Source organism: Xyrauchen texanus, chromosome 23 (genome assembly GCF_025860055.1).
Source record: "Xyrauchen texanus isolate HMW12.3.18 chromosome 23, RBS_HiC_50CHRs, whole genome shotgun sequence".
NCBI lineage: Eukaryota > Metazoa > Chordata > Actinopteri > Cypriniformes > Catostomidae > Xyrauchen > Xyrauchen texanus.
This window is the reverse complement of record NC_068298.1, coordinates 42484692-42628870: the sequence shown is the minus strand read 5'-3', so window position 1 is coordinate 42628870 and position 144179 is coordinate 42484692. Positions and strand designations below refer to the sequence as shown.

The window sequence follows — 144179 nt, the reverse complement described above, 5'->3', positions numbered from 1 at the left end:
CTGGCACACAGCAGAACCTAATTGCACAGACGCTGTGTAAGGTCAGGGAGGATGAGGAGCAGGTCGTCCCAGTAGCACCCTACTGGCCCACCCAGACCTGGTTCTAGGACCTCATGGTCCTCGCAACAGCCCCCCTGGCGAATTCCCCTGAGGCTGGACCTTCTTTCTTAGGGACGGGGCACCATCTGGCACCCATGAATCTGGAATCTCCACGTCTGGCCCTTGGATGGGACATTGAAGATCTAAGACCTAAGACCCAGGAGGAGGCAGACCCAGTCTTGTCATTGCTGTGTCCGGTGCATGCTTTATGCATCTATTTGAATCACACGCAGAGCTTTAGATGCTCTGAGCAGCTCTTTGTCTGCTTTGGAGGACACCGGAAAGGGAGCTCTTTCTCCAAACGGAGGATAACCCACTGGGTCATTGACGCCATCGTGTTGACATATCACGCCCAGGATGTGCCCCCCCCCCCCTTGGGGCTATGGGCACATTCTACCAGGAGTGTGTCGGCCTCCTGGGCCCTGACCAATGGCGCCTCTTTAGCAGATATCTGCAGAGCAGTGGGCTGGGCAACACCCAACACCTTTGCAAGGTTTTACAACCAGGTTGAGTCGGTCTTATCCCATGTGTTGTTAGGTACAAGCAGGTAAGTTTGCGGGACAGCTGGCTGGTTGTACCACTTGCGTATAGTGCCTTTCCCCTCCCGGAGGTGAAGACGTGCACTTTTTATCCCAGTGGTGTTCGCAATGTTGTGAACCCTGGATGTCCTTCCTCCTTAGCCCTGTGGCAGGCGAGTTTGCAGAGAAACTCGATGCTGGCCCAGTACATGTGCTGATTAGGCCCTGTACTGGGGTAGGTGCACCACATGCACTGGTTGCCTGTATGTAACCCTGTGTAATGTATCTTCTGCAAGACAGTTTCCCCATTGGTAAACCCGCATCTTCCTTGGGCAGAGTTCCCTCTGCCACCAGTCACGTGTTTGTAGAGCTCCTCTCTCTGGGTAGGACCTACCACGGTACATCTCCACGTGCGACACTCCTGACAAAGCTAGGTAAGACCATGTGATGTATTTCCACACAATTTCCCCCAGGGTGTGGTCTCCGCAGTGTCTTTCCCTTTAGAGCTACATCGACACAACGTCGAGTGAGTGACAGATAGGGAATGTCCTGGTTACTTTTGTAACCTCCGTTCCCAGATACAAGGAACGAGATGTTGTGTACCTCCTGCCACAACAGTGTACTACCTATGGAAATGGCCGGGACCTTCTCTCGGCTCCCCAGCACAAAACGTGAATGAGTGATTGCAAGCCAGCTCCTTTTATAACCGTATGTCCGGGGGATTGGCATGCAAATTCCACTCCCCAATTCCTATTGGCCTTTTCTCAAAGATCAGAGGTGTTTGGCACTACCAAGGGTAGTACCAACTACTATCTAGTGTCACTACATCGATACAATATCTCGTTCCTTCCATCAGGAAACCTGGTTCTAGGACCACACGCTCCTCACGACAGCCCCCCTGGCAAATTCCCCTGAGGAATGGCACCATCTGGCCACCACCTACGAACCTCCATCATGGAAAGGAGGTTACAAAAGTAACCAGGATGCATACTGTACAGTATATTTCACAACAGGCACATTTATAGGCTTTCATCATCACTGAGGAATCTGGGGCTCATCAACTACACAATCTATTGTACTTTGATGTTGTAGGTGCGGTTAAAATTATTTCTTTTATCTATTCATTTCGCAAAAACTGCACCAAAGCTTAATTTCATCATCATTTGAACATTTTCTTTAGCAGCCTATATATATATATTGTATAGCATTAATGAATACACTAAAAACACATTACATACCGCAAGATGAAGTTTATCAAAGAACACACAGGGCAAATTTTGTTTTACACAGATTGAACTCATATTAATTGTCTCTGTAGATCGGCGCTCCTGAAGGGATGCCACCCCAGGCATCGGTTGATCAGCGCAGCATAGAGTATTTAATTATTTTTGTTTATTTTTTTTTTGTAAATAGGTCAGCAGTTTAGCAAGTAGATGTAGCAATTCCACTAGTTTGCTTTATCTACCAAAATGTATGTAATTTTAGGATATTTTAGAGTCTTAAAATGGTGTGATGTAGCATTATGTTACAAGTACAAAAAACGTTACGAGATTTTTTTTCCGGACACGTTATTAATAGCTTCTTTTTAAAGTTTGACATAGGCTAATATTTTGAAACTGTAGCGCATAATATATTACAAAGATTTGTTCTTTTAGTATCCTGTATAGTCTTGAAATTGTGTGATGTCTCACCATGTTACAAGTGACTGAATTGTTATATGAGATTTTTTTCTAACATTATTAATAGCTTCTTTTTAAAGTTCTAAATAAGCTAATAATTTGAAACTATAGCACATAATATATTACTAAAATGTATGTCATTTTAGGATCCTGTATAGTCTTAAAATGGTGTTATGTAGCATCATGGTACAAGTGACTGAAAGTATCAAGATTTTTCACCCAAAAATTAAAATTCTCTCATGATTTAATCACTCTCATGCCATTCCAGCTGTGTATGGCTTTATTTCCTCTACAGAACACAAATTAAGATATTTAGAAGAATATTTCAGCTATGCAAGTGAATGGGTACCAACATGACAAAACTCTAAAATCCACATAAAGGGAGCATTAAAGTAATCCATAAGACTCCAGTGGCTAATCCATGTGTTTAGACACAATATATGAGTGAGAAACAGTTCAATATTTAAGTAATTTTTTGGTCATAAATTCTCCTCCCTGCCCATTAGGGGTGATATGCAAGAAGGATGTGAATCATCAAAAACAGAAGGAAAGTCTGACTAAGCTTATATTTTGAAACTGTAGCACATAATATGCTATTTATTATCAAAACAAATTCTGTCATAAAGGTGGTATTTACATTTTGTGTCACAATGTCCACATGTTTATTGTAAATTTGTGTCCTTTTTATTATTTTCTTAAATGAAAGACAATAATCCTTCTTGTGCTGCAGAGACACTGTATTGCAATTGTCCTTTTTACTGTCTGACAACTTTATTGAACTTCAACAGACTTCGGACTGCAAGTGTTCCTCTTTTGTGTGTGTAGCCCAGGCTTAATAATGGAAAACACTACTGTCTGAAAAAGTCACTAAGTGTTAATTAAATTCTCATCATCTTTGATGGATTTGTAAGTGAGCAAATGGGTGAACTCTATGAGGCAGTGAGCTCACCAATCAGCTGTCAGCTAAGCTCCGTTACAGTTACGCAGCTAGGTTTGCGTCTCTGCACGTTCTTATACAAATGAATAACGAGCATAGGAGGCTGCGTTAGTCATTTGGTAAGACGGAAAAACGACAGAGTGAAATAAACATATTCTAAAAATTTGTATTGCATATAGCTTACTGACTATAACTTGTTGTACTATAGAGATTAAAAGAGAGCTGTGCCTGAATCCACTGTTGTCACGGAACTAAAAGCAGTGAATTCCGCTAAAATGGTGAGTTGGTTACCTGGTTACCCAACTGTGAGTTCGCTAGCAATTATGCTAATCGGCGCTAATGGGTGAAGCAATGCAAAGGTGCTAACTGTGTAAAGCTAATGTGAGCCTGCTGTAGTCATATGCTAATAGGGTAATTGGGCACAATAGGCTAGCGGAATACTGGTTACTGCCTGTGAAGGGAACTAATGTTTTTGGTTGTGGGTTATAAAAAGAAATGGTACCTTAGTTGTTAAGTAATTATGTTAAAAACTGTGGATTTAATTGTGGTTCCTGGAGTTAAAGAGGTACATTTTTAGTGCATTGTTACCGGTGCAGAGGGGGATAAATAAGCACGCTAATGCCTTAATGCCTCTAATTTGCAATATTGTAGTTTAAGTTGTAAGTGTATTAATACCAGTTGATGAATGTTTACATGCAATTGCAGTTTTATTCCTTATACTGCTAAAGTTACTAAGGTTCCATAAAACTTTTATTAGAAATGTGTGTTTTTAGGAAGGATGTAATTTTTGATGTATGTACTTTTGATACCTGAGAAGAAACAAAAGAGCTGTTGTACAATGAGTGAGAGATTTTGATATTGCATTATAGGTGCACTGAAATATTATTTCATTTTATAGTAGCCTGTAGCAGTCCATTTAATCACTGAATGGAGAAATTATCAGGGGTGTATTCCAGAAAGCTGGGTTAATTTACCATCAGATTAACCCTGAACTATGGGTTGATTAACCCAAAACCTGCTTACTTGGGGTATGTCGGTTCCAAAACACCTGTGTCGAGTTAGTTTAATCAACCTACTGCTAATAACCTCGAGTTAATGCGTGTGCACAGTGAACATATAAAGGCATTTTCAATGGAACGCCGAATTCAGGAGTCACCATGGAAACTAAGGGTGAAGAGTTACTGTACGTTCACACCAGAAGCGGCGAGAGCGTCAAAATTCGCTCTGGCTGCCCTGCCTTCGACGCTCAAGGACGCTCGTGGACGCTCTGACGTAGTTGAAATAGGCAGCAATGTATGTTCAGAATGCTTTGTTTTGTGAACTGTATTTAAAGGGGCCGCAATTTAAACATCCAGACATGTCGACCATTTACTTTTTGTCGACCTATCACAAGTAGCGTATATCCTCATGAACTCTTTAAAATGTGAAAATAAGAAATCGATCGATGTCAGAAAGTAATTAAAATTATAGTTGTTTGTTATCAAAATAAAATACATTTGTAATAATAACTGTGGTCTTGGTTGTTTTATATCATATATTACTGGGAAACCCGCCATGGCAATAATTAGTTTCATTTTATCTTCGGAACGAATGTTTGATGGGAACCAAAGTTTACACGGTTGTGTTCTCTAGACTTCGCTAGAGCGGAGCACTTCTATATTCCAATAGGTTGCCGCCGAACCGCGTCACAGCTCATTACCATAATGTTGACTGCACTTCAACTTCCATCTGACGCCCACGCCGCCCACAACTCGCGTCTCGCCGCCAAGAGACGCTGGCTGTCATTGAAAATGAATGACTTCCGGTCGATTTGACGCTCTCGCCGCCCCTGGTGTGAATGTACGGTTAGACGTTTTAATGTTGGCTTATGAGGAGTTCAAGCCCATTATAATGAAAAAAAGCAATACAGCTGCATATGCGAGGGTAAGACAATTGGCTTGGCAAAAAATAACTGACAGCGTAAATGCTTACTTTTTTTATTTTATTACATTTTAAATATGCTTGCCTTTCTTTTGTTAATTTGCAAAGTTGAACAATTGTCTTTTTGAGCATGTGGCATGATTCGACATGTATTTACTACAGTGCAATGTATATTGACAAGAAATATTTAGGCCTCTTGTTTTATAAGGTGTAATCCTTCTGGAGCCAAAAGAACTCTTTCCCAAGTCAAAATGAAACACAAAAACATTCTCCAAAAAGGTAACATTTTATTTTAACTGTTGTAAGATCAATGTCTTAAGTTACTTTTACAGTATTCTTCCTATATAGCTAATAGAAAGAAGGCTGAGGCCCATCTAACTGGCGGGGGTCCACCTCCTCTCACCCCATCTGAGGAGTTGGCTCTTTCACTTAATAAAGGTCGCCCTGTGGTCGATGGTATTCCAGAGGGCACTTCTTCAGACTTTGCTACCTCCCACAACAACTCAAGTGACTTGGTACAATGTAGGTATACCATATTAGTACTTATGATTATTTAGTCATACGTTTGGACAAAACGATCATTAACTCTTGTCATTAGGAAGAAGGCTAAATGCTTCCCAAATGCAGTCATTGTTTCACTTATGCATGTAGGCGTACATATTCTGTATATAGTAATCTGTTTTTTTTATTCTTGCATGTTCCTAATGCCTTTATTCAGTGTCTGTCATACTTTAGTAATTTACACCTTGAGTATCTTTTTTTTCTTGCAGTTGCTGATGGACGCATTGTATTATTGGATCCTCCTGAAACCACACAGTCTGTCACAACTGTTAGTGGTGCATTTTAAGAACCAGTTGCTTTTAGATCTTTCACTTTGTCTGCCAGACAAAGTAACCTTGCATATTTCCACTCTAGACTGATGATGAAGAGACCACATCTGCTGTGACTGAATTAGAAAGTGCTGGGAGACCCACAGAGGTATGACACATATACTGGACAATGCATAGCTTTTTAGATGGAGTGAAAAATGTGTCATTTGTCCTGTGACCGAATCTAGCTGGGGATGTACATGCAGATGAGGGTCCATCTACCTCTACACATAATCTTAGCCGTGTAAGAACTTGTCCCTGGTTGTCCTTATTTACATAATGTTACTATGTGGCAGATTTTCTTCTTTAACCATCTTATTTACTTTGCCTTCCTAGTTGTCTGCAAAGGAGCTGTATAAGGTCCATCTATTAAGGCAAATTAAACAAACTGACATGGACATGGAACTTATACAGCTTCAGCTAGAGGAGAAAAGGCTGGCCATTAAAAAAGCCAAACTTGAAATAGCACTACTGGAGCATCACCTTAAGGTGAGAAGAATCATATGTGAACATGAATCTGTTATTTTTTTGTATTTTTGTGTGTGTGTGTATAAAGCAATAAATACAAATCTGTCATGTCTCTTATTTCAGGATATGAAGAAATAGAACCGATTAAATAAAGTGATTTTGACAAATCATGTCTCTAAGCATTCTGCCATCTCTCTGGTCTGCTAGATTCAATGGGTGTTGTTCTAGGTCATCTTCATCAGGACAGGGGGGATGCCTCTCTCCTCTTATTGTGGCAATGTTGTGAAGTACCACACAAGCAACTGTGATGTCACATGCCCTATTTGGAGTGACCCTGAGTTCACGCAGACACTGAAACCTTGCCTTCAGAATGCCTATTATCATCTCCACCTTGGCCCGTGTTCTGCTGTGAGACAGGTTGAAGCGTGTCTGTGGTCCGGGCTCAGGATCAGGGTAGGGTGTCATCATATAGGGGAGGCAAGGGTATCCTCTGTCCCCCAGCAAGTAACCATAGAAGTGTCCTGTAATGTTTGAGGTGTTTTGTAAATGTAATAAAGACTACAAACATTTGTCTAACAAAACGTACCCTGTTGAAATTTGTTGCACAGAGATGACTCTCTAAATATTCTGGCATCATGTACAGACCCAGGCCATTTTGCCTCAACATTAGTGATGAGGTGGGTTGCATCGCATATTACCTGTGGAGAACAATAAGTTTATTATTTGTAACACCAATATTAAGGAGCCAAAATATAGCTATTACCTGCACATTGATGCTATGCACAGACTTCCTATTAACATAGTCTCCCTCATTGATAGATGGAGCTTTAATAGGAATGTGGGTGCCATCAATGCACCCAATCACGTTTGGGAACCCTGAAATTAAGATTAATTACAAGTTTAAGAAGTCTGTGTAGCCTTTACGTGTGTGTGCAGTCAAAATAAACCTATTAAGAAATGTAATTTAATTGAAGTTGATGACAGAATTTCTGAGAGCAAACCTGCCACCCTGTGGAATTCTTCTTTAATAAAGTGCACAGGTTTATGGCCAGGGAACTGTACAAAAGTGTGTAGAAACCGTTTCAGTGCAATGCATACTGTACGAACGGCTCTACACACTGTTGCCTTTCCCACATGCTCCGCATCCCCCACATTGTAGAGATAACTCCCCGTAGCAAAAAAGCGCAGAGCAATACAAAGAATTTGTTCGACGCTAAGCGCTGACCCGTGGTTTGTTACCTTTTGAGATGTGTGGTTTTAGTAGGTTTGTTAAATAAATTAACGACTCCTCTAGAAAAACGATAGCGCTCCTGAAAATATTCGTTAGGATAAGAAAAGACATCGATACATGGTCTTATCACCCTCTCACGGCGAATAAAACCCCGTGTAATCTGTGCCTCTACGTCCACAGGATCCTCATCAAAAGGGCACGCCATGCTCGGAAACCTCTCTGAAACAAACTAACCCTGCAACATAACCTGCTCCGGAGCAGGTTATCATCAGAGAGTCAGTTGCTATGGTTACTTACATAACCCGAAAGTTACCTCCGATTTTGGAACCGAAAGCAGAGGTTATCCGCTTACTCCTAAACTTACCCGGCTAAGTCACATAACCTGCTTTCTGGAATACACCCCTGGCCTTATTTTTGGTCAGGTTTTGGTAAAGAGTTGGAAACATCCTGTAGCTGAGATCCATTCCAAGGAGTGATCCAGATCCAGACGTTCTCCCAGAGATTCATAGATTCCCAGTACAGGTGGCTGGGTGGCGAGCCAACCGTGTTTGATTCTGGCTTAAGACGGAATCAAACACGGTTTGGTAACTGAACTCTTGTCAACAAAGGCAAGTGGAACTGAGCTCAAAGAAATAAAAAAAAAGAAAAGGGATTTATTTATGTGCGCACTTTATTATTTTAGTTTGTTATTTTTCATAACTGTTTTCATGTGTATGTACCAGCCATTTGTAATTAATACATTTATTACAAACTGTCATTCTGGTGTGGTATTCTTTTTATTGACATTCAATTCTCAGGCTCTTAACAATTTAGCGTCTTCTGATTCTGGTCCAAGTTTACATTAATGATAACCTCTAAGACTACTTTAGACTACTACACCTATGTACATTATTACTACTGTAGAGTATCCAGGTCAGGTTTGGGGAATGTATGACTAATATTAATGATCGTAATCAATGATTAATCATACGGTTTGACCCAGATAACAATATAAGCCCTTTTTGGGGCGTTTTTGTATGTATAGTCCAAGAGTCTGCTTCAAATATATATAGATAATTAAACACAATGAATTATAATTAATTAGGAATATACATTATATGCAGACAGGCTATATTAATTTAATTAAACCCTCAATGGAATTGACCCGTAGGCTACCGCAATCAGTCAGTTCGTCCAGCGAACCGCTTTGCTAAATACTCCTGATCAAGTCCCTTAAAGGTTTATTCTTAGTTATAAGCTAATTCATCAAAAGCACGTTACTTTGATAATATCAGCTCGTAGCTTAAAATCGCACATTAAAGAGGCTTTGTTTTATGACCAACAAACACAGACAATCAAGCGTATAAGTGGGTTTAATAAAAGGAACTAGGATATATCACAAACATTTAACATACAACATAAAATAAACAAAGTAAACACAGTAAGGGAAAATAAGGAGCTAATTATAGGGATAGCCAACTTATTACAACAATTAACCTTTAAGAGCCAGCACGGGAGTTATACACTGTAACGCGTTTGAACCATAATGAAATAAATACTTGCACCATGGACCTTTTGTGTCGCTGAGCAAGACTTCCGATGTATGTCGTGTCCTCGGGGCGTCCGTGAGATAGGCTTTCTGTCGGTGCTTCCAGAGCGTGGGTTACTCGCTGGAAGTTCAAAGCGTCTTAGAGGGTAACTGTTGAAGAGTCGACGGGTGTTCCGGAGAATTGCAGGGTGTTCGGGGAAGGGAGTCCAAGGGAGGTCCAGAAGTGATGCGGGGAAGGAAGAGTTGAAGAGAGGGATTCCAATGCCGGGCCTGACTTTTAAAGGTAGGGAGGTCACACCTCCCTTGGGAGGGCTGATCCAATGAGATCCCTCCATTTTGGGCGCGAAATGATTCCTTTGTCCGTCAAGGCTCATTTGCATGTTTTATTGACCGGGTCCGGCTTTGGCTTGAATAACTCAAAAGATGGTAAAAAAACATAGCAGAATACAATTCTAAGGTGATCTTATATTTATATTCAGCTAGGACACATCGTAAGGTTTAATTTGATATCAAGAAACGTGTATTTGGTACCCTTAAAAGTGGATATACACTCTTAGGCTATTAAATATAAGGCCTCAGAGTTTAAACTCAACTAGTTGAAACTTGTTTTGTTGTATTGATCTAACATCAGAAATACACAACATATTAAACGTATTTTCTTAAGAATAAACATTTCTAGGTTTTAACTGAAAGACACACACATTCTCTGTTGCCAACTTTTCACGTGCCCTTTTCTCACGTGGTGAAGCACAGGGTGTCACATGTGCGGGGGTTTTTAGAAAGCACCACGAGGATCCTCTGTCAATAGCTGGAGTGTCTCTCTGTCAATAGTTCATTGTACTATCACAGGCTAGCTGGTGCTATTTCGGTGGTCTTACAGGGAGTTCTTTATATTCATGAATCTGCTGAGTTAATGATTATCCTTCATTGATTCCTCCAGACGCTACAGTCCCCCTTTTCGTCAGGTGACGTCCCTGTTGGAGACATCATCGGACGACAGTCATCACAATGGCGGATGGCAGGTGAATCATGAGGGGTTTGTAGCAGGTGGTTATTCGGACGGAGGGCTCAATTCAATGAGGTTCAAAGTGGTCTCTGTCGTGGTCCCCTCTTTCCGGGGGTTCCGTCGGAAACCTACAGACATGGCTTTCGTTAGCTTGGCTGTGGATGTTTGCATCTCGTTGAGCCTCCTGTACAGGATGAAAGCCAGGCCTAGTGTCAGGAGGTGGCTGATTCCCATAGAGATACACAGCACAGTGTCAGCTGCGGTCCAGGCTTGGACAACAGGTGAGATGGTCAAGATGGGCATTCGAGACCAGGCTTGGAGGGCTGTGTCGATAGGAGCAATGTCAATTAAATGGGAGCCCCCCCTTTCGATCCACAGTTCCAGTTCTGGATCTAGGGTGAGGTTTTGATTCTGGAAAAAAGATGGAATTTCCAGTTCTGTTTCGTACTTGTCGCCTGGGAGATGGTATAGGGCCAGGTCATCGAAGTGGAGGATGGCACCTTTCGGGACTTGAATCCACATGCTCTGGTTGGGCAAGGTGAGACGGGTGGCGGTGTCATGCTGGTCGTAGGTGAGTGTAGCTGTACGCACAGGAGTGTTAACGAGCCACCTGTCACCTACAATCTCTGCTTGTGTCTCGGTGACTTGAGTGCGAGGCTTGGCATTGGCGGGGCAGCGGGTATCGCTGCCCAAGTGTTGCAGCCCGCAGATTCCATCAGTGTTGTCTCTGAGGAAGGGTTTACTGGGGCAGAGGTAGTGAATGTCTTTGGTCAACGTGCACATGTGCAGATTTGGGGCCAGGTACAGCCGTGGGTCGCTGTCATGGTAGGCCACCACTTCTGGGGTGTGGATTTTAATGTGTGTGTTACTTTTCCAAAACCCGATGTTGACAATGTCCTTGAGCCGGTAGATTTGGCTTGACTCTATGATGGGTAGGTTCAGGAGAAAACCCACTTCCCTCTGCTCGGGGTCGACATAGAGTGGGATGGCGCTACCCAGAGAGTAGGCAAGGTGTAGCTGTAACGGGTCAGTAGTGGTGGTGATGGCGGAAGCCAGCACGGTTTGTACAAGGCTTAAGGGTATCAGGTACGGAGGAATTCTACCCATGGCTAGGCTGTCAATGGAGGAGCTCACCTCCCGCAGCATGTCTGTCATCAGGGCGGTGACCAGCTGCGTTTGAGCAAAGTCGTTCTGGAAGACAGTAAACAGCTGTTTCATGGAGCTCACTGTCTGGTTCAGCAGGACGCTGTGAGTGTTGAGAATTACCACTGTTCCTCTCAAGGTCTTGCCGATGGTCTGCAGGGATGCACTTTGTGTGGTGAGTTGCTCTTTTAGCTGTGGTATCTCAGTCTGAATTTCGGCCACATGCCACCTCATGGTGGCTAGGTTCACTGCGTTGACACTAGACATACCAATGTTAAACAGAGTTCCGACGGCGGCGGCAGCTCCGAGCAAAGCTCCCAGGAACCGTTTGGAGCGGTGGTTGTGTCCACCTAACTCCGCTTGTGTGACAGTCATTTTCTCAAGTTGGTTGAGCATGTGCGTGACATCGGCCTCAGCGTGAGAGAGAGAGTCCTCTGTCCATCGGGCACCAGCCCAGCTGTATTGGGCTACCGCGTGGGGGTAGTGGGCCCGGTAGACGTTGCGGGGGTCGAGTCGAACGTACACTTTCTGGGTGTGGGTCCGGCAGTTGGTGATCAGGAGTCCCGGTTGTTCCCTCAGGACGATGCCGGATGCCGGACCGGGTGAAATGATGTCCGACTGCAGCTGGCCTCTGGTTGACTGGAGGCACAGGATGGCGAACCACAGCAGCATCCTGGTAAGGGCAAAAAGGGAGAGAGACAGTGGGTCAGCGGGGGTCGTCCTTGGTAGTGCAGGACGGTCTTTCGACTCCTAGGATGGAAATCAGGTTAGTTTGCATTGGCCCCTCCCCGTTTTTCCCTGTCAGCCATATGTCATTTTATTTGATTACGGTGGACCCATTTGAAAACCGGCTCTTTCTGTCTCCGGTTTAGTTGGATCCGGTACGCCACCGGGGAGAGTTTGTCAACGATCTCATGGGGTCCTGTCCAGTGGGGCAGTAATTTCTTTGACAGCCGATGGGAGGCTGTGCGGGATGGCTGAATGAAGCTATAATACCAGACCCTGTCGCCCACGTCCAGTTCTTGGTGCGACACTTTCTGATCATAGTATGCTTTTTGTCCTTCGGCACTCTTTTGAAGCTGTTGTTGGGCAAAAGCAAATGTTGCTTTCAGGTGCCGGTGTAGCTCGTCGAGGTACTGGTGAGTGGTGCAGGCTGTGATGAGGCTGGAGTCTCCTGGCTGATACAGCAGATGCAGTGGCAGTGTCATCTGCCGCCCAGTCATTAGTTCGAAGGGAGACACGCGAGTCGAGTCCTGCGGGGTGGCTCTGAGAGCCATTAGCACCAGCGGGAGTTTTAAATCCCAATCCTTCTGATTGGCAGACACATACTTCTTCAACATACTGACCACGGTTCGATTTGATCATTCCACTTGGCCAGATGAGACTGGATGATGACTGACGTGTAGTTGAACTTGGACTCCCAGGCGCTAGAGGGTGGTTGGTGGGGTCAGAGAGGTGGTTCAGGAAAGTCTTTATGGATGTGTTAGAGGCTTGCATGTCCGCTATGTCGTTGTTGGACATCTGCGGAGCCAGCGTTATAGGCTGTGAGGGTGGCGCTGTTGCAGGAAAAGTTCTTTTGCTACGGGTTATCACTGCAACGTTCAAGGTTGGCGGTGACCATAGAGTACCGTGCAGTGTGCCAGTCTTGGCAAGTGCGTCGGTTTGGTCATTGAAGTCTTTGTCAAGGCCTGGTTGCCTTGAGTGTCCTTTCACCTTCTTCCAGTAGACAATCATGTTGTGATTTCTTGTGATGTCATCACTTTCTTGGAACAGGTGTTGGTGTTTGATAGGCTTGCCGTTTGAAATTTTAAAGCCATTTTGTTTCCAGTTTGGAAGGTGGCATGTGAAACTGAGTCTGGCGTAGTTGGAGTCTGTGCAGATCAGGAGTTCTTTGATGTTATGGGTCGATGCGATTTGCAGAGTTATGAGAATGGCTGCAACCTCCGCATACTGTGATGACTGCGGGCCCAGCTTGAAGTGTTGTGGTGGGCACGGCAGGTCATTTACCCATAATACACCTGCTCCTGCTTGACGAATGCCCTCTTGGTTGTAGGAACATCCATCGACGTAGGCTGTGGGCATACCTTGGCACGCATTTTCTTCAAAGTACCTGTGACAGGTTAGTTGTTGTTGTTGGGGTTCTTCCACATCCACCGTAGCAGCTGGTGTGTTATCAGAGCAGTTCTGGCAGGCAGCCAGGCCGTTGCCTAGCGTCGACTTGTGATTCTGAGCATATCGTGCCTCAACATTGCGCCCCTGGAGGGCCATTAACCACGTGGCTATGCGTGAATTGGTGACCACGCCATCTCGGATACGCTGGCTGTTGAGAAACATGACAGGCTGGTGGCAAGTCTCTATGATGACATTTTGGGCTCCAATGTAGTTGGAGAATCTCTGGATGGCCCATACAGTGCAGAGCAGAGCTTTTTCACAGTCTGAGAATTTACTCTCGGGTGGAAGTGTCTTGCTGGCATATGCGATTACTCTTTTGTCTTGGTCATGCCGTTGGTACAGGCCAGCACTGAGACAGTGGCTGGAGAATCCAGCTTTTAAGTAGAACTCTTTTTGTGGGTCCGGGTAAGCCAGGCACGGAGCGGTGCATAGGTGTCGTTTCAGCTCGTCCATGGCATGTTCTTGGACCTCTGTCCATACAAATGGGCAGTCTTTTTTCAGAAGGGCAGTTAGAGGTTTTGCAATGTCTGAGTAGCTCTCGATGAACTGCCGCGAGTAATTGCACACCCCTAGAAAACTTCGCAGCTCTGAGATGTTGGTGGGTGGCTTGATGTTTTGAACGGCTTGAATACGGCTGGACTGTGGTTCGATGCCCTGTGATCCTATGAGTAGGCCCACATAGTTGACCTTGGTTTGGCACCACTGTCCTTTGTGGAGGGCGATCTTGGCGCCGGCAGTGGATAATTGGTTCAAAACATAGTCTCTCTCTCTCATGTGGTCAGCCACTGTTGTGCTTTTCATGAGAATATCATCTACGTAGATAAGATTGCCTCTTGTTCTGGCATCTGGGCATGCTTTGTTCAGGAAGATGTTGAATTCAGCAGGTGAGTTGGCATAGCCGAACGGACACCTTGTGAAAGTGAATTGTCTGTTGCCGAATGTGAAAGCTAGCTTGTGCTGATCTTCTGGATGCACTGGTATGGTCCAGAATCCAGAGGCCACATTGAGTGTAGAGAAGATGGTGGCTCCTCTGATTCTGGGTATTTCCTGCTCCAGCTGAGTCATGGGCCATCGTGACAGTGGCACCTGTTGATTCAGTTTCCTGTAGTCAATGGTGGGTCGCCACTTGCTGTTTGGTTTGAGGACGGGCCAGATGGGGGCAGAATAGGTGCTGTTGCATGGACAGCACCTATTCTTTTTCAAGCATGGAGTCGATGATCTCTTGCACCGGTTCGTGTGACGCGATGGGGATCTTGTACTGCCTGACAAAAGTGGGAGGAGCATTAGGGTGCGTTGGGATTCGCACGGTGTGGAGCTTGGTGAGACCACAATCTAAAGAGTCTTTGGCAAATGATGCTTTGAACTTGTAAAGGACTTGTCTGAGTTCTTGTCGATCTGCATCGTTATTAATTGCGTCAGCGTCTTTTAGAATTTGCTGAACTTGACTCAAATCCTGGATACGGCTCCTCTGTCGGTGTGTCATCTGTCGTGTTGGCAGGCAGAGGTGCGGCAGTGTCATCAATCTCGCAGGTAGGCTGTTTGGAGACTGTGTATACCGCAAGGTGTTGGTCCTTTGTCAGTTCTGTTCTGCATACCTGGTCTTTGTCCACTGGCATGACTGGTTGTCTGTGTACCCTTCGGGTATCATTGAAGCTGGGATGGGCCCAATGATTGGTAATGTGAGTTCAAAGTCATGGAAGTCGTGGCTCACTAGCCATCCTGCCCGGTAGGCTTTTGGAATTGTGATGTCCATTGCCATGCAGTTGTTGAAGAGGATGTAAACAGCACGGGATGACACTTCAATGAGGGGCGTGGCTTCCAGCGTGAGTCAAGTTCAACGCATTCGGGTGAAGGTTGAAAGAAACCCAGCATGTGGTTTAGAGTTTGACCACAGCGCATGTTGAGCCGAACAGCGACCCCTTTGGTGTAGGCTGGTACTACAGTTTCCTGTTCGTTTACCAAGGTCTGGCCTGACCGGAGGTTCGCAGTGTGGGTTGGAGTCACAGGAGGCTGTAAAGCCACAAGACCTCATTAATAATGTCTACATGAGCGTTGAGGTGAATCAGAATGTCTGCTCCAATGTAGACATCATGGGGCAGTTCTGGAAGACCAGGAAGTAGTGGGTTAGACATCGGTAGTTCCACTTCAAGTTCAAGGCGCAGATCCTTTTGGCAGTCACCATTGTTGATGGGCATGAGTTCAAAGGAAAACAGGTGCGCTTGCTGGCAGATGGAAGATCCGGTGTGTCTTCAATGAGAGCATTGTATAGTGGCCTAAAGACAAGGCCGTAGTGAGAGGCTGATGGCTGAGTTGTCTGCCCATAGTGCGAGTATGATGTCAGTGGCAGTTACCCCATTCAATTGCAGGTCAGCTGTGACCTTGGGGCAGAAGGAGTCAAAGTCTTGGGTGAGCTGAAATGTGCAGAGTAGTGAACTTGAGTCTCGCTCTGGTGCTGATGCTGTGTCACTGTGAATGGCTGTGAGAGTTCCCGTGACCTTTGTGGCCTGACAGTCTGGTTCAGGTGTACTGGGAGGCTGAAAGGGGAGAGGTTCTCGCACTTGAGCCCACATCTTCAGCTGTCTGAAGTCCAGCAGGGGCTCGAAGCGGTCTAGCAGATCCTTGCCAATGAGGAGGGGATATGTGTCCATCGGGGAGATGTACACAGGGTGTACCAGGCTCATGGGGCCAATCGTTAGGTGAATGGGAGCTACCTGTTCAAGCCGGATGTCATTTTGGCTGTATGACTGTACATTTAGCACGCAATTCTGAGATTTTAGAGTTCGATTTTGTCTCTTAGCTTCCAATTTGAGTCTAACAAAAAGTTCAGCTGACATCAAGGTGAGGTCTGCTCCGGTGTCTACCAGGGCTTCGAGTCTCACCTCATGTTCCATAGATAGAGTTTTCGTGCTACCCCCTTTTCAATCAGGTTCCCCAGGAGTTTTGGTGTTGGGGCTTGTGTGGTGATCGATAAGCAGTTAGGGTCGGTCTCTGGTGACTCGGTGCAGAGACACACAACCAAAACAGCACTTTCTGGTATCTTAGGGGTTTGGTCACTGGTGTGACGGACTGGGTTGTCCGCTGCAGGATGTGTGGTTGTCAACTGCAGTGAGTGGGTGTCGCCGTCACTTGGTGATGTGATATCTGGTTCGGTAGTCTGTGTCTGAAGAGCGGTGCTCTGGGTGCTTGGTTCAGTAGGAGGGCAGTCAGGAAGGGTGTTGGTTTCATGCCTTACGCTTAGTCATGAGGAGTCTGACCTGTCCTCTTTGTCTTTGTTGTGAGGTTTCTTATGGAGAAGCTCTTTCAGGATTTTCACGAGCTCTGCGGTCTCTGACGTGGCCTCACTGTTTTTCTGTGGGGTAGGCTCAGACTTGGAGTTGCCTGAGGCATGCCGCACTGTTGCTGACGGGGGTTCTTGGAGGCTGGCTGGTGACATGTTGCACGGTGGGCTTTCACCCCCCTTTTCAGCTCTGGGCTCTTGGCTGAAAAGCTTGGGCCCACTGGTCAGGGGAAACTCTGTGGTGTGCGTTTCCCCTTTCTGTTCACTTTGCAGTCTATAAGAATGTTTCAGTTCTCTGTGAACAGCGTCAAGTTCATATTGGAGATGGTCTCTGTGCTGAATAAGTTCATGGATTTCAGCTCGGGCAATGTTCAGGTGCTTTTCACAGGCTCTGGCTTTAGCATCTCTGTCTTTTAGTGCAGTCTCTGCTCTTGCAAGGAGAGACTCGCCTTGTTGCAGATTTTCGTCGAGTTCCTCTCGGGCTTTTCTCTCCGACCGTTCTCTTTGGTCTGTATCTAGGAGAAGATTTTCCAGGGCATTTCAAAGTCTCTCTACTTCCTTTTGTTGTTCTGGGTCCGTTTCATCCTCTTCCTTTCGCTGTTCCTCGGTCTCGAGGTGTAGCTGATCTAGATGACTGAGTTTTGGCTTGGTTCCTACGGGCCTCCTCCGCTTGGAGTTTTAGCACTGCGGCCTCCTGCTCCAGGTCGAGGTTGCTTTTCTCATTTATCCGTGCCTGGGCGACGAGATTGTGGGCAAGACTTCCAATGATCTTGGTCCATTCTTTGTGGTTGTAGCTCTGTGTTGGATCGTGGGCCATTAGGCTGTCCAATTCGGCGTCCAGTTGCTCTCGACCTAGGGGCTGTAGGTCCCTGGCGTCCTTGGGTAGGACGGTGTCCGTCATTGCGCTCAACCAGGCCTCGAGGTGATCCCAGTGGGCTGCGGGACTGGACGAATGGGACACACTGGCTTACTGTAGGCGAGCGAAAAGAACAGCACACACAAAGAGGCCAATGCAAGTATGCGTAGGGTTAGCGAGCTACAATGAGGTGGCTATTATAAGCCGTAATTTTGACTAACTGGGGTAGACAGTTAGACAGTTAGGTGGGCCGAATTTCGCGGGTCAGTGCAGGTCTAAATAAAGGATTTGACAAGGCGGCAGCCCACAAGGGTCATCTGATGATGTTGGTTGCCTGTTTGTCTCTTTATTCAGTTTTCCTTGATGGCTCTTGTAGGCTCTGTCTTAATGTGAACTGGAAGTACACACTACGACAGAACGGAACAGCAGAATAAAGTAGAACACAATTAATGTTAGGAATAGATAGGCAGAAGAAAAAGGGCCTAAGTCTACCACCACTGCTAGGGTTTATGATAGGACCAACAGGGTGGGGCGCTATCGAGGTATAAACCCTAGGGAGATGGTGTGGCTTAGGGGAGAGAAAGACAAGAAATGGGCCAAACGCTTAAATGACCGGGGGAATGTCTACTATTATGTGGCCTATACTGGTGGATGGATTTTACCTTCTTTTGGTTTGCCTGGGGTGAATCGATGTCACTCTGCCGGGGACCAGCGCGTGGTCAATTTTTCCAACGGTCCCAAACACTTGACCGCAGTGTCCCCAGGCCCTCTGCCACTATCACGGTGCGCCCTTTCAAACAACTTGACTTTAAACACAACCGGCAACACCAAGGTGTCAACTGTCAGACGGCACAACAAGATTTGGATTTTCCCTAAATTTGATAATGATGTTAATTATCAAACCAATCCAACCACAAGAAAAGACAGAAGTAAACAAGACAGGATGGACAGACAAGCTTAATTTAAATTAAATTCAAACTTGTTAAACTCAATTTAAATAAGTGTGTAAAAGGACGTTAAGTAACAGAATAATATCTGATAGTAGTAAGAACAAAGGAGTAATAACAAGTATTAATCGCCAGAAAGGAAGATAATTAAAAAGGAAAAACAAATAGAAATAGATGGTAAACAATTCCAAAATGAAATAAGAGGAAAAGAGATATAAGCTGACTTGTATTGAGACACTTAATTTAAATTTAGTTTCAGAAATGTTTTTTTTTCTTCAACCAAAATTCAACCGAGTGTATTCAGTCAGAAAGGCAGGAAACTTTGGCTAAAACCAAATACTTGTAGTAACAAATGAAAATGTTTATAACAGTAAACACAACAAAAACCATAGCCAACAGAGGGAATGACAGTAGCTGTTCAGATAATTTAGCCAAGGAGAATAAATGGAAGGGAGTAGACCTATTTCGAGAATGTCCACACGATGGCGGTGTTGCGCTTCTGCAGGATGCAGTAAAGGGTTCTGCGCAGTTTCTGAGGGTTCCACTCGAGGTTGCCCTCTAGTGTTGGTTAGCGGTATTACACCCTATATTTCAGTGTGACTCAAATCTGGGCGTGTTACGCCTTGATTTTCTGCACCATCACAAATTAAGTTTTGAATCTCAGTGGATTCGTTTGTGCCAGTTTCCTGTACACAAATGTGTGTGGCAGGATTCCTTCGCTTCCAACACACAATAAATATATACACAGCCGGGTTTCTTGCTGTTGCTTTATCACTTGATCAAGGTTTCAAAAAGACTCTGCATACAATTTTTAATCAGGTACTGGCTTGCCGCGTTTTCTGATTAGGTCTGCAAAAAGCTTGCATCAGTTAGCTAGGCTGACTTTAACTTTTAGGGAGTGGTCGTTGTAGTCAATTATTAGGCTACCGAAATAACCACAATCTTAACGACAAATAAGGCCTTTAACCGTATGGGGAAACACGCCCATAGCAGTTTTATAAACACTCTGAAAGGAGAACGTCGTCCAGACAGGTGATTTCGATAATACTAAAATATCTCCCACGGCAAATATATTTCTTCGTCTTTACCGGAGCAATTTAGTATTATGGACTAAAATAATCTTCCACAGCAAAGAGATTTCTTCGTCTTTACCAGAGCAATTTAGTATTATGGACTAAAATTTATTGTGGCAATCAACAGTGGCAAAAATAAATATTTAGACATATATTTAGCCGCTGTTACTGCTGAACTGAGAATCGGCTTTGTGCCTTTACAGTTCCGGCGCGCTCGCGTGCAAAATTAACAACCAAAATACACAAAATTGACAATGCATTTGTTCACAAAACAAAGCTTAAAATGTGCCCGCAGCATTCTCCACCATTATGTAGCGAATCAGCTCTATGAAATATTAATAATCAATCATAACTTGTTATAATCGATTATGAATATTTGGATCAGTTAATCGGGTTAACTTGATGTAGCTACATTAACATTACAACCAAATACTCGGTTCATCCCGTGAACACTCAATATTGGTTATTAATTAGTTAATTAATAGAAATGTACATTTCCGGGGCATGGGAAATGTCTTTCTTACTAAGTATTAAGAGCAAGTAGTCAAAATCTATGATTAGTGACTTTAGATATGAGCTTGAGACACAGACAACTTTACATGTGACATGAACAAGACTTTATTAACTAGACTAAACATTTAAACTACTCTAACATACATATACATACATGCATACAGTTTACCAAGGGAAAGAGGGCTGAAGCAGAATACAGGAAGGCAAGAAGTTATAGCATTGTTTGAAGTTCAGCAGATCAACAGCCTGAGCAAACCATCATATTAGTTCTGACACGCCCTTTTTAGAAAGGGGTAAGGATACTTAATGTATCAAATAATGAGACTAAGTTCAATACTTGCATGTCCCATTTGAATTAAACTGTCCTGATGCAATTTGTTGAGGCTCCAGTTGATCTTTGATGATGTTGTCTTGATGAGAGAGAACCAGTGGGAGTCAGAGGATCTTTGGTGAATGGAAAGACAAGGCCGTAGCCTGGCGCCCGCTTGGGAGTCCTTGGGGGCCTTCTAGTTCAGCATCATTCAGCAAGAGGACAAGAAGCAAGAGAGTAAGAGAGCACGAGGCTCAGAGAGCTAAGAGGACCAGAAAGCAAGAGGACAGGAAGCAAGAGAGGATGCAATTTATAACCTTAGAAAACATGTCCCACCTCTCATTGGCTCGACCAATAAGAAGGGTTTGAGTTCCAGGTGGGAATTTGGTTTATTGCTCTTTGTTCTAAGATTGCTCATTGCATGTGCAACCTGGAGGGGTGGTAGCCGATGAAGAAACTAGAAAATATTCTTGTAATACTAATATGTTGTTGTTATCGACATGTCATGTACACAGTCATTTCAATCTTCAAAATACCAAGTTATAGAGACCAAATATGCCACACATATGATTTCGGTTAACCATAGTATGCAAAGTCTGAAACATTAACCCATTAGAGTTTGCAAGAAAACATAGACCACAAACATAAACAACATTTAGGAAAATCATGAGATGGAACATTAGATACATGTCAATACATTTATCACATGGATATATATATATATAGAATATATAGGATTAAAAGGGTTCATTTCTCCTTCTCAGTAAGAATTAAGTGAGGGTCTGCACTCTGAACATTCCTTCGGAGGTCGTAAAAGTCCCCTTTATTTTAAATCATGAGATGGTTCCTTTGTCCCGTCAAGGCTCATTTGCATCCTTTATCAGGGGTCAGGACTTTGGTTTGAATAACTCAAAAGATGGTAAAACATAGCAGAACACAATTCTAAGGTAATCTTATATTTATATTCAGCTAGGACAAGTCGTAATGTTTAATTTGATACCAAGAAATGTGTATTTAGTACACTTAAAAAGGGGATATACACTCTGAGGCTATTAAATATATGGCCTCCGAGTTTTACTACACAACTAAACAGTCTTACTAGTTTGATCTAACATCAGAACACAAACATACGGGGATTAAAACATATTTCATTAGGAATAAGCATTTCTAGGTTTAAATGGAAGACACACACATACTCTCTGTTGCCAGCTTTTCACGTGCCCTTTTCTCACATGGTGAAGCACGCGGTGTGAGGCGAGTCATATGGGAAAGGGGGGGGCTTAGCAGGCACAAGGATTTCCTGTCAATAGTTCATTGTCTCTTTGTCAATACATTTATTGTGCTCGTGGAGACTATTTGGCGCTATTTCAGTGATTAGAGGGGTTTTAACAGTGGGTTCTTTCTTATTCATGAATCTGCTGAGGCCACTGATCCTCCGCCATACCTTACACTACGTCGTAATAAGGGTTACATGTGCCTCACAGATAAACTAATTATGAAACAAACTGTACAAAAACCTGTCCTAGCAATGGGCTATATGCATGGAACGTTAATTACAACTTCCGGAATAATATAAGCCAGCTCAAAAACTTCCGGTGAAACGTCACTTGCTGTAGCGGCATATTCAATTTTCTGATAGACAGTGTAAATAGCCTGTAAGGCGATATTAATCTTTTTTTTTTTTTTTTGTAACAGTTATTCACTTGTTTAAATAATTATAAAAATAAGTGAACGAAATGAAAAAAAAAACGTTTAAATTTCAGCATTTTGAGTGGACGACAGCTGGGCACTGTTGCGTCCCTCAGTGCTCATCCTCATCTAAATTAAATTCGGCTATTAGTTTTCAAACTTACCCCTCCGACGACCAACAAGGGTGTATGTAGTTGCATGACTTCTGTTACATTACCAGAGTTTATTGCTTTGTCTAAATAGATGCATCAAGACCAGTGCGCAGTTCTGTTTAGTATTTTAACTATTTTACTGTTGTTAGCTACTGATTTTGTTCAATGATACAGAATGGATTTAAATCTCTACAACTTCATACAGGGATCTGTATTTTGCCCTCATTTTCAGTTTCATGCATCCAGTGAATAAACCTACATTTGTTTGTAACTGCCTTTTTTAAAGGGCTCCCCAAAGCATTGTGTATTTTATTGTGGCCATTACAAACAGCATTTAAACAATACTATTTTTAGGTACTAATGAGATATAACCTCAAACACTCACATAAATAACATTTATAGGAAAATATGTAATTTAATAAATTAATGATGACATGTTCAACTACATAACATAATTTGTATACATTGTATACTAGAATTCTATTAGAATATATTTGTTTCAGATGACAATAGTGAACACATGAAAACTGCTCCGAAATGTAATGTAAACCAAAGTATTTGAACTTTGTAAAAAAAACTGATTGAAAGTTAACCATGGAAATTGACAAGCCAAAAGCATAGGTAGGTAAAAGTAATCATCCTTTTGTTTGATTGTTTTTATGACTCTCCTGTTGTAACACTCTCAATATTAGTGAGGATACATCAATAAAGATACAGAGAATTCAGTCATTTCCTGATGCACAAAAATGTGTATTATACAAACACCCAGAATAAATATATGTCTTCCATCACATGAGCAAAGTCCATCTTATCATAACTTAAAGAATTTCCCATAGTCTTTGCACAAACAGATGAACCGCATATCTCTTACCGCTCACTTAGTTAGTCCCAGCCCCATGTACCCGAGTCCTTTGTGTGGCATTGCATCAAAAAGTCCAATCAGTCACGAAACACTCCAAAAAGACACAAGTAAATCCTGCCAGCAAGGCATTTGCTGCAAACAAGGATATCCACCTGGTACCTAAGAGATCCGTCAATTGGAAAAGTTCCCGGGAAACAACCACACCATACATTGGTTCCTACCCCTTATATACACATCTGAAATCATCATTCATTAAAGAAAACACCAGACAGGAAGAAGCAAAAACAGGCTATAATACAAGAGTCCAGCACAGCATTATAGAAAATGGAGTAAAAGAACTTAATAGTATTAGAAATCAAGATATACCACTTGATAACCTTAATACAAATTCCACTCTTACATAACACAGTGACATAAATTAATTATACATATGTAGAGGTGCTACACCGTCTCTGAATAAACAATTAAATAAATGCTATTCCCATTGTTGTTGTGGGTGGAGCAGTTCCCTTCCGAGGGAACTCGCACTGCGTCGTTGAAAACGACTCTTTGGGGAACGCTCCTTAGCGTGCGCCTCTGAATTATGAATGAAACTATTCCAATCTTGATTGGTGTTGCGTCATGACGTAACATGTGACGGCATAACCGGATGCATAAAAGTGACGCCGGTACACATACACATCAGCTTTCGCTCTTCAGCAAAGCTCTATGTTGAAATTGTTTGTCTTATTTGGTGTTGTTTGTCTGATTTAAAAATATTATGGCCACCGAACAGTTCAAGAAGTGCGTGCACTCCTGCCCTCGTTTCATTACGGGTAGGGACACGCACGCTTTATGTGTGAACTGTTTGGGAGCACAGCACGCACAGAGCAGCTCTCGAGGGATCTGCCTGTGAAAGTTGTGAAGCACTACCCATGAGAGTGCTGCGCTCCGGTTGGCGTGCTTTGATGAGCACGGTCAGGCTCGCGTTCCCCACGGTTTTGGTCCAGCGTCTGTTGAGGCAGCGCGGCGAGTGAAATCGCGGGGTTCGCAGCGGGATTTTGCAGATGAGAATGAGACTGCTGCGACGCGTTCTCATTCTTCGTTTGAGGATCCGAGCCTACTGTGAGTGGTGCAGAAGCCCGTGTCGCGGCTTCTTCTGCCCATGATCATGTCCCCTTGCTTGAGCTCACTGCTTCGAGGAAGTGGATATGCTCAGCATCGATCGCGGACGACCGTGAGCCAAGCACGCCAGTTTTTGGCCAAGCTTATGAGGAGCTGATTGAGGTTGTGGCGTGCCGTGGCCAGACTGAATATCAGCTGGCCACAAAATGAGCAGGGAGCGCAAGTTGAAAGCAATTAGGCGTGCGTTTCCTGCGGCACAGATCACAAACTCAGTGCCGGGGTTTGCCGTTTTCCCGATCTCCACAAAGATATCTAAAAGCGAGATCGTGGGGTAAACCGCATTCGTCCCGTGTCTCCAGCCCCAGTGTTTGATTACAGATGATGTTTTGGGGGCGCGGTATATGGGCTAAAACCCGGCGCTGCCTAGTAAGCCCTGCAGAGATACATCTGCTTTAATAAGTAGGGCTTACATGGCGCACACTGTCGGTGTTGGTTTCCGCCGTCTCTGGCGCTTGGGCCACATCAATTTCCAGCGAGCGCTAGCGAGCGTTACGTGTCAAAAAAAAAATAAATAAATAAATAAAAAACAACAAGCATCAATTGTGGTCACAAGAACCGTATCGACTAAATCCTGCCGGTTTCCCGCTTCAGGAAGTCGGGAACAGTGCTCGAAAAACACCCGAGGCTGGTTCCCTTAGTTGAAGCTTCAGGAAAGAGGTCCTACCGAGGTGGTAGAACCTCGGAGGGCTGCCCCCCCCCCCTCCGCTGCAGAGCAACCGAGGTTGCTCTCGCAGCGGAGTCCTCAGGAAATCGGTGTCGGTTCCCGCCGTCTCTGACGCTTCGGGCCACATCAATTTCCAGCGAGCGCACACCGTGCCGTTAGCGTCAAAAAATAAAAACACACATCAATTGTGGTCACAAGGACTGTATCGACTAAATCCTGCCGGTATCTCGCTTCAGGAAGTCGAGAACAGTGCTCGAAAAACACCGAGACCAGCCTCGAGAGGCTGGTCCCGTAGTAGATTTTGTAGAGGCATGGAATCATCTTCCCAACATATCTGCATGGGTCCTGCATATAATAAAATCAGGGTACAAACTGCAGTTCGGGCACGCCCCCCAAATTCTCTGGGGTGGTGCAGACTACAGTGGTTCGGAGCAGGCTCAGGTGATGGAACAAGAAGTGCAATCTCTGCTGCTGAAGGAGGCCATAGAATGTGTTCCTCATTCAGACAGGGAGTCCGGTCTTTACAGCCGGTACTTTATAGTTCCAAAAAAAAAAAAAAAAAGGATGGGGGTTGAGGCCGATTTTAGATCTCAGAGTTTTGAACCGGCCTTTGAAGAGGTTCAGGTTCAAAATGCTTACCATTCCTGTCATCGTGAGTCAGATCAGATCCGAGGACTGGTTTGTCACGATAGATCTAAAAGACGCCTATTTTCATGTACCCATCCTTCCATGTCACAGGAGGTTCCTGAGGTTACGCTTTCGGTGAAGCTTACCAATATCGGGTTCTTCCGTTCGGCCTAGCACTCTCTCCCGCACATTCACCAAATGTATGGATGCAGCTCCTGCTCCTCTGAGACTTCAGGGCATCCGCATACTGAATTTTATCGATGACTGGCTCATTCTGGCCCAGTCTCGAGAAATGGCGATTCGACATCGAGATGTAGATCCTTGGCCATATTCGAAGTTTGGGGTTGAGACTCAACACAAAAGAGTGTGTTACAACCATCCCAGTGCACAACGTTTCTGGGTGTTGTGTGGGACTTCGATTACGATGCAGGCACGCATGTCTCCTGCACGTGTCGAGTCCATTCTGCCGATGGTGTCGGGTTAAAACTAGGCCAGGCCATCACTGTAAAGCAGTTTCAAAGACTGCTGGGCCTCATGGCAGCGGCATCCAACTTGATACCTTTGGGCCTTCTACACATGAGGCCCCTCCAGTGGTGGCTGAAAGCCAAGGTGTTTTCCCCAAGGGGAATCCATTTCAGTATAATCAGAGTAGCAGCGCAGATGCCTTCGTTCTCTGCTAATATGGAAGAAACCTTGGTTCCTGTCCCTAGGGCCAGTGTTGGGAGCGTCATGTCGCCGGAAAACCGTTTCGACAGGCGCCTCCCTCACTGGCTGGAGGCGTGGTCATGGGCGGCAGCTTTGCCAGGGGTCTGTGGCAGGACCATCATCATTCTTGGCACATAAACTGTCTAGAGATGTTGGCTGTGTTCAGGGCTCTGAGGAGCTTCCTTCCAGACATCAAAGGTTACCATGTCCTAGATGCGTTCGGACAATACATCAGTGGTAGCTTATCTGAACCGACAAGGAGGACTCAGATCGCGCCCTCTGTGCAGACTGGCGCATCAGATAATTCTTTGGTCCCAAGGGAAAATACTGTCTATCAGAGCATGTATATTCCGGGGTTCAGAATCAGGGAGCAGACATCCTGTCGAGGCAGGGGCTGAGGCCGGGGAATGGAGACTTCATCCAGAGGTGGTGAAGTTGATATGGGACAAATTTGGACCATCAGAAGTGGATCTATTCGGCGTCTCGAGAGCGTCCCACTGTCCACTTTGGTTCTCCCTCTCACATCCAGCCCCACTGGGGTTGGGCGCCATGGTACAGGCTTGGCGAGGCTTAGCCTGTACGCATTTCCCCGATCGCTCTGCTCCGGGAGTCCTAGAAAGGGTCCGCCAAGAGGGCATCAGTCTACTTCTGGTTGCCCCCATGTGGCCGGCCAGTATGGTTCTCAGACATAATTTCACTCCTGATAGCTCCGCCATGGCAGATTCCTCTGAGGAGGGATCTGTTGTCTCAGGCGGGGGCACAGTCTTCCACCCTCGTCCAGAGCTGTGGAAACTGTGGGTCTGGCCCCTGAGGGGTTCAGTACCTAAATGCTGGTCTATCAGCAGGGGTGGTTGAAACCATACTTAGCTCTAGGGCTCCGTCTACTAGGAGATTATATGGCCTCAAGTGGAATGTGTTCTCCACTTGGTGTAGAGAACATGAATTAGATCCAGTTAACTGCCCGGTGGCTTCAGTTCTGGAGTTTCTTCAAGATCGTTTCTCTGCGGGTCTCTCCCCTCCACACTTAAGGTGTGCGTGGCTGCCATTTCGCGTTCCATGCACCACTGAGTGATGGGCCTCTGGGGAGGCACCAGCTGGTCATTCGTTTTCTCCGTGGTACATGGAGGATGAGACCGACAACCAGGTCCAGGGTTCCTGCCTGGGACCTGGCGGTGGTTCTCGAAGGGTTATCCCTGGCCCCCTTGAACCCCTTCAGTCGGCTTAGCCCAAGGACCTGGCGTTCAAGATGGCTTTTCTCTTAGCTATTACCTCTCTAAAGAGGGTGGGTGATCTTCAAGCCCTGGCAGTGACACCAGCTTGCTTGGAGTTTGCCCCTGGCGGAGTTAAAGCCATTTTACACCGAGACCTGGCTATGTGCCTAAGGTGCCGTCTAACACGGCACGGACTACTGGTCCTGCAGGCTTTTATCCTCCACCTCATGTGTCGGCAGAAGAAGAGAGGCTCCATTTGCTCTGCCCTGTCAGAGCTTTGAGTGTTTACCTCGAGAGGTCCTCTTCTTGGAGGAGGTCGGACCAACTGTTAGTGTGTTTTGGGTCACCTAAGAAGGGGCTCCTGCCTCGAAACAAACCATTAGTAATTGGATTGTTCAGGCTATTATCTCGGCCTACAAGGTGCGCAATTTGCCTTCACCTTTGGCCGTGAGGGCTCATTCAACTAGAGGCATGGCGTCCTCTAGGGCTCTCTTATCGGGAGTACCCCTCCAGGAGATCTGTGAGGCAGCCGGTTGGGCTACCCGCACACTTTCATCAGGTTTTACAGTCTGCACCTCCCTAGTACGCCTGGCGCGCGTGTGCTCTCGTCCTAGCTGAGTGCCTGAGTTCAGTTTCACCCTAGGGCAGGCCTTTTTTTCGGTGCGTGGCCTAGTGGGCATTCGTTCCCCAAAGAGTCGTTTTCAACGACGCAGTGCGAGTTCCCTCGGAAGGGAATGTCTCGGGTTATGACTATAACCCTTGTTCCCTGAGAAGGGAACGAGACATGCGTCGTCCTGCCACGCCCCTCAAGGCCTGAGAGCGGCTTGCTTCATCGCTAGGCTAATGTGTATGTGTACCGGCGTCACTTTTATGCATCCGGTTATGCCGTCACACGTTACATCATGACGCAACACCAATCAAGATTGGAATAGTTTCATTCATAATTCAGAGGCGCACGCTAAGGAGCGTTCCCCAAAGAGTCGTTTTCAACGACGCAGTGTCTCGTTCCCTTCTCAGGGAACAAGGGTTATAGTCATAACCCGAGACGTTTTCCTTGGCATTCCTCGGTAAATCTCATTCACACGAAGAACTGACATGTCTGGAAGGTCACAGGTCCGTCACAGGCCCCGTTGTACAAGTTACTCCTGAAAATATACACAACTGAACAGTTAGACAAGCATGTATGGACTGTTTGTTATTATCATAAATTAATGCTTTTCATGTCAAATTCTACTTCAGGGTTGTGTAGCTCTATGCTACAGGGATGTTGTGTGTGTCTGTGTTTGGACATTCAGTTCAATTAGAGGTTCATCTTTAGTCTAAAAATACAAAGTACAATTTTACATTTCCAGTATATATTTTAATTCATGTAGCACTGCCCATTTCTACAGATTACCTGATCACTTCAGCCAATCTTCTGTCTTTGGCCTAGCTGACAACACCACAATCTCATTTGTTGGACCAGGCTTAAAGCCCTGTCAAGAAATTTGTACAAGAACTTATTTACTTTGTGTAAAAAATTTTAGCTCATATGGTCATATTTTCAGAAGGAAGGATGCTGCATGGAGCCTTGAAAGTTGATGTGATTTATGTGACATAACCAGGAAGAAGTGAGACACATAATGTTGAAAACATAACCTGGGTTCTAGGTTTGTGCCACTGCAGCTCAGACCCGGTGCAGCTGTGAGTAGAGGGACAGCCGTTACTCCCTGCTGGCTGTAATGTGAGGTCTGGTAGAGCAAAGCTGCAACATAATCATAAGCAATCGCATAGTGCAAGCCCTGCCACACATGAGCAATGACAGGCCAACATCTCAACGGGTTTAGAGTCTTTGAGAACAACCTGTAAAAAAATAATAATCAATTGACACTGTATCTCATGTGTTTTGAGATTCAGGTAAATAATTTTATTGAGAGTGGATGAGATTACTGAAATACATATTTAATAACAGAACTACATGGAGTCAGTGTAGATAGTGTTTTAAACATGCTCACTGTGTACAATGTCAAATGCTGGCAACCTACCTGCCTCTACTCTCTGGGAATTTTTACCTGTGTCCACGATGTCTACTACACAATAAACATAGTGTACTATGTACTGTTGAATAAAATACTTTTTTAAACACACAGTGTAGGCCCTAGTTGGTGCACGGTTCTGTTGGTGCAACAGTAGGCTGTAGGTCCAAACAGTATTACAGTCACCATCTATTCTTCAGCCTATTTTATACTGGCACATGGAATTCCCAGAAAGCAGAACGTATTAACATTATTGAACCTGCTCTCATTCCCCTACACTCAAGTTGTGTGGTCTCTCTTTTTTCCTCATCGACCTGAAGCAGCTTGCCCTCACAGACATCTCTCCTGCCTCATTCTTGTCAGAAACTAAGGCAATGAATTAAGCAAGGACCATATAGCAAGACAAAATGTTATGCTAGTGCCAAGCCAGGTTATGTCAAGGAGAGTAGCGGGAGACAGATCTATCTAAATGCTGCCAACTTAGCGGTTATATTCTGTTTACCAATGCTAACGTTAAGCTATCTTTGGTCTTTCAACTTAACAGTAGCTAACTTACATTCAATAACGTTAGCGAAGTTAGCTGTCTATAGCTAGCTTATATAACGAAATAATTATAGTGTACTTTTGCCAACTTACCTTCATAGTCATGGATATAGTTGGATATAATACATCCCTTTTCACGTTTGCTTGAAGTCTTTGAATTTGAACGAATCAGGCGGTGTACATCATTTGTGTCGACTCAAGGTAGATCCTGCAGGCAGCGCGTATAGAATATCTTTGACATCTTCAGGGATGACAGTTGACCGGAAATGCCCGAGCTGGCTTATCTAAACCAGGAAGTAACTGTGCATATAGCCCATTGAGAAGTTTTATTGAATAGGGTTATATTGCACATATAACATAAGAACTGCTTATACATTTTCCTTGTGTATTTAAACCCTGTTGTTTCACCATTCGTAGTCGGTTGTTAAATGTAGATGTAATGTCTGTTCCTGAATGTGTTCCTGCCCATACACTTCATGGATATTCCTCTTGTTTTGTATTTTGATTTTCCCATCGTGGATGTTTTATTTGTTCCCTGTGTTGTTTTGACTCACCGAGTGACCTTGTTCATCTTTTGTCTTTTCCAATAAAACTGCGTGTAGATCCTCACTCCTCGTCTGACCTTCAATACAGAACAACCAACCCAATAATGGATCTAGCAGTTCACCTAGCAAACTACAGACATCTCTTCCTAAAACAAGAGGAACATCCATGAAGGGTACGGGCAGGAACAGACATTACATCTACATTTAACAACCGACTACAAATTGTGAAACAACAGAGTTTAAATACACAAGGATAATGAATAAACGACACACAGGTGAGAACAATGAATGACTGCTGGCAGTGATGAGGGCAGGGGATCATGGGAAGAGTAGTCCAGGACAGGTGACAGGGGAGAAACACAGAGCAGACAACAGGGGATCGTGACACATGCAAACATCTCAAAATTATAAAAAAAACAAACTGCAACAACAACAAAATCATAATACTCATTTGACAACGTGTAGTGGAGCACCCTCTTGAATTCTCTTTGCTGTTGATTGAATTGAAATTGTATTGAACCTGGAATATTCCTTTGGGTTTTATACTATATTATTTTGATATGATACTATATTCATTATAAAGTTGAAACTCTAAGCTTATGAACAACATGTATTTTTTAACAAAATTTCAGGAGGAGCATTTATTTCAACCAATCAAATCTGGAGTAGGCATATATAAGCCAGACGCTGCTTACCTCTGCCCTGCGACAGTTCTTCCGGCATTTGGTCCCGCCCACTTACCTGCTTCAAATCTGTGTGACAGATGACCTACTATGTGCAAAGCATTTGCCCTCATCAGATAAGATCACGCTTTCAACAAAGCCACCGCAGAAGCTCTCTGTTTCCTTATTTTTGTGGCAACAGCGGCTGCCACTTTAACTTTGTTTCTGCCATGTGTTTCTTTCTAAACTTTCCTCAGTGAAGCAGACCCTGATGTTGAAGCTGCCGCCCCAATTGGCCACTGCTTCGCTGTATACCTGTAGAACAGCTCAATATGGCCGTATACAGGTCCTCTCATCTTTACTTCCACCCGGAGTGGTGCCTCCTAGTTTGGATGCTGCTCAGGCTTTGTCACTTGAGCTCCATCACAGCTTTAATTTGAGGCAAGGGAATCAAAGATTTATTTAAAACTTTCTCCAACACACTCCAGTTTCAGACCGGTTCTCCTGCTTAGGTGTTTAATTCCTCTCAGCCCTGATTACCTTGCTGAGCAGCCTGTTCTAGTTTGGAACTCGCCTTTTATTGGAATTTATGTTCAAAGTTATTTCACTTGACTATTATGATTGTTCTCCCATCATGCAGAGGATGATTTATTCCATTTGGAACGCAGGTCCAATCACGCAACAAGCAAACTTCCTCTCAAACGACTGCTACTCTAAATTATAAACATCACTCCAAACCAGAGCAATCTTGTAGTGTGAGCTCACTGCCGCAGCAGCATCTGCTCTGATCAGGTGTTGAAATCAGCACTTGATGATTTTGCCTCGAATTTGTCTTTATCCTCAGAACATTTCAGTTATTCCGTAGAATGTATTACTGGCTATAATATAAAGAAGCCGTATTGATACAGAACTTCTGCAAATTGTGTCCATATATTTGTTATATCCAATTCTCAGGCACAAACCTCAAATAATTTTGTTCATACCCATCATAATGAGATGAGTCATCTCGCCCCAATATAATACAGAATTAATTACATTACATTCTGAGAATAATCTACTAAACTCCCAACCATAAGTATAAACTAAATAATATCAGACCATGGACAGTCATCCAAGTACTTTAGTTTCAAGTGCCTCCTAATTCAATGACAAATCACCTAAACTTATTAAAGATCAGAGTTGTAAGCTTTCTAAATCACTAACATCTCCGGGACATCTGCTGAATATCTTATTGACTTCCGAGACATACTTATTGAAATATGTGTAAATAGATATAAACACGCATCAAATAAACGTCCGGGTGATGGTCCTGTGCACTGATTCCACAAAGCTTACATTTTCTTCTCTACTGTCTCAAATTGCTATCCCCAAGTTCTCCATTCAGCATCTCGGTCGACCCGTTATTCCAGTCATTCATTACGCAATAAAGCAGCAACCACCACCGCACAAAGGCCTACCCGAGCAGAAAATTCAATTTATCAGCTGTTGGTTTTCAGATGCTTTCCACAGTTACCAGAATTTCCACAGAACAAACTTGATTTGGAAGAGCTCACCAAATTCTTTTTAGCTAATTTGCACTTCAAGTAATAACACATTTTCTCATCTTCTCCAAACTTCTTGTACTCTCATCTAATGAAAGGCCATATGCGTATGGGCATCCATGCGCAGGTTGCTCGGACGTTTGTTCATAGGTGCACATATCAATAATATACATGAGATCATAAGCGTTTAATCATACATGAAAAAATAAATAATATCATTAATAGTTTTTTGCAACTTAAACTTAGCTGTCGTTCATAGCGCAAGGCTCTGCTCATATCAAGGGCCTCTAGAAAGCTTTCAATTCTGTTTGGGCGCCTCTCTAGCTCTCACGTTCGAGTACGACATGAGTTACCAAGCTCTGGCTGTGGGCTCCCCCGTTCGAATGCCATGTGACCTTCTAGGTTTTGGCCGTGGGCTGTCCTGTTTGAGTGCTGTGGCTTTGCACCAGCTTTCACGATCCGCCTGTGGATTCTCCTGTCTGAATGGCAGTAAGGGCTCGCCCGCTCAAATGACACCCAAGCTCTCCCGTTAAAATCACAACAAGGGCTCTCACGTTCGAAGGCTATGTGAGCTAACATGCAATTTTTTGTATCGTGGGCTCTCCCTTTCAAAGCACTGAGGGGGCTCTCCTGTTCGAAGGTGGTGCAGGTCCCCATTCGATTGCTTGCTGGGCTTGCCCGTTCGAATGCTGTGAGCAAGAAGCGTCATTTGCTCCAGGAGCACCCATTTGGATTGTGAGTGCAAGCCCTCCCTTTCGTACAGTCAACATCTGGAGGTATAGGCATGCATACTCACAAATGAATCTGCCACCAACACCAACCAACATCTATTGGTATAATATATACAGTCAGGTCCATAAATATTGGGACATCGACACAATTCTAATCTTTTCTCTCTATACACCACCACAATGGATTTGAAATGAAACGAACAAGATGTGCTTTAACTGCAGACTTTCAGCTTTAATTTGAGGGTGTTTACATCCAAATCAGGTGAACGGTGTAGGAATTACAACAGTTTGTATATGTGCCTCCCACTTTTTAAGGGACCAAAAGTAATGGGACAATTGGCTGCTCAGCTGTTCCATGGCCAGGTGTGTGTTATTCCCTCATTATCCCATTTACAAGGAGCAGATAAAAGGTCCAGAGTTCGCTTTACCGCTCCTCCCACAGTGGTCACCCCCCCAGCCTTCCATGGCTCGTCCCTTCATGCCTGCCACGGCCAACGAGCCAACGGCCATGGCCAACGCCCACACCTGCCACGGCCGACACGCTGGAAGTCTCGTCCATCCTAAAGCCAGCGTTCACAGCCTCGTCCGCCCTAGGACTTCTAGGACTCCAGAAAACCGGCCCAGAATTTCCGCCCACACCAGCTGCTTCACTGACCTAGGAGTGTGAGTGAAGTGGGACAGGAGAACCGGCAGGTTGTGCAATCCCAAAGCCGGGGAGCCGGTTTGGGATGGGGAACTACCCGTTTCCATGAGGAGGAATAGGAAGGAATGTGAGGAGCGAGAGTGAGGGGAGACAGGAGAAAGAGTGAGAAACAAGGATCTCTGGGCTCGCCAGCTCCTGAATATGCCACCATATGTCCTCGGCCATTTGGAGCGACACTGGGCGATGGCACTGGACCAACTTTGCCATCCCTCTCGGATGCCAAGCAATAAACTTCTCCAGTACCACCAGGTCTATCACAGCCCGACATCACATGATGAATAATAGTAGAGATAATACATTATTTCAGCTTTTATTTCTTTCATCAAATTCCCAGTGTGTCAGAAGTTTACATACACTTTGTTAGTATTTGGTAGCATTTCCATTAAATTATTTAACTTGGGTCAAATCTTTTGGGTAGCCTTCCACAAGCTTTTCACAATGAGTTGCTGGAATTTTGGCCCATTCCTCTAGAGAGAACTGGTGCAACTGAGTCAGGTTTGTAGGTCTCCTTGCTCGCTCATGCTTTTTCAGTTCTGCCCAGATTGGTCGGATTGGCCAGGGCTTTGTGATTTCCACTCAAATACCTTGACTTTGTTGTCCTTAAGCCATTTTGCCTCAAATTTGGAGGTATGCTTGAGGTCATTATCCATTCGGAAGGCCCATTTGTGACCAGACTTTAATGTTCTGGCTGAAGTCTTGAGATGTTGCTTCAATATATCCACATCATTTTCCTTCCTCATGATGCCATCTATTTTGTGAAGTGCACCAGACCCTCCTGCCGCAAAGCACCCCAAAAAAATTATGTTGCCACTCCCATGCTTCATGACTGAGATGGTGTTCTTTGGCTTGCAAGCCTCACCCTTTCTCCTCCAAACATAATGATGGTCATTATGGCCAAACATTTACATTTTTGTTTCATCAGACCAGAGGACATATCTCCAAAAAGTAAGAACTTTGACCTCATGTGCACTTGCAAACTGTAGTCTGGCTTTTTTATGGTGGTTTTGGAGCAGTGGTTTCTTCCTAGCTGAGCAGCCTTTCAGGTTATGTCAATATAGGTTTTGTTTTTCTGTGGCTATAGATACTTGTCTATCTGTTTCCTCCAACATCTTAACAAGGTCCTTTGCTGTTGTTATGGGATTGATTTGCACTTTTTGCACCAAACTACGATCATCTCTAAGAGACAGAATGCATCTCCTTCCTGAGCTGTATGATGACTGTGTGGTCTCATGGTGCTTATACTTGTGTACTATTGTTTGTACAGATGAATGTAGTACCTTCAGGCATTTGGAAATTGCTCCCAAGTATCAAAAGACAGAGGCAGGCTAAATACATACAAATGTTCATTCTGCCCATTTCGCGACCGCCTGTGCAGATATCAACAGCGCAACTGTTGCCAGGTTGAGGCCACAAATAGGTTGAAATTTTTATGATGTGTCAATTGTGTGAGTAGGATGTGTTTCATACAAGATCTATCAACTGGACAACCTTGGAATAAAATATTGATGAGGATTGGTGTATAAAACCCCCTGTTGAGTTCATGACATCATAGGTGGGCGGGGCTACGGACATGCCCGGACAAGTTTCGTCTTATCTAGAGTGTTCTATTGTTGCAATGAGACAGATCATACAGTTTGTTTGGATGTATGTGCGTTTTTGACTATGTAAGTATGCTTTTAAGTTATATACATGCATATTCCTTGTGATATAATTAATTATTTGTTCTATGATCTAAGTTTTCAAATTAATTTATAGCCGAACAGATATGTAAAACATGCTTGGAATTTCACTGCTCAAAATATGCCATTGCAATAGTAACAAGCTATTACATTCTGTGATATTTGCACTGCTATCATCATTGTATGTAATTGTTTAAGCATTGTTGTAGACAATGTATAATGAGTAATTAAGAATTAATGTTTATTATGATACCTTGTATAAGTTTATCTACTCATTGCTTAAGTGCTCTGCCTTGTGGCCATTTGGGTACATTTGACACTGCATTACTTAAATGTTATTCATTATTTAGACTTGTTCATTGGAATGTACATTCAAGCAGTATAACATTTGTTTAGTTTATTGAATATATTGTTCATTGTTATTCTTTATATCATTTTAGAGACCACATTCAATCACATACAAACAGAAAAAGAGAAACAAATTACCTTTGGAAGTGATTAAAAGAAATCAATGCTTTGGAACAGAGGCTGTCGTGGAACTGTTCTTCTTTGCTTCCTGATATAAACCTTCTGACCGAGGTTGAAGATAGCTAGTTAACACACCAGTGCATCTACATGCACAGCATCTATTACAATTGGGCCATACAAATTACGGGAGTCTCCCGGGAGAAATAGCAAAAAGGGAGGGGGTCGGAAGATGGGTGTGAAATACGGGAGACTCCCGGGAAAAATGGGAGTGTTGACAGGTATGGTCCAGATGCACTCCAAACTTTCCAAACCACTTCAGGTGATGTAGTTTGCAAAGTATCAGGAATTATGCAAAAATACAAAATAAGTAAACACGGAAGCACTCTCGTTGTGAAATAAAGTGGTGCCATTTTCCTTAATCAACACTTGCGTCTTTAATGCTTGTGTCTCTAAAGAAAACACCCTGCTGTTTTATCTTTAATGCATTTTATTAAAGTTCAAATAATAAAGAAGCAGGTCATGTAAATAAGTACAAGCTCCGAAACTGGCATTTCTGTGTGCTGTCAGCGGTGCTTCTATGAGTCACGAGAAGTGACCCAATTTAAGGGGGAGAGGAGAGATTGAAACTGCATCATGGCTCATGCACATTCTGGTGTGGGGACAGTCGTCCCTCTCACGTGCTTGCTGGAGCTAGATTATTGTGTAATGCTCCCAACGTAGTGAATCATAATGCATATGTGTTGCAGTGTGTATCTTATCATGAAGAAGATCAGCGGTATACAGCTCTATTAGGAAGATAGAGTTTTTTGTGAGCTAAAGATGGATTGATGTGAACAGAAAGATGAGAAAGGGTAGTCTTAGCCAATTGCACACTGCAACAAAATACGTTTTTGTATAAGTATATTGTGTCTTTACTGCAATCGCAGAAGTATAACCAAGAGAAAAAAATACACTTATATACTAAATACACATTTATTTTCTTATGATTTTATTACATATATTCTCTGAAAGCAATTCTTATTTTCTTAAATGTATCTTGTTTTAAGGATTTTTAGACAATTTAAATGGAAAACAAGACATGAAACAAGAAAACACATGATAACAATAGGATTTTTTGCAGTGAATTTTTTTATTGAATTAAACTTAATACAAAGCCTCCCCTTAATTCAGTGAATGTCTTTTAGAGGTATTTTTAAAAGATGATTTTGTCCTCTATGCTAATGATTAATCTTTGCAATAATCGCCCAAATAGTCGAATAATCGTTAGATTAGACTATTATTAAAATAATCGTTAGTTACAGCCCTAATTGTAAAGTGTTACCAATACATTTAATGAATCATTTCTTTAGAAGCAAAGTTTGAATAGAAAGATGGTTAAAAACTAAACAAATGAATATGTGCATTACTGTGCTATGAAATTTGTACATTTAAAACAACTTGAGCTGATCATACATTTCACGGGTAACTAACTAATAGTAACTTGGACATAGTGGCTTTTAAACAGGCAGAAAAGGACAATAAGTGATAGCTTCTGCATTTCTGTAACTGGGACAAAAGAAATGAGAACACAAACACACGCACACACACACACACACACACACTGTTAGGGAACCTGAAAACTACAGCAGTGTTCAAAAAAACTCAGAAGTCATGAATAATAGTAAAAAACGTTACAGTAAATTCACTGGACCGTGTAGATACATCGGGATCGGTTAACACTCAGGTACTGATCGATTCATAAAAGCATGACAAGCAGTAAGCTTCAGCATCTCTACCAGACAACATATCTGACCATTATAGCAGGTAAACAACTTTGCCAAACTGTGACAGATAAAAATCTTTTCTGCAGTGATGCTGTCCTTAAAGGCAGGAGCGGATTAATGCACAGGCTTGCATAGGCTGCAGCCTAGGGATCCCACGTGTGCAGGGGCCCCTGATTAGCCAGACTATTTTTTTTATTTTAAATGTACTTCAGCAGGAACAAAAAAAGACCCTCATTGGCCCATAACAAACATAAAAAGAGAGTGATTGGATAGATGTGACTTGGGTCACATCTGTCCAATCAGCTGCTGGTCAAATCATGTCAATAATTTTCAATTACATCACTGTTATTGCTAGACGGCATAGCGGCATAATGTCCAAAAGAAACTACGATAGTGGAGCACAAAAACGGAAAATACAAAGGTTAAAGGAACATTGTGGCCAAGATATACTGAAAAAAAAATCCCTAAATTGACTGGATACTTCAAGATCTTCGCACAGGAGCAGCTAATCTGCAGATGAAATATGTAGGTGATCTAGAGGAGGATTTTGTGGACGAAATTGGACAGTTCAGACAATTTATCAAAGATAACGAGGACACCTCAGCAAGGTCACTGCTGCAACTTATAAGAGCAAGAAAATTACAATAAGTGTTTCCAAATGTTGATATAGCACTCCGGCTATTTATGACTTGGCCTGTAACCAACGCCAGCGGGGAGCGCTCTTTTTCAAAACATGGTTGCCTTGTAAAATCCCGGGCCGATTTATCTTTCCAGTCCAGCCCTGACGATGGAACCAAAACCACCTGTCTCTGATGTCCATTGAAAATGACATTCTGCGCAAATTGGATTTTACCAGCCTCTTAAGGCTGGTAGAATATTTGATTAAGAAATTAAATATTCTAAAGGTAGGAATATGCAACAATATGTATATATTTATTATTGTGTTGCTGTTTCATTATTGTTGTTATAATAACAGTGTTAATCTGTGCTGCTGTTTTTATTATTGCATTTATTTTTTTACTAGTGGTTTGTGTCTCAGTGATGATGTTGTGATTTTGCCTCAGTAAAAAGGATGTTCTGAACTGATGCAGATGCTGTAGCCTACCTGTTGGTTTATAAAGCTAAAAGCGGTTATACCAGCTTGCAGTTGAACTGTGAATGCAGGGAATTCTGTTGCTTTGCTATTTATAGTTACATATTTCCTTTGTAATTGTTTTGTGGCTGTGGTCGCAGAGGGTAATATCTGGTATTCTTTCCATTTACATCTCTGTTGATGTTAGTTTTGATTGTAGTGCCGGTGTTTCTTGATCATAATTAAATGGCTGCTTCTAAGCGCTGGGACTTGTGCTTGTTTGTAATGTTACATTTCTCATTTTATTTATGTGGTGTGGTGGTAATTTTCTCTCTGTGGTGGTCCATCATTGTAAGGAATGTAGAGGAAACACTGTAGTATTTGCTGTCTCAATGTGTGTGTTGTATGCCATTTCAATTACTATTTGCGTGTGGACCATGTTTGGCACTAAATACATTTTCCCATTAAAGCATAATGATTAAGGAGGGGGCCTCACACAAAGAGCAGTCTAGGGGCCCCTGACCACCTTAATCCGCCTCTGCTTAAAGGAATAGTTCACCCCAAAATTGTAATTCTCGCATCATTTACTCACCCTCATACCATCCCAGATGTGTATGACTTTCTTTCTTCTGCAGAACACAAATGAAGATTTTTAGAAGAATATTTAACCTCTGTAATGCAATGCAAGTGAATGGGTGGCAAAATTTTGAAGCTCCAAAATCCACAGATGGGCAACATAAAGGTACTCCAGGCGACTCCAGTGGTTAAATCAATGTCTTCTGAAGCGATATGATAGGAGTGGGTGAGAAACAGATCAATATTACAGTCATTTTTAATACCTGAAATTCTCCTCCCTGTTCAGTCAATTTACACTTCAGTTTCACTTTCCCATTGTTCTTCTGTTCATGGTGATTCACAGTCTCACAGAGGAGAATATTTTGGAGCTTCAAAATTCTGGCACCCATTCACTTCAATTGTGAGGACCTACAGAGCTGAAATATTCTTTTAATAACCTTAATTTGTGTTCTGCAGAAGAAAGAACGTCATACAAATCTTGGATGCCAAGAGGGTGAGTAAATCATGAGAGTATTTTCATCATTGTTTAAACTATTCCTTTAACTGTGTGAGTGTGACTGAGTGAACAGTGTAGTTTCTCCAGTTGGAACACATGAGGACATAACAACATTGTTTTAAAACTGATTGTTTTTGTACTCAATCTATAATGGCAATTTGTTAATTTTTAACCAAAAAACAAATACAAATCTTACATAGTGCAGCTTTAAAGGAACTCTCTCCTGGTAATATAGTCAGCACAGTGTCACTTCCTCCTCCCTGTATGTGGACATGCTGCCAAACATCATAATTGGAATCATGGGAATCTACCACAGTAGACTGTGGAAGTGTTTGTGTCAGGAATTAGTTGTTTCTTTACTCAGATGGACCAAACCAAAAAGCAGTTGGTGGATCTCCTAGTCTAGTTTAGTCTTTCTAAATAGCACTGAAATCTGTCACCAAACCTCAACCACAGACATTCAGTACACTTTTGTTTTTAAATATCGGAACAAGAAGGTATGTGTTAATTTCCTTTTAATTTCTCTTCACTTTGGGCTAATTATTTATTCCTGTGGACCAGTTTAATTTTTTGTCACTTTAAAATCATATCTGTTATATTTGTTGATATGTTTTGCATCACTCGCTCAAGTGTTAATCTCTTCTTTCTTTAAGATCAGATAAGCATCTGTATCGTGAGAAATATGGACCAGAGAATGTGAGGGTGAAGGACCTATTTACACTGATTTAATTATTTTAGTTAAAGTGAAGGACACAGACTCATATTGTTGTAAAAGGACAGATGTGAATAAACAATGCAAATCTAACAGATACTGTACACTGGCCATACTGCTCTCTCTCTCTCTCTCTCTCTCTCTCTCTCTCTCTCTCTCTCTTTGAGCTCTGGTACAAAAATCCATAAATTCCACATTAGTCCTTGACACAACTAGACATTTATGAAGTTTTTACTCCCTCACCTTTTGACAGATGTAATAAAAGCATGTTAACTGCTAGAGAGGACAGCAGGTTGTTTTCAGAATGAAGTATTTTGGTGAGTATCTGGTAGGCCACATGAATACTATTAAATACTTTCAGTGTGTTAAATAATAACGTTTTTTTTCTTTAATCTCTTGTTTCTGCACAATTAAAACAGGATTTGCCTTTATTCTTTTCCTCACGGATAGAGCAGCAGGGTTTGGGACCACCCCACATCTTAAACAGATTGTCATTGGTCGGTGCTATGAATATGTAACGCTGATTAACCCCAGCTCCAGGTGAGATGTCAAAGCATTTTGGCACACAAATATTACTCTAAAATAGGCCACCTAAATGTGTTATTTGTGTTTTGTCTGCCTGATATGAATTCATACATGAACCTTTCATCACTTTCATCTCAAAGATGAACGTGACAAGACATCCTGCATTGATTATGCACAGAAAATACATCCCATTTTGAGGTGTGTGTGTGTGTGTGTGTGTGTGTGTGTGTGTGTGTGTGTGTGTGTGTGTGTGTGTGTGTGTGAGCGTGTATTTATCACTTTGTGGGGACCAAATGTCCCCATAAGGATAGTAAAACCCGAAATGTTTGACCTTGTGGGGACATTTTGTCGGTCCCCATGAGGAAAACAGCTTATAAATCATAATAAATTATGTTTTTTGAAAAGGTAAAAATGCAGAAAGTTTTCTGTGAGGGTTAGGTTTAGGGGTTGTGTTAGGTTTAGGGGATAGAATATAAAGTTTGTACAGTATAAAAACCATTATGTCTATGGAAAGTCCCCATAAAACATGGAAACACAACATGTGTGTGTGTGTGTGTGTGTGTGTGTGTGTCTCTAACAGGTATAATTGTGAGGAGATCTGGCAGGAGTTTGAAGAGGCTGTCATCAGGCAATCTCCTTGTGGTGTGAGAGTTAAAGATTACCAGAGAATGTTCCGGGCCAGCACTCAGATCTTACCATGTGACAAGGTGACACCTAAGAACAGCAATATTGACCCTTTTCCATAACACACAAGTGTTCCACGATTCAGAACAGAAGCCTGTTTTCATGGTCTCCATTGTTTGTTTAGTGTATTCAATTTGTAAAAAAAAAAAAAAAAAAGCTAAACAAAAACCATGTGGCTCCATAGTGCCAATACATTGACTGTTGTTAGTTTAAGGAGTGAGTGGATTACGTAAAGCTAGAGCTGCACATAATGGTTAAAATGATAATCATGATTATTAATCACAATTAGTCTTCCCTTTGAAGTTTAATATTCAAAGTATTTAATTATTTTTATTGCAGGGCTGCATGATTTGGACAAAACAACATATATATATATATATATATATATATATATATATATATATATATGATACTTTTGATATTTATTTCTTAAATAAAAATTACATTAAACAGCAGCTCTCATGATGAACAAGGTGTTAAAACTACGAACAATTAAATTATTATTTTTAACCAAAATTAAGTCATGTTTTGCCCGTTCATCAGAGCCGAGCAGTTGTGCGATCAGCAAGCTGAGATCACTTACTGTTCCACTCACATCTGCAGAGCTTATGCTGTTGGATCTACGACGCATATCAGTGGCTTTCTCCTTCTCTGCACGGCATTGCAGCTTTGCCCCTGGGCACTTCGACAGTGCTGCAAAAAGAGAGTATTTAAAAAGAGTTTATTTTCTCTAAAAGAGCAATACACAGCTGGCATTGAACATCCTGGCTGGCATTGAACGTCCTGACGAGCAGCGCTGGCTCAGCGGTTAAGGCTCTGGGTTACTGACTGAAAGGTTGGGGGTTCAAGCCCCAGCACCATCAAGATACCACTGTTGGGCCCTTGAGCAAGGCCCTTGACCCTATCTGCTCCAGGTTTCATGGCTGACCCTGCGCTCTGACCCCAGCTTAGTTGGGATATGTGAAAACAACTGCATTTCATTGGCTCTGTACCTGTACTCTGCATAATGACATTAAAGTTGAATCTTATCTTAAGAATCTTTTCAGGACGCGTCTTTATAAAGATACCCTTTCGCCCCTGTGTAATTCCTGGATGCGGTCCATTTCTCTCCGCTCCTGACGTGTGTTTGGGCCATGATCTCACTCAGGTGGCGTTTGTGGATGGTTCATGTTCTCACTGCGAGAACCTAACGTTGCAGTCACGGCTTTCCTTCTTAAAGAGGAATGCCACTCCCACCACCCCCCACGTCGCTCCTTCTTCCCACAGCAAGGATTGAGGACGACCCGGCTGGTTATGGAGGCGATTTGGGGATGGCAGCAGGCTCTGTTTCGCTGGGTAGATCCCCACGAACCACCTGCCCCCCGGCACGCTCGTTGACTTCCATCCGAGCTCGAGGTGAGAGCAGCTCGCCTTACGGCCAGTCGGTTTACTCCCTTGAGCCCCCCAAGCTGGTTGATGAGTTCGGCGCTGAATCTGATAGCGTTCCGCCGTCTGATGCGGAAGACCCGACTGGGCTGCCACATTCAGGCTGGCCGTCAGCATGGGGTTGGACTGGAACCCTCCATCCTCCCCAAAGCCTTCATGGCTAGACGATTGACGATGCCCCTCCCCTGGTTCCTTTCTTCCCAGAGGTGCATGGTGAGCTGATGAGGTCATGGAGGGCACCTTTCACTACCCACAACCGACCTCCTTGCTCATCCGCTCTCACTACCCTCGACGGCGGGGTGGCCCATGGGTACTCTGAGGTCCCACAGGTTGACGGAGCGTTTGCGTTCCACTTGTGCCCCGAGAACACCTCCGCCCAGCATGCCATGGTCCTCCTGCAAGGTCCTGTCCCCGACGTGTTGCAGGATCTGCACTCAGCAACTGACCTCACCTTCTGGGCCACAAAGCTCACAGCGTGGACACTTGGGCAGGCGATGGCCACCCTCGTGGTCCAGGAACATCATCTTTGGCTGAACCTGGTAGAGATGCGGGAAGCTAGACGAAGCTTGCATTCTCAATGCCCCCGTCTCCCAGCTCGGTCTATTCGGTGACACCGTTGATGACTTCGCCCAGCGATTCTCGTGGTGAAGAAACAGACGGAGGCCATTTCCCACATCATACCCCTCAACCGCTCCAGCGTGGGCCGTGCTCCGTCTGCTTGCCGAGGGCGTCCTCCTGCGGCTTCCAAATGTCAGGCGGCTCCACCTCTACCTGTGCCCAGCTCTCAGCCTCAGCGTTGAGCGCCCCGCAGGAAGTGCATGTCCCACGTCTCACATCCTCGAGGACCCGGAATGCTCCCACACTTTCATGAGACGGACGACCCATAGAATGAGACATTTGCTCTGAAACTGGTAAGCAGACCACTCCATCCCCTGGTGGAGGGCTGGGAGGAGAATTCTTGTTTAAATTTATTTCCTTTGCCGCACCCCCTTCGGTGTACACATTCTCAATGGAGCAATTTCCTTATTTCCTGGGTCACCTTGCTCGCAAATGCTTTTCTCACGACAAACCGGTGCCACAGAGTCCCGGACCCACGACTGCTGCCCTCCAGCCGGCCAGTTCTGACGAGTCTAGAGGGTGCCCCCTTTCGGGTGTGTGGAGCAAGGTAAGTGCTTCTAGATTTCTCTCAGCATCAAAGCCTCAGGACGTGCTTTTGCCTCCCGATACCACACTAGCTGCCCCGCTCCGCTGTGAAGCCTCGCCAGGTATGTCAGAAATGATTGTCCCATTAGTGCCAATCACACGGAGCTTGGATGCGTGGCTCTTAATTCCCAACCTGTCGCACTGGCTGGCCAGGACCATATGACTCGGCTATGTGATTCAGTTCTCCAGGCCCCCGCCCCCTTTTGCCGGCATCTGCTTTACCTCTTTGCCCGGCGAAGACGCCAACACACTACGGGCGGAGATCTCGACCCTCTTACTCAAATACGTGATAGAGCCTGTCCCTCCAGCCGAGATAAAGAAGGGTTTCTACAGCCCTTATGACCGATCTTGGACTTGGACAAGATACGCTCAACGGAGAGTGGCGGCTCCACCCCCAGGCGGTTCAGCTGATTTGGGAATGGTTCGGCAAAGCACAGATAGACCTGTTCACTCCCACTGGTACTCCCTAGCAGAGGCTTCCCTCGGGACAGACGCACTTGCACACAGCTGGCCCCAGGGGCTTCGCAAGTACGCATTTCCCCCAGTGAGCCTACTTGCACGGGTGCTGTGCAAGGTCAGGGAGGATGAGGAACAAGTCACTCTTGTGGCCCCCTACTGGCACACACGGACTTGGTTCTCGGATCTCAGGCTCCTTGCGACAGCCCCTCCTTGACGAATCCCCCTTAGGAAGGACCTTCTATCTCAGGGACAGGGCACCCTCTGGCATCCGCGCCCAGACTTCAGTAACCTCGTCATACAATGTCTGGACCCTGGACTGGATGCGGAAGATCTAAGTGGCCTACCACCTGCTGTTGTAGACACAATCAACCTAGCCAGATCTCCCTCTACCAGGCAACTTTATGCCCTAAAGTGGCGCTGGTGTTCTTCCTGATCTGAAGACCAGTCAGTTAGATCAGTACTTTCGTTTCTGCAAGAGAGGCTGGAGGGGAGGCTGTCCCCCTCCACCTTGAATGTTTATGTATCCGCCATATCGGCTTACCATGACGCAGTGGATGGTAAGTCCCTAGGGAAGCACAATCTGATTATCAGGTTCCTTAGAGGCACCCATAGGCTGAACCCTCCCAGGCCATGCCTGTTCCCCTCATGGGATCTCTCATGGTCCTTTCAGGCCTTCAGAAACCCCCCTTCGAGCCGCTAGAATCAGTCGAACTCAAAGCCCTCTCCATGATCATGCTTGCTTCTATCAATAGGGTTGGTTACCTGCAAGTGTTCTCTGTCAGCGACTCTTGCCTGGAGTTCGGTCCAGCAGACACCCACGTCGTCCTAATACTGTGACCGGGCTATGTGCCCAAGGTTCCTATGACCCCTTTCAGGGACCCCTGGTAGGAGGCAGACCCAGCCTTTTTGTTTCTGGTCCGGTGCGTGCTTTTCGTACCTATGTGGACCACATGCCTTGCTTCTCTTTGGAGTTGTATTAGACAGAAGTTCAACTGCACAGTCCCATGGACAGTGAGGAAGTTGAGTTGCTTTGACTTAACTAAATCAGTCCAAAAATCTGTAAATCCAGGAAAACAGGCAATGGTCATAACATGAATCAAGAAGCAATGGAAAAACACTTGGTAAGGCAGGGTAAACTGGCAATACATTGCAATGCACAATGGAACTGCATGGCTATATATACATGTGGTAAACAGGACATATGCAGTGAAGAAATGGGTGAAGATCAGTTTTCAGGAGAGGGCTCCCTCTGGATGTTGGTAGGATGGGTAACAACCTCAGATGTTACATCCTGAAATTCATCCAATGTGATGGTTATTTAATAAAGTGTTGTTGAGATATTTTATATTATGTAACAGTAAATTACAAACAGATTTAAAACATGCTTGGAAATAATTGAATGATTGGGCTCTTGATGAAGCTATAATTTACTTGCCTTCTCTTGTTAATTTTGATGAGAATCGGATTGCTCTGATTGTTAAACAGTTGCTCTTCTGGAGTAAGACGAGAGATCTCATGCACAGCTATGCAGCTGTCAAAGGCAGTGTCTGGACATTAGAAAACACACTGGTGGGATTCATGTTCAATGACCTGATCTGGTGCAGACAGCAGGACAGAGAGAGAGGTATGGCTTTTTTTAAATGTATATATACACATGATTGTGTCTATCTGTTCAATACATTTCTCATTTCATTGCACATTAAAATTATTTTCAATAGGCATAACTATTTATTACATTTCCTCTTTTTTTTCTCCACCCACCCACACATTATTCAGCAAATATACTAATTATAATGATATTGTAAAGAAATAAGAAAATAAATACAAATATAAGTACTGTATATGTTAACACTTCATATACAAACACTGTATACACATTCATATATCTCACAATTGGATTTCAATCTGATAATGCATACATGCATAGAAGCTTTTAGGGAAATAAAAATAAGCATGGAAATTACTTGAAATTAAATGGTAAAGCAGTTCCTTTTGACTGTTCACTTTTCGGTCTTCCTACTTATTCCTTAATTTCATGTATTAAATTAAATAGTGCACATCTTTTTTTCAAAAAGCTCATCTTTTGTTTTCATATTTTCCATGTTATTTTCAAATATTCTTCATATAGAATTTAGTTTAGTCAACCTTTTAAAACAGGGGCTTCTTGTCTTCTCCAATTCTGTGTTATTTGATTAAGGGCTGTATTTCTTAAAGTAATAATTCACCCAAAAATGATCTGGGACAGCATGAGGGTGGGTAAATGATGAGAGAAGTTTCATATAGAGAAATAAATTTCTCCAGCAGAACACATATTAATATTTTTAGAAGAATACCTCTGGTCTCTTGGTCCATAAAATGCAAGAGAACAGGTGCTAACATTTTGAAGCTCCAAAAAGCAGAAAAAGTTAGCATAAAAGTAATCCATAAGATTCCAGTTGTTTAATCAAGTGATGCAACTGTTTTTGTGTGAGAACAGACCAAAATGTAACTCCTTTTTCACTGTACATCTGGCCATTGCAGTCTCTACGCACAATCACGATTTCAAGCTTGATTACACTTTTAGTGCTTGATGCATGCGCGGAGTCACTAGATGGCGCTAGGAAAAGTTATCAAGCTTGAAATCATGATTGTGCCTAGAGACTGCAATGGCCAGCTGTACAGTTAAAAAAGGAGTTATATTTTGGTTTGTTCTCACACAAAACCGATTGATCAATTCAGAAGACATTTATTAAACCACTGGAATCTGATGGATTACTTTTCTGCTGCCTTTTTATGCATTTTGGAGCTTCAAAATGTTGGCACCCTTCACTTGCTTGCTTCTAAAAATTTAAATGTTTGCTCTAAAGAAGAAAGAAAGTCATACATATCTGGGATGGCATGAGAGTGAATACATTATGAGAACATTTTATTCTTTTGGCGAACTATTCTTTTAAGATTCTAAACAAATAAAACTAATCTCTATTGAGGACTACAAGACATATACCCAAAACAATGTTTCCTGCCTTTATTATATTTGACGTCTTAAAGATTTGGTCTGTTGTCTGGATTACTCCTGTCTAGAATATTTTAATTTTTTTACAAGAATAACAAATATGTTTATGGTTACCATCAACCTCACCACACTTTGTTTAGAAGATATTTCAGGTGCTATAAATATATATTCTATACATTTTTTAAGCATATTTTCCCAAGAGTATGACCTTAAAGAAGAAAAACATAAATAGATTACATTTTATCACATTTTACAAGGCCATTACAGTACATCATTGATACTAAAGCCCTTTCTCTATCTGTCTCTTGCAAGGTTTCGACTATCACACCTGTCCTGAATGGTCAACATGTTTGAACCATCCTGTGTACTCACTATGGAAGCAAGCTTCTGTGAATGTGAGCTTTGTTTATTCTAGCACAAACCATGGGGTGTTTCCCAAAAGCATTGTTAGCCAACTATGGATGCAATTTCCATTGTTACCAACATACAGTAGTTTGATGATTTGGGAACGGTTGCATGAATGTATCCATTAACTTAAGACTGTTTCTAACAATTAGTCTAACTAAAGATTACAGAGAAAGCCTTGTTGCATAAAACTAGCTCAGAGCTGTCTTAAGTAAAACAGTCTAATTTGCATTGCATTGTGGGAAAGTAAGACATTTGTAGTGAGAATCACACTGGCACTAATTGAAATGAACTGAGCCCCACACAAGAAACCAAAGTATGTAGTTATTTTTTTAATTTTTTTTTTTTTTTTATGAACAATTTTTTATTGATTCCATATACAAAAAAGTAAATCCAGAAAAGTAATCCATAAGATTCCAGTGGTTTAATCAATGTCTTCTGAATTGATCCAATTGGTTTTGGGTGTGAAAAAAACAAAATATAACTCCTTTCACTGTACATCATTGCAGTCTCTAGGCATGATCATGATTTCAAGCTCAAACAATTCAGTAGCAAAGCCATCTGGCCCGTAACCCTTGCCTGTAGGCAAAGCCTTAATTACCATGCCAATCTCCTCCAATGTTATCTCAGAATCAAGGTAATTTGTTTTGCTCTGTCATCAGTTTAGGGAGTTCTAATGGTTCCACAAAGTTTCTAATATCTTCATCAGTAGACGAAGATGTTGAACTATAAAGATCAAGATAGAATACTTTAAAAGCATTATTAATATCAACGGCCGAGGTAAATATTTCACCACCAGCAGATTTCACTGAGGGGAAGGTAGAAAAAGACTCCCTCTGCTTTATAGATCTGGCCAGAAGTTTTTCTGCTTTGTCCCTCGACTCAAAGTATAACTGTCTTGCCCTGAATAACCAAACAACACTTTCCATGACAGAATAGTATTCTATCTGTATTTCAATCGGGTCAGTTCTCTGAGGCTATCAGATGATATTCGGCACTGCAGGTCTGCCTCTACACTTTTAATATTCCCTTCTAACTCCATGCTTTGGATTTTTTTATGAATGAGGCATACTTTATGTTCCGACCCCTATGAACCACCTTAAGTGCCTCCCAAACCATGCCTACAGAAGATACTGAGGACCAGTTGGTCTCCATATAAATTTTTATTTCTGCCTTTAACGTTTGTTGAAATTCAGGATTTTGCAAAAGGGATACATTAAAGCACCAACTATATGAGTTCTTTTTCTCCATACACTAAACACACCAGGGCATGATCTGAGGCTAAAATGTTTCCAATTGAACAATCAACAACAGATGAAATGAGGGACTTCAATATAAAAATATATATTCTAGAATAAATCTTATGGACCAATGAAACTAATTTATATTCACTACCAGACGGTTTCAAATGTTCAAAAAAGACCAAGATTTTTACACACATTATTTCACTCTGTTCAAGGATTGAGTCCATCAAAAGATTAAAGTCTCCTCCCAGAATTATATATAGGGGTACCAGTGGCTTCAAACTTCCCTTCAAGATCTATTTGAATTGTAGATGCTTACTTATCAATGTAATGACTCCCTTGATTTACTTGAGCCAGCACTAAAGAAAACATGTTCATCCCATAATTTCCCAAATTTTTCAGCTTCCTGTGGGGAAAGATGCGTTTCTTGAAGAAACACTATCTCATTTTTCTTATGTTTAAGAAGAGAAATAACCTTCCTTCTTTTTATGGGGTGCCCCAACTCATTCACATTCCACATGGAGAGAGACAACCCACTCATATTAACTTTTAATATTTTGACATATTAGAAAAAATAGATTGTGTGTCAAAACTAAAATGATAAAGACCACATTCCAACATTAGACCAACAAACAAACCCCAAACTTCCCCAAAACAGAAAAAATAAAAACGTGCACATTAAACCCACGCACACCTCTAAACTTAAACATTCCATGTACACCTACGAGAGAAATGCAAGAAATATTCCACAAAACAAACTCCATTCAATAGGAGCCACAGGCACAAAGAACGTGCAGATACATCCACAAACTGTTCCGAAGGAGTATTATTCCATAAAACATACTCCAGCCGCTAGGTGGAACCAGCGCAAAAAGAAGCAAAGAAGGCAGCTAGTTTCCTCAGACGATCAAGTGAATGTTCAGTGAGTCAAGTCCACTCTGCTGCATCACACATTGACTTACTGATTCCATTGACTTTATGAAGGACAATGCTTGTTGGGGACATGTAAATCTTTGCAGCCATCCTTAGTATCTATTCTCAATTTGGCTGGGAACATCAGTGCCAAAGCGTACTTCCATTGATGTAAGAGTTTCTTGCGTTCCATGAATCGATCACGTTTCTCTCTTTGTCGAATTCACAGAGTCTGGGAACAAGAAAATGCTGTGGTTCTTCTAAGAAAGCCTTCCTTTACTCTCCCTCAGTGGCTCTCCAAGCCGGGACCCTGTGAGCTCACTTGATTTCCAGCTTATGGCCTCTTATGTCGAGCAAACTCAGGAAGAGCTCATCTAGGAATTTCATCATATCTCTGTCTTCTTCATTCTCAGGAATTCCAACAATTCAGATGTTGTTTCTCTGATTACAATTCTCAAAGTCTTCCAACTTTTCCCAAATGTGTTTCAAGTCCACTTTGGTCGCTAGCGGGTTAGCAGCTAATTCTCTGTCTGATAACTCCGGATAATCAATCTGTTTCTCGACCCCCATTCTTGTAATCAACTCAGAGAACTTCATCTCCATGGCAGTGATTTGATCTACGTATTGCAGCAAGATCCTCCAAGTTAGCAACGACCTTCGTCAGCATTGACGACATGCTCGACATTCGGCACTGAATCTCTCCCACCACACCATTCAAACTCAGTCCCCGGTCTGCAGCCCTGTCAGAGGTGTCATCTTGAGCACGTAAGTGTCTTTTAATGTCTCCAGAGCCCAAGTATGTTAAAATTTTTGACATTTTGTCTTCTTAGAACATTTATGGAACAGGGTGTATTGAATCTCAATGGTTTATGACACAAAAAGTATTAAAAACTAGCAAAGTGCACAGAGCTTGCTGTTCACACAACCGACCCTCCGATCTCCTGGAAGCACCAAGAGGGTTCTTGCAATCTGGAATGTGCAGATGCACGAAACTTGAAGAGAAGATTTGCTTGCCAGAGTTAAAACTTGTAGCTGGATATTTCTGTTGTTTCTCCCTGGCATTTTTTTTTTATATTCGGATGCTTTGCTGGACATTTCGGAGGTGCAGCTCTGTTGTTTAAGAGATGCAGATGAGGGAAACAAACTTTCGAACAGTGCTGCTTAGTATTCATCTAGCGAATCTCCACTCTCTTCCTAACAAATCAGACGAACAGATGAGCCATTCCAGACAGCGCATTACATCTGCCAAGCTTTCAGCTGTTCAGAGCGGATCGCATCCTGGAGCTAACAGGGAAAACAAGAGGCGGTGGAACATGTACAGATGTAGCAACATTAAAGAAGTTGTGCTGTACTAATTTGGAAGTGCTCTATATTAACTGTAAGTCTTTCTGCTCACCGCAGGAGTTTTCCTCTTTTATTCTGGTGAGTGTTTATATCCCACCACATGCGTTTGTGAATGCAGGGCTGCAACAGCTGGCTGACCAGATCACAGAATGGAACAACAAGACCCGGACTCGGTTATCATTATTCTTGGGGATTTTAACAAACAAACCTCACATGTGAACTGCCCAAATGCAAACAGCACATGCATGCCCCACCAGAGAAATAAATATTCTGGATCATTGCTACGCAACAAAAAGGATGCATATCACTCTGTCCCTAGAGCAGCTTTGCGACTGATCACTGTCTGGTTCTTCATCTTCCAACCTACAGGCAGAAACTAAAATCAGCTAAACCTGTATTAAAGACTGAAAAGAGCTGGACCAATGAAGCAGAGCTGGAACTACAAACCTGCTGTGACTGCACTGACTGGAGTTTTTTTATCCCCTTTCTCCCAGTTTGGAATGCCCAATTCCCACTACTTAGTAGATCCTCGTGGTGGCGCGGTTACTCACCTCAGTTGCCTCTGCTTCTGAGACTGTCAATCCACGCATCATCATTATGCATGACATCGCGGAGACCCAGCATGTGGAGGCTTATGCTATCCTCCGCGATCCACGCACAATTTACCTCGTGCCCCATTGAGAACGAGAACCAGCAGTGGAGTCATTCAGGTTCCTGGGCACTCCCATCATACAGGACCTGAAGTTGGAGACCCACATTGACTCCATTGTGAAAAAGGCCCAGCAGAGGTTGACCTTCCTTTGCCAGTTGAGGAAGTTCAACCTGCCACAGGTGCTGCTGATACAGTTCTACTCGGCAGTCATTGAGTCTGTCCTCTGCACTGCAGTAACTGTCTGGCTTGATGCAGCTATGAAATCAGATATCAGAAGACTACAAAGGACAGTTCGGACTGCTGTGAGGATTACTGGTTGCCCCCTGGCCTCCCTTCAAGAACTGTACACTTCCAGAGTGAGGAAAAAGGCTGGACATATCACTCTGGACCCCACTCACCCAGCCCACTACCTTTTTGAACTGTTGCCTTCTGGCAGGCTTTTACTTTTTCACTTTTTATTTTATTCTATTTATTTTATTATTATCTCTGCCTTGTTGCTCTATTGTTTGTTCACTGGAAGCTTCTGTCACCAAGACAAATTCCTTGTATGTGTAAGGATAATTGGCAATAAAGCTCATTCTGATTCTAGTATAGGGACTCTGGACATTGGATGATCTGCAACAGTCTCCTTGTAGACCGGCGGTAAAGAATGTTGAGTGTTGTTCTGTTAGTGTCTCCTTTCTCTTTTGAGTGGAGACATATTTTGTTTTTCCTCATGGAGCGAATACGCAGAACATCGAAGTGATCTGTTACAGTCTCCTTCAGAGACTCAGTATGGGGTGTGGCTGTTTTAAGGACACTTTAATGTCTTTTTCATGAGGAGATTCCAATTTGGTGCCATCCTGTTCCAGTGTCCTGACTGGCTATTAAAACAGAAGTGGCAGATACAGTGTGGCCAATCCTTTATTCTCTCATTTGCATAGTCTAAAGTTCACAGTTAGAAGAGTGTCTTTAAAGTTTTACCTACGCATTGTTCCAAACCACTTCCAATTATTTATACATTAACAGCTACATTTGTGTGAATTGTTGTATCACAAAATTTATTTGGTAAGCTTATACCATTGTCTAAATGGACATGGAGTGATGTGATGAGTAAAATTCTGTATGTGAAGGTTTGTTATCTTTTTGGACATTGCTAAATCCAGACTAGAGGACAATTTTTTTCCATGCCACTCCTTAAGTTTCTATTCCGCACATGAATACTCTTGCTGAATTTTACTCCATGCTCACCTGCTATGATTTTCTTCCTGATCGATTCCCATTCCTGCAACTCAGCATTTATTTTCCATATAGGGCAAAAGCCACACAAATAGACAAGTGTACACAAATAACGTGCAATTTTTCTGTTATTGGTTTTATTAAATGTCGTGTGACGTGATGCCCATCTGACTTGCGTGAGTTTGGTTTCAAAACACTTAAATTGGCCATTTTCCAATCCCAGTTTCAATTCAAGTCATTTTTATTTACCAATAAATTATTCTATATTTTTTATAATTTTGAATTAAAATTATGAATTAACCCACTGGGGTCTGAGGGTGTTTTGGGCCTTGGAGAAGTTTTGACATGCCTTGACATTTGTGCTTTTTTCAGTTGCTTAAAAACACAATAATGGGTTAAGTCTGATAACACTGTATTTAGCACAAACTGGGCTTCAATAATATGTGAGCAACATGTATGTACAGGTTTGTATTTTTGAGAAAATAAACTTTATGCATGGTTTTTGAAAAAACAAAAATTGTAAGTCATTGAAATAAGGCCATATAACACATACTAAACATTTGTCCACAAGCCTTTTGAGATCTGGATCTTGTAGCCTATAGTTTTTGCTACAAAATGATGTGAAAACCATCCTGATCATTCATACAAAACAATATACTAATTTAACTTTTGTAAGACAGGTTGTGTTAGAAAGGTCATATGCGAGGAGGCGCCAACTGACAAAAGACACCTCCCCTGGGCTTATTACTGAGGAATGTGACAGAAAGAGTCCCGCTCTTCTTCTGAGGAAAATGTGAACTCTTCGTCACTATCCAGGAGTTTTCTCACTTGTGTATCATGCTGTCTTTCAAATGTGTAGAAAAATGAACGTATTTGTTGTTTTTAAGGCACAGTCGAGGGCATTTAATGCCTCCTGAGGGAGGCATTGATCGCCTCAGCACATTAGCATATGAATGGCGCACTCTGCTGGTATGTGTGATCACATTAGAGATAATTAGATGAACCAGTTAAAAATGTACATCGCTTCGTTTCATACAGATTGCATTGCAGGAGAATATTTGTTTTAAATTTGAATTGTTTTATTTAAAAGTAAACATTTTAAGCTTTCTTTAGACATATGTTTCATGTTTGTGTGATAAGTATTCGTGGAGTTTCAGTTCCTTTTTTTGACGTGTTTCAGATGTATGCTCGCAAACCCAGAGACTGCTTACAACTCAACCTTTTTATTTTCTTTATTTTACAAAAGCACAAGGTTTTGTTGTTATTGTAAGTGTACACAAATAAAAGTAGACCCTTTATAGTCTCTAATGATGTCTTGCACTTATCTGTATGCCCAAAAATGACAGAGAAGTTTATGTTGTTTCTGTTGTAATGACGAAAAAATCCAGCAGGATGCGCCGGCGTGTCCGTCGACCCCAGAGGGTAAACAGAAAATTAAACTGTAATATCTATAAAATCTTATAGTCATTATTGTGTAGTTTGATTAAATTGGATTGTAAATTGTGTATATAGATAAAATAAATAATAATACTTGTATTTAGAACCCAAGTGAGCAATCCAATGGCGACTGTTGCAAGCAACAAATAACGTCATGGTTACTGTCGTAACCTCCGTGCCCTGAGGGAGGCGTTCTGTCAAATTAAGGGAGCCTTGTGTACCTCTGAACTTGAGAAAAGGCCAATGTGAAATTGGCAGAAAGAATTTGCATGCCCCGCCCCCGGACATATGGGTACAAATGGAAGCGGGCGTGCATCTGTCAGTCAGGATTTGCACTGAGGAGGAAGCGACGCTTAGTGGCTAACCTGCGATAGAAGGTGCACTGGATCAACTTGGTGAAGGGCGCTGTGTGCAAGTGGAACACCTGGTCAGTTGTGCCGCATTAACAAGTTCTACCGGCTCGGACCAGACAAAACACGGGACGAGACCGACTCAACACTGAGATTGTAAAATCTTACAAAGGTGTTGGGTGTTGCCCAGCCTGATGCTCTGCAGATGTCGGCTAGAGAGGTGCCATTGGCCAGTGCCCACGAGGTTGCCACAATTCTTGCCTAGTGTGCTCGGACCCGCAAGGGGGCGGGCATGGCCTGGGTCTGGTAGGCCAGTGAGATGGTGTCAACAACCCAGTGTGCTAACCTCTGTTTGGAGACGGCGTTCCCTTTCTGCCAAATCAGACAAAGAGCTGCTCAGAACATCTAAAGCTCTGCGTGCGGTCCAAATATATACGCGAAGCACGGACTGGACACAGCAATGAAAAGGCTGGGTCTGCCTCCTCCCGGGGCAGCACATGCAGGTTCACGACCTGGTCCCTGAAGGGGGTCATAGGAACCTTGGGCACGTAGCCCAGTCGCGGCCTCAGGATAACGTGAGTATGTGCCAGACCGAACTCCAGGCAGGTGTCGCTGACAGAGAACGCTTGCAGGTCCCCAACCCTCTTGATGGAGGCTAATGCGATCAGGAGGGCCGTCTTCAGGGAGAGGGCCTTAAGCTCAACTGAATCAAGCAGCTCAAAGGGGGACGAGGAGGGTTCAGTCTCCGGGCACCTATCAGGAACCTGATAATCAAGTCATGCTTACCCAGGGACTTGCCATCTACTGCGTCATGGTGGGCCATGATAGCAGCTACATACACCTCCCCTCCAGCCTCTCCTGCAGGAATGAAAGCAGTTCCTTCAGCACGTCGGGGTCTGGACTACCCAGGTGCAGATCTTTGAGAGCCTTGGCTTGGTGGACCTGCAGGAGAGTCATGGCATGCAGGGTGGAGGCGGCCTGTCCGGTGGTGCTGTAGGCTTTCGAGGTCAATGACTTCATCCTACAGGCTCTGGAGGGGAGTACCGGGCTGTCCCGCCAGGTGGCGGCGTTCTCGGGACACAGGTGGATCGCAACCGCTCTGTCCTGTGGGACCTCCGTGTACCTGTGTGCCGCCCCGCCATCCAGGGTAGTGAGAGCGGACGAGTGGATTGGTTGGTTCCGGGCAGTAAAAGGTGCCCTCCACGACCGCGTCAGCTCGTCATGCACTTCAGGGAAGAATGGTACCAGGTGGTTCAAATGTGGCACACACACGCTTCCCTTTGTACCCGTATGTCTGGGGTGGGGCATGCAAATTCTCTCTGCCAATTTCACATTGGCATTTTCTCAAGTTCAGAGGTATGCATGGCTCCCAAGGAAGACCCCCTTGTGTCACTTCATTCGATACAACGTCGAGTGAGTGACAGAAGGGGAACATACATTTTGTTTAATGGAGAAAAATAACCTTGGGAGAAACCAGGCTAACTGTGGGGGCCAATTACCCTCTGGCTAAACAGCATGAATATATTGACAATATTAGTTATTTATGTACAGTGCAAGTCATGGTTTAAAATTTGTAAACCAAGTAAGGGCCAGTGTTTAAACAAAGATTTTGTATGAACTGTAAGATTAATGACTAATGTCTTTTGAAGTTCATCCTGGATTAACTAGTCAATCGTTAGACTAAGGTGATACAGGCATAGATCAGTGAGATGCATTGCAGTTCAAACGGCAATACATTTTGATGAGGTCTATCCTAAGTACAAGGTTCAGGCAATAGTATATGAAGTATCTCATTACTTATGGTTGGAGTTGGCATCATTTCATCCCCTGAAGTCCATCATAATAGACTGAAGTGATGTCTGGCTGGCACCGGCTGCATTTAGTCATCATAACTCAGAGACAATTAGCAATGGAGTCCAACACCGAGCAGGAACTGAGCTGATATGGGTCATCAGACAGGGAAACAAATAGAAATATAGCTGCAAGAAGCGATACTGTGGTCAAGCCATTAATTGGCACCATGAAAAGCATTGTGACATGTTTTTGGTTAGGGTCCGATGAACAGTGCACGAGGTGTCAGAAAAAGTTAACTTTCAATCATAAAAAAACATTTATTTAAAAAATAACTAAACATTGCTATTTCACTTTTGTCCAGTATGTGGCACTGTTCTGAAACTGCTGAGGTACTATCTGGGCACGAGTCAATTTAAGTGGTTTTTATTGTAGTTTCAACCACATACAATTAGTACAGTACACAGCGAAACGAGACCACGTTCCTCCAGGACCATGGTGCGGGACAGTGCAAGACATTTCTGACAATGAACAGGACAATAGGCACAGTGTGAGACCGTGCAGCACCGACCAGTACACAGTAGTGCAAAAAGATGATAGTTTCTAAAAACATAAATATAACATACTATGAGAAAGTGTTCTATGCACATAGCAGTTATTGAGGTAGTAGACAGTTATAAAGTGACAGTAATTAAAGTGCAACTCAGGACATGTGTGTGTGTGTGTGTGTGTGTGTGTGTGTGTGTGTGTGTGTGTGTGTGTGTGTGTGTGTGTGTGTGTGTGTCAAACCAGTCTCTGAGTATTGAGGAGTCTGATGGCTTGGGGGAAGAAGCTGTTACACAGTCTGGCCATGAGGGCCCGAATGCTTCGGTACCTCTTGCTAGACGGCAGGAGGGTGAAGAGTTTGTGTGAGTGGTGTGTGGGGTCGGCCACAATGCTGGTTGCTTTGCGGATGCAGTGTTTTTTGTAAATGTCTTTGATGGAGGGAAGAGAGACCCCGATGATCTTCTCAGCTGTCCTCACTATCCTCTGCAGGGCTTTGCGGTCCGAACGGTGCAAGTCCCAAACCAGGCAGGGATGCAGCTGCTCAGGATTCTCTCAATAGTCCCTCTATAGAATGTAGTGAGTATGGGGGGTGGGAGATGTGCTTTCCTCAGCCTTCGAAGAAAGTAGAGACGCTGTTGGGCTTTCTTTGTAATAGAGCTGGTGTTGAGGGACCAGGTGAGGTTCTCCGCCAGGTGAACACGATCTCCACAGAGGAGCCGTCGATGTTCAGCGGGGAGTGTTCACCTTGTGCTCTCCTAAAGTCAACAACCATCTCTTTTGTTTTGCCCACATTCAGGGACAGGTTGTTGGCTCTACACCAGTCCATTAGCCGCTGCATCTCCTCTCTGTATGCTGACTCGGCGTTCTTGCTGATGAGACCCACCACGGTCATGTCATCGGCGAACTTGGCGATGTGGTTCGAGCTGTGCATTGCTGCACAGTCGTGAGTCAGCAGAGTGAACCGCATTGGACTGAGCACACAGCCCTGGGGGGCCCCGGTGCTCAGTGTGGTGGTGGTGGAGATGCTGTTCCCGATCCGGACTGACTGAGGTCTCCCAGTCAGGAAGTCCAGGATCCAGTTGCAGAGGGAGGTGTCCAGACCCAGCAGGTTCAGCTTTCCAATCAGGTGCTGAGGAATTATCGTGTTGAATGCTGAGCTGAAGTCTATGAACAGTATTCGAACGTATGAGTCCTTTTTGTCTAGGTGGGTGAGGGCCAGATGGAGGGTTGTGGCGATGGCATCGTCCATTGAACGGTTTGGACGATACGCAAACTGCAGTGGGTCTAGTGAGGGGGCAGCTGGGTCTTAATGTGCCTCATGACGAGCCTCTCGAAGCACTTCATGATGATTGGTGTGTGTGCGACGGGACGGTAATCATTGAGGCAGGACACTGAAGACTTCTTTGGCATGGGGATGATGGTGGTGGCCTTGAAGCACGTTGGAACGACGGCGCTGCTCAGAGAGATGTTGAAGATATCGGTAAGAACATCTGCTAGCTGGTCTGCACATCCTCTGAGCACTATGCCAGGAATGCTGTCTGGTCCAGCAGCCTTCCGTGGGTTGACTCTACAGAGTTTTCCTCACATCTGCCTTGGTAAGACAGAGCACCTGGTCATTGGGAGGAGGGGTGGTCTTCCTCGCCACCACGTCATTCTGCACTTCAAACCGAGCGTAGAAGTCTCTCAGCGCATCTGGAAGGGAGGCATCTATTTGTCACAGGCAACTGATGTTGTCCTGTACTTGGTGATGGCCTGGATGCCCTGCCACATATGCTGCGTGTGATCCTGCTGTCCTGGAAGTGACTGTGGATTCTCTGGACGTGTGCGTGCTTTGCCTCTCTGATGGCCCGGGACAGTTTGGCCCTAGCTGTTCTTAGGGCTGCCTTATCGCCTGCTCTGAAGGCGGAGTCTCGGGTCCTCAGCAGTGTGTGCACGTCCGCAGTCATCCACGGCTTCTGGTTGGAGCGTGTGGTGATGGTCTTGGAGAAAGTGTCATCATCAATGCACTTGCTGATGTATCTGGTCACTGATGCTGTGTATTCCTCCCAAGAATCGCCATATGTTGCAGCCTCCCTGAACATGTGCTAAAATAGGACTCACAGTTCAAACAAAATTATTTTTTCATCTGATTCAATGGGCTGCCATAGACTCATGAGTAGAAGAAGCAGAAAAATAATAATAAGAAAACTAACAGAAACAATAGGGGTATTTTGCCTCTTCGGGGCCCACTCGCCGGTTCTCCGATAAACCGTCGCATGGTCCTCGATCACTACTCCACCCTCTCAGGCGGACGACAGCCGCTTCTCCCCGGGCAGACCGGAGTCAGACTCACGACCCCTGGCGGAAAGAACGTCCCTCCGTGTTCTCGGCGACTCGTGGGGACACTCCTCCGCCCCTGGCAGCAACCCTACAGCTCCAGGCGCTCTGGGAGACACTTCCCTCCTCCCCTCGCGGACGGCGGTCTTCCATCAATCCCTCCGCATTTCTGGGGGATGGCAGGGCTCTCCTCTGCCCCTGGCAGCGGCTCCATCGCTCCAGGCGGTTAGGGAGTCCAGTCCCCACTCACCTTGTGGACTGAGGCCGTTCACCACGGTCGGTCTACTCCCTCCCCCGGATGGCAGCTGCGCTCCCCTCGGTGGAGGGCAGTGTCAAGGACTCCGCAACAGGCATACCTCCTCCTCCCCGGGCTTCGGCACCAGTGTAAAGGGATCCATGGAAAGAAGGAGGCAAGAACCGGCTTGATAATATAAATAATAGTTTTAATGATAAACTTAAAAGACAAACACACACATGACAGACATGTCCGTAAACTATCTCTCTCTTGTCGCACCACAGTCTGCCATCGACCTTTATCCCTCTCCAAGGCTTAATTAGCCTGATAAGGGACCGGGTGTTTAGGACCACGACCCAGCCCCACCCTCCGCCCTGCGCCAAGCATCATCAGTGTAATTAATAAACCTCTGTTGATTATAGTAAATATAATTGATCCACTCTGTATTTTATTTTGTGTAATCCAAATGAATATTGATTCTAGCCCTGCTTTGACTTCATCTCTAGCCTTAAATTCATTAGGTATACCCCTAGGTTGACCGATTGAGTCTAAAAACACATTAGGGTCTGTTTTATATGCATTTACATACATTTACATTTACATTTTACATTTATGCATTTGGCAGACGCTTTTATCCAAAGCGACTTACAGTGCAATTATTACAGGGACAATCCCCCTGGAGCAACCTGGAGTTAAGTGCCTTGCTCAAGGACACAATGGTGGTGGCTGTGGGGCTCAAACCAGTGTCTTTCTGATTACCAGATTACCAGTTATGTGCTTAGACCACTACACCACCACCACTCCATATACCAATATGCTCTCTTTTTTCTATTCCTATCTTCCTTTATGAATTGTCCGGCTTCCCACTGTGCCATGGTAATTTCCTGAATCAATCGTACTCTAACACATATCCCTTTCCATCCTAGTGGTAAAGACACCATAAGTTGTTCTTTTCCACAGACCCAAAAAAAATCTGCCACCACTATTTTTTGATCTTCATATAACTCTATTGACAGTAATGCTATAGTTTAATTATCACACTCTTCTTGATATATTTTTATTCCCTTTCTCAATCCTTGTGCTTGAAGTACCAGGGCTCTTACAGGTACATCTGAGTGCCAAGAATTTGTTTTGTCTAAGTTCCAAGTAGTAGCACATCTTCCCTTAAATCAAATCAAATCAGATCACTTTATTGTCACACTACCATGTACACAAGTGCAACAGTAGGTGAAATTCTTGTGTGCAGGTCCGAGCAACATAGCAGTTATGACAGTGATGAGACATATACCAATTACAGTAAACAACATACTTACACAATTTACATGTCAGATGTACACATACTTACACAATAATTATATACATTGTACAGTAAACAATACACACAATATAGAATACACAATATACAATACAATAAGTAAAGAGTATACACAAATATATATATATATATATATATATATATATATATATATATATATATATATATATATATATATAAAGTAGTTGTGTTGAGGAGAATATCCAGTGTGAGATTATAGGTTAATAAAGTGCAGTGCAAATTATTGATCGTGAGAGATCAATTCTTCAACAGTCTGACTGCTTGGGGGAAGAAGCTGTCATGTAGTCGGCTGGTGCGGGTCCTGATGCTGCGATACCGCCTGCCTGATGGTAGCAGTGAGAACAGACCATGACTCGGGTGGCTGGAGTCTCTGATGATCCTCCGAGCTTTTTTCACAAATTCTCCCAAATCATGAATTCCTTCAGGTTTACTATAATACTCATACTCTTGGCTATAATCTATGTCATACCATTTTGGGATTTCTACCTTTCCTTTTTTTATTTTAATGTTCTCTTTTATAACCCATATCTACACCAATCTCCCCAATGTGGTTTATTGAATGGATCCTTAAGAATGGAATTTCCCAAAAACGCTTAAAAATATATGCTTTTTTAAATGACAAAAGTTTCTATTAAAGTCAGCACATTTTTGATAGTCATGTTGATTTGGAATTACCGTTACCTTATTCAGGGGTGATTTGGAACACAGTAGGCAATTTCCATTCCTATCTCTTTTGCTGTAAAAGTTGCCCATTCATACCATTCATTATTTTGCACTGTTTCCCATAACCTAATTTCCACATTTTTTCATTACTATTGATATTATTTTCAATGTTTCTACGTTGTTTTGATATCTTTTGTTTTTTATTTGATTCTTGATCTGTTTGAGTTATTATTGAGTTGCTACTGGGTCTGACTGAGGGCTGAAAAACCTTTTCAATTGTAGGGAAGTCTGGTTGACTTCCTGAGTAGTGGTGTTGGCTGTAGCTTGAGCTTGCATTACCAGATGCAATAGGTATGTGATGATCATCACACATGCTATTGGACTCATTCCTACCACTTTCTTGATCTTCTCTGCTTTGCTCCACTCCCTGTGCATCTCTTTCTGAGATTTTGACATTCTGTAATTCTTCATTCTGTGTCTCTGGTCTCACCACACTTTCTTTCATATTGTCTGGTTCAAGTTTCTCTCCTTCCTTACTTGTACAGTGGTTCAGATGATACCAGGTGGTACTTCCTTCCACTTGGACTGCTGTTGGAGTAGCTGTCACCACTTTCCCTCTCTCCTGGGCTCATTCCACTTTCTTCGGAATACTCTCAAATAGACTTGGTCACCTGGAACGACTGGACAAGGTGTCTCTGTCTCTTCTTCAGGCTCTTTTCTCTTTTCCTGTAAATAGATAGCTTTATGTATTGCAGTTAGTTTCTTCACATAAGATCTGAGTTCCATTTGCAATTGCTCCAGAGGAGGTCCTTTGTAGGGACCTCTACAATATGGCACAGGCATGGGTCGACCCGTAAGCATCTCATGCAGTGTTAAGTGCGTGCTTCTGTTAGTTTGCATGCAATAGCTCATTAGCGCAAGAGGTAAAGCTTCAATCCAGTTAAGTTTAGTACTTTCACATATTTTGTTAAGTCTGGCCTTGAGGGTACCATTTACCCTTTCCACCATCCCTTGGGATTGTGGGTGATAAACACACCCTAACCTCTGTTTTATTCTCAATTGTTGCAATACTTGTTTTACAGTTTTTTGAATGAATGCTGACCCATTATCTGAGCTTATTTCTGATGGTATTCCAAATCTAGGGATTACTTCTCTTGTTGATGGTATTGCTTCTACCCATCTGCTAAATCTGTCTATTACCACAAGCATTTACCTTTTTCCTTGTTCTCGCTTTATCATGTCCACATAATCCATCACCAGGTGCTTGAATGGTCCTTCTGGAATTGGTATGTGGCCTATTGGTGTTGCTGTTCCTTTCCTAATATTGTTTTTGGCACAAACTTCACATGTGGACAGAAATTCGTCCACCATTGCATGCAAGTATGGAGACCAATATCCTTGCTGTTTAATTTTCCTTATCACTTCTCCCCTAGCGCAATGGTCAAAACCATGCAAATCTGGAATAAGCATGTTTAAAAGTGTGGTTGGTGCGACGATCTATCCTTCATGTGAACTGCAAATATCTTTTGTGTCTTTCTTAGCTCCTTAGGTTCCACATGGATTGTTCATATGGATCTGCTTGTTGTTGAATTCGAATAACATCATCCAACTGAGGTTGGGGTTCTATTAAAACTACTAGAGAAACTACTTCTTAGCTTCAAAATCCGCTATGTTGTTACCTTTAATGACAAAGTAATTTCCTTTTTTATGAGCTTGACATTTGATGACAGCCAATCGTTTTGGTAGCATCATAGCATAAATTAATTGACCTTTCTGTTCAGTATGTTGAATGGGAGTTCCATCACTCTTTTTGAAACCTCTCTGTTTCCATACTGCTCCAAACAGATGCCATACACCGTGAGCATAAGCTGAATCAGTGAAAATATTTGCTGTTTGTCCTTTTGCTAAATTATATGCCTTCGTGTGAGCTTTCAATTCTGCTAATTGAGCAGAGCAATGCTGTACACAATGTTGGGAGATTACAGGTACAAATTCATCCATGTTTTTCTTTATTACTGAATATCCTGTATGAGTTCCCACATAATCTCTAAAACTAGAACATCCACAAAGTAAGTGCCAATAGATTGGCATAGACTCAAGATCTGGTCGTAACCTAGTAAATGCCAATGAGTTAGCCACACAGTCATGTGGCTCACCTTCATAATCCAATGGAATCAATTCAGCTGGATTGACTGTATTCCATCGCTTTATTGTAACATCTGGATACGTAAGTAGTGATGAATATGCTAGAATGCGGGCTTGAGTCAGAACAAATTTTCCTTGTTCTATTAACTCCACAATTTTGTGATGTGTATAAATGGTTATTGGGTATCCCATGGTTAATGTAGATGCTTTTTCATATGCGTAATATACTGCTGCAAGGCCTTGTTGGTGGGTGACCTTGCGCTACATTGTCCAACTTAGTGCTATAGTAGGTTATGGGTTGTTTTCCTCTATTTTAACCTGCAGCATAGGTTCTTGATCAGCATTGGTTGTTCAAATTGGAAGCTGACTCTCCCCTGTAGGATTCTCTGGGCATCCCTAATATCCTTGATTTGGACCTCCCCAAGGGTTTACTGGACCTTGAGATGGACCTCGAAAGGACTGCTGCCTCTCCCCCCTCCAACCCCAGGTGGTGGTTGCCATGGATTTATGGGGCATTCATCTTTGTTATGTCCACTCTGTCCACATCCCCAGCACCCTCTTGGAGGAAATATTTTAGGTTTGCCTCTTCCTCTCTGTTCCCCTTGTGATGGTCTTCTTTTCCATCCCATCATCTCTGGTTGATGATGGGATCAACCACATTGATGATGGGCGCAGGGAACTGGTGTGTACTTATAGGGATTGCTGTAAGTGGATTCAGCTGCATGGTTGGTGCTGGAGCATTTACAGGAGCCATTATTGTCATTTGCCCTGATTCTTCTTTCTTTACTGTAGCTTGAATCTTTTTCTTATGCTTATGTGTCAGTTCTAACAGAGTTAGTTTTTTCTGCAGCTCTTTCTCTTGGTTTTTGAGCTTTTGTTAATTTTTTCTGTTTTAGTCACAAGATCACAAAATTCCTTGTGGAGGTTGTGTTTTGGAGGTTAGGCCGACCACGTCTTCTAGCTTGCTCTTTACAGCTTCTGGCATAGCATCTATCACAGCATTTCTAAACAATGTAGATATTAATGAGTCTCCTTCTGGATTCCCTTCAGTCTCTTGCTTCCATTGATTTAGTTGTTTCTGAACATATGTGATTGGGTTTTCTGTTTCCCCTAGCTGCTCCCCTTTTAGTGCCTTAGTGTCCACTCTGGTTGGATACTCAGCACGCATTGCCTGCCACACTGCTGGACGGTATGCATCAAAATCAGTTCCATCCATGTAATAAGAGTCCACAGCTCTATCCAGACAAGATGCTTGAAGGATTTTTCCCATATCTGCTCCTCCTACAATGTTTTCCAGGAGTGCTTTAATATCCCCCACAGATAACAGTTTTGTCCCCTTGAGTATTGGGAACTGACCTTCTGAGGGCACATGGAGGTGGTTTGACAAGGGCCTCTTCTCTTTTTACTCATCTCTTTTTCTGCATCCTTCAATATCTTTCTAGCCTGTCTTATATTTTTCAGAGAATTTTCTCCTTCTGTTTTGAACAATGCTAGCACTTCTCTATCCCTTTCTCTTTTTGCTTCTCTCTTTTTATTTTTGTTACTCTTATCTTTAGTTTTTTTTAGTTTTTTTATCAACGTTTCCATTTCCTCACACAAAGATACATCAAATGTCCCTTCCTTTGGCCATTTTGTCATCAAGTCTTTGGTTCTTTTTTGCCATTTGTTTGAGAGTTCATCTATAAGTTCTTTACACAATGGATATTTTAATCCTAATATGTCCACAGGAGTGGCTGCCATAATTTTACCTTATGTATTATGAAAACTCTTATCTTTTAATACAACTTTTGTTTAAAATCCAATTACTTCATTGACTTTAGTTTAATGCAAAACACTGGAGTCAAAGTTTTTTTTCTCAGATAATGTGATTTCCCAAATGAAATTAAATTACTTTAAAGTTTTCAATAATTTTAATATTCTTACTTGTCACTGTGAAATGAACTTATAAGCACCGTTATATCACTTAACTGTATAAATTCTCTTGTATGAAGTTAAATAATTTTCTTTGCTACTGTCTAGTTAGGAGCTATGACCAGTCAACAACTGCTTTTTCTCAGTTTAGCTAAGCTTACACCATGCTTCCTTTGTTGCTTGAATAGAACAGCCCATGACAATATTTTGTTCTGCCAACCAAATGCTATTTTTTAATTTTTTATTTCATGCACATTTTTGTTTTACAGCTGTGCTGTCTCATCGTTTTTATTATTTTCCCTATTGTTAATTTATACTGTATTACTCCTTTGCCTCATATATTGATGGAAGATTGAAAATAGGTCTAAATAGATTTTCTTTGCTATAAATTGGATATATTCTCTTTGTTAGTTATGCATTAAAGACTGAGTTTTTCTCTCTGTATCACAAATGTTGCAATTTTGTAAATTTGCCATAAAGCCAAGATTTCTGTTAACCAAGCAAATTCCTTTCAATGTTTCACAAGACAGGCTTTCATTCACAACATCCATTCAACATATAAAAGACAAATCTTCTTTATTAGACAACATTTACTCCATTCATCCTGTCCCTTTTTAATTTTTAGGGCTTATATTCACACTTGTCCCCTTATTTATAGGGCTCATATTGTCATGTTCATTGTTGTCCTTTGTTCTTTTGTGTACTTTTATTTTGAAATTCCTGTTCTGTTCCTAGTCTTGTCACATCCTGTTTTCCCTCCATGTTTTGTATCTGGTTTTTATTGGTTCATTGTTTGATTACTTTGATTCAGTTCTTGTTTGTCATTGGTTTTAGTTAATTATCTTGTTATCCTGTTTCGGAGTTCTGTTTGTTGATTGTTACCCTTGTCCTTGTGTATTTAAACCCTGTTTATTCCTCCATTCCCTTGTCAGTCGTTGAATGTTTGCACTTCACGTGTATGTTTATGGTTCCTTGTTGGCGTCGTTACCTGTCCTGCCGTGTTTTCTTTGTTCCGTGTTCCTCCGTGGTTTGTTTCTTATGCTTTCATCTTTGTTATCCCATCGTGGATGTTTTATTTATTCCCAGTGTTTTGTTTAATTCTGTGTTTACCTGTTTACTCAATAAAGAGCTGCGCTTAGATCCCCACTCCTCGTCTGCACTCCTTACACATATAACATACACTCTGTGTTCCTTTTATTGTTAAGGACTCATCATACATTCCAATCCCTGTACTGGGCTTATATTTGTACTCAGTCATACACACTTATTACACACACAAGGCCTTTATAAACACAGAGCTCACAATAACACAAAATAATTCTAGAACGCAACTATTCTACCACTCTTGAGTGACCTGCAGGATTTTTACACATACGCTTACAAAAATGTTTGACTTGCTGGTCAAAATCTCTATTTAATTCCGCAACACATGAGGAATATTTTTACTTCCGCAACACATGAGGAATATGCCTTGGCTACTTTATCTGTTTTTATCAACAGTAAAAAACAAATCATTGCCTGTAATTATTTCTTCTGGAATCAAAACCCTTTATTTATTTTATTTTCTTTATTTAAATTTGGAAGAGCTTTTAGAGTGTTCTTACCACCCCAGGTAAACTGGCAAGCAACCCAAAATTAAATAAGCCAATTGCTTACCTTTTTTAGGTGGCCACCATTTTATTGTGTTGCTTGTCCAGTCAACCCTCTGCTGTGGTCACTTCTGCCCTGTACAGTCCTGCCGGGGTCGCCATTTGTTGTGATTTCTGTCTCAATCTGTGAAGAATCACTCTTAGGTTTTGATGCCAGAAAATTAGACTTTAACAAGCCGAGACTTTAAGAAGCCGAGTCAGTCTGAAGAGCAACTAACCTGTCCCGAGTTTGCACTTACTTATATAGGTCTACCAAGGCGTGACTAAAACATTTCATATACTGTTTCTTCAATCTATAGTGTTTTGAGCAGGAAACATCTTTGCCCCCCCCCCATATCTTCTCCATCTTCAAACCAGAAGGCTTCAGTTACATACTGTGAGAAATTTCACACTATGTAAAAACACTCTACTAAGAAGGGGCCTCATCATATATTTTCTTCAGCTTCAAAAGAAGTGAATAGGAAACATCTGCAAGTCATTTATGTGTGAATGTCCATGTACATCATACATTCCGTTCCCAGACCTTTATGATGAACCACTCACATACACAAAAAGACACATATGACCATCAGAAACAATTATATATTTAAAATAGTTATAAATGGCTATATTTACGTTTGATTACACTTCATTAATTTATATTTAACTTGATAAAAATATTCCACAAGAGTAACACCAAAAATTTCACTGTAAATTGTAGCAACACCTCCTCTTCAACCTGAGACAAGGCTCATGTTTATAACAATAACCTGGGGGAGTAGATTCATTTAAACTAATATATTTATCCGGTTTAAGCAAGGTTTCAGTCAAACAGATTGCATCCAATCTATGATCTATAATCATTTCATTAACAATTAGTGCTTTGGTAGAAAGAGATCTAATGTTTAGTAGCCCTATGTTTATATGATGTGTATTTTTAATTTGTTTGTTTTGTTCAAGTTTGACCTTAATCAGATATTTTCTAAATTATTTAGTGAGGGTATAGTGTTTGGTAGTTCGGGGAACAGACACAGTCTCTATGAGATATCTAGGAGACACTGTCTCTATGTTGTTGTAGTTTATGTGAACTGTGTGACATCTCAAGGCAGCTAGCAAACGTTTGGATGAACCAGTTTGTCTGCTTCCTGACCTGGGCCCCAGTTAGTTAAATTCTTCATTATTAAGACTAGGAGCCAAATTACTAGAGAGGAGAGCGGCACCTTTCCTGGAGGGATGGAGTCCGTCTCGATCAGGTCTACCTCAAAAACTCTTCCAATTGTCTATTAATCCTATTTTATTCTTCAGACACCACTCAGACATCCAGCCATTCAGTGACACTAATCTACAATAAACCTCACACATATTACAGTGTCTGACATATTTTTTGCTAATTCACACACCGCTTTAACATTATCTTTAGTGATCTCTGACTGGCAAAGCCGGACATCGTTAGTGCCTACATGGATAATAATTTTAGAAAATCTACATGTAGCCAGCGCTTGTAAATTTGATTTGATGTCAGACGCTCTGGCACTCGAAATGCAATTAACAATAGTGGCTAGAGTCTCTATTTCCACATTCTTTACAATAGAATTGCCAATAGCAAGGGCTCTTTCAACATGATTCTCAGTGGGTGTATCACTGAATAGGGAGAATCGATTGGAAACCGTAACAGGAACAGGAGAGTGGTGTCTCTTTGCTGAGCTGAGTATGCCACTGAGACGTCACCCAAATGCCCTGCTGCAGGGATTCTACAGCCGGAACCATGTCCACAGTGTGCGCACTCGGACAGGCGATGGCCACCCTGGTTGAATCTGGTCAAATGTGGGACTTCGACAAGGCTCCCTTTCTCAACGGCACCATCTCCCAGATCAGCCTACTTTGAGGCACCGTTGTGGACTTCGCCCAGCAGTTCTCGGCAGTGAAGAAACAGAATGAGGCCATCCAACACATCTTGTCCCACTGCGGCTCAAGATCCGGCACCCCATCTGCTTACTCCCAGGCAACCTCAACGCCACAGCGGACGCACTGTCTTGGCAGGTAGCGCTCAGCGGAGAGTGGAGACTCCACCTTCAGGTGGTCCAGCTGATTTGGGGTCGATTCGGCAAAGCACAGGTAGCTCTGTTTGCATCCCAAGAATCCACCCACTGCCCGCTCTGGTACTCTCTGACAAAAGCCCCCCTCGGCACAGATGTGCTGGCACACAGCTGGCCCCGGGGGCTGCGCAAGTACGCATTTCCCCAGTGAGCCTATTTGCACAAGTCCTGTGCAAGGTCAGGGAGGATAAGGAACAAGTGTTGAAGGTTTTTTGCCTTAATCTGTGAAGAATCACTCTCAAATTCTTAGGTTTTGATTCCAGAAAATTTGACTTTATTATTACAAACATCAAAGCCGAGTCAGTCTGCAGAGCAACTAACCAACTCTCGGTTTTGTTCACTTAAATACATCTCCTCAAACAAGGTGGGGCTTATACTTTTTTAAACATGCATTATCTGTCATCCTCTTCTTTGATTCTGGTCTGACCATTTTAAGAAGTAACAGAACCACCTTTGGAAGAGAGAAATTCTCCCAGCGGTCATGCGAGCCCACATGTAAAGCTATTCCTGTTTCTGCACACACCTTCAAATGTCACACATATATGGAGCACACATTCCATTACGACCACGGGCCTTCATGCACACACAGTAAACTGCATGTTTGCCTGTCAGATATAACTGTAGTACAAATCAACAATGTTTACATTGATTATACCTGATATAATCTCCTACATAAGTCACTCTCGTGGCCCCTAACTGGCCAATTCGGGCTTGGTTCTCGGATCTCACTCTCCTCATGCCAGCAAAGTTCCCCTGAGGAAGGGCCTTGTTTCTCAGGGACAGGGCACCCTCTGGCATCTGTGCCCAGACCTCTGGAACCTCCACATCTGGCCCTTGGACGGGATGCAGAAGATCTAAGCGGGTTAATACCAGCCGTTGTAGACATGATCACTCAAGCCAGAGCTCCCTCTACCAGGCAGCTTTATGCCCTAAAGCGGCGCTTATTCGCAAATTGGAGTTCTTCCCGATCTGAAGGCCCACAGGGGTGCGCAGTCAGGTCAGTGCTCTCATTCCTGCAGGAGAGGCTGGAGAGGAGAGGCTCCCCTCCACCTTGAAGGCCATAGCGGCTTACCATGTTGCAGTGGACGAGAAGTCATTAGGGAAGCATGACCTGATCATCAGGTTCCTTAGAGGCACCTGGAGGCTGAACCCTCATAGGCCATGCCGGTTCCCCTCATGGGATCTCTCCGTGGTCCTCTCGAGCCTTGAGATAGCCCCGTTTGAGCCGCTTGATTCAGTCGAATCATGAAGTCTCTCCTTGAAGACGGCCCTCCTGATTGCACTCACTTCCATCAAGAGGGTTGTGGACCTGCAAGCGTGCTCTGTCAGCGACACTTGCCTGGAGTCCGGTCCAGCAGATTCTCACATCATCTTGAGACCCCAACCGCGCTACGTGCCCAAGGTTCCTACAACCCCTTTCAGGGATCAGGTAGTGAACCTGCAAGCGCTTCCACGGGAGGAGGAAGACCCAGCCTTAGCGTTGCTGTGTCTGATGTGTGCTTTCCACACCTATTTAGATAGCATGCAGAGCTTTAGACGCACTGAGCAGCACTTTGTCTGCTTTGGTGGACAGCAGAATTGAAATGCTGTCTCCAAACAGAGGCTTGCCCACCGGATCGTGGACGCCATTGCATTGGCCTACCAGACCCAGGCCGTGCCTGCCCCTTTGCGGGTTCGAGCACACTCTATAAGGAGTGTGGCATCCTCGTGGGCACTGGCCAATGACATCTGCAGGGCAACAGGCTGGGCAACACCCAATACCTTCACAAAATGTTACTATTTCCGGGTTGAGACGGAGATTTTTTGAGGTCCGAACACGTAGAATTCGGTAATACGGAACAGCTGGCCGGGTGTATTGCTTGCGCATAGTGCCTTTCCCCTCTCCTGAGGTCGTGTGCTCTACTCCCCCAGTCAAGTCCAAAAGTCACGGACACTGGATGTCCTTCCTCCCTAGTCCTCTGTGGGCTTCAATGGAGGAGTTCGCAGCCAGACCCACTGCAGGCACCAAGTTGCCTGTATTGGAACAGGTGCTCCACATGTACTGAAGACTCCGTTAACCTCCTGTGATGTATTTTCCGAGATACGGTCCCCCTGTGGGCGGACCACTCCTTTTATACTCGTATGTCCGGGGGAGGGGCATGCAAATTCTGTTCGCCAATTGGCCTTTTCTCAAAGATAAGAGGTAACCAGGGCTCTCAATATAGACCCCTCCTGTTATATCGTATATGGTGGTCTTGATCAGATAAGGTCATTATTAGATCATATCTGAACTCATATCTGACACAACAACAGCATTTTGGAAATTAAAAACAGCCGTTTGCAATCAGAGTTTAAATAATTGCTGCTGTAGGTTAATTGTGTCTAACAGAACAATTGCAATGACGGTGACCCGTAAATTATCACTATTTTATCACTAAATTATCACAGTATTTTTCCTGAGGCAATGATCTGGTGAAAATTTTAAGAAGCCCAACTCTCCAATACTCTGTGGAAAACGAGGTGTTCCAACCCCACAAACTGCACTTTTTCAGCAGTTTCAGCACAATTTGAGTGAAGCACCCATAGACAGCAGTTCTTTTGTGGGTAAAAAAATAACCCAAAATGGGTGGGGCAGAGCATTTGGTTGTAAACAGAAACTTCATCTATAGGCTTCAGCAATACCCAATCGCAGACGAGTTTGCTTTCATTTGAAAACACATATACAGTGAGGAAAATAAGTATTTGAACACCCTGTTATTTTGCAAGTTCTCCCACTTGGAAATCATGGAGGGGTCTGAAATTGTCATCGTAGGTTCATGTCCACTGTGAGAGACATAATCTAAAAAAAACATCCAGAAATCACAATGTATGATTTTTTAACTATTTATTTGTATGATACAGCTGCAAATAAGTATTTGAACACCTGTCTATCAGCTAGAATTCTGACCCTCAAAGACCTGTTAGTCTGCCTTTAAAATGTCCACCTCCACTCCATTAATTATCCTAAATTAGATGCACCTGTTTGAGGTCGTTAGCTGCATAAAGACACCTGTCCACCCCATACAATCAGTAAGAATCCAACTACTAACATGGCCAAGACCAAAGAGCTGTCCAAAGACACTAGAGACAAAATTGTACACCTCCACAAGGCTGGAGAGGGCTACGGGAAATTGCCAAGCAGCTTGGTGAAAAAAGGTCCACTGTTGGAGCAATCATTAGAAAATGGAAGAAGCTAAACATGACTGTCAATCTCCCTCGGACTGGGGCCCCATGCAAGATCTCACCTCGTGGGGTCTCAATGATCCTAAGAAAGGTGAGAAATCAGCCCAGAACTACACGGGAGGAGCTGGTCAATGACCTGAAAAGAGCTGTGACCACCGTTTCCAAGGTTACTGTTGGTAATACACTAAGACGTCATGGTTTGAAATCATGCATGGCACGGAAGGTTCCCCTGCTTAAACCAGCACATGTCAAGGCCCGTCTTAAGTTTGCCAATGACCATTTGGATGATCCAGAGAAGTCATGGGAGAAAGTCATGTGGTCAGATGAGACCAAAATAGAACTTTTTGGTCATAATTCCACTAACCGTGTTTGGAGGAAGAAGAATGATGAGTACCATCCCAAGAACACCATCCCTACTGTGAAGCATGGGGGTGGTAGCATCATGCTTTAGGGGTGTTTTTCTGCACATGGTACAGGGCTGACTGCACTGTATTAAGGAGAGGATGACCGGGGCCATGTATTGCGAGATTTTGGGGAACAACCTCCTTCCCTCAGTTACAGCATTGAAGATGGGTCGAGGCTGGGTCTTCCAACATGACAATGACCCGAAGCACACAGCCAGGATAACCAAGGAGTGGCTCTGTAAGAAGCATATCAAGGTTCTGGCGTGGCCTAGCCAGTCTCCAGACCTAAACCCAATAGAGAATCTTTGGAGGGAGCTCAAACTCCGTGTTTCTCAGCGACAGCCCAGAAACCTGACTGATCTAGAGAAGATCTGTGTGGAGGAGTGGGCCAAAATCCCTCCTGCAGTGTGTGCAAACCTGGTGAAAAACTACAGGAAACGTTTGACCTCTGTAATTGCAAACAAAGGCTACTGTACCAAATATTAACATTGATTTTCTCAGGTGTTCAAATACTTATTTGCAGCTGTATCATACAAATAAATAGTTAAAAAATCATACATTGTGATTTCTGGATTTTTTTTTTTAGATTATGTCTCTCACAGTGGACATGCACCTACGATGACAATTTTAGACCCCTCCATGATTTCTAAGTGGGAGAACTTGCAAAATAGCAGGGTGTTCAAATACTTATTTTCCTCACTGTATGTGACAGACCATGATGTCAATAAATTCAGAACTTCTCATTCGTGTTCAACAATGGACGATACCAGACTGACTGTGGAGGTTGAGAAATTTAAGTGATTATTGTATACCTTTCAGATGCAAATGTGGTCCTCCTCCTCATGTAAATAGGATTTTACGACTATCTGAGGTTTGTAATACGTATCAATGACCCACTTCTGATAACCATTTTATAAGTTATGGTCTTTATTAAAATAAACACTCACCTTAGTACCCCCAGGGTCCGACAGACCCACTATCTGCCCCCTACGGGCCACATGTTTGGTGACCGCTGTACCTGCCCACGCCCTTAAAAAGGCATATTTTGAAGGTGAAAAAAAATAATCACAGGAGAAGTCTGCCCTCTTAGTTTGTGATAGAAGGGCACCAGATGTGCAACCGTGCGAAATTTCGGCTCCGTTGGAGCTCAGGGAGCTCCAGGAGTTGTAAGTTGCATCAACTTGTTGTATTGAGTGCTGCCAAAGGGATTTTGTCAATCAAATTGAATGTAAATGTTACTCTAAGTGTTTAAAATGAATAAAGGTTTGTGGATAGTTGAATTTTGAGGTTTTGAATGTCTTATGTTGATCAGGGGCATCATAGAGTCACCTAAATGTGATTTTGAGTCATAGAAATTATGTCCACCTATCAATTATTTTTAGTCCATTACATTGACTGGAAGTGGGACTGACTTAGTGATTTAGGAAGCTGAAACTGTTTCTGTTCTAATCTCAGCCTCCTCTTTCTATGTTGTGAGTTTTAAGATCAGAAGAAGATCATGCAAAAAAACTCATAGTGGAGAGTTGATCAGGGGCATCACCTAGTCACCTAAATGTGTTTTAAGTCATAAATTTGATCCTAGAGTTATCAAAATAATGTCCACCAAACAGCTATTTCTGTGAATGGGACAAATTGTACATGGGATGTCCAGATCTCAGCTCTGGATTGACTTAGGAAGCTGAAACTTGTGTTTCTATTCTAATCTCAGCATCCTCTCTCTATGTCCCTTCCTGAGTTCAAGGAAGATCTGAGGATGACCTGCAGCATGTTCAATCAGTGGGCCTCACCCAAGTGTAATGGGGATGTCATAAGAATGATGTCCACCAATCAACTGTTTGTAGCCCAGTTAGAATGTGATTGGATGGGGACTGGCCACAGGCAATTCTATCTACATCGGTCCTGTAAGACTAGTTATGCCTCTGGTGAAGCTCTAATCCTCTTTAACGTGTTTGATATAGCAATTCACTGAATCGTTCAGTATATGGGTGAGTGTAGGACTGTTCGTGGACACAGTGCAGCTATTCAATCAACTAGAACATGGCCACTGTCCAGTGTGTTGGTGTACACATGCGAGCTATACAATACAATCAATTCGAAATGGACAGTTAGTCTGTTGGAGGACACATACACCTATACAAATCAATTGCAAATGGGCAGTTAGTCTGTTGTTGTACACATACACCTATACAATAAATCTGAAATTAATTGGGAGTTAGTCAGTTTGTGGTTGCACACCTAGGTCTTTCAGGTCAAAGTTGGCAAAATAGGTTGGTTTGGGGTCAGGTAGTGTGTCTGTGGACAGCCCCAACCCCTTTGGGTGGTCCGGGGGACTCTTGGGTCAACTTTGGGAAAAACTGTTGATTACGGGGCAGATAGTGGGTCTGTGGACAGCCCCACCACCTTTGGGTGGACTCTTTGGTCAACTTTGGTATAAACAGTTGGTTAGGGGCAGATAGTGGGCCTGTGGACAGCCCTGGCCCCCTCCAGGGTGGTCAGGGGGTCTCACTGGTCAATTTGGGCAAAGTAGTTGGTCAGGGGGCAGATAGTGGTCTGTGGACCACCAGGGTGGCAGAGTGGTCTTTAACCAACTATTTTTCCCAAATAAGTATTTGCACTCTGTGAATTCACGGGCCACATGTTTGGTGACCGCTGTACCTGCCCACGCCCTTAAAAAGGCATATTTTGAAGGTGAAAAAAAAGAATCACAGGAGAAGTCTGCCCTCTTAGTTTGTGATAGAGGGGCACCAGATGTGCAACCGTGCGAAATTTCGGCTCCGTTGGAGCTCAGGGAGCTCCGGGAGTTGTAAGTTGCATCAACTTGTTGTATTGAGTGCTGCCAAAGGGATTTTGTCAATCAAATTGAATGTAAATGTTACTCTAAGTGTTTAAAATGAATAAAGGTTTGTGGATAGTTGAATTTTGAGGTTTTGAATGTCTTATGTTGATCAGGGGGCATCATAGAGTCACCTAAATGTGATTTTGAGTCATAGAAATTATGTCCACCTATCAATTATTTTTAGTCCATTACATTGACTGGAAGTGGGACTGACTTAGTGATTTAGGAAGCTGAAACTGTTTCTGTTCTAATCTCAGCCTCCTCTTTCTATGTTGTGAGTTTTAAGATCAGAAGAAGATCATGCAAAAAAAACTCATAGTGGAGAGTTGATCAGGGGGCATCACCTAGTCACCTAAATGTGTTTTAAGTCATAAATTTGATCCTAGAGTTATAAAAATAATGTCCACCAAACAGCTATTTCTGTGAATGGGACAAATTGTACATGGGATGTCCAGATCTCAGCTCTGGATTGACTTAGGAAGCTGAAACTTGTGTTTCTATTCTAATCTCAGCATCCTCTTTCTATGTTTTGAGTTTAAAGAAGATCTGAGGATGTCGAATATGTTCAATCAGTGGGCATCACCTAAATGTAATTTCGAGCCATAAAAATGATGTCCACCAATCAACTGTTTTTAGCCCATTAAATTGATTGGATGTGGGACTGCCCACAGGCAATTTATTTGCATTGCCTGAAATAGTTACTTGGTGAACCTCTATTTTTTAAGGTGTTTGATATAGGAATTCACTGAATTTCATATTTAGGTGACTGTAGGACTCCCCCTGAACAAAGTGCACCATTCAAAACAAACATTCCACTGTCCATGTGTTGGTGGACACAGGGGAAATACACCAATACAATCAATTGGAAATGGGCAGTTAGTCTGTTGGGGGACACATACAGCTATAAATTAAATTGCAAATGGGCAGTTCGTCTATTAGTGGACACATATACCTATACAGTCAATTGGAAATGGGCAGGTAGTCTGTTGGTGGACACATACAGCTATAAATTAAATTGCAAATGGGCAGTTAGGCTTTTGGGGGACACATACAGCTATACAATCAATTGCTAATGGGCAGTTAGGCTGTTGGTGGACACATACAGCTATGCAATCAATTGCTAATGGGCAGAAATTCAGTGAATTCCTATATCAAACACCTTAAAAAATAGAGGTCCACCAAGTAACTATTTCAGTCTGTTGGTGGACACATACAGCTATATAATCATGAGGAAATGGGCAGTTAGGCTGTTGGTGGACACATACAGCTATAAATGAAATTGCTAATGGGCAGTTAGTCTGTTGGTGGACACATACAGCTATACAATCAATTGCTGATGGGCATGTTATTCTGTTGGTGGACACATACAGCTTGTGGTATGACGGAGGGCGGGGCCGGGTCGTGATCCTACACACCCGGTCCCGTATTAGGCTAATTATGCCTCCGTGAGGTTTAAAGGCTGACTGCAGAGGGCCGTGCGGGAGAGAGAGATCGTTAGCGGATATGTCCGTCATATGTGTTTGTTTATGTGTTTTTGAGTTTTCATTAAATTATTATTTATATTGACAAGCCGGTTCTCGCCTCCTCCTTGCACATCCTTTAACTGTTTTACATTGGTGCCGAAGCCCGGGAAGGAGTAGGGATACGCCGTAGTAGAGTTCTCGCCACTACCGTCCACCCCAACGGAGCAGCCGCGGCCATCTGCCGGGGGACGAGGAGCCCAGCCACCTGAACGAGGACGATGGCCGCCGACCGCGAGGGGAGGAGGGGCTCCTAGCCGACCACCTGGAGAGGTCAGGGCCGCTGCCAGGGGCAGAGGAGTCGCCTACCGGCCGCTGAAACGCGGCGGGGTTTAAGACCGCCGACCACGAGCGGGGAGGGGCTCACTGCCGACCGCCTGGAGCGAGAGAACCGCGGCCAGGGGCGGGGAGACCCCTTCTAGTCCCCGAGAACGCGGCGGGGTGTTCCGTCCGCCAGGGGCTGGAGGACTGCCTCAGATCCGCCCGGAGAGGCGCGGCTGTCGTCCGATAAAGGTTTCATCTCTCTCTTCTCTCTCTTTCTCACTGTCGCTCTGGGTTGGCCTTTATCCTCTTTTAAATTGTACAGTTTTTTGGGGGGGTACTACACTGTTACAGGAGTACCCTCCCATTTTAATCATTTCTGTTTCCTCCCTTGTCCCTCCCTCGTCCAGGTAGATCGGGATGACCTGCCGGCAGTCAGCGCGGAAGGCGCACCCTCCCCCAGGGAAAGGGGGGGATGTACGTCAGGCCGGAGGCTCCCCAGCCTGAGAGAACGAGGGAGGAATGTGGCAGGGCGGAGGGCGGGGCCGGGTCGTGATCCTACACACCCGGTCCCGTATTAGGCTAATTATGCCTCTGTGAGGTTTAATCCTCTTTAACTGTTTTACACAGCTATACAATCATTAGGAAATGGGTAGTTAGTCTGTTGGTGGACACATACAGCTATACAATCAATTGGAAATGGGCAGTTAGTCTGTTGGTGTACACATACAGCTATAAATACAATTTCTAATGGACAGTTAGTGTGTTGGAGGACACATACACCTATACAAATCAATTGGAAATGGGCAGTTAGTCTGTTGGTGTACACATACACCTATACAATAAATCTGAAATTAATTGGGAGTTAGTCAGTTTGTGGTTGCACACCTAGGTCTTTCAGGTCAAAGTTGGCAAAATAGGTTGGTTTGGGGTCAGGTAGTGTGTCTGTGGACAGCCCCAACCCCTTTGGGTGGTCCGGGGACTCTTGGGTCAACTTTGGGAAAAACTGTTGATTACGGGGCAGATAGTGGGTCTGTGGACAGCCCCGCCACCTTTGGGTGGACTCTTTGGTCAACTTTGGTATAAACAGTTGGTTAGGGGCAGATAGTGGGCCTGTGGACAGCCCTGGCCCCTCCAGGGTGGTCAGGGGTCTCAATGGTCAATTTGGGCAAAGTAGTTGGTCAGGGGGCAGATAGTGGTCTGTGGACCACCAGGGTGGCAGAGTGGTCTTTGGGGGGGATTGCATCCCACTCCCCCATTAAAAGAACACAGTGCGACAAATTGAACGAGAGACAGCACTGCCCCAAGAAGTGCCCAACTGCCATTGATATGAATGGCGAAGGCACCCATTCATTTAAGCCAGAGGTGGGACGTGAGGCAGCCACCACTTGGGTCAAGGCTGAACTGCAGGGGAAATGGTAATTATTGGGGGTTTCTTTAAATGCCCATGGTGGGGGTCCATGGTGCCCGAGGCAGGCCTCCACGTCACATATCTTGCCCGTGGGACCCCTGAACGAACTGGCGCCAGTCCCCAGCCCGCAAAAATTGGGGGTTAGCACTAGCGTATACAAACCCAAATACAATTCCCCATTTCCTAACAGCCAAATTACCACTGTTCAATTCTGCTTCCCTTATGCAGGGAATTCCATAAGTGATGGTTAGTATAACTAAAGGCTCTAGACCACATAGTGTTCAGACGAATAAGTGGTATGACGCTAGGGCTCTACAGTGCGAGTATTTCACTCGCGATTTGCCCCTAAAAATAGATATGTGCTGAACTGAAAAAATTATTTACTGAGCACAGTGTGCTGAATAAAGATTACAAACGTAACCCCCTTTTTAAGATATTTGTTTAAAAATTACAAAACCCACATTCCACAAGCAGAGTTTTCTGTGATGATGCGTTCCAGTCAGAGAGAGAAAGGTGAACAATGGAAAAAAGTAGCAGTATAGGCTGACATCGCATTTTAACGAAAAAGAGATGAGAAAGAGGAATTTGGCGAGGGGATTCGCAAGGTTCAACTAATGAAATCTCTTCACAAGGTTTACCGGAGACGGCTAACGTTAGGGATGCTGAGAGCAAAGCTAAGCTGTCTCTTCAATGTCCACTTTAGCCGGTGGAGGGAGAACATATAGATTCAATGCAAATTGTCTCAAAATGTTCCCATGGCTAGAGTTCGAAAACAACGCCATGTTCTGCAAATATTGTAGAGGGCAGAAACAGGTGGGCATCTCATCCGTGTCAGGAAACCCGCGATCTGAAATAGTGATGGGTCATTTAGTGAACGAGTCGGCTCTTGTAGGTGAACGTTGGGAGCGGCTTGCATATCAGAATCTGTTTATACAAATATAAAAAAAATTAAGATATGAATAATCAAAAGATTTAAAAATAAAGAAAAAAACAAATAAAATAATATAGGCCTAAATGCTCAAGCGCACACATTAGTTCTGACTGTCTGCTCAGACTAAAAGCCTCACCTGTTGTTCCTGTCAATCAGACACACAGTGTCAACCAATGAACCAAAAGATGCGTGAGGGAGGGCGGAGCCAACTTATTTGTTCAGATTGTATTTGAATTGTTACATTTATATGCACTTTGTTTATATACATTGAAAAGTTATACTTTAAATGCACACGTGAAATAACATCCTTCTTTTTTAACATTTATTTCAATTTGTGGGATGCTGCAGTTTTGCAAATTATTTATTTTTCTTTGATATGGTGCATTATTCTATCATCAGTAGGCTACTGCCGCTACCTACATGCATACTTCACAGCTTATGTAGGACATCAACTCCCTAGGAGGGCACCATCTTACCCTAGGATGGCACCAGAAAGTCCACCGGCTGCCCTTAGTGCTGCCATTAAGTACCATAGTGATACTTATCAAGTCTCCTTGCCATCCTGATTGAAATAAATTAACCCAGAAGTCTCTATGATTTTCTGGTGCAGAGATATGTGATTTGTTACTCTGTTGCTAGGGTAACCCCATGTGGTTGCTAGGCAGTTACCATAGTGATACTTATCAAGTCTCCTTGCCATCTTGATTGAAATAAATCAACCCAGAAGTCTCAATGATTTTCTGGTGCAGAGATATCATTATTGCTAAACGGTTGCTAGGGTACTCTTTTTAGTTGCTAGGAGTGGCTTGGCAGCTGCCAATCATGAAACTACAAAGGCTGCTTGTCAGTGTGAATGATATAAACCAACCCCCATCTCTATCACGATGTTCTGATGCAGAGATATAGGTCTTTGCAAAATGGTTGCTAGGGTACTCTGTTTGGTTGCTAGGGAGTGGCTTGGCAGCTGCCAATCATGAAACTCCAAAGGCTGCTTGTCAGTATGAATGATATAAACCAACTCCCATGCCTCTGTGACATTCAGAATGGAAGATATCCCTCTATGGATTTTGGTTGCTAAGGTGCTCGACAATGGTTGCTATGGAGGGGCTAGGAAGTGTTGAGGTGATTCATGATTGGCTGTTTGCTGTCCCGAGTCAAACGAGACCACCCTTGTGTTTCTATGACACTTCTATCCGGAGATATCCCTTTGATGTCTTTCATTAGAAGTCTATGGGACTTGTTGCTAAGGTGCTCTAAATGGTTGCTAGGGCGTGGCTTGATAGCTTCACAATGATCCTGAGAGACTGATTGGTGGTCTGAGTAAAATGAGCCCGCCCCTTGTCTCTATGACACTGTGATCCAGAGCTATGTTCAATACAAAAGCCCTATCAAAATCCCTATGCAATGTGCACCATTTGCACAATGTGTAAGTCAATGGGGCAACTTTGGGCAGCTCCTGCCCCCCAGGGGTGCAACTTTTACCCCATATTGAGGTATGCTCTTACAGAGCCTGCCAGCCTCTTCAAACGTGGCAAATCACACGTTTCTGCGAAATCCTCAGCTCGGAGCTGTGACTCGTCAAAGTTTGTCGCAATGTTAAGTCTATGGGATTTTTCGGCCCCTTTTTGCCCCTGGGGCAAACATCGTACACCCGATCGCCTAGAAAAGATATAGCACACCTCTCCTCAATGAGCCGCACGATTTGACACCTCACTCAGCGGTCTGTGACAAAAGCTGCGGGAGGACTAGCGCGCCAAACTTTGTGTGGAATAATAATAATAATAAGAAAAATAAGTATGCAAGAGAACAATAGTGATGTTTTGCCTTTGGCAAGCGCCACTAATAAATAGAAGAGGGCCCAAAACTGAGCTTTGTGGAACACCAGTGATAACTTGTGATGATTTAGATCTAACATTTTTGAGTTGTATGAACTGAGTGTGACCAGAAAGATACGATCGAAACCAAGACATTATCTGTAATCATCTGAGAGTGAATTAGCTGCTAATCCACTAGCGACCAAGGCGGATTTGTAGTGCATCTGGGAGAAGCTGGAAGATTTGGAGAATTGTACCGAGTGGAATAACTTCTTAATTTTGCGAATTCCTGAGGGAGCAGAGGGTCGGAATATGGTGGAATTCTGGACGGGCTCTTTCCGAGTCTGCTCGACATAACAGGCCATGAACTGGAAATGCTGGAATATGAAGCGAGCTCACAGAGTTCCAGCTCAGTGATCCACTGAGTGAGCCAGGCCCCAATTAATTCTGGCCAAATTTCTGAGATTATCCGATAAAGGTTCATTCTTAAAACAGTAATTCTGTCTCACAAAATTTGTATAGAAACACCATCGGCAATTGGTATTAATAACAATTCTATCTTGATCTCTGTAGTACCACGTCTTATTCTACTGATAAAAATATTGGAAACTTTGTGGAATCACTAAAACTCCCTAAACTGACGAATGTAACTAATAAGCAAGTTTTAGTTACATTTAAATGCTGTTTCGGCTAAAGCAGGTATTTAAATTGTATGCTGTATGATATAAATATGATATAAAATTATATGAATGTTTAGAATATATTTTATCTAGTGTTTATGCTGCTTCATTATATCAATGCTTGTGCTTGCAAATATCTGTTCAGGTGTAAATGAGTAAAATGCACTTTAAATATGCCCATATTAGAAAATCAGCATATTATAATGATTTCTGAAGGATCATGTGACACTGAAGACTGCAGTAATGATGCTGAAAATTCAGCTTTGAACACAAATTGCATTTTACAATATATTCAAATAGAAAACTGTTCTTTTAAATTGTAAAATTAGTTCACATAACGTCTTGGTGAGCAGAAGAGACAACTTCTAAAACTTTTATATGGTAGTGTAGATATAAAATATAAGTCTTTATGTAAAGAAAATGTATAGTCAGATTACTTTTTTAACTTAAAACTTGATTTTGATCATTAAGTCTCCTCACATTCATTCTCTTTCTGTCACATTCTCATTGATATGCCCAGGGGGCGTCTTTTGTCTCTTCAGGTGTGAATCACAATCAATATTCATGATCGTTCACACCTCATCGCATACGACCTTTCAACACTAAAATTGTCTTACAAAAGTTAAATTACTATATTGTTTTGAATGAAAAAACAATGAGTGATCAGGATGGTTTTCAAATAATTTTGTAGCAAAATTCTATGCTACAAGATCCAGTTCTCAAAAGTCTTGTGGACAAATATTTATTATGTCAATTATCTTGGGTGATGTGTGTTCTGTGGATAGTATATTGTATGAGTTGCAAGTTTGTGTTGGTGGTCATTGGTGAAAGTATTATCGCAGATTTGTGTCCGGATTTCAGAGTTGGGAGAAACCGTATCGGTTACCTAATGTAACCTCGGTTCTCTCTAGATGAGGGAACGAGTATTGCGTAAGCTAGCTTACGCTACGGGAAAGATTCATCTTTTCTGAGATATTGAAGCCAAAAAATTATCCTTAATTTTTGTATCCATTGTCAACGCAGTGCGGCAGCTGCAGACCTTGAGCGAGCTAGCTAGCGAGCTCATAGGTTGCTCTGCGGCAACTGCTGCAGCCTATAGACGAGCTTGGGCGAACTCGCATCCAATGAGAGGCGTCCGCGCTCACTGCATCAAAGCCCGCCAAAACGGGCGTGACTAGAGTGCATATAAGTGTAGTTCGTAGGCTGGAACCCTGGTTTTCATTGACTGAAGCGAAAAGTCAGCCGGTGGTGCGAGCATGGCCGTCTACGCAATACTCGTTCCTCATCTAGAGAGAACCGAGGTTACGTTAGGTAACCGATACGTTCTCTTCTGAGAGGTTCTCTCGTATTGCGTAAGCTAGCTTACGCCTACGGAACCCATTGTCAATGCCGTGCTGCCAAGCATCCACTGTATGAGCCCCAGGGAATTAAGGGGGACCCGGGGAGCCCTTATGAGTGGGGAAATAATATTTGGCCGGCAAGAATGCGGGTCATTGATTGTGTAATACATAAGCACATAGTAGGACAGGAGCGACAGAGCGGCGGTGCCGGTCTGTGTGGAATGTGTCCCATCAGTGCAGCTCACCAGGGGAGCTGTAGCGTATTAAACCGCTAGTAGTTTTGCCTGCAGAGCGGGCACTTCCATATTGTAAAATCTGACAAAGGTGGAGGGAAGTCCATCCCGCTGCCACACATATGTCGTGAATGGAAATTCCGCTGGACCATGCCCACGAGGATGCCATGCCTCTAGTGGAGTGAGCCCTAATGCCCAACGGGCATGGCAGGTCTTTGACGCGTATGCAGCAGCAATAGCGTCCACTATCCATCTAGATAGTGTCTGTTTCGAGGCGAGACCTTTGGTGCGCCCTCGAGCAAACGAAAAGCTGCTCTGAGCGTCTGAAAGCAGCGGAGCGCGCAGTATACAATCTCAGTGCTCTGACCGGGCAAAGGAGATTGGCGTCACGTTCGCTATCCGGTGCTGGCAGCGCCGATAGGGAAATGACCTGTGCTCTGAAAGGAGTACCGATCACCTTGGGAACATAGCCGTGTCTAGGCTTTAAAATGACCTTGGAGTCACTTGGTCCAAACTCAAGACACGCAGCGCTGACAGACAGCGCGTGAAGGTCTCCCACACGTTTGACTGATGACAGGGCAGTCAGAAAAGCGGTTTTGAGTGAAAGGTATTTCAAATCCACGGATTGAAGTGGTTCGAAAGGGGGCTTTCATAGTTTCGAGAACTATAGAAAGATCCCAGATAGGAACTGATGGGGAGCGGTGGGTTCATCCTTCTAGCTCCCTGAGGAAGCGGATGACCAGCTCGTTTTTACCCCATGACTGGCCGTGCAGGGGTTCAGCGAACGCCGCAACGGCCGCCACATACACTTTGAGCATGGATGGGGATCTGCCCTTATCCAGCAGCTCTTGTAGAAATACTGAGCAGCGACGACACCCCACATGTCCGCGGGTCCAGGTCTCTGTCGGTGCACCATTTTGAGAACACAGACCATTTTGACGCATAGAGTCTTCTCGTGGAAGGGGCTCTAGCGTGTATGATGGTGTTTATTACTCCTTCTGGCAGAGCGACGGGTAGTCGTTGATCACCCACGCATGCAGCCCAGCGCTCTGGGTGGGGATGCCAGATTGTGCCGCTGAGCTTGAGAGAGGAGATCTGCTCTCACTGGGATGGGCCACGGCGCTGTCAGTGACAGCTGCGTAAGCTCCGGGAACCATGTCTGATTCTCCCAACGTGGGGCTATGAGGAGCACCGAGTGACGCGTTTCCTGATCCTCTGCATTACCTGTGGCAATAGCGAGGCGGGAGGGAAGGCGTAAGCGGGCGTCTGGGCCAGTCCTGGGCCAGCTGCGTCCTCGCTCGAGAAAAATATTGGGCAGTGAGAGTTCTCTTTGGACGCAAAGAGGTCTATCTCTGCTCTGCCGAATAGGTGCCATAACGTCTGGACTGTTTGAGCGTGCAGGGACCATTCCCTGGGGAATATTGTCTCTGGACAGTCTGTCCGGGCCGTCGTTCAGGTGGCCTGGCACGTCGCGTCGCCCTCAGCGAGCGCAGGTGGCACTGGGACCAACTCAGTATGCGTTTTGTCAGATGGAAGAGGTTCCTGGATCTGACACCGCCCTGACGGTTTAGGTAGGATACCACAGATCTGTTGTCCGAGCGGACCAGGGCGTGGTGACCCTGAATGACTGGGAGAAAGCGCCGCGGCGTACTCGACCGCTATCATTTCCAGACAATTTATGTGAAGGAGCTTTTCCTGAACTGACCATAGGCCGAAAACCGGAGAGCCCTCGCGAGACCGCGCCCCAACCCGTGTTGGACGCGTCTGTCGAGATGACTTTTCGGCGAGATACAGCTCCCATTGTCACTCCCCGCTGATACCATTCGGCCACTGTCCAGGGCTGCAGAGCTGATATGCAGGTCTGAGTCACCTTGATGGGCTGGCGGCCTGTGGCCCAAGCCCGGCGAGACGCTGGTGTTTAGCCAATGCTGAAGCGGCGATGTGCAGTAAACCCAGCTGAAGTACTGCTGCGGCTGAGGCCATGTAACCTAGCACTCTCTGGAATTTCTTCAGAGGCGTGAGGCTGTTCATCTGAAAAGATGCGGCTAGTCGCTGAACACGGCGTCGGCGCTGTGTAGATAAGCGAGCCGTCATTGCCACGGAGTCTAGTTCTATTCCCAGGAAGGAAATGGTCTGACTGGGCTGTAGTGAGCTCTTGGTCCAATTGACTGCAAGACCCAAACTGTTCAGATGGCTGAGGAGAACTGCTCTGTGAGACAGAAGCTCCATATGTGACTGAGCCATAATCAGCCAGTCGTCCAAATAGTTCAGAATTCGCAAACCCTGACTCCGCAGGGGTGCGAGCGCCGCATCCATGCACTTCGTGAAAGTACGGGGTGCTAAGGACAGGCCGAACGGAAGGACGGTGTATTGATAAACCTGGCTGTCGGCTGAATCTCAAGAATGGCCTGTGACGGGATTTATCTGAATCTGAAAGTATGCATCTTTCAGATCGAGAGAAATAAACCAGTCCCCTGGCGCATCATGCGCGAGGAGTTTCCTGATTGTAAGCATTTTGAACGGTCTTTTGCAAGCACCTTGTTCAAAACCCTGAGATCTAATATGGGTCTGAGGCCGCCGTCTTTCTTGGGAACAAGAAAATAACGGCTGTAAAGCCCCGACTCAGCTCAGAGAGGGTGGCACTTTTTCTATGGCCCTTTTGCACAGAAGGCTTGCTATTTCTGAACGAAGCAAGCACGCTGCTTCCGTGTTCACAGTGGTTTCGAGCACGCTCTGAAGTGAGGGGCGGCGATCGAACTGTAGCAAATAGCCCTGTTGTATTGTGCTTAACACCCACTTGGATATCCCTGGAATAGCTTCCCACGCTTTGAAGCGTAACGCTAGAGGGTGAATGGCCAATTCGCTCTGATTGTCGCACACAGAGCTGAACAAAATGTGTGAGCTGCGTTTAGTGTGTTCATGCATGATTGCTCGCAGACAGCATGAACAGGCTGTTTTGTGAGTGACTTCCGATTGGAATGAATGGGGAAAGAGTCACATCTGTTACGTGATGCGCAAGCACGGGACTTACACACAGAGGAATGGTTGCTGGCCGTGTAACAGAGCGGGCAGAGAATGGGCGCCACGACGCATTTGTGGGCGCATTTATTGACTCTAGCGCTCGAGCGGTTCAGTAACCGCTTTATGTGAGCGTGCTCTGGTGGGGACACGAGACATGCAGTGCTTGTGTGCAGAAGTGAACACTGGATTGTGGGCACATTTTCTACACATAGGGCTGGTCGTGTGACAGAGCGGGCAGAGAATGGGCGCACGACGCATTTGTGGGCGCCTTCATTGACTCTGACGCTCGAGCGGTTCAGTAACAGCTTTATGAGAGCGTGCTCTGATAGGGGCACGGGATGTGTTATGCTTGTGTGTAGGGGCGAACACTGGGTTGTGGGCACTTTTTCTACACATAAGACATGTTTGCTCTTTACAAGATTTATTTGGGTCGCCGTGAAAACGGCGTTTGAGTGCAGAGCAAGCGGGCAGTGTCACCGGCTTGTTGGCTGCTAAATTCACCACTGTAGTAGCCTGAGAGAAGGGGACTGACAGGGGCAAAGCTTTGACGGTGGTCCGGCCGCGGCGGACTGAGCCGTCGTTTGTTCAACACAGTTAGGAAGACTTCGGCTGCTCGGGTTTCAGCGTTACCTTAGATCGAGGCCCGCGGGGCGGCGGTCTCGCGGCGGCTGTCTGAGCCGATCGAGGGCGGCCGCCCTGTCGACGCTGAGAAGTCTGAGATTGTTGAACTGGGCGCTGTGAAGAGGCTCGTGCAGGAGGCTGATCATGTGAGCGGCCTGCAGAGGAGCTAGCGACGCGGCAGGAAGAGGTTCATGGCTTGGGTGGCTTTCTGGACTTCTGAGAAGCGGTCAACAATGCCACTCACCGCGGAGCCGAAGAGACCGGTTGGAGAGAGCGGTGCGTTGAGGAACGTGGAGCTCTGCTTCTCCCATGTCGGCTAGTGTTAGCCATAAGTGTCTCTCGGTCACAGTCAGCGAGGCCATGCACTTCCCTAGAGCTTGGGCTGCAGCTTTGGTAGCGCTGAAGGGCGAGGTCTGTCGCGCCAGTAGATCAGTAACAGCCTCTGGGTGCCTGCCCTTCTCATCCCACTCCCGAAGAAGGTCTGCTTGTAGGATCTGTAAAGCGGCCATTGAGTGCAGAGCAGATGCGGCTTGGCCGGCGGAGGAATAGGCGCGGCCAACATAGGCGAAGTCGCTCTGCAGGCCTTAGACGGGAGCACAGGCTTGGAACGCCATCTCGCGGAGGGCGGACAAAGGTGTGCTGCTACCGAGTCCTCGACCGGGGGATGGAGGAGTAGCCTCTCTCAGTGGCGCCGTCCACCGACGCGAGAGAGGTGGAGACGTGTGAACGGGTCCTGGCTGAAAAAGGAGCGTTCCACGACTTTGCAAGCTCCGTATGTAATTCCGGCAGGAAGGGAGCGGCCCGGGCCGCGGGTGTAGAGCGGCGATGGCTTTGAAGAAAGCAGCCGTCGAGTCTGTTGGGTGCCTGCTCAGGGGCGGTGACTACTCGAGCCCGAGGCGGTCGACGGCCTGTGTGAGGAGGCGTTAACTCCCCTTCGACTCGGCGCGGTCCTGCTGGATTCCTGGGCTGAGGAGGAGGCTTGGGAGCCTGTCCACTCCTCGCTGTCCGAAGCCATGATGGAACAGCGGCCCTTATCCTCCGCTCGTCATCCGAGATGGCAGCAGTGCGGCCGCCGGCGGCAACTCGCGGCGTCCGGGGGCAGGGAGGGTGAAAGCGATGCTCGAGGGAGAGGCTCGGCGAGGCAGTCGCTTCAACCACAGTTTCCGGCAGCCTTTGTGAGCGGCGCTTCTTCCTGCGTGGCTGAGGGTAAGGCGCGGCGGTTTCTGCTTTGACGGCCGAGTCGAGCCCGCAGGGTCGACATCGGTAGCTCCTCGCAGAAATCGCATCCACCCTCAGTGAGGGCGAGCTCTGCGTGCCCCAGTCCCAGGCAGAGAGCGCCAGATGATGTGGCGGTCTCCTGTGCTGAGAAGGGCGACATGAGGCGCAAGTGGAGCGAGGCATCTTGAAAAAGACGCTCGTACTCTTTTGTGAATAGTTCGTGAGAACTAGCTTGCTGAATAAAAGGATACGCTCGTCGGATGGCGTAGCTTCGCAGGATGGCTGAAGGTGGCTGAGACGGCCGGCTTCTTCTAGCACTGTCCACGCTTGCTAGATGCCCCTCGAACGGCGACGCGGCTTCCAGGTCAGCGATCGCGGAGAGCTTCGCTGAAGAGATGAAAATCAGGGTTCCAGCCTACGAACTACGCTTATATGCACTCTAGTCACGCCCATTTTGGCGGGCTTTGATGCAGTGAGCACGCGGACGCCTCTCATTGGATCGCGAGTTCAGCCCAAGCTCGTCTATAGGCTGCAGCAGTTGCCGCAGAGCAACCTATGAGCTCGCTAGCTAGCTCGCTCAAGGTCTGCAGCTGCCGCACTGCGTTGACAATGGATACAAAAATTAAGGATAATTTTTTGGCTTCAATATCTCAGAAAAGATGAATCTTTCCCGTAGCGTAAGCTAGCTTACGCAATACGAGAGAACCTCTCGTAAGAGAATACATAATTTTCCCATTTTGTAGTTGGGAGTGTAATGGAAGTATCTATGTTAAATATGAGTTTGTAAAGTTTGGAGAGAATCTTTTTAGAATTTGTGAATTTTGATATCTCATCATGTCATTTTGCCAGTTGTAGTGCTGGTAAGAAGGGAAGATCTGCAAGTGACGTGGGTGTACATTGATTTTGAGGATATTGAAGTTGTGCTTTCGGGTATATTTGAATAAATATTGTAATTGATTTGCCAAGTAGTAGTAAAGAAAATTTGGTGCTTCTAAGCCTCCTTGTGATTTCATATTTTGTAATGTAGAGAGTGAAATTCTAGGTTTTTTATTTTTCCAGTAATATTGAGTGGTTAGTGAATCTAATGTTTTGAACCATTTGTCAAAGGAGTGATGGGAAGCATTGAGAACAGGTAATTAATCTGAGGTAATATTTTCATTTTAACTGAGACGATTCGTCCAATGAGAGTGAGTGGTAGTTTTGTCCATCATTTAAAGTCATCTTCTAATTTATTTAACAGAGGGGTGTAGTTGAGGTGGAAGAGATCTGACATCTTATGTGAAATGTTAATGTCTAAATATTTTATGTTACCAGTGTGAAGAGGGAAGGAGAAGTCGTGGGCTGCAGAATCCGAAGCATCTACAGATGTAGATGTGTAGTGTGAAATAATAAGATAATTGTATTGTTTTGTCGTATTGCTGCTGCGAGTGGTTTGATGAAAATAGCAAATAGGGCTGTGAGAGTGGGCATCCTTGTCTAGTTCCTTGATGAAGTGTGAAGATAGGTGAAGTGATCTGGTTTGTGATTACTGTGGCTCTAGGTGAGGTGTACAGTGTTTAATCCAATGGATAAATGACTCTCCAAAACCAAATTTGCACAGGGAAAAATAGAAAAGTCCATTTGACTTTGTCAAATAATTTTTCGGCTTCTATTGATACAATTATGGTTTTGTCTTGTTTTTGCTGTGATATATTGATTAAGTTAAAAAGTCTACAGAGGTTATCTGAAGCATTTCTATTTTTGATGAAGCCTGTCTGATCTGGGTGGATTATCATTGTGGTGACCATCTCAATTCTGGTTGCTAGGGCTTTAGTAATAATTTTTATGTCAGTATTAATAAGTGAGAGAGGGTGGTAACTGGAGGGGTGTGCTGGGTCTTTATTAGGTTTTAATAAAAGTGTTATAACAGCAGTATTCATATGTATGGGTATGGTCGAGGTGTCTTTGATTTCTGTTGTTACTCTGTAAAATAGTGATGATAGAAAATCCCAAAAGTGTTTATAGAATTCAGCCAGAAGTCCATCTGGTCCAGGTGATTTAATGTTTGGCATTTTATTTAGGGATTTATAGAGTGCTTCAGAAGTGAGTGATGTGTCTAAAATGTTGGCTTGTTCTCTAGATAGTGTGGGTAAAAAAATAGTCTATTTCTAGTTGGCTGGGTTCATGAGTCGAGGAATACAGATTGCTGTAGAAGATGTGAAAGATTTTATTTATATCCTGTGGATTATGGGTTCTCCGTCTGTCGCTCTCTTTGACGTTGTGTCGGAGAAGCGACACTAGGGGTCTCACTTAAGCACCGAATATACCTCTGATCTATGAAAAATGGCCAATGAGAAGTTGGCAGCTAGTATTTGCATACCCCGCCCCCGGACATACGGGTATAAAGGCGAGGAAATACTAGAGTTCATTCAGAAAATTTCTTCGGAGCCGAAGGTTGTGCATGCTGTTCGCATGAAATCACACCTGTTCCAGTATTCCTCTGACGATATGCATGCTGTTGGATTGACGGCGCATTACAGCGGCTATTTCTCCTTCTTTGCAGGGCAGTGCAATTTGCCACTGGGCGCTTCGACAGTGCAGAAAACCAAACTCTAAGAGAGTTATTTAAAAGAGTGATTCCTCTAAAAGAGTGTATTTTCTCTAAAAGAGCAATACACAGCGGCGTTGAACGTCCTTTTCAGGATGCATCTTTATAAAGATGCCTTTCCGCCCCTGTGTAGCTCCTGGATGCGGTAGAGTGCTCTCCGCTTCAGACGGCCACAGGCGTTGTCTCGTGTTTCTGGGCAGCGATCACTCCGAGGCTACATTTGTTGATGACCATGACAACGTTGCGGTCGTGGCTCGTTTTCAACAGAAAGCAAGCCACTCCAGCCACCCCCCGCATTGCTCCTTCCCACGGGATTGAGGATGGTGCGAGTGGCGCTGGAAGCGATCTGGGGATGGCAGCGGTGCGGCTCCGTCAGGCCAGCCGTCCCCCGGCACGCTCGTTGACTCCCGTCCGTGCTCGAGGCAACAGCGGCTCGCCTCACAGCCAGCCTGCCTATCCTCTGGAGCTCGAAGTGGATGAGCTCGCCGCTGCATCCGAGTGCGTGGCGTCTGATGCGGACAACTCCCTTGGGCTACCAGATGTCCGATAGTCCTCACGGGCCTCCAGAGACCTCCCTTCGAGCCGCTAGAATCAGTTGGACTCAGGGCCCTCTCTCTTAAGACTGCCCTGCTGATCGCGCTCACTTCCATCTAGAGGGTTGGGGACCTGCAAGCGTTCTCTGTCAGCAACTCTTGCCTGGAATCCGGTCCGGCAGACACTCATGTGATCCTAAGACCGAGACGTCTCGTTCCCTCCATCAGGGAACTGAGGTTACATCCGTAACCTAGACGTTATAGTACCTGTAGCATTGAGTATGGATGGGATCATTGCTTTCTCCTTTTTGCGTTGTAATTGATTTGCCAGATATTTATTTGATTTATTGCTATATTGAATGATTTCATGTTTGAGTTGTTGGATAAGAAACTGTATTTTTTTGTCAACTTTCAAGTTGTTTTTTAAATTGGCTCAATTTGTTTTGTATATCTTTGCTGGGGGTATTGGTATATTGGTTTGTTAGGTGTTTGATTTTTCCAATTTCTGTTGATGTTTTTTCTTGTATGATGAATATGATATGATTTTACCTCTTAATACCGCTTTACCTGTTTCCCATAGGAGTGATGGTGCAATTTCTGGAGAGTCGTTCATCTCCAGGAAGGATGCCCACTCTCTTCTGTTAGCTGAAGTTCGGATCTTCTAAAAGTGATGTGTTGAGACGCCATCTTGTGGGAGGCTTAAAATGGGCTTGGGTATTTATTGTTAAAGAAACAGGAGCATGATCGCTAATCATAATTGGATGAATTATATCTTCTTGGATGTGTTGGGTGAGTGAGTTACTTATGAGAAAGAGGATTCTAGAGGAGGATTGGTGGAGAGAGGAAAAATATGAGTATTCTCTTAGTGACTGGTTTCTCATTCTCCAACTGTCGCCAAGACCATAGTCATGTATATATTGTTTTATTATGTCAGTGGAGTGCCAGTTTCTTAATTGGTACTTGAACTGTCTAATGTAGGATTTATGAGTGTTATAGTCTCCAGCTATTATAATATTTGTTGAGTCGCAGAGTAAAGAAAAGAGATTGTGGAAAAATTATGGGTCCTCATTATTGGGTCCGTATATGTTGGCAAGTGTAAAGTTTGTGTGGTTAATCAATGCATTGATTCTGAATCTACTGTCTGGATCATTGGTAGAACTATAGTGAATCAAATAAATATTTGTATTTATTAAAATTGAAACGCCTCTTTGTTTACTGTCGTATGTAGATGAGAATGTTTTAAATTGGAGATATTGTAATTCTGAATCTGTCAAGTGTGTTTCTTGTAGAAAACATATATCAGCCTTTAATTTACTGAGATGATTAATAATTGTAATTATTTTATATTGAGTGTGGAAGCCACGTACATTCCATGTTACAAAGTTGATCGTTTGCATGATTGTATGTTAAGCATGTCTTGCTTGGGGTAATAGAGGAGGGAGAGTAAAATAGAAAGGAAGAAAGAGGGGAGGAAAGAAGATATTAAATCACTGAGTAGGAGATTTGAGTAGTGAGAAGGAGATTATGTTTATTAACAATAACTAAAAGACATATAACGTCTAGGTTACGTATGTAACCTCCGTTCCCCGATGGAGGGAACGAGACGTTGTGTCAGAGAAGCGACACTAGGGGTCTCTCTTGAGTGCCGATATTCACCTCTGAACTATGAAAAAAGGCCAGTGAGAGTTGGCAACCAGTATTTGAATGTCCCGCCCCCGGACATACGGGTATTTAAGCGGCACAAATACGGGAGTTCTTTCAGGATTTTTCTGAGGGAGCTCAGCGCCGTGGCAGGGGAGACACAACGTCTCGTTCCCTCCATCGGGGAACGGAGGTTACATACGTAATCTAGATGTTCCCCTTCGAACGTTCCCCTTCTTCTCCACGTTGTGTCAGAGAAGCGACACTAGGGGTCCACTTATAAAAGTGCCATGCGCTGAGCCGTGTACGTGAACTGCTGATACAGGAGCGAGCAGGTATTCTTACGTGCAGGACGACCAACTGTATCAGGCTGCACGTACCCTTCCCCAATGCCCCATTTAAGCCATCAGGATTCCTTATCGTTACCCTGGGGGGGAACAAGGTGCTGGCCGCCAACCGGGAACGGGCCAAGCCTGGCCAGGCCTCTTTTCTCTCTATGTTTCTCGCATAGAGCAACTAAGGTCGGGGCCCTTACACGCATTGAGGGAAGGGGGTCTTAGCCCTTATTCAGAGCGGAGAAGACCCTGCGGAGGCCACGCCTACCCGAGAGGGGAGGCAAGTTTAAGTGGCAAAACCATCAGAGGCCTGACTTAGGGCCTATGTGGAAAAGTTGGTGCGGTGGTGGATCCAGCCTCATAGAGGGGGGAACATACAGCACGGCAACCGAGGCAGCCATGACTGCCTAAGGGAAACACGGAGTCCGCTCAGCCAGAGGGACAGAACCGTGGTGTTACACACAGGGGGAGTCCGAAGGAGGCCTTACCTGTGGAGCACCTATACCAGTACAGGGTAGCTTGCGGTACCCGCAGTGGCTTGGGTTGGCGAGTTCCTCCGCTGAACTGCGGCCCACGAGGGCTAGGGAGGAATCAACCAGTGTCCCAAACCTGGGATCTCCTGGGAATGAAGGCGCACTGTTTCTCCTGGTTAGGGGGAAGGGCGCTAGGTGCAAGCGATTCACCCGGTCAGATCGTGGTCGTGCTACCGAGTTCTACGGGCTCGGTACCTGAGAAAACACGGGACGATACTGACTCAACTCGGAGATTGTAGAATCTCACAAAAGTGTTAGGTGTTGCCCAGCCCGCTGCTCTACAAATGTCTGCTAGGGCAGTGCCCCTAGCCAGTGCCCATGAGGATGCAACACTCCTGTTGCTGTCCCCAAAGCAGACGAAGAGCTGCTCAGAGCGTCTGGTGCTCTGTGTGCGGTCCAGATAAATACGCATAGCGCGTACTGGACACAGCAGTGAAAGAGCTGGGTCTGCCTCCTCCCGGGGCAGCACTTGCAGGTTCACCACCTGATCCCTGAAGGGTGTGGTAGGAACCTTGGGCACATAGCCCGGTCACGGTCTTAGGATCACGAAAGTGTCTGCCGGACCGAACTCCAGGCAAGCGTCGCTAACAGAGAACGCATGCAGGTCCCCGACCCTCTTGATGGAAGCGAGCGCGATCAGCAGGGCGGTCTTGAGAGAGAGGGCCCTGAGTCCAACTGAGTTAAGCGGCTCGAAGGGGGGTCTCTTGAGTCCCGTAAGGACGACCGAGAGATCCCAGGAGGGGAACAGATTAGGCCGGGAGGGAGTTATCCTCCTGGCACCTTTTAGGAACCTGACGATTAAGTCGTGCTTACCAAGAGACTTGCTGTCTACCGTGTCATGGTGGGCCGCGATAGCGGCGACATACACCTTGAGGGTTGAGGGGGACAGCCTCCTCTCCAGCCTCTCCTGAAGAAACACGAGCACTGACCTAACTGCGCACTTCTGCGGGTCTTCGGCTCGGGAAGAACACCAGTCCGCGAACAGATGACACTTTAGAGCGTAAAGATGCCTGGTAGAGGGGGCTCTTGCTTGATTGATTGAATCTATGACGGTCAATGGTAGGCCGGCTAGATCTTCCGCATCCTATCCAAGGGCCAGACGTGGAGGTTGCCATATGCCCCAGGAGCTGTTGGAAACATTTTAACGGGACCTTTTAACGGCGCCTGGCTTGAAGGAAGCGAGGCATTTTAGCACTGACTGAGCACACTCGTTGGAGAGACGTGCTGTCATTGAGGCTGAGTCTAACTCCAGACCGAGAAAAGAGATGCTCTGGACCGGAGAGAGCTTGCTCTTTTCCCAGTTGACCTGAAGCCCCAAACAGCTGAGGTGGCTGAGCACCTGGTCTCTGTGTGCGAATAGTAACTCTCGGGAGTGGGCCAGTATGAGCCAGTCGTCGAGGTAATTGAGTATGCGTATGCCGGCTTCTCGGAGCGGTGCAAGAGCTGCCTCTGCGACTTTCGTGAAGACGCGAGGGGACAGAGATAGGCTGAAGGGGAGGACTTTGTACTGATACGCCTGGCCGTCTAACGCGAACCGTAGGAAGGGACGATGTAGTCCACGTCCTTCAGGTCTACCGCTGCTAACCAATCTAGATGCCAGACGCCAGATAGAATTAGTTTCTGGTTGAGCATTTTGAACGGGAGTTTGGACAAGGTCCGATTGAAAACTCGCAGGTCCAAGATCGGTCGTAAGCCGCCGCCTTTCCTGGGTACAACGAAGGGCTGTAGAAACCCTTCTTCGTTTCGGTTGGAGGGACAGGCTCTATCGTGTCCTTTAATAGAAGGGAGGCGATTTCTTCGCGCAGGGAGTGGGCATGTTGGAAGCGGTCTTACCACCTCCGGAGCTAACATCTTGGGCTCTGGGTGCATTGTCTCAGGAGCGCCTGGGAGCCTTCCGGGTCCTCTAGGGGGTCTGTGAGACAGGGGGCGTGCGCTTCCCGCAGTTTGCTCGATGCTGGGGCTGAGAGCTGGGCCCGGGTTGAGCCGGAGCAGGAGTTTGTCTTCTGGCCGCGGGAGGACGCCCTCGGCGAGCAGACAGGGCATGGGCCGTGGCGGCAGGCTTGCGGCGAGGCATGAAGTGAGAGATTGCGTCTGTCTGCCTCTTTACCGTGGAGAACTGCTGGGCAAAATCCTCGACGGTGTCGCCGAAGAGGCCGAACTGGGAGACAGGGGCGTTGAGGAAGCGAATCTTGTCGGCTTCACGCATCTCGACCATGTTCAGCCACAGTTGACGTTCCTGGCCATCGCCTGCCCGAGCGCTTGCGCTGTGACCTTCGTCGCTCTCAGGGCGAGGTCGGTCGCTGAGCGCAGTTCCTGCAGCGTGTTGGGATCAGGGCCACCCCCGTGCATGTCACGTAGTGCCTTGGCTTGGTGGACCTGCAGGAGAGCCATGGCATGCAGGGCGGAAGCGGCGCATCCGGTGGCGCTGTAGGCCTTCGCTGTCAGCGAGGAGGTTGCTCTACAGGTCCGGGAAGGGAGTACGTGGCGACCTCGCCAGGTGGTAGGGGTTCCGGGGCATAGATGGACCGCAAACGCCCTATCCACCTGGGGAATCGCCTCGTACTCCCTTCCCGGACCTGTAGAGCAACCTCCTCGCTGACAGCGAAGGCCTACAGCACCGGATAGCAGGATAGCAGGAACTCGGTGTGTATACGCAGCAGTTGCAGACACGACCATCAGCTCCGAAGAAATTTTCTGAATGAACTCCCGTATTTGCGCCGCTTAAATACTCGTATGTCCGGGGGCGGGACATGCAAATACTGGTTGCCAACTCTCATTGGCCTTTTTTCATAGTTCAGAGGTGAATATCGGCGCTCAAGAGAGACCCCTAGTGTCGCTTCTCTGACACAACGTGGAGAGAGCGACAGAAGGGGAACATAAACTACAAAGTGTACATATGGGACTGGACAAAAAAAATGTGGTGGAAACATAAAACATAAGAAAATAAGATAAACACAATCTGAGCAAACACAGAGAGGGGCATTGGTCAGTACTTTAGAAGAGGTTTTGAAAGGGAGAAGTACAGGGTAGGAGGTTTATGAGAATCTAATTAAGATGGTTATATTGATAGTTGTGTGTATCTATTCATTTCAGCCTGTTTAGAAGAGCCATGGAGTAATTTTCGTGGAGTTCCGAAATAATTGTCCGTCGATATACAGTCTGTCTACAACCAGTGAAGCACGTTTGTTGTTTTTTTCTGCTTTCCTTTAATATCGGATACAGTATTTGTTAATTTATTTCCTGTGGGTGCTGATCATTCATTCCAAATGCTGTGCCTTTGAGTTCCTTTCCTTGGCATTTAACCTGTTCTTTTTGCTGAAAGTGTTAGAATTTTGCAATTATGGGTCGTGGTTCTTTGTCTGATTTTTTACCCAGGCGGTGAATTCTATGTAACGTGATGTGTTTAACGGTATCGGGTGGTAGTTTCAACTGAATTACCATGAAGTTACCTCGCATAGAGATGTCCAGAATCGTCTGTTTCATTAGTTTTTTTTCTTTCGTGGCAGCGTGCATTCATTGAGTGCTTTAACTGAATTCTGTCATTCCTGATTAGATTTTTGCAGTGTTTTGATGTGGCAGTGGGCAATTACAAACTGTTCCGCATGTCATTTATTTCTTCGTGAAATGAAACAAGAATGTCTAGTTTTTTGATGATGCTAGCCAAGACACTGACCTCTACATCTGTGGTTAGTAGATCATCGGTATCCATTGAAGAATCTGTCTTCTTTCTTTTGGATGGGTTGAGTGTACCGTTTGCTGAATCCATGTCCATGTTGTTTTGCCGGTTGTAATAGTTGTCGATAAAAGCTTCAAAGTCCGTTAAATCCTCCACTGTGGAATGTTCTATTTCGCCTTGATAGTAGCAGATGTTTAATGGGTGAAAAGTATTACGAAGAGTAGTTTTAATTCATTAGATATATTTGTTTGTTCTGGAAGAAGCTGTGCGTTCTCAGCAACAGGGTGCTGCCATGTTAGATCTCACCTCGGTGTCCAACTCACATGATAGCCACACCTCCACAGAATTATTAATTCCTTTTCTAAGTTCTAAGGATGTAGAGTCTAAATCCGAAGCTTTGGCTCTGCCCAGCGATGGCTTTAAGTATTTGGACATTTTATTCCCAGCTAATTTGTGCGATTTAGTTAGTTAACTTTGACCCCTTAATTAAAAGGTTTTAGAGCAATGTGGGCTGATGGGCTTCAATACATTTATCTATGATTGGTAAAGTTAATGTAATTAAAATGTATTATATTCAAAAATTCAACTACCTGTACAATCTCCCTGTAGATGTCCCTCTCTCTTATTTCAAGCAATTTGATAGCATAGCAAAGTCCCTCATTTGCAATGGTAAGCATCCCAGATTACATTTCAATAAGTTACATAGGCCGATTGATGAAGGTGTGCTAGGCCTACCCAAGATTTAGTTTTTATTATCAGACATTTTGCTCACTGGTTGCTTCCACCTGAGAGAGCCCATCCTTTGTTTTGTATTTAACAGGAAGTTCTTGCCCATATTTCGCTATTGCAAAGTCTTTATATGAAACTAATCTGAGAAGTTAAGTTATACCCCGTTATCTCACATTTGCACTCGGTATGTTCAAAAGTATGGTATGGCTGAACCCAAAATTATGTATTAATAAGCTCCCTTTCTGCTGGTCAGAGTGGATTGTGAAGGAGGTTAATACGCTCAGTGACCTATACGAGTGTGGAGTGTTGTGATCCTTTGAAAATTTGGTTCAACATTTTGGGATTCTCAGATCTCAGTTCTTTGGGTATTTACAGCAGCACCATCTGCTCTGTACTGTTTTTGGGAGAAGTATACACCCCCCTAAAGCAGCAGATACTCTGGTAGTGGTGATTACTGCTTTTGGAAAAGATCATGAGGCTTCAGTGTATTACTCCCTGCTAATTTGGGGGACAGAGCTTTAACTTCTATCATGAGATTATGGGAGAAAGATTTAAACTTGGTATTGGAGGAGGAAGTGTGGGCTAGGATTCTAAAAACATCAAGTCTGTATCTAGAGATGCAAGGGTTGTGCCTTAAGCAATTCAAGATTTTACATACATTCTGTTGGACCCCCTCTAGATTGTATAGGCTTGGTCTTAAAAACACACCCATCTTCTGGTGATGCCAATCGGAGGTTGGAGTCATGGCCCATGTTTTTGTGTACTTGTGTGTGACCATGGGGATGTTTATTGGGGTCGGGTGGGGTTGTTGATTGGGGAGGGGAAGGGGTGGTAGTGGGAGTTGGATGTTGATTCATTGTATATATATTTTTTTTTCTTTGTCATCTTTATGTATCAACAAAAACGTTAATAAACCTTATGGTGGTGGCATAGTGGCTAAATCACAGGGCTGTTAATCAGATGGTCACTGGTTCTAACCCCATGGCCACCACCATTGTGTCCTTGAGCAAGGCACTTAACTCCAGGTTGCTCCGGGGGGATTGTCCTTGTAATAATTGCACTGTAAGTCGCTTTGGATAAAAGCGTCTGCCAAATGCATAAATGTAAATGTAAATAAATGTAATAAAAAAAATAGATAATATAAAGAAATTGCGAGATTTACGCTTTTAAATAAGGTGGAAATGTGTCATCACAGTCTGTGAAAAAAACGTTGATTGTGCAGATGTGGTATTTTCGGAATCATTCACCATTGGAGCTTGGGTGTCCTCTGTTTGATATTTCTGGTACTGCATCTGAAATTTGCCACCAAAAGGTAATTTTTGTATATCCACCTAAAATTTTGAACAGTACTTGATTAGTTATGTGGCTTTGATTTTCAAATATTTTTACATTTCAGTTGATATTTTTAGTATATTTTATTTATATTAAAAAATATAATTCATTTTCAATACAATAAACTTAAATTTCTATAACTTTTTATTTCACTTTAAAACCTGTTTTCACTTGTACAATGAACTACCAAATGTCTTCTTTAGAAAGAGACCAGGCTTAGGTCTGTACTCCCTACCATTTATGAGTTACAACCATTTAAGATTACACCCAAATATATGAAGAAAGGAATAATAACACTTAATGTGTTGCCATGGCAACACTATTTAAGATATCAAATATCCATTAACAATTTTACACCAACAGTGTCTTGAAATTATTCGAAATTATTTTGAAGTAATTCATGTAAACACAAGTGGGCTATTTCAAAGCCTGATGAAATTGCCTTACTTCCTCGTGCCACTTGGTGGCGCTATGATCGTGATCAATAATAGCTGCATAAATTTGATCAGCCCCCATTACAAAACAAACACAAATTATAACTTATAAGGAACTTCCTACTTAACAATTTGGTGACTGTAGAAGAAACTGACCCCACCACTTTTATCAAAAGGTGGTACTGCAGAGCTCCCTAGCCATGCCCATGTGAAAAATTGTGCCCAGGCCTAATGACCAACAACTCTGATGTGTGCAAAATATCATGAATATTCAAGCATGCCAAGTAGGCCTACCTCAAAAACATGTGAATATACAGTACTGTGCAAAAGTCTTGGGCACATAAGATATTTCACAAAAACATTTGTCTTAAGATGGTTATTTATATCTTCAGCTTTATTGAGTCAAAAATTAAATATATATTTTAGACTCATGTTATATTCAAATAAATATAATAGAAGAACATGGAGCCCTGCAACAGACTGCATGACCCCCACAGAGCCCAATACTGAACATTGAGTCTGGTATAACATGAAAAGACAGAAGCAACTGAGACAGCCTAAATAGATAGAAGAAATGTTGTAAATTCTCTAAGAAGCTTAGAATATCCTATCTACCAACAACCAAGAAAAACTGTGTCCATGTGTACCTAGGAGAATTGGTGCTGTTTTAAAGGCAAATGTGGTCACACCGAATATTGAATTAGCTTTTTTATGTTTACCTGGACTTTGTATGACATTAAAGTGATAAGTGAAACTATTTATGTCATTATTTTTGAAGACATCCTCATTATGCAAGGATTTTTACAAGTGCCTAAAACTTTTGCACAGCACTGTACATAAAAAGGAATAATAACATTTAATGCATTGCCATGGCAACAGTATTTAATATATTAAGAATCCCTTCATAATTTTAAATCTGCACTGTCTTGACATTTTTGATGAAATTCAAGTATAAGAGAGATATTTCAAAGTCTGTTAAAAGTGCCACACTTCCGCCAATTGGTCCTACAAAAGCCACATCAGTATGATCAGCCCTTGAGAACAAACATTTTGCAAAATTTTAATGTAAATCACACTATGCACGCAGAAAATATGAGACTTCCTTTTTCCAATTTTTAACCGTGTCGCCATAGCAACACCGTTCCATATTTCAAAAATCCATTTGCAATTTAGCATCGTAAATGTCTTGGCATGATATCACCTATATTTGGTACCTGTAACATGAAATCCCTAAGAGGATTATTTTAAATTCCAGAGCAGACAAAGTTGTCCAGTTTGATGAGATGTTGTGTACAATGTTTGATGATGGTAGCTCAAATAGGATGTGCTACAGAGCCCCCTGAACATGTCCATCCTAGAAAGGTGGCACTTCAGATCCCCCCTGCAACTTTGCCAAGCCCTAAAGCCAACAACTCTGACATGATGTGTGCAAACTTTCAAGAGTTTTTATGCATGTTATGTACCCCAAAAGTATCAAAAACCTTTAAGAGAAGAAAAAAAAGAAGACATTTTGGTGCTAATAATAATAATAATATGTGGCAGGGGTGTGCAAGAGACAGACCAGTTAGTGTGGCATCAATTTATTGAAAATAATATTAAATGTCCAGAAAAAGAGGAGAAATAGTGTCCAGGGGAAAACCGTGTCTAAAATTAAAAGGGATCTGGCATCCTCACAGTGAAAAGGGGCTCTGCGAAGGTTTGAGTATTGTCCATGGAATGGCCCAGGCGTGAGTAGGGTCCGATGGCCCACACGCTCCCATCCTGGGTCCGAGGCACGTGGCAGGTTTGAGGGTAAGACGGCCTGGCCTTCTAGCCCGCTGGCCGCATGGCGTGCTGTCCTCCCTGAACAATGCCTTTTTTTTTAAATTTTATAAAATTATTCCGGGGGAAAGCAGCGTTCTGAAATACCATGTAAACTGGAATTTAGCCATTTAGGATTAAAGGAGTTAAGACAAAGTACTCTATCAAAAATGGTTTCTGTCAGAGAACACGTCTTATAAGTGTTTATGATAAAGGATTAGAGTTCTTGTATGTTTTTTGAAGAATACGCATGTGCGTATGTGCTCAAGTGTGTTAGGGTAAACCCCGAAGTCTAATGTAGAAGAAACCCATTTATTGCAACGTATACATCTATCGCATGACAGTGCATGCAGCTTTCGTGTCTTCAACAGTTTTAGCACATTAAACAGCTTTCTAGTATATGTGTAAATTAGCTTTTTATTTTTGATATCTGCAGAAGTTATTATTCCACCCCTGCACAATGTCATTAACGAGAGCTTTATATTGTTGAACCAACGTGGTTTGAAAGTTTTGGGTGACAGTTGTGACAAGCTAGTTAATTTCTCCAATGAAGAATCTTACTACGGTGGTTAAGCAGTGAGTTATGATGTTGTTCAGGAAACGCCCCCCAGAATAGTTAAATCAGTCATGTACTGTCAGCTGAAACACACAGCTGGCCAGCAATAACTTCTAAATACTAATGTGAATGGACTTGAGTGATTGAAAGCAGATGCACTGATGCATACCATTGATAATTACAGTTTGCAGCAGCTGCCTGTGGCAATATTACAGTGTTGCTAAATGGATCCATTCATCAAGCTTTTAACAGAAAAAGGTAGGTACGCCCAATTAGTATTAATTTCACTTTTGTCAAATTACAAACCATGTGAAAAAAAAAAAATCCTAATCTTTTACAATAATCCATGGCAAATTCACCCTGAATATTTTCACATGCAAAAAGCTTTGCGACAAACTTGGGGCAAATTGTCCATTGTTGCCAAAGGTTTGCTGCAGGTTCACCATTATCAGTGAAGAGCAGCAAACTTCGGGCAAACATTTGTAGCGAATCACAAGCTCAGTTGCATGTGAAAATAATGAGTGTAAAATTTGTCAAGTTTGTGGCTAGTTTGCCAGAACTCTAGATGTTATTGTAAGGATGGCCCTGAGCTTTCATTCCTCTCTGGAAACTTTGTCTATACTTTGAATATTAACATTGTATAATTTGATTGCTACAGTTACATTTTCATATTTGCATTTTTGTAATAAAAGGATTATATTGTCAAAACTATATGATTTGAAATGTTTTAAAGTGTTGTATGCCAAATATTCACTGCAATCAGCAGTGGTATCATGTCTTGAACAGAGGACAGACCCAGGCCTCAAAACTGATATTTTTTTAATCAGAAAATACTACTGAAATTGCTTTATTAGGATGTAAACCAAACCACCCCTGTCTTGTTTATTTCAAGCTATTTAGATTATGGATAACCTTGTTTGTGTTTAACTCTAATGAACATATGGACAAACTGTGTATGTATATGTGAGAAATGGCACAATTAATGTATTTTGCACATTCAAAGTACATTCCCAAGTGTTTTTATTCCTCAGCATGTTTGGCAGTGTGGAACTGGAAAATCTCAACCCGAGGATGGTCTTCCATGTTCACATTAATGTCGTATACAACCTGGAGGGACCCTTTGTGTAAGAGAGACAACATATCTGTATTTGTTTGCATGCAAGCTTGTTCCTTATTTTCTCATTATTTGAAATTCAGGCTGCACAGAGGTCAACTTTGTAATCTTTTAAAAGATCAAAAGATGGAGTAATAAAGACTGAATGGCCTGTTTTCAGATCCAGTTGAGAAGAAGAAAAAACAGTGGATCAGAAAGCAGAATTTCCAGTTTAATAACACTGCCTTGCACAAACACCAAGAGCAGAAAAATAAATCTTTCTGAAAAAAAGAGTTCTGTGGATCACACAGTAATGTAATGTCTGATAGTGTTTTTGTCTCTTTAGGGAGTCTTGCGCGCAGGGTTCTATCATGGGACTCACAGAGGTTTTAACAACACGAGGCTTCCACTGGACCTGCACAGACAATGACTTGTATGTTTGGTTACTTTTGCTAAATATTCTAATTCTTGAAAATGAGAACACATTATACAATGAAAAATATTAAAATAGTTCCCTCAAGGATCTATTTCTACCAGATCTAACCCATTAAAATGACTATAGTTTGTATAACCTAATTTTTAAGGTTGATTAAAGGCTGGATTATACTACACAATCTTAACACAGATTTTAATTTATTAATTAATTAATTTATTTATTTTTCAAGAAATTAACCTACAAATTAATGGCTTAAAGTTGTTTCTGCACATTAAGCTGGAATAAGAGAAATTATTTCAACACCAAAAAAGTTACAACCTTCAGCTTTAATTTAGATGTTTCGGTTAACTGCTAGCAGCTTCGGGTAGCCACTGGCAAGATGCCAAGAGGTGTGTGAAACTCAATACTGAGAGTGTCTGCTTTCCTGTTCATAACCTCCACCAGTATTTGAATTAATCTTTATGGTGTATCTCACTAGCCAGGTCCTTATTTCACTACTGGGTCTGAGAGCATATACTTATCTAAAAGACCTCATGTTGATTCCATCATATGAAAATCAGCGTTGGAGAGTAGTTAACTAAAAGTAGCAACACTACTTCTGTGTTTAAACTACATTCTTAATAGCGTGACAGAAGCTATTTTTACAATAGTGTGGCTTTTCCAGTAACAAACAACATTTTCCAATGAGTAGTGTTGTAGCATCAAGAAACAATACATTTGTCACATTGTATTGTGAATGCTGCAATGGAGCTGAAGGAGTAATCAAAACCTAAACCGTCCTCTCTCTGGGTGTATTCCATTCAAAAGTAATCATCATCCCTAAGCCTTATTCTATTGTCTGTCTTATTGCATATGACAGACAAACGCGCATTGGTTCTGCAATTACACACCGAAAACCGGACTTCAAATTCCTCAATACCGACCTGCTGTTTACAAGCACGCCAGCAGAGCCCTTTGTCTGGGCTTCTCGGCTGCGGAAACGCAGAAGGAAAAGGGGAAAAAGCCGGCGTTCTCATCAGAGTAAGACGTTGCACGAACTGACCCCCACTACCCAGTATTCTACTGGCAAATGTTCAATATCTGGACAACAAGCTCTGCGAGTTGAGAGGGCGGATCTCTTTCCAATGAGAGACCAGGGACTGCTGAATCTGCCTTACAGAAACTTGGATGGGGTTCTCTGTGCACCGAGCGGACAAAGAGAAAGACCTCTCAGGTAAAAGCATATGTGGAGGTGTATGTTTTATGATCAACAAATCCTGGCCTGATCAGAGGAACGTACATTTTATCAAGTCTTTCTGCTCTCCTAATCTGTAATTTATTATGCTTCTGTGTCGACCATTCTGGCTACCGAGGGAATTCACAGCGGCAATTATCACTGCTGTGTACATCCACCCACAATACCTTTTATACTCGTTTCGAGGAAAACAACACCGCCCTCGCAGAGAGAGCACTAGGGGCCGACGCAACAGAGGTTAGTTCACTCTCCGTCTCTGTTGCGGATGTAACCCGATCCTTCCGACGGGAGAACATCTGTGAAAAAAGCTTGGAGGATCATCAGAGACTCCAGCCACCCGAGCCATGGGCTGCTCTCACTGCTACCATCAGGCAGGTGGTATCGCAGCATCAGGTATCGCAGCATCAGGACCCGCACCAGCCGACTTTTAAACACTTGATCTCTCAAAATCAATATATCAGCACTGCACTTTATTAATCTCACACTGGACTGTCATAAATTATATAAATTGTATTCTCTTGCAATACAACCTACTGTAAATTTTTTATACACTTTCTATACATTTTTATTGTATGTGAATTCCATATTGTATGTATAGTTTACTGTACATTGTATACTATTATTGTGTTGTGTAAATCTGTTGTTTATTGTAAATTGGTATACTGTATGTCTCGTCACTGTCATGACTGCTATGTTGCTCGGAACTGCACACAAGACTTTCACACACTGTTGCACTTGTGCATATGGTCGAGTGACAATAAAGTGATTTGATTGATTGTTTTGGAACGCAGGGTCTCACATGTTGCGCTGAAAAGCAAAATGTCTAGTGAATCTGTTTTAAGGTTGAAATAAACAATTCCCTTTTAATTAATGTTGTGTAATTCCAATACTTATTAGTGAGTCATAGTGAGTCAGTACTTTTGGATGTTGGATGTAAATGAACTGATTCATTGATTCACTTTATCCTTAAAGAGTCGTTTCTTTCTTTTTTTAAGCAAAATATTTTGTTTCTTCCCCCAGTTTATCACAATATTTTGATTAATTTATATAAAATATGGTGTTTTCTAGTTGTATTATTGAATAGTAATGTTCAATTTAATGTTTTCACCCTATTTATTAACTTATGATTATTAACCATGATTTTCAATAGTCGTATTGTTGTATAATATATTGGATCGTATGTCATTTTCTTCTGTTAAATTCTAATAAATCTGAGGTTGTTAGAATTGTTCATGGTTCTACAAAAAAGTTGAACAGGTGGTAATAAATTTGGGCATCTATTTTGAAAATAAAAGTTAAGCTCAGCATTTGTGACATAATGTTGAATACCCAAAAAAATATTTGAACTTGCCCCTCCTTTAAAAATTGAGGTTCCCTATCTGTAACTCACTAGACGTTGTGTTGATGTAGTGACACTAGGGGTTGCTCTTGGGAGGCCCAAACACCTCCGATCTTTGAAAAGGCTAGTGGGAATTGGTGAGTGGAATTTTCATGCCACTCCCACGGACATACAGGTATAAAAGTTGTCTGGGCTTCCACCTTCGGGTGTGTCTGCCCAGTCTGAGGCCGACATGGAGCTGACCGCCATGCTCGCCCAGGCTGCCACGAGTGCTCACTGCCCTGAGCCCTCATGGCTTGATGATTGGTACATGGGTTTGGAGCACCGCCCTGGTACCATTTTTCCAGGAGGTGCACGAAGAACTCACAAAGTCTTGGAGGGCACCTTTTACTGTCCGGACCCGAATTCTGGGTTCATCCACTCTCACTACCCTTGACGGTGGGGCGCCAGGGGGTACTGGGAGATTCCTCAGGTGGATAAGGCGGTTGCGGTGCACTTGTGCCCCCAAAACAGCACCACCTGGTGGAATCACCTGAGACTCCCATCCAGGGCCTGTAGGTCTATCTTGTCTCTGGCAACCCAAGCTTACAGTGCCGCTGGACAGGCCACCTCCGCCCTGCATATCATGGCCCTCCTGCAAGTACACCAGGCCAAGGCATTGAAAGAGCTGCACATGAGTATTCCTGACCCTGATGTGATGCAGGAGCAGCACTCGGTGACCAACCTCGCCCTCTGGGCGATGAAGGTCAAGGCGTGGGCACTCGGGCAGGCGATGTCCACCTTGGTGCTCTAGGAGCAACACCTATGACTGAATTTGGTCGAGATGAAGGATGCCAACAAGGTCCGCTTCCTCAATGTTCCCATCTCCCAGATCGGCCTATTCGGTGACACAGTTGAGGACTTTGCCCAGCAGTTCTCAGCGGTGAAGAAGCAGATGGAGGCCATCCAACATTTCCTGCCCCTGCACGGTTCAAGGTCACTGCCAAGAGTGAGTAGATAGGGTGTTCCCCTGCGGCTGCAACTCAGGTGGCACACTCATACCCACAACCAGGTGGTTGTGACGAGTCACAAGGATGGTCTCCCTGGAGGTAAGTTCTTCAAGGTTCCCCTCAGAACAGCCACGAGCTCGGGACATGAGGAACCTCGACGTGCCATCTCCTGTTCCGTCCCACCGCGAGGCCCCACCCGCAGGTACGTCAAACATAATTGTTCCCTTAGTGTCTCTAGCCTGGAGCTTGGAGGCATGGCTAGCGCTCTCCAACCCATCGCGATGGCTGGCTAGGACATCTGACTCGGCTATACTATTCAGTTAGCCAGGCGCCTGACCGGGTTCAGTGGCTCCACTTCACCTTGGTGAAGGGCGAGAATGCTGCTGCCCTGCATGTGGAGATTGAGAACTTTCTGCAGAAGGACGTGATGAGCCTGTCCATCCAGCTGAGATGAAGAAAGGGTTCAACATCCCTTAATTCATCGTGCCAAAGAAAGGCGGCATGCATGGCATACATCCGGCATCAAGATTAGTTCACAGCGGTAGACGTGAAGGACGCGTACTTTCACGTCTCGGTTGTACCTCGGCACAGGCCCTTTCTGAGTTTTTCCTTCGAGGGCCCGGCATACCAGTGCAAGGTCCTTGCCTTTGGCCTGTCTCTGTCGCCTCACGTCTTCACAAAAGGCGAGGCGGCAGCCCTTGCCAATTAAGTGAATTGGGCATTCGCATCCTCAATTATCTCCATGATTGGCTGATTCTAGCTCACTCTTGAGACTTGTTGTGTTGCGCACAGGGAACTAGTGCTCAAGCACCTCAGCCAGTTGGGGCTTCAGGTCAACTGGGAAAAGAGCAAGCTCTCCCCGGTTCAGAGCATCTCTTTTCTCGGGATGGAGCCTCACAAGCAAGCACATGCAGTCTGTGCTGAACTGCCTGAAGTCGTTCAGGTGGAGAATGGCATTCCCATTGAAACAGTTTCAGAGGCTCCTGGGGCATATGGCATCCTTGGCGGCGGTCACACCACTCTGGTTGATATTATTCGGTGCCCGTTAAGGCACTGAGGGGCATATGAGATTCGAGTCCCGAGATGGGCATGGCGCCGCGGCACACAATGTGCGGCCATGCCGATCAGCCACAAGTTGTTCAGTACCTTGGACAAACCTTGCATTTCTACTTATTACAGCAAGTGTCCAGGCACGTCATGGTTATGACAGAAGCCTTCAAGCTAGGCTGGGGTGCCATGTGCAATGGGTATTCTCTGACCGAGGCTCCCCTCAGCACAGACACACTGGCACACAGCTGGCACCGGGGGCTGCGCAAGTATGCATTACCCCCAGTGAGCATGCTTGCACAGACCTTGTTGGAGGTCAGGGAGGATGAGGAACAGGTCATCCTCATGGCGCCATACTGGCCCACCCAGAGTTGGTTCTCAGAACTCACACTCTTCATGAAAGCCCCTCCCAGGCGAGTTCCCCTGAGGCAGGACCTCCTCTCTCAGGGACGGGGCACCATCTGGCACCCGAATCCAGACCTCTGTAATCTCCATGTGTGGCCCCTGGTTGAGACACGGAAGATCTAAGTGACCTACCACCAGCGGTGGTAGACACGAACACTCAAGCCAGGGCTCCCTCTACGAGGCAACTATATGTCTTGAAGTGGCATTTGTTCGCAAATTGGGTTTTTTCCCGAGGCGAAGACCCCCAGAGATGCATCAGTGCTTTCCTTCCTGCAGGAGAGGCTGGAGGGGCGGCTGTCCCCCTCCACCTTGAAGGTGTATGGCCGCTATAGCGGCACACCATGACACTGTGGACGGTAATTCCATGGGGAAGCACGATCTGATCATCAGGTTCCTGAGAGGTGCCAGGAGGCTGAATCCTACTTGGGTGCACCTCTTTCCCTTCTGGGATCTCTCCATGGTCCTCCTGGGCTCGCAGAAAGCCCTGGTTCTAGCCCCTAGAGTCAGTTGAGCTAAAGGCGGTCTCATTGAAGGCTGCCTTCCTGACTGCGCTCACGTCCATCTAGAGGTTTGGGGACCAGCAGGCATTCTCTGTCAGCGACACCTGCCTGGAGTTCGGTCCAGAGTACTGTCACGTGGTCTTGAGACCCTAAACAGGCTATGTGCCCAAGGTTCCCACGACCCCTTTTAGGGATCAGGTAGTGAGCCTGCAAGCGCTGGCAGACCCAGCCTTATCATTGCTGTGTCCGGCATGTGCTTTTTGCATCTACTTGGATCGCACCAGAGCTTTAGACACTCTGAACAGCTCTTTGTCTGCTTTGGTGGACAGTGGAAAGGGAATGCTGTCTCCAAACAGAGGCTTGTCCACTGGATCGTGGATGCCATTGCGTTGGCATGCCAGGCCCAGGGCGTGCCTGCCCCTTTGGGAATACAAGCACACTTCACAAGGAGTGTGGCGCCTCTCTAGCAGTCATCTGCAGGGCAGCTGGCTGGGCTACACCCAATACCTTCACGAGATTTTATAATCTCCGAGTTGAGTTGGTTTCGTCCCCCGTGTTGTCAGGTACGAACAGGTAAGTATGCGGGGCAGCTGGCCAGGTGTACTGTTTGCTTACAGCATCATTCCCCTCTGGGAGGGGAAGATGTGCACTTTTCCCCCATACGAGTTCACGAAACGGTGGACCCTATATGTCCTTCCTCCCTAGCCCTGTGGCTGGTGAATTTGGTGGAGGAATTCATAGCCCAGTACGTGTGCTAGGATGCCCTGTACTGTAGGTGCTCCACATGTGCTTGTTACCTGTGGTAATCCCCTGTGATGTATTTTCCACTGTACTGTTTCAGAGCTCCCTTTGCCATGGGTCACCACGTTTGTAGAGCTCCTCCCCTCTGGGTAGTACCTACCACAGTGCCTCTTCCATGCATCTGCCACATGTTAACCTCCCCTTCGGGCAGGATGTGATCTCCGTGATGTATTTTCCTCCTGGGAAAGAACACCTTCCCCGACGTGAATACATTTGGCCCCAGCCGAAAGATTTTTTTCACTCTTTGGGGAGAAAAAAGAGAGAAACGGCCGTGGCTGTTCCCATAGTAGATCCACCCCCCCCCCCCCCTCCATTTGTAACCTATGGCTGTTCCCATAGTAGATCCACCCCCTCCGTTGTAACCTCCATTCCCCATCAGGGAATGGAGGTTACAACAGTAACTGAGAAGCACTTACAATGGAAGTGAATGGGGGTCCAATTTTTAAATATAATCCTTACAAAAATGTTGACTTCACTGCAAATTTGCCTCAGATAATTTTCACATGCAAATGAGCTAGCGGCAAATTGTCCATTGTTGCCAAATGTTTGAGGTACACCACTACTGGTGAAGAGCTGCAAACTTCTGGAAAACATCTGCGGTGAATCACAAGGTCATTTGCATGTGAAAATATAGAGTGGCAAATTTGCTGCAAGTTTGTTGCTAGTTTAGAAGGGAAAATACTCAGTTTTTCAAAAGTATAGCCACAAGATATTAAACAATATGCATGTAAACAATTTTTGTGTTATAAAAACACACTAACATTTACTGTGTAAATTTATAGCCAATTTTATTTGCCATGACAATGAAATGTCAATAATAGGGATGATAACAATAGGATTCCGGTTCCGATTCCTCCTAATGATTTCGGTTCCTTAACGGTTCAAGTAATCGATTCCAGTCATTCTTTTAGTACATTTTATATATATATATATATATATATATATATATATATATATATATATATATATATATTTGGAAATGAGAAATGCAATTCTTATTTAATTTACTACTCTCTGCTGTCTGTTACCAAATAATGAGATCATTTTAGATTTCTACAAAGCAGATATAACCAATCAGACATAAATGTAATACAGTTCTTGTAAAAGGTGTGTTTGCAGACATTTTTAGCACTGCTAAATGTCCAAAAGGTGCTATAAAAAGTTCTTATTATTAGTAACCATGAATGCTTAACTATGATTAATAAGGGAATGTCACCCTAATTAAATATATGACTATCTGGTGATACTATTGAATTCTGCAATCAGAACTTCAAAAAAAATTTATCTGATTGTAAAATATCGAAAAATATTTTCTTCTTTAAATATATTCAGTGTACTAAACTACTTTTTGTTAGTAGCATGCAGTGTAGTTAACAACTTTTTAAAAAGAGTAGCTTGACTAGTTTAACTACTTTAGGTTTTGAGTAGCTTGTCGCACAGGAAGATTCAAACTAGCTTTCCCAACACTAATGAAAAATAACTCCTCTAGCTTTATAATCACAATTACTGCTCAAAACATACAATTTATATTAGTCAATTTCAAGTCAATTTTTTATTTGTATAGCGCCTTTCACAACACACATCGTTTCAAAGCAGCTTTACAGAAGATCAGCATTAACAGATGATAAAACTGTAATGTCTATATTAAATTGATGGTAATACCATTATATTTCATATCAATAGTAAATAACACATAATGTATGTTTTCCTGTATCTTTTCCTAATAGAACTCTGATAATCCTGCAGTGTATAAAGAATCCCCAATGGGCAGCCTGTCAGAGATGTTCCAACAGCCTTTAACAGAGAGAGAAGCCCTTTTTAGAGTATTACCAACTGGACAGCTACCAAAGTGAATCTAGACCCAAATGCAAAATATAAATGAATGATTCTCACAAACAATGTCCATGCAATGTCAAAAAATTAGAATGAGGAGAATAATGATGGTTCTCAAATGGCCTATTTCTCCCAAAATAGTAAATCAAGTTTTGCTTTATTTTTTTATGTGGACCAGCCATATCTTTTTGTGAATACACCCACAGTTTGTATAATATGGCCACACATTCATCCCACTGTATTTACAACTGTCTGTGATGGAAAAACACCCGAGAAACAATATCAAGAAAAACATTATTAATTGCTTTTTATTTATGCAAAGTCTAAGGAATAATGTTTGAAGGTCAGAAGTTTGCTCAAATATAGCCACATTTGCCATTCACAGACGTGTATATCCATGATTCATCTCCATACACCAGCAGGTTTGATGGTTGTATGGATGCTATGTACAGTATATGCTAATGGAGTACAAATGCTGTACCAGTATATCATTGTAAACATCTCTCCTTCACAAGTCACTACTGTTGTTTTATTCTATTGACATGCATTTAAAAACTGTCTCTTTAGGGCTTAAAGTATGAAATGATTATTTTAAAAATGCTGTATTTTTTCTTATCAGCTGTGTAAATTTATTTACATTTGATGTTGTGAATAAAGCCTGTGCTTCATCATTTTAAGATGTGTTGTTTACTGACTAAAATTATTCACTTTATATACATACTCTACATTGACATAAAAGTGATATGTGATTTATTTATACAATTATTACATACCTCTGTGACAATCATACATTCCAGATGCGACCACACACGAGGGGGGGAGCCCAGCGGATGTTTCCGCGTCAGACAGGATGAGCCCGCTCTCCAATGCTGCGCTCAAGAACTCATCGCCTTCACAGTGGAGGAACTCGCCGACCCAGTCCACTATGGGTACTTAATCTACCCTGTACTGGAATAAGTGCTCCGAAGGTCAAGGACACCTACACGGACTCCCCCTGTGTGTATTATCCGCGATACGGTCCCCTTTCAAATCTTTTTCATGAAGTTTGCGCAGTTCTTTGCAGATATTCAAATTTCTTCAATAAAATTATTTTATACCTTTTAAACGTGTAAAAACAAGTTGTAAATTATGCATTTTGACTTGTAATGTTTTCTTGTAAAGTGCATATTTTTCTCTGAGTGAACATTGGAGAAAAGTCATGTTTTATTGATGACGTGATTTCGATGAGAAATTGCTGCTTATAGCTTTCTAAATTTAAAATGTTGCTTTTGGTCAGATATTCAAATTTCTTCAATACAATTATTTTATACCTTTTAAAATGAATGAAAACAAGTTGTAAAATATAGCTGCAAGCAGCAATGCGGATTCCTCCTCAAAATGGCAAATCATTTAAAATTGATCAGTAGAGGGTTGGGGTTAAACCCTCTCAATGGATGAATCCAAAAAACACGCATTTCTGTCTGAATCCTAAACGAAACATTTTCAGTGTACAGGAAAATCCATCATACCGGACCTTATGGATCCTTGAGGCTTTTTTGTTCCCAATGAGAAATGAGGCATGTACACCACGTTTCAGAAGAATTGGTTAAATGGCGTGGGAATGGTATCACTTTGAAAATATTTTTTTGGGGCGTGGCCTGTAGCGCCACCTATGGGCGAATGTCCGCCATTCTTGGTTTGTGGGTTCCTGTTGGCCTGTAGTATCAATGTACAAAATTAGAAAATATTTGACCAGAAAATGGGACTTTTGGGAATTACCTGTAGCGCCCCCTAGGGGCGAATGTTGGCCATTCTTGGTTTGTGGGTTCCTGTTGGCATGTAGTATCAATGTACCAAATTAGAACATTTTTGACCATAAAATGGGAAATTCGGCATGGCCTGTAGTGCCCCCTAAGGGACGAATGTTGGCCATTCTTGGTTTGTGGATTCCTGTTGGCCTGTACTATTAATGTACCAAATTAGAACATTTTTGACCAGAAAATGGGAATTTCTGCATGGCCTGTAGCGCTACAGCCCCTAGGGGCGAATGTTGGCCATTCTTTGCGCAGTACTTCAGAGTGATGTCATCTTGAAGCATGTTAAGTTTGAAAAACCATCAGTCAAAATTACATTTGATTTATTGACACATATATATTGTTAAAATGTGGACATTTACATAAACACACCCCTTTCAGCCATTTTGTATCGTATTCATTTTTCCTAAGTAACGTTTTCTAGAATGTTAATTCTACACATGTGTACCAAATTTCAAGTCAATTGGAGCTACGGTTCAGGAGAAGAAGAGTTTTTTAGGTTTCCGCAAATTTTCAACGTACGGGAAAATCCATCATGGCGGAAGTTATGGGTCCTTGAGGCTTTTTTGTTCCCCATGAGAAATGAGGCATGTACACCAAGTTTCAGAAGATTTGGACAAATGGCGTGGAAATTTTATCACTTTGAATGAAAAATCACTTTGACAAATCTCTACTTTCACTTTCATAAGCGCTCTTCTCTCTTAAAGGGGTCATATAATGGTACATGCACTTTTTCAAGTTGATTGTACTGAAATGTGTGTTGGCTGTGCCTGTACACAACCATCCTATTATGATAAAAATCCATCCAGTGTTTTTGATTTAATCTCCTTATATATTTTCCCCTGCCTCAAATCGAGCCGTTCGACCGTGTGACGTCACATGGTCGGACACCCCTCCCAGGATTGTTGATTGACAGCAGTGTTTCAACACAGACCCGCCCTCGCTCGTGAGCGAGCTGTCAATCATAGTCCGTCATCATTGTTGATACACTGGAGCAGAACGGCGCCTAAGCTATTGTGGTGTTCTGTTCTTCAGTGTAATAACGAACACAGCAGTCATTTTGATGTTCCTAAATCTGAACCGCTGAAGACGCAGTGGCTGAGTTTTGTTTACGATGGGAATATTCCCCACGAGCAACGTCAATGCGTTCATGTTTGCGCGAATCATTTTTCATCAGACTGCTTTATAAACGAGGGTCAGTATAAAGCTGGTTTTGCTAAGAAGCTGCTGCTGAAAAAAGATTCGGTACCAACTATTTATATTCCCTCTGCACCTCCAGAAGAAGTGTAACGTTTTATTAACCTTTATATTAATCTTTGCAAATCGCTTGCCCGCTTCACAATGAATGTGGCTAATGTTTACACTCAGGGTACATTACGGCATGTTTTCCATAACGTTACGACGTTCTCAATATAATTCATAATCCCATGTTTATAATGAACAACGTGTTATGGTTATTGTGTTATTAAAAACTGTGTACGCAGGTGTTACAGTTAACATGGTAACACTAAGTTACACCTGGTTTACTTGTATGTTACTGATTAAGAAGTGATGTCAAAAAAACAGTTTATACGGAGAATAACTCCAGAACGGAGTTGTGACCAAAAGCTTATTATCATTTAAAGTCATATGCTCTGAAACGGCGTGCTGAAAACAGAGCTGTTTTTGAGCAGGTAAAATTAGTGTTTTCTTAAAATACTAATGAGAATTTTTAATAAAAGTATATTACAAAGTTTTCATTTAGACCCTAAAGATTCATATTAACTTGTACAAAAATGGCATTATATGACCCCTTTAAGATTTCTTTTTCTGTTTTTTTTTTTTCTGTGTGATTTACATAAGCATATTACAGGCAATTTTATTTGAAAGACTATCTAGGCACATAATAACACTGCATAGCTATGACTGTTTATAACTATTTCAAAATGTACAAGCTCACACTTTAAGTGCTTTGTTTTTTAAATCATTAAAATAGCAACAGATCCAGTGAAAAAAATAGAGATTGAGTGATTTTTTTGCATTTAACATGCCATTCAAAAACGTGGCATTTAAAATAATACCATTTGTACTTTTCAATTACTTGGGATGTCAATGCTCAGGGCGAAGGTTAAATTGTTACTGTCTCTTTAAGAGGCTTTTATCGCATGATACGATATTCAAGGCACAGTTCAGTTTAATTTTTTGAGAACTGTGAAGTATCATTATTTTCGTTCTGTGCCATGCTTGTTGCATCTGTATTCATTTCAGAGATTATGGGTGTGAGATGATAAAATACAGACTGCGTGAATGGTTGATTTGGTTCACTTGAATTTTGTGACGTGTTTCAGAAAAATAATCGCTAAGACAGACTGAGCACCCTGTTTATTTTCTTTATTTTACAAAAGCACAAGGTTTTGTTGTAAGTTTGCACAAATATAGGTACACATTTCACAGTTCGTAATGATGTCTCGCATGTTTCTGTATGGGCAAAAATGACGCAGTATTTTATTTAAGTTGTTTCTGCTGTTTCGAGAGAAAAATATAGCAGGAAATCACATGGAATAATGCCAGAATTCAATATAATTATACCAGATTTGTTTGTTCACTTGAGACATAACAGACTCCTCAACATATCATACATATATTTTGGTGGAAAAATGTTGGAGAAGAAAAGGAAACGATGCGTGTTTCCCTGTCAAGGTTCTATGACTGTCAGTGACACGCATCAATTTTGTTTTGTTTGTTTGGGGGAAGAGCATGCTGCTCTCACGTTGGGGCAGGGCGAGTGCGCGCAGTGCGACCTACTTTCGGGCGAAATGCTTCGTGCTCACATCGCTCACTTCCGGGAGTCAGCGGCCACTCTTTCATCGTGGGGCTCTGACATATATCTGGCTGAGGAGTCCGTCCCTATCGCTCGCTCTCTCCCCAGATCCAGCCGATCCTTCTCGTAAGCTGATCATTTCACGAGGGGGGCACTGAACCTCTGTACATTTCATGCATAATAATAATAAAGCGGCTGAGAAATGACTCGAGGTGGTTACTCGGGCTGTGGCCAGACTACAGCTAGACTGGTCATGCCAACAAGAGACACCCCCCAAACGCTCCAAACTATAGACAGATTTCTGTCTGGTGGCCAAAAAACATAAATAAATATAATTTTTAAAAAAAAGAGAACGCTATATTAGTCCCTCCCGTTCTTTGATGACCTCCATGATGAGCTTTCTCACTCATGGAGGAACCCATATACTTCCCATATTCACGTACCCTCGACGTCTTTATACTCGACTATCGTGGGTGCTGAGACACGGGGGTATTCAATGATGGCCCGGTCAAATAGACACTTGCGGGCTATCTCTCACCGGGTTCGGCATCATCACTCAAGAAACCCGCTCTCCCCACTAAGGACTACCTCCATGCTAGTGGGGAGGGCTTATCAAGCGGCAGGTCAGGCTGGTGCTGCGCTGCACACCATGGCCGTGTTAAAGGCGTACCAGGCTAACCTACTGAAAGACCTGAGTGCAGGTGCAACGCTCGACGAAGAAGCCTTTTCTGAACTTCGAAGGGCCACAGATTTATCTCTCCGTGCGACCAAGCAGACAGCCCGTGCCATTGGTCGGTCTATGTCCGCTTTAGTCAGCACGGAGAGGCATTTATGGCTTAACCTTTCCGGCATCAAGGATAAGGACAGAGTTTTCCCACTCAATGCCCCGGTTTCGCCTTCCGGTCTCTTCGGAGACGCCATGAATAAGTTTATCTCCAGATTCCAGGAGGCGAAAAGCCATGAGGAAGCCTTCGGGCAGTTTTTTCCTCGCTGCACTCAGGGGAGCAGGGCCGTCGGCCACCCAGTCCCACCCCGACTCTGCTAGTCCCGTCCGATTTTAGATCTTTGAGGCTTGAACCACTCGGTCAGTGTGTTCAAGTTCAAGATGCTAACTGTCAAGAAGGTAGTGTCTCAGATCCAACATTACGATTGGCTGATCACGATCGATCTCATGGACGCATATTTCCATATTGGAATTCTGACACAGCATGGAAGTTCCTGAGGTTCGCTTTCAGGGACGAAGCCTTCCAGTATCGGGTTCTTCCATTCTGCCTAGCCCTATCACCATTCACGAAATGCATGGATGCAGCACTGGCTCCTTCGCAACTCCGGGGCATCAGCATTCTGAATTACATAGATGACTGGCTGATCTTAGCGCAACTCCAAGAACTGGAAGTTCAGCACAGGGATATTGTCTTAGCTCATCTGGTTTTTCCGGGTCTGACACTCAACGTCAAGGAGCGTTCTCTCTCCCAACCGGGGAATCACCTATCTTGTGGTTATATGGAATTCGATCATGATGTGGGCACAGTTGTCTCCCTCTCGTATCATGTCCATTCAGAACACCCTGAGCAATCTCAGGCTAGGTCAAGGTTGCACTGTTCACCAGTATCAACAAATACTAGGTCTCAAGGCGTCTGCGTCCATGGTGATCCCTTTGGGCCTGCTCCATATGAGACTGTTTCAGCTGTGGCTAAAAGCCAGGGGATTTCATCCACTCTAGGGCTAATAAGGGTTATGCGCCGCGTGCTTCATTCCCTTGCTATGTGGTTCAGACCCCGGTTTCTTACCTTGGGTCCCACTCTAGGTGCGTCTCGTTGTCGCATGCTGCTAACGACAGACGCCTCCCTGACGGTCTGGGTAGCGGTCTTAAGTGGTCATCCAGCTCAAGGGGATGGGAGGGTCGTCAGCTCGGTTGTCACAGTAACTGTCTCAAGTTGATGGCGGTATTTATGGCCCTGAAATACTTCCTCCAGAGGCTACCATGTCTTGGTGCGGGTGGGCAATACAGCGGTAGTCTCTTACATAAACAAGGAGGTCCACGTTCACATCAGCTAAATGTCTGGCACGTCAGATTCTCCTTGGGGCCCAGGGCAAGCCCCTGTCACTCAAGGCAGTTTATATCCCTGGATGCCCGTATGTGGGAGCAGATTTACTGTCCAGACAGAAAATACCGACGTGTGAGTGGAAACTCCACCCCTAGGTAGTGGAACAAATCTGGGTGAGATTTTACAGGGTAGAAGAGGACCTCTTCGCCTCTATGAACAGTGCAATGTCTCCTCTACTTCTCCCTGAGTCACCCAGCCCCCCTGGTTCTGGACGTGATGGCGCACACATGGCCCTGAATGCATCTGTATGTGTTTCCCCCGGTTTCTCTGCTCCTGGGAGTCTTGGCCAGAGTTTGCCAGCAAGGGTCTTGCCTCTTACTGATAGCGCCACGCTGGCCGAACAGGGTATGGTTCTCGGGGCTAATATCCATCCTTGACGGCTCGCCTTGGGCGATTCTTCCCCGGCCAGAATTGTGGAAACTTCATGTTTGGCCCCTGAAGGGTACCAACTGAGGGACACAGGGCTATCACCTGAGGTTATCGAGACCATTCTTAGTGCTAGGGCTCCCTCTACCAGAAGAATCTACACCAATAAATGGGGTGTCTTCGAAAAGTGGTGCAGTTCACATGGTGCAGATCAAGGTAACTGCCAAATTGTTTCAGTTCTGGACTTTCTGCAGGAAAAGTGTCAGCAGGCATATGCCCTGCTACTCTCAGGGTTTATGTGGCCGCCATTTCGGCTTGCCATCCCTTGATGGACGGGGTGCCTTTGGGGAGGCATCCTGTACTCTCTCGCTTCATCCGTGGAGCCATGCGACTGAGGCCTCCTGTTAGGACCAGAACTCCTTCATGGGACTTAGCAATAGTCCTGGAGGGTCTGGATGAGACCCCCTTTGAACCTCTAGAGTCAGCGTCTGACAGACTTCTGACTCTCAAGATGGTCTTTCTTATGGCGATTACCTCTCTTAAGAGGATTGGGGATCTACAGGCTCTGTCTGTTTTGCCAGCCTGTTTAGAATTTGCCCCAGGTATGGCCAAAGCCATTCTGCATCCTCATCCTGACTACCTTCCTAAGGTGCCTTTTTCGACACTACATCCTGTCACTCTGGAAGCCTTCTGCTCCCCGCCGTTTTTAACGCCAGAGCAGGAAAGACTTCACGGACTCTTCCCAGTCCTTGCCCTTCAGACTTATGTCCACCGCACTAGCCAGTGGCGTAAGTCAGGGCAATTATTTGTTTGCTATGGGGGGCGGCCACTACCAAGCAGATTATGTCACATTGGGTGAGGAATGCTATTGCCCTGGCCTATGAGGCGCGCAGTCAAGCTTCACCACTAGGTGTCAGGGCTCACTCCACCAGAGGGGTCACCTCCTCTAAAGCCTTGACTAGAGGGATCCCTCTGCAGCAGGTTTGTGATGCGGCAAGCTGGTGCTCTCTGCACACATTCATCAGATTTTATGGCAGGCTCATGCCAGAACAAGTTTGTTATGCAGCAGGCTGGTCCTCTCCGCGCACATTCATCGTTTTTTATGGCAGGCTCATGCCAGAACAAGTTCGTTATGCAGCAGGCTGGTCCTCTCCGCAAACGTTCATCAAACTTTATGGGTTAGATGTTTTTGCTACTCTGGACTCTTACGTCCTTGAGTCGAAATCTCAAGCTCACGTCTGAACAAGTTTGTGATGCGGCAGGCTGGTCCTCTCCACACACATTTGTCAAATTTGATGGTTTAGATGTTTATGCTACTCTTATGTCCTTGAGTCGACATCTTAAGCTCATGTCTGAGAACTCTCGCGTTCTTGTGAGCACACTTCACAAGACTACATTTTCAGTTTATAAAGCTATAAGTGGCAATTTCTCATCAATAAAACATGACATTTCTCAGATGTTCACTGAGAGAAAAATATGCACTTTACATGAAAACATTACAAGTCAAAATGCATAATTTACAACTTGTTTTCATACATTTTAAAAGGTATAAAATAATTTTATTGAAGAAATTTGAATATCTGCACAGAACTGTGCAAACTTCATGAAAAAGCTCGTAAAGGCTAAAACTCACCATTTTAACTTGGAAAGCTGTTTGGAGTCATTTCTAATCAGAATTCACTTCTTTTTTTAATATAACGTGACTTTTAACTAATATCACCCTCATGCAGCTAAGCATTGCAACAGAAAGAATTTTAAGCCAAAATACATCATTACCACATGTTGGCATGAATTTTAAGAAATATTATGCTGTCCTTGCAACTGCGTCACTTTGAAGAAACTAGACAGCTAGTTAACAAACACACATGAAGCAGTTTATCCTTTCCAGAATGTTTACTTGTGTGATCCTTTTTTCTTTTTGTAAAACTGATATACAATAAACAAGAAATTATATTACAACTTGTACATTAATTCATTTGATATAAATATAAACACGTGCACTACAATCTGCACTTGCGTATACATGTGATAGAAAACTTCCTTACATTTTCATATCGATCACAAACATATTTTCAAGAGGAAATATTATGTTACCAAATAACACTTTTAAAGATCTTTACAAATAGTAAATAAATGTACAGGCATAGACTAAAGTTAAAGGTAAAGACATTTTGTGCATCGAATTCAAATCGATGCTGCACGTTGAACTGTTGCCGAACTAATAAATCAACACTGCGTATGTACAGAAAAATAACAAACTGCAATACTGAAAATGGCCACTAGATTATTTACCATAACCAGATAATGGGCAGAACACTCCTCGCCTGTGTATAAATTATTATACCATTGTTAGTTTTATACAATCACTTTTTGTACGTTTACCAATTCAAGTTATTTCTCACGTGACAGAAGAACAATTACACTTGAGATTGGTCTAAGATATACTTTAGTAGTACCTTGTTTAATTATTTTCACTTCAATTTTGCAAATTTTCCCATCAGCACTTGGAATGACCTTTGTAACAAGTCCCATTGGCCACTCGTTGCGTTTTACTTGAGAGTCCTTCAACAACACAACATCTCCTTCTTGGACGTTTGGTTTTTCGTCTGTCCATTTCCTCCGAGACTGAAGTGTAGACAAGTATTCTTGTTTCCAACGTTTCCAGAATGTATCTGCAAGATTCTGAACTTGCTTCCATTGACTCTTGTACATATCCTTAATGCTGAACTCTCCAGGTGGTGCTGATACTGCGCAAGCCTTTTGAGTTAACAACATAGCTGGAGTAAGAATCTCTGTTTTTTCACAGTCTGTTGAAATAGGAAGTAAGGGTCATGCATTCATTATAGCTGCTATTTCAGCCATCAGCGTGGTAAGAACCTAATTTGTAAGTCGAGTGTTTGCTAACAGCATTGCGTCTAGAATGCGCCTGGCTATTCCTACCATTCTTTCCCACACTCCTCCCATGTGAGATGAATGGGGTGCATTAAATGTCCAGGTACATCGATTATCCAGAAGGTAATTCTGAATCTCAGGATCATCCAAGTTGATTTTGAGTTCCTTACAAGCTCCTATGAAGTTCGTGCCTCTGTCTAACCTGAATTGCTTGACAGGTCCACGCAGACACAGAAACCTTCTCAAAGCATTTATAAAACTTGAAGAGGACATAGATTCAAGTATCTCTAGGTGGACTGCTCTTGTACATAAACAAGTAAACATGACTGCCCACCTTTTACTTTCGGCACTGCCTCCCCGAATACGGCGTGACACCACATTCCAGGGGCCAAAAACATCAAGTCCCACTTATGTGAACGGAGGGGCTACGATAAGTCTGTCTTTGCGGAGATCCGACATTTTCTGCACTTGCAGCAGTCCTCTGAGTTTTTTACAAATGATACACTCTTTGATGATATTAGAGACAAGTGTTTTAGCTCTGATGATCCATAAGCCAGCTGTACGCAGTGCGCCTTCGGTAAAGTGACGACCTTGATGGACTACCTTTTCATGGTAGTGTTTGATCAAGAGAGTACTTATGTGATGATTAGCTGGAATGATCAGAGGATGTTTCTCACCTTCTGTAATGTCTGCATTCGACAAGCATCCTCCCACTCTAATTAGTCCTTCTTCATCAAGAATGGGATTCAGATTCCTAATAGTACTTTGACTAGAGATCTTTTCGCCATTGTACAAAGACTTTAACTCTTCCTGGAAGATCTCTTGTTGGACACATTTGACTATAGTTGTTTCTGCGTGTGAAAAATTCACTGTACGATCCATTTTGCAGCAATGCCAGCCTGTACATTAGTCCTTTTGTGTGCTACTGGAGTACGTTTTAGCAACACGAGTAAGAATAGCCACTCCTCTCACAAGAGATTTCCAACTGGAAAATCTACTGAATCTGTGGGATCCTAGTTGACATTTATTCACCTTCGTGGCCAAGGTGGTTATTTCAGGCCTGATTTCATTGTCAGAATCTGGATCGATTAGATTGAAAGCTTCATGTTCTGCTTGTTCACTTACATGGGTTTGACGCAGAAATGCTGGACCTGAGAACCAATTTGTGTTCTGTAGTTCAGCCGCTGAAACTGGTCTTGTAGCGATGTCCGTTGGATTCTGACTGGTAGCAATGTGATGCCACTGCTCCGGGTTGGTTGATTTTCGGATACATACTGTTAGACACATAAACATAGAATCTTCGAGAGGCATTGTTAATGTATCCCAGTACAATTTTGCTATCAGTGTAGTATTTCACTGAATGTAGATCAATGTCCATTTCACTGATTATCAATTCTACAAGTTCAACTGCTAAAACGGCTGCACATAACTCCAAACGTGGCACTGTATGGGCTGGTTTTGGAGCCAGCTTTGATTTGCCCATAATAAATCCTACATGACACTGGCCATTATCCTCTACAAGGTCTTGAGGTATGCTACAACAGCTATTGCCATGGTAGAAGCATCAGAAAACAAACATAACTCTTTATGAACAGTAGAAGTCAGTGACACTGATACGTAAGGTCTGGGAACACTTAAGTGCTTCTAGATTAAGTAAATCATCAGTCCACACTCTCCACTGAACTTCTCTGTTTGCTGAGAGTGGTGTGTCCCAATCACATTGGTCCACAGAAAGTTCTCGCACTAATGCTTTTCCATGTATGGTTATGGGGGCTGCGAATCCTAGTGGATCATACAGACTGTTCACAGTAGCTAAGATTCCTCTTCGTGTGAATGGCTTCACTTCTTTTGACACTTGAAATGTGAAACTGTCGGACTGTAGATTCCAGCTTACTAGACTGCGCTGGAGAGGTAAAGGGTCAACACCTAGTACTAGCTCCTTTAGATCGTTAGCTCTGTAGTTTGCAGGAAATGCCTCCATAACTGAACTTCTGTTTGATGCTAACTTATGCATTCTGAGGTTTGATTCTGCTAGCATCTCTCTAGTTCTCTGCAAGAGACTGACTGCTTCAGCTTCAGAAGACACTGAGGTGAGTCCGTCATCCACATAGAAGTTTCTCATAACAAACTGTTTTGGATCTTCTCCATACTCTTTCTCAACTTGATCAGCTGTTCGTTTTAGACCGTAGATAGCTATTGCTGGAGGTGGACTGTTTCCGAAAATGTGCACTTTCATTCTGAACTCTGCAATGTCCTTGCTGGCGTCATTATCTTTGTACCATAAAATTCTTAAGTAGTTTCTATGGTCCTCTCTAACTACAAAAGAATATATCAGCTGTAATTGCAACTTGTTCTTTGCGAAAACACAGTAACACACCCAAAAGTGTGTTATTCAGATCAGGGCCACTAAGCAGTACGTCATTCAATGAGATGCCTTGATACTGGGCACTTGAATCAAAGACCACTCTAATTTGACCTGGCTTCTGGGGATGGTAAACACCAAAGGTTGGTAGATACCAACACTCCTCATCTTGGTTTAGTGGAGGTGCTGGTTCTGCTTGATCATTGTCGAAGATCTTTTGCATGAAATTAACAAAGTGATTCTTCATCTCAGCATTTTTCTGAAAGGAACGTTGCAAAGAAAGGAGACGTTTTTGTGCCAGCACTCTGTTATTCGGTAGTCGACGATGGGGTGAACGAAATGGTAGTGGTACAACCCAGTGGTTTGTTTCATCAACATACATTTCCTTTTCCATTATTTGAAGGAATTCACCATCTTCAATAGACAGAGCAGGTTTGTCATCATTAGGAGTTCTGGCAAACACATCATCATCTAAACTCTCAGTTTTTCATGTGGGAGTGCCTAGATAGCACAGTGAATGTGTACAGTCTTGTTGCTTAGGAGCAGGTCTCTTTTACCTTTATGTAGTTTGTGCAATGGTTGAACAGAGATGGACGTCCATTTGATAGCACATTCATTTTGAAAGTGTTCACATTTGTCGGCTTATGAGCTCCCCTTAAGCAGACTTCTCCGACAATAACCCAACCTAAATCTAGTCTCTGGGCATAAGGCATGTTAAGAGGTCCATTGATTTGCTCACGTGCTTTATGAACACTTAAGATATCTCTTTCTAACAGCAGAAGGATTGGTGCATCAGGATAATGTTCAGGAATCTTATCTGTTACAGATTTCAGATGAGGGAAGTACTGCGTGACATCAGGTGTTGGAATTTCAGATCGGTCATCAGGCATCATATCACATTCAATGAGTGACAGAAGTTCTACCTGAGTTTTCCCATCAATGGATTGAACTGTGAAGCCAGATGCTCTGCGTCCTTTTTTCTCCATAGTTCGTGAGCATGTTTTTAGGGTATATGAGAATGATTCTCCTTTGATGCCGAAAACATAAAAAAACTTTGATTTGGCTAATGATCGTTTACTTTGATTGTCTAGTACTGCATACATCCTCACAACATTTTCAGGTTTGTTACAAGGATATACTGTCACCAAGCAGATTTTAGAACACAATCTGGGCTTTGTCATGTCGCCACAGATTTCTGTACACTTGGATACAATGTCTTTCGAAGTAGCTTCTTCTTTCTCCCCGCCATGCTGGCTGTCTCCCACAGGCGGTTCTGTAACCCAGGGAGCTGGACCCGGATGCAGTGCTGTGGTGTGCTTCTCACTGTTGCATTCTTTGCACTTTATGTTGACTTTACAGTCTTTGGCAACATGCTGAGTAGATAAACAACATCTAAAACAAATGTTGTTTTCTATCAGTCTTTCTGACTGATACAGATGTTCGGTTGGTGTACTTTGCTGCAGACGGCTCTGTTTTTGCAGAAGTTTGGTTACTGATCGTTGAGAATGAAAAACTTGGATCATTCTTGATCTTCGCTTGTTTAACAATGAATCTGGTGAAGAAACTGAATGGTGGAAAGGAAACACGGTAATCTTCCTTGTACTTGGAACCTTGTGCAATCCACTTATCTTGCAAACTGTATGGCAGCTTTTCGATGATTGGTTTAACTCCACGAGCAGTGTCTAGATAAGCCAGTCCTGGTAAGTGGCCTCCTGACTTTGCTGCATCCATTTCTAACAGAAGATCTCCAAGCTCTCTCAACTTTACATTGTCTTTAACGGAGCATCCTCAATTACCTCAGTGCTACCATAGCATTCCTCCATTCTCTGCCATGCCATCTGAACACCTAGTGCTGCATTATGGACATGTACTGACCTTATTCTTTTGACCTGTTGTGATGATTCTGGCCCGAGCCACTTTACAAGCAGGTCTAACTCCTCTCTGTCAGTTAAATTGAGGTCTCTTATCACGCTCCGGAATGATGTCTTCCATGCCTAATAATTGTCTGGGCTCGAATGTCAGTAACCCAGTACTCACTAACTCTCTTCTTATCAGATGTTTCGTTAGGTCAGTAGTCTCTAAAGGTCTCATTGGATAGTGTCTGCAAGAGGATTCATGAGAGTTTACATAGCATGTGGGGCGCTGTTGAGTGCTGTCTCTTATTCTTACTTTTGGTGTTTAGACATTGAATGTGTTACTCTGTGGGAGAGAAATAAACCTAGGAGCTCTTGGAGTGAACTGTGGACATGTAGAGTCTGGAAACTGCTGTGATGCATGAGACGTAGATTGCATGTGAACCTGTTCCAACTTATCTTGAGTCAGAGAATGATTCTCCACATACTCACTGGTTCTTTGTGCTGAATCTTGAATTGCTAATTCTGAGAAGTCCTGAAGTCGATTCTCTGGTTCGACTGTAGCTTCATAAACTGCTGCTTCGGCCAAGGCTGCAACCGTAGGCTTGTGTTTTTGTAGAACATGCAAATCAGCTTCTAATTCTGCTTTGCATCTCGCTGTTTCCGCTTCCAATTCTGCTTTCTCTTTCATAATTTTTGCCTCTTTTTCAGCATAACACACCTCTGCGCGTGCCGCTTCGGCTTTTGCTCTAGCACGGATAGCTGCTGAACTGACAGATGATCTACTCGAGCGTGAAGAATATCTGGAGCCCGATATTTGAGATCACCTCTCTGAAGCTTGCTGGGCCGTTTCAGCATCCTTATCTGGATCCATCTTGCTTTCATGCAGTGCTATCTTTCACTTTTTGATCACAGGATTATGCAGCATATGATGGTAAATACAGCTCTTGTTAATCTTTCCTGATGCGTTGATGCCTACTATGCTGTCCTTGCAACTGCGTCACTTTGAAGAAACTAGACAGCTAGCTAACAAACACACATGAAGCAGTTTATCCTTTCCAGAATGTTTACTTGTGTGATCCTTTTTTCTTTTTGTAAAACTGAAATACAATAAACAAGAAATGAAATTACAACTTGTACATTAATTCGTTTGATATAAATTTAAAAACGTGCACTACAATCTGCACTTGCGTATACGTGTGATAGAAAACTTCCTTACATTTTCATATCGATCACAAACATATTTTCAAGAGGAAATAATATGTTACCAAATAACACTTTTAAAGATCTTTACAAATAGTAAATAAACTTACAGGCATAGACTAAAGTTAAAGGTAAAGACTGTTTGTGCAGTCATTTCAAATCAGAATTCACTTCTTATTTAATGATGAAGTAATGTCACTTTTCACTAATATCACACTCATGCAGCGAAGCATTGCAACAGAAAGAATTTGAAACCAAAATACATCATTAACACATGTTGGCATGAGTTTTAAGAAATATACATTCATTTGATTAAAGATACCTAAGCATTGCAACTAAATACATTTTAAACCAAAAATACCTCATTACCACATGTTGGCATGAGTTTTAAGAAATATACTGTCATTTTATTAAAGATACCTGAATATCAACACAGAACTGTGAAAATTTCACAAAGCATCTCTTGAAGGCCCAAAAGCAACATTTTAAGTTTATTAAGCTATAAGCAGCAATTTCTTATCGAAATCACGTCATCATGGAAACATGACTTTTCTCCAATGTTCACTGAGAAAAGTATGCACTTTACAAGAAAACATTACAAGTCACAATGCATAATTTACAACTTGTTTTCATACATTTTGAAAGGTATAAAATAATAATATTGAAGAAATTTGAATATATGCACAGAACTGTGCAAACTTCAAGAAAATGCTCGTAAAGTTCCAAACTCACCATTTTAACTTTGGAAAACTTTTAGAAGTCATTTCAAATCAGAATTCACTTCTTATTTAATGAAATGTCACTTTTCACTAATATCACACTCATGCAGCTAAGCATTGCAACAGAAAGAATTTGAAAACAAAGTACATCATTACCACATGTTGGCATGAGTTTTAAGAAATGTACTCTCATTTTATTAAAGATACCTGAATATCAACACAGAACTGTGAAAATTTCACAAAGCATCTCTTGAAGGCCCAAAAGCAACATTTTAAGTTTATTAAGCTATAAGCAGCAATTTCTTATCGAAATCACGTCATCATGGAAACATGACTTTTCTCCAATGTTCACTGAGAAAAGTATGCACTTTACAAGAAAACATTACAAGTCACAATGCATAATTTACAGCTTGTTTTCATACATTTTGAAAGGTATAAAATAATAATATTGAAGAAATTTGAATATTTGCACAGAACTGTGCAAACTTCAAGAAAATGCTCGTAAAGTTCCAAACTCACCATTTTAACTTTAGAAAGCTTTTAGAAGTCATTTCTAATCAGAATTCACTTCTTATTTAATGAAATGTAACTTTTCACTAATATCACACTCATGCAGCTAAGCAGTGCAACATAAAGAATTTGAAACCAAAATACAACATTACCACATGTTGGCATGAGTTTTAAGAAATATACAGTCATTTGATTAAAGATACCTAAGCATTGCAACCAAATACATTTGAAACCAAAATACATCATTACCACATGTTGGCATGAGTTTTAAGAAATATACAGTCATTTGATTAAAGAGACCTGAATATCAACACAGAACTGTGCAAACTTCACAAAGCATCTCTTGAAAGCTTAAAAGCAACATTTTAAGTTTATTAAGCTAAAGCTGCAATTTCTCATCGAAATCAAGTCATCATGGAAACATGACTTTTCTCCAATGTTCAATCAGAGAAAAATGTGCCCTTTACAAGAAAACATTAAATTTCAAAATGCATGATTTACAAATTGTTTTCATACATTTTGAAAGGTATAAAATAATATTATTGAAGAAATTTGAATATCTGCACAGAAATGTGCAAACTTCAAGAAAATGCTCGTAAAGGCACAAACTCACCATTTTAACTTGGAAAGCTGTTTGAAGTCATTTCAAATCAGAATTCACTTCTTATTTAATGAAATGTCACTTTTCACTAATATCACACTCATGCAGCTAAGCAGTGCAACAGAAAGAATTTGAAACCAAAATACAACATTACCACATGTTGGCATGAGTTTTAAGAAATATACAGTAATTTGATTAAAGATACCTAAGCATTGCAACCGAATACATTTGAAACCAAAATACATCATTACCACATGTTGGCATGAGTTTTAAGAAATATACAGTCATTTGATTAAAGAGACCTGAATATCAACACAGAACTGTGCAAACTTCACAATGCATCTCTTGAAGGCCCAAAAGCAACATTTTAAGTTTATTAAGCTATGAGCAGCAATTTCACATCGAAATCACGTCATCATGGAAACGTCTCGGGTTACATGTGTAACCCTTGTTCCCTGAAAAAAGCGGAACGAGATGCTGCGCTGCTAAGCACTACGGGGAACAACTCTCGCTGTGAACCGAGCTGAAATAGTGTGTGTAACACGTCAATGAACATTGACTGGAATTTATAGCCTCGGTTGATGTAATCATTAGATGCACCTGTGGCCAGGCTATAAATGGATACGTCACCAGGTGTCGTCAGATACTTCTTTTTGAAGAGCAGTCCTGGGACGTCCCAGTGCGGCAAAGTAGCGCAGCATCTTGTTCCGCTTTTTTCAGGGAACAAGGGTTACACATGTAACCCGTGACGTTCCCTTTACAAAAAGCTTCACTTTGATGCTGCGCTGCTAAGCGCTACGGGGAACGCAATACCCACGCCACCGCACTTGGGGCTGTCCGGACCCCTACGGTTGTGCAGTGTACTCACAAAAACGCGAGAGGTCTCAGACATGAGCTTGAGATGTCGACTCAAGGGCATAAGAGCCCGGAATAGCATAAACATCTAAACCATTCAATTTTGATGAATGTGTGCGGAGAGGACCAGCCTGCCGCATCACAAACTTGTTCAGGCATGAGCTGAGATGTCGACTCAAGGGCATAAGAGCCCGGAGTAGCAAAGCATCTAACCCATAAAGTTCGATGAATGTGTGTGAAGAGAACCCTATCGCAACACAAACTTGTTCAGGCATGAGCTGAGATGTCGACTCAAGGGCATAAGAGCCCGGAGTAGCAAAGCATCTAACCCATAAAGTTCGATGAATGTGTGCCAAGAGAACCCTATCGCAACACAAACTTGTCATAAAACTGATGAATGTGAGCGGAGAGGACCAGCCTGCCACATCACAAACTTGTTCAGGTATGAGATGAGATGTCAACTCAAGGGCATAAGAGAGTGCAGAATGGAGTGCAGAACATCCAAACTAAAAAAGTCCAATGAATGTGTGCGGAGAGGACAACCTGCCACATCACAAACTTGTTTAGGCATGGGCTGAGATGTCGACTCAAGGACATAAGAGTCCGGAGTAGCAAAGCATCTAGCCCATAAAGTCCGATGAATGTGTGCGAAGAGAACCCTATCGCAACACAAACTTGTCATAAAAACTGATGAATGTGAGCGGAGAGGACCAGCCTGCCGCATCACAAACTTGTCCAGACATGAGCTTGAGATGTCGACTCAAGGGCATAAGAGCCCGGAGTACAGAACATCCAAACTAAAAAAGTCCAATGAATGTGTGCGGAAAGGACAACCTGCCGCATCACAAACTTGCTGCAGAGGGAGACCTCTAGCCAAGGTTTTAGAGGAGGAGAGCCCTCTGGTAGAGTGCGCCCTGAAACCTACTGGCGAAGCTTGACCGCGCGCCTCGTAGGCCCGGGCAATAATGAGGATACCTCTTTGAGGGCACCCCGCCCACCAAGCCGTGGCAAACCGCAGTGGCCACATAGAACCTGGCAGTGGCGAGGCAAGTGCCCGCTGACAGTTCTTTCTACAGAAAATCCAGAACTGAAGCAAACTGGCAGTTAGCTGGTTCTGTAATAAGAACTTTAGTAGAAGGAAACACATGCAGGCGCATTTGCGTTACTACATTCAGCCCCTCCCGAGGGGAAGGGGGGGGACTGGGCGACTCGGGGAGAAGTAGAGGAGACATTGCGCTATCAATAGAGGCGAAGAGGTCCTCTTCTGCCCAGTAAAATCTACCCAGATCAGTTCCAAGTGGAGGGAGCCCTAGCACTTGAAATGGTCTCGATAACCTCAAGAGAAAACCCTGTGAACCTCATTTGGTACCCTTAGGGGTCAGACATGAAAGGTTTCACAATTCGGGCCAAGGGTGAGAAGGTCCTCCCTGTTCGGAATCGCCCAAGGCGAGCCGTCGAGGAGAGGAATTAACTCAGAGAAACATATCCTGTTCGGCCAGCACAGCGCCATTAATAGGAGGCAAGACCCTTGCTGGTGAACATTGCCAAGACTCCCGGGAGCATAGAAACTAGGGAAAGAAACGCATACAGATGCATTCTGGGTCATGTATGTGTCTTAACGTCCAGACCCAAGGGGGCTGGGTGATTTCAGGGAGAAGTAGTGGAGACATTGCGCTATTCATAGAGGCGAAGAGGTCCTCTTCTGCCCTAAGATCTCACCCAAACTTGTTCCAAGTGGAAAAAGCCCGGCATTTAAAAAGGTCTCGATAACATCAGGAGAGAGCCCTGTGTCCCTTAGTTGGTACCCTTCGGGGCCAAACATGAAAGATTCCACAATTCGGGGCAGGGATGAAATATTGCCCTGTGCCTGAGATAGAAGATCCTTCCTCTTCGGAATCGCCCAAGGCGAGCCGTCGAGGGAAAAAATTCGCTCCGAGAACCAAGCCCTGTTCGGCCAGCGCGGTGCTATCAGTAAGAGGCAAAAACCCTTGCTGGCGAACTCTGGGCAACTACTACCTTAGGGTGGAGTTCTTAACTCCCCTGTTGGTATTTTCTGTCTGGACAGTAAATCTGCTCCCATATACAGGCATCCAGGGATATAACTGACCTGAGTGACAGGAGCTTGCCCTGGGCCCTAAGGAGAATCCAACATGTCAGAAATACAGCTGACAGGAACGTGGGTCTCCTTGATGATTTATGTAAGGGGCTACTGATGTATTGTCCACCTGCACCAAGACATGGCAGCCTCAGGAGGAGGTATTTCAGGGCCAGAAATACAGCCATCAACCCGAGACAGTGACTGTGACAACCGAGCTGATGACCCTCCTATCACCTTAAGCTGGACGACCACTGAAGGCCGCTACACCGCCTGTCAGGGAGGCGTCTGTCGTTAGCAGCCTGCGACAACAAGACGCACCTAGAGTGGGACCCAAGGCAAAAAACCGGGGTCTGAACCACATAGGAAGGGAACGAAGCCTGAGGCGCGTAACCCTATTTAGCCTAGGGGTTTTGGCCCTTGAAAGAAATCCCCTGGCTTTTGGCCACAACAAAAACGGTCTAGAGGGATCACCGTGGACGCGGTCGCCCTGAGACCTGGAAATCGTTGATACTGATAGCAGTGCAACCTTGATCTAGCCTGACTTTGCTCAGGGTGATCTGAATGGACTCAATCCTAGCGGGAGACAGTTGTGCCCGCATTGTGATTGAACTCCATACGATGCCCCGATAGACAGTGTTCTGAGTGGGAGAGAGGATGCTTTTCTTGGCGTTGAGCCTCAACCCCAGAGAAACAGATGAGCTAAGACGATGTCCCTGTGCTGAACTGCCAGTTCCTGGAACTGCGCTAGGATCAGCCAGTCGTCTACATAATTCAGAATGCAGATGCCCCGGAGTCGCAAGGATCCAGCGCTACATCATGCATTGTGAATGTGCAGGTAAAAAGGGCTAGGCCGAGTGAAAGAACCTGATCCTGGAAGACTTCGCCCCCGGAAGTGAACCTCAGGAACTTTCCATGTTGTGGCAGAACTTCTAAATGAAGTATAGAAGTGCGTCATAAGATCAATGGTGACCAGCCAAACGAGTTGTAGGGCTTGAGACACGACCGTCTTGACAGGCATCATCTTGGACTTGAACACCCACAGGTAGTTCAAGCTTCAAGATCTAAGCCAGACGCCACCCCTCACCCTCCATGGGAAACGGGAAGTATTTAGTGTAATAACCTAACTCTCTCTCTCTGGAAAGGGAACACATACCATGGCCCCTTTAACCAGGAGATTGAGTTTCTTGTTTTTACAAAAAAAGAAATCCGGTTTACGGTAGTGAGAACACGCCGTTGAAACACGGAAAAGCGGCGAGTGAATTAAATCCTGACGGCGTTATAAGACCCACAGAAAAGAATATATCCGGCAGAAGTTTCCACGCTGCCAGGATCTCTGAGATGGGTATTATATTTGAACACTTCCTGTTGAGGGGTTGTCGGGTGTTTCGCATCCTGAATAAAATGCAGGAACAGCGAAAACACCCAATTTTGACGGAAGCCTCTGCAACCCGAATCACCAAGAGGTGGCGGGAATGGAGGGGCTTCGAGGGGGTACCGGGAGGGGTGAAGTGAAGCACACGCCCCGTCCCGAGGGGAGCTACCCCCTAATCTAGGCGCAAGACCATCAGGGTTTTCTCTTACTAGAAATGCTAGCCCTGAGGTCTTGCTTTGGGGGCTGGCGAGGGAGGCGAGACTGTCCCCAATCCCTGGGAGGAGGAGCACGACTCGCCACGCTTTGCTTTTGAGCCTCCGTTCAGACAGGTCTGAGGCTTGCTCGTCTTGCCTGTAAAACAGCATGGTGTGCAGAGCAGCACCAGCCTGACCTGCTGCTTGATAAGCCCTTCCCACTAAAGTGGAGGTTGTCCTACAAGGCTTTGAGGGGAGAGAGGGCTTCTTAAGTGACGATGCCGAGCCCGTGCCTCAGCACCCACGATGGTCGAATATAATGACGTCAAGGGTATGTGAACACGGGAAGAAAATATATATATATATATATATATATATATATATATATATATATATATATATTTTATTTATTTTATTTTTTTATTTATTTTTTTTTTTTAGGGGTTCCTCCATGAGTGAAAAAGCTCTTCATTGAGGTTATCAAAGAAGGGAAGGGACTCATGAGGCGTTCCCTTTCTTAGACTGGAAGATAAAATCTATCCCCTAATTTGGAGGGTTTGGTGTCTCTTTTTCACGTGGCCAGTCCAATCTGGCAACCGCTTGAGTAACAACATCGAGCAATTCCTCCGTAGATTTTTTTTATCGCGGACGGAAAGCTCGGAGGCGGGAAGAGAATCGCGATCCTCCTCATGATCCGAAGAAGCGTCGGAACGCGCTTCAAGATCATGTGAAGGACCAGCTGGGTTTGGGGTGAGAGTGAGAGAAAGGGATCAACCCGTCTCTTGCTCCTCAGCCAAATCCATGCAAGAGCCCCACGAACGATCTTTATTTTTTTCTTTTTCGTGAGTGCTGACTCCCGGAAGCAAGCGAGGCGAGCACAAAGGACTCTGCCTGTTAAAGCAAATCGCAGTGCTCGCACCCGCCCTGCTGCAACACGAGAGCAACATGCTCTTACCCCCAAACAAACAGAGCAAAAACTGATGTGTGTCCTCTTCAGCTATAGAGCACGCTGCAAGAAGAGGGGACACGCACCGTTTGCAGCTTTCAATCATTCTCTCTTTTTTTATTTCTTTTTTTAGAAATGTATATATATATATATATATATATATATATATATATATATATATATATAATATTTTCTAAACAGAAGAGAGAAGAAAAAAGAGAACAAAGAGAACAACGTTCACTGCACACTGCCTAACTGATTCTAACTCCTAACAGAGGAAAGAAAGTTTTGACAGGGTTTGTGAAACACACAGAAACAGAATTGCTCTGAAAAAAGAGTTTCTGACGACACCTGGTGACGTATCCCTTTATAGCCTGGCCACAGGTGCATCTAAGGCCCCATTTACACTGCATGGTTCAAGTGACCCAAATCCGATTTTTTCCTCTCATGTGGCACAGATCGTATATGACCGGTGAACGTGTAAGCAGGAAAAACCCGCATGGATTCCGATTTTCTCAGATCGCATTCAGGCCTCACTCATATGTGGTAATAAATCGGTTATGAATCGGATACGTGCATTTGCGTGTGTCATGTAAGCAGACAAATCGGATATTCCCCAGTAAATGCGAGTCGTACGTCATTAAAGTGACGTCAACTCAGGTGGACACCACCAACGGAGGATGAAGGAAACGCACAGCGGAGCAATGCGGAGGTTTCATGTCTTTTGAGTGTTTGGGGCGAAGAGACAGTGCAGGCAAAAATGCAGGGCTGTTATCGAAATAAATCAATTTATGAAGACATTTCACGAGATATGGGGAGGCACGGTTTTAAGCGCTCGTGGCTACAGTGCCAGCGTAAGGTAAAAAGCTTAAAAAACAAATACAAAGCGATAAAAGACCACAACAATAAGAGTGGAAATAGCCGTGCAACATTCCCATTCTTCGACCAAATGGAAGGCATTTTGGGTGACAGGCCAAGCTGCCGACCACCCGAATTACTAGATAGCTTCAGAGAAGATGATGTCGCTTTATCAGTGGACTGTGAAGAGCCGGAATGTGAGAACATTAACGTTACAGGTAAGGTCAAACTAAAGTTTTTTTTTAGATAGTCTAGCATTTTAAAGTTGCTTCATTAATCGACAGATTCGAAAAATATGTTAGCAATTACAGTATTACATACAAGGGATGTGACCAGCTACCATCACTCATTACAAAGTATGATAGCTAACATGACTTTCTAATTTGATGAATGCTTCAATATTATATAATATGCAATAGGCTATTACTTCAGTTGTTTATATTACATTTATTTTTTGTTATCATAGACTCTAGACTTAAACGTGATCACATTTAGTCATACTTCTTTAGAGTATATCTAAAGTTCATATCTTTAGTTCATACTTTATATCAGCTACTTTTTGTAAATTTACAAGTCAACATTTGTCAAACAGATGAGCCCCCTGACACGCCACAGACCGCGTCGAGTGAGACCAGTGGTTCATCCAATGATACCACATCATTCAATGAGAGAGCCTCATCCAGTGTGAGCACCACAGAAGTACCTACAAGGGCCTCAACACCAACACCTTTCTCAAATCAACTGGACCGTAGTACACCAGGTAGGATTAATAGTCATTTGTATAACCGTAATTTTAATTTTTGATTGTTTTTTACAAATAGATAATTTCATTCATTCATGGTGTAAAGTACATATTTTTTTTTGTACAAAAATAAATATTACAGCAAGACAGCTATAATGTTATTGGTCAACACTCATAGTGCAGTAATTGATAAAGTTTCTCACTATCTAAAAACATTTGTCTTTTTACAGGTGCAACTACTACACGTAGAAAGCGAAAAAATAAGCTTGAGTCCACAATGGATGGTTTTTCAAAGACCATCAAAGAAGCCCTGTCTCAGGCAGATGATACTGAGCTACAGCTTAAATTGCAAGCAGCCCAGCACGCCCACAAATTAAAGATGATGACACTGTTTACACAGTTTATTGCAGGAAGACCATCATACCAGCCACCACCTCACCCAGGCCATGCCACAGGGTCAAGCTATTACCCAGGTTCACCCACCTAGGTTTAGTCAAGATTTTTCCCACCCTGTTCCCTTTACTCAGGATCACAAATGCCCAAGTTTCCCCCAAAATGATGGCCACCCCTGTCCCCCCTTTTACCAGGATTATGTCTCTGGTGGTCCCTTTAACTATTCCCACCCTCCATTCTTTTCAGATAATCGTACACCCCTCCTACCTCCTGATACCCCACCTCCAAAAACCTTCACTACCCTTCAACCTCCACCCTCTCAATAGGGCCGGATCTGCTCTAAGCCAGTCAGTTCCCCCAATCCAAATTCAAACCTACCAGAGTTACAATGTTCATCACCCCTGCCTTCAGAGGATGACTAGTAATTTAAGTCATCTTGTAGTTTTTCACTAGTCGGGATGACATGTTTTCTACCGTTTTCAGGCTTAGTTTTAAGGAGAATGTCAAGTCCAGACTAAACTATAGTTATTTATTTATTTTGGGAGAGCATTTTTTCTTATTGTAAGGCGTGGGGTTTAGCTGTCCGTAGATTGATCAGTATCAATGAAGACGATGGACTCCACTATTGACGGCTACCAACTTTTATTTAGCAGTGTTATAAAAGAAAATCTTAAATGGAGAGCAGACACCACACTTCACGTTCTCTCGCTACCTTAACTCCTCCTCTTCCTCTCTCTTCCCGCTCCCCATTACATCATCCTCCATGAGGACTCAATTCCCAAAATAAAAGTCCTTCACCAAAAATATATCACAATACAATAACCATTAAACAAAAGAAGTTTCACATTAGTTACCCCATGGAAAAAGAAACGTCCCCGTTCTCTTACGAGAGGTTCTCTCGTATTGCGTAAGCTAGCTTACGCTACGGGAAAGATTCATCTTTTCTGAGATATTGAAGCCAAAAAATTATCCTTAATTTTTGTATCCATTGTCAACACAGTGCGGCAGCTGCAGACCTTGAGCGGGCTAGCTAGCGAGCTCATAGGTTGCTCTGTGGCAACTGCTGCAGCCTATAGACGAGCTTGGGCGAACTCGCATCCAATGAGAGGTGTCCAGCGCTCACTGCATCAAAGCCCGCCAAAATGGCCGTGACTAGAGTGCATATAAGCGTAGTTCAGTAGGCTGGAACCCTGATTTTCATCTCTTCAGCGAAGCTCTCCGCATCGCTGACCTGGAAGCCGCGTCGCCGTTCGAGGGGCATCTAGCAAGCGTGGACAGCGCTAGAAGAAGCCGGCCGTCTCAGCCACCTTCAGCCATCCTGCGAGCTACGCCATCCGACGACGTATCCTTTTATTCAGCAAGCTAGTTCTCACAAACTATTCACAAAAGAGTACGAGCGTCTTTTTCAAGACGCCTCTCTCCACTTGCGCCTCATGTCGCGCCCTTCTCAGCACAGGAGACCGCCACATCATCTGCGCTCTCTGCCTGGGACTGGGGCACGCAGAGCTCGCCCTCACTGAGGGCGGATGCGATTTCTGCGAGGAGCTACCGATGTCGACCCTGCAGGCTCGACTCGAAGCGGTCAAAGCAGAAACCGCCGCGCCGCCTTACCCTCAGCCGCGCAGGAAGAAGCGCCGCTCACAAAGGCTGCCGGAAACTGTGGTTGAAGCGACTGCCTCGCCGGAGCCTCTCCCTCGAGCATCGCTTTCACCCTCCCCACCCCCCTCGGCCGCACTGCTGCCATCTCGGATGACGAGGCGGAGGATAAGGGCCGCTGTTCCATCATGGCTTCGGACAGCGAGGAGTGGACAGGCTCCCAAGCCTCCTCCTCGGCCCAGGAATCCAGCAGGACCCGCACCGGAGTCAAAGGGGAGTTAACACGCCTCCTCACACAGGCCGTCGACCGCCTTGGGCTCGAGTGGTCACCGCCCCCTGAGCAGGCACCCAACAGACTCGACGGCTGCTTTCTTCAAAGCCATCGCCGCTCTACACCCGCGGCCCGGGCCGCTCCCTTCCTGCCGGAATTACATACGGAGCTTGCAAAGTCGTGGAATGCGCTACCAAAGCTGCAGCCCAAGCTCTAGGGAAGTGCATGGCCTCGCTGACTGTGACCGAGAGACACTTATGGCTAACACTAGCTGACATGGGAGAAGCAGAGCGCTCCACGTTCCTCAACGCACCGCTCTCTCCGACCGGTCTCTTCGGCTCCGCGGTGAGTGGCATTGTTGACCGCTTCTCAGAAGTCCAGAAAGCCACCCAAGCCATGAACCTCTTCCTGCCGCGTCGCGCTAGCTCCTCTGCAGGCCGCTCACGTGATCAGCCTCCTGCACGAGCCTCTTCACAGCGCCCAGTTCAACAAACTCAGACTTCTCAGCGTCGACAGGGCGGCCGCCCTCGATCAGCGCTCAGACAGCCGCCGCAGACCGCCGCCCCGCGGGCCTCGATTTAAGGTAACGCTGAAACCAGAGCAACCGAAGTCTTCCTAACTTTGTTGAACAAACGACGGCTCAGTCCCGCCGCGGACGGACCACCGTCAAAGCTTTGCCCCTGTCAGTCCCCTTCTCTCAGGCTACTACAGTGGTGAATTTAGCAGCCAACAAGCCGGTGACACTGCCCGCTTGCCTGCACTCAAATGCCGTTTTCACGGCGACCCAAATAAATCTTGTAAAGAGCAAACATGTCTTATGTGTAGAAAAAGTGCCCACAACCCAGTGTTCGCCCCTACACACAAGCATAACACATCCCGTGCCCCTATCAGAGCACGCTCTCATAAAGCGGTTACGAACCGCTCGAGCGTCAGAGTCAATGAAGGCGCCCACAAATGCGTGCGCGCGCCCATTCTCTGTCACACGACCAGCCCTATGTGTAGAAAATGTGCCCACAATCCAGTGTTCACTTCTGCACACAAGCACTGCATGTCTCGTGTCCCCACCAGAGCACGCTCACATAAAGCGGTTACGAACCACTCGAGCGCTAGAGTCAATAAATGCGCCCACAAATGCGTGCGCGCGCCCATTCTCTGCCCGCTCTGTTACACGGCCAGCAACCATTCCTCTGTGTGTAAGTCCCGTGCCCATGACTATGCTTGCGCATCACGTAACAGATGTGACTCTTTCCCCATTCATTCCAATTGGGAAGTCACTCACAAAACAGCCTGTTCATGCTGTCTGCGAGCAATCATGCACGAACACACTAAACGCGCTCACACATTTTGTTCAGCGCTCTGTGTGCGGCAATCAGAGCGAATTGGCCATTCACCATCTAGCGTTACGCTTCAAAGCGTGGGAAGCTATTCCAGGGATATCCAAGTGGGTGTTAAGCACAATACAACAGGGCTATTTGCTACAGTTCGATCGCCGCCCCTCTCACTTCAGAGCGCGGCTCGAAACCACTGTGAACACGGAAGCAGCGTGCATGCTTCGTTCAGAAATAGCAAGCCTTCTGTGCAAAAGGGCCATAGAAAAAGTGCCACCCTCTCTGAGCGAGTCGGGGCTTTACAGCTGTTATTTTCTTGTTCCCAAGAAAGACGGCGGCCTCAGACCCATATTAGATCTCAGGGTTTTGAACAAGGTGCTTGCAAAAAGACCGTTCAAAATGCTTACAATCAGGAAACTCCTCGCGCATGTGCGCCAGGGGACTGGTTTATTTCTCTCGATCTGAAAGATGCATACTTTCAGATTCAGATAAATCCCGTCACAGGCCATTCTTGAGATTCGCCTCGACAGCCAGGTTTATCAATACACCGTCCTTCCGTTCGGCCTGTCCTTAGCACCCGTACTTTCACGAAGTGCATGGATGCGGCGCTCGCACCCCTGCGGAGTCAGGGTTTGCGAATTCTGAACTATTTGGACGACTGGCTGATTATGGCTCAGTCACATATGGAGCTTCTGTCTCACAGAGCAGTTCTCCTCAGCCATCTGAACAGTTTGGGTCTTGCAGTCAATTGGACCAAGAGCTCACTACAGCCCAGTCAGACCATTTCCTTCCTGGGAATAGAACTAGACTCCGTGGCAATGACGGCTTGCTTATCTACACAGTGCGCACGCCGTGTTCAGCGACTAGCCGCATCTTTTCAGATGAACAGCCTCACGCCTCTGAAGAAATTCCAGAAAGTGCTAGGTTACATGGCCTCAGCCGCAGCAGTACTTCAGCTGGGTTTACTGCACATCGCCCGCTTCAGCATTGGCTAAACACCAGCGTCTCGCCGGGCTTGGGCCACAGGCCGCCAGCCCATCAAGGTGACTCAGACCTGCATATCAGCTCTGCAGCCCTGGACAGTGGCCGAATGGTATCAGCGGGGAGTGACAATGGGAGCTGTATCTCACCGAAAAGTCATCTCGACAGACGCGTCCAACACGGGTTGGGGCGCGGTCTCGCGAGGGCTCTCCAGTTTTCGGCCTATGGTCAGTTCAGGAAAAGCTCCTTCACATAAATTGTCTGGAAATGATAGCGGTCGAGTACGCGCTCGTGCGCTTTCTCCCGGTCATTCAGGGTCACCACGTCCTGGTCCGTTCGGACAACAGATCTGTGGTATCCTACCTAAACCGTCAGGGCGGTGTCAGATCCAGGAACCTCTTCCATCTGACAAAACGCATACTGAGTTGGTCCCAGTGCCACCTGCGCTCGCTGAGGGCGACGCACGTGCCAGGCCACCTGAACGACGGCCCGGACAGACTGTCCAGAGACAATATTCCCCCAGGGGAATGGTCCCTGCACGCTCAAACAGTCCAGACGTTATGGCACCTATTCGGCAGAGCAGAGATAGACCTCTTTGCGTCCAAAGAGAACTCTCACTGCCCAATATTTTTCTCGAAGCGAGGACGCGCTGGCCCAGGACTGGCCCAGACGCCCGCTTTACGCCTTCCCTCCCATCTCGCTATTGCCACAGGTAATGCAGAGGATCAGGGAAACGCGTCACTCGGTGCTCCTCATAGCCCCGCGTTGGGAGAATCAGACATGGTTCCCGGAGCTTACGCAGCTGTCACTGACAGCGCCGTGGCCCATCCCAGTGAGAGCAGATCTCCTCTCTCAAGCTCGCGGCACAATCTGGCATCCCCACCCAGAGCGCTGGGCGCTGCATGCGTGGGTGATCAACGACTACCCGTCGCTCTGCCAGAAGGAGTAATAAACACCATCATACACGCTAGAGCCCCTTCCACGAGAAGACTCTATGCGTCAAAATGGTCTGTGTTCTCAAAATGGTGCACCGACAGAGACCTGGACCCGCGGACACGTGGGGTGTCGTCGCTGCTCGTATTTCTACAAGAGCTGCTGGATAAGGGCAGATCCCCATCCACGCTCAAAGTGTATGTGGCGGCCGTTGCGGCGTTCGCTGAACCCCTGCACGGCCAGTCATGGGGTAAAACGAGCTGGTCATCCGCTTCCTCAGGGGAGCTAGAAGGATGAACCCCGCGCCCCCATCGGTTCCTATCTGGGATCTTTCTATAGTTCTCGAAACTATGAAAGCCCCCCTTTCGAACCACTTCAATCCGTGGATTTGAAATACCTTTCACTCAAAACCGTTTTTCTGACTGCCCTGTCATCAGT

At 44.1% G+C, this 144179-nt stretch overlaps 1 protein-coding gene across 1 annotated transcript; it reads left to right on the top strand.

Annotated features, from left to right (window-relative positions):
* Nucleotides 1–40785: 40785 nt before the first annotated feature.
* LOC127617082 (ADP-ribosyl cyclase/cyclic ADP-ribose hydrolase 1) lies at nt 40786–114624 on the top strand. Its single transcript, XM_052088967.1, has 11 exons — nt 40786–40911; nt 41068–41116; nt 41380–41443; nt 41546–41666; nt 42232–42358; nt 46908–47046; nt 48727–48809; nt 104475–104548; nt 105322–105414; nt 105730–105816; nt 113862–114624. Exons 3-11 carry the CDS (start codon nt 41431–41433, stop codon nt 113932–113934), a joined length of 810 nt encoding a protein of 269 aa, XP_051944927.1. The 5' UTR covers nt 40786–40911; nt 41068–41116; nt 41380–41430; the 3' UTR covers nt 113935–114624.
* Nucleotides 114625–144179: the final 29555 nt, after the last annotated feature.

Excerpts from the sequence above, each read along its gene's own strand:
- LOC127617082 (XM_052088967.1), top strand. Across the intron at positions 41,667-42,231 it reads CTGATTAACCCCAGCTCCAG|GTATAATTGTGAGGAGATCT; the intron begins GTGAGATGTCAA and ends TGTCTCTAACAG. Across the intron at positions 47,047-48,726 it reads ACAGCAGGACAGAGAGAGAG|GTTTCGACTATCACACCTGT; the intron begins GTATGGCTTTTT and ends GTCTCTTGCAAG.